Genomic DNA, 144179 nt, shown 5'->3' with positions numbered 1-144179 from the left:
GTAAATGCTATCTCATTTGATCTTCACAACAATCCCATTTTATAGTGGAGGAAACTGAGGCAGACAGAGTTAAGTGATGTCCCCAGGGTCATAGCTAAAAGTCTCAGCTGAATTTGATTTCAGGTCTTCCTGACTCTAGGTGCAGTGCTCTGTCCACCGTGTCACCTTGCAGCCTCTAGGCTTCCAGAATGGAACTATTAGTTGCCTGGATATCTATTGTCCAAGCATCAGCCTACTTAAATTCAGGGAGGTCTAATACTAGGTTGGAAATAAGGTAATGACTTTTAAAGCTAACTCTTAAAGACCATCTATTAATCTAGAGAGGCCCTGTAATTTGGAATTAGATTTCCTTAAAGTACTGCAGTTACTTTCAGTTTTTCTGCAGCAAAAGAGAGGGTTAGTTTGTCCCTTTGCAAATCTGTATCACATTCTCTTTGTTACAGCGAGCAAGTTTCTCTTCCATACTCTTCTAACTCCTCCCTCCACTATTTCCCGACTAAGGTCCCTGAGAGTCAATAGCTGTTGTACAAATTGTTGTTTGTCCTTCATTTTGGAAGAGGACCATGACATCAGGGAGGTGATGGTACTACATCCAAATGAATTGGATTTAAGTGAGGCAGGGCTGTGCAAGTCACCAGCCTCACTTTCTCCTCTGAAGCATCTGGGTCCAGTGATATGATATAGATCAGGACTATTCAAGATGGCCCTGAATGCAGTGGGAGACGTTGGCGTTTTCTGTACAAATCTATCCTGGTTTTCTAGTACCTACCACAGTCCTTTGCACATGGTACCTGCTTAATAGAAAATTGAATTGGCTGATTAAACTCAAAATGGTATTCAATGGCAAATTTACCAATATAAATAGCTGTACATGGATACTGTCTGGATAAATAGCTCTCAATAGGTTTACATGAATGAGCCTTGCTCATTTCAAACCTAATATGAAGAATATTTGTTAGCTGCTACTATACTTTCCTCTTATGAATCATAGTTTATTTAATTAAAACTGTATGAAGATCTAAATGATGATTGATATGATTTTCTCCAGAACAGATGGCTCTACATTCGGTATTTAGGAAATGCTTGCAGAAATTCCCTCCTCCCTAAATGGGCCCAATGATTCATGGAAACAATTATTTAACCAATTTCATAATGTAGACCTTTGTTAAAAAGTGCTGAGGCATCACTGGGCTCCTTCTCAGGAAGCAGTGGTCTTCTGGCCATGCTCACCCTGTGACTCACTTAGTCTGTACCTTAGAAATGGAGGTTTGTTTTTTAGGTCAGTAGATAAATTTTGGGTCAGGTTGTAGGGATTACAATTACAAATGAAATCTTTGCAGTGCCCTGCAAAAGGTACAGAGTGTGCTGGTTTGAGATGCTTGGCAGATGAAACATGTTGGTCAGCTAGATGGCCAGGGTTAAAGAAACACATGGAGACTCTTAGTGTTCTAGGTATTAATAGGTGATTACTGCAAGACAAGGGTCAGCCAACTCTTTAGTGTGGAAGTGGGCCAATGACTCTCTCCAGTATGTCTGGCAGACCAAGGCATATGCAAAGGAGAAGGAAAAAGGGGAGTACATGAGGAAAAACAAGAAAGGAGTGAAAGAAAAAAAGGAAGAGCTAGATAGTAAAAACAACACATGACATTTGCATCTTCCTAAAGTATAGGGAGATATCATTTCCTTGTTCCTATCAAGAATGTTTTGTGGCTCCTTACAACCTATTGGATAAGGGACAGACTTATCTCTTTGGCATTGAAGGTTATATCTAATCTGGCTCGAGTCTACCTCCAGATTTAGTTCACATTATTCTCATTCATGTACTTATGTTTCAGTGAAGCTGACCTATTGCTATTTCTTGTACCCAGCATGCCATCTGCTGTGTGCCCCATGCCTGGAATGCATTATCCTCTCTACACTGTCTGTAGGATTTCTAGTTTTCTTCAAGCTTCTACTCAGGTGCCACCTTCTGCAAGCTTCCTGATTCCTCTCCCTCATTCCCCATTTGTTAGTGCCCCTCCAAATACTTTGCTTTTATATATATATATATATATATATATATATATAGCATATGGTTTTTATTTACTTATTCACATATTCTTCCTTATTTGTTACATATTGTAACCTTCCAGTTGAATATATAAGCTCATTGAGGGTAGGAACAATTTCATTTTTGTTTTTGTATTACTACCACCTAGCACACTGCCATATACATATATACACACACATACACATATGCATATATACACACATATACACATATTAATATATAGGCACTTATTGTTTTTTTGTTTAGTCATTTTCAGTTGTGTCCAATTTTTTATGACCTCATTTTGGTGTTTTCTTGGCAAAAATACTGGAGTGGTTTGCCATTTCCTTTTCCAACTCATTTTACAGATGGGGAAACTGAGGTAAACAGAGTTAAGTGACTTGGCTACGGTCTCACAGCTAGTGTCTGAGGATGAATTTGAGATCAGGAAGATTAGTCTTCCTGACCCCAGGCCCAGAACTCTATATCGCTTTATAGTACACTTATAGTATAGGTATACTTTGTAATGTTACACTTATAGTACACATATAGGTACTTAATGCATTTGTGTCAAATTGAGTTGCATTGTAGTGGCACTAAATTTATGTCTTTGAAGTGTTTTGTTAACCATAAACTCTTTGGACCCTCATAGCAAAAGTGGGAGGTAGGGAGAGCAAGTATGATCCCCTCTATTTTATAGGTGAGGACAGCTGGACTCAAAGTGGTTAAGTGACTTGGCCAAGAATACACTGCCAGTCAATGCAGATTAGGACTAGAACCAGATTTTCTGACCTCAGGACCAGAGTCCTTTCCGTTACTCCACATATTTTTTTCAAGATAGAAATGATTATGACAACTCTTAAAAGACTGAGTGTCCAATGTGATGAGTGGACATGGTTCCTTTCTCATCTTCATTATTGTGTCTTTTGTGGACACAGAGAGAGGGGAAAGACATTTGGGAAGCCTTTCTCAGTCACTTCTGCTACTGCTCATCACTCAACTTCCCCTAATGTGCTTATCCAGGGTTTCTAGCCTTCAAGTCATACTCAGGGCTTATCAATGGAACAAGCATCTGTTTCCTCCCCAAGTTCTATACTCCAAACTCCCTTTATTAAAGAGCTTCTTTTTTCCTTCCAACAAACTCAAGGCTCTTCTTTCTTACCCCTTTAAGACTGTAATCTTTTGAAACAGAGGCCTCTTGTATTTCTATTCACCCTTGTTTTATTATAATTGATTTATAGATGCAGTACATTTCAATGAAAAAAAGAACTAAATACATACGCAAGAGACCTGAGTTTAAATCCTACTATCTGTGTGACTTTGGGCAAATTATGTAACCTCTTTGAGTCTCAGTTTCCTCATTTATAAAATCAGAACCATAATAACTGTAACATCTCCCGTAGAGGGTTATTATAAAATAAAATGGTACAGTAGTCTATTTTATACATATATTTTAATATAATTGATTTATCTTGTAATCCTGTGTATTTTATTTTATGCTTTTGAAAACATTCTGAGAAAGTATGTTTAGGTTTAACCACAATGCCAATGACACCCAGTACACAAGGTTAAGAAACCCCGAGGACTAGGTTATTGTCACTGCTTTCCTTCCCTGCTTCCTCCTTCTCTGTTAAGTTTCTTTACAGAATTTACTGAGTATGTAGGGGAAAAGCCTTTATAGACAATGGCAATAACAACATGAAAATCTTGCCCTGTTTTAAGAAAGGAGTTTTGTGAAGCACCAATGGTGAGGGTGGAAAGTGTCAAGGGATCCCATGGCTGCCAGAAGAAGGAGGATAAGATTGAGAACTGTCTTCCCAAAATGCTATGTATGTAGTGCATGTTTTGAGAACATTAATACTTGGCTCACTTTTATAAAATTCTACAGTAAGTGACAAGGATCATTCCACCAATTTTAATGAGGTAGTTTAATGTCAATCTTCTTTAATTATTTTTTCAGCAGCAAAAATCAAAAGTAAAAAGAAAGTGAGAAAAGGTAAGGAAGAGTTCCATTTATTTGTCTTTGTAATTGCTGATGTCTCTTCATTAACCCGCAAAACTCAACAAGAGTTAAAGTTGGTGCCTGAGGGGAGCAATTTCAAAAGCCTGGGAGGGTAACTTGGCTCAGGGTCCAAAGACTTGGGAGGCTTATCCAAATACATTCAGATCTCTTTGCTCTGGGAATCAGGCTGGCCATCTCACCGGCTCGGTCCCTTGGGACCAACCCACTGACTTGTATGACCCTGAGAAAGCCGCTTAATCCTTCTTTGCCTGACTATATCCTTGCACTCAAGAGGTAGTGGCAATTCATTGAAATTCACTTTAGGGAATCATTGGGGGAGATACTTTAATGGCAATATTTTTAACCACTGGAGGATGGAAATAATTCAATCCAACAAATGTTTGTAAAACTTCTGCTTTGTATGTGGCAGTGCCCTGGGCACTGTACTAAACACATCAAGACAAAGCTTCTGCCCTCAAGGAACTTAAGAGTGTCTTTGAAGAGCCAAAGTTTACTCAAAAAAAGCAGATAATACAGGGCAATTCATAATTAAGTGCAAATACGAGTGGTATAGACTGTAAGTATCATAGGATTTCAAGGGATTTTTGTGTGTTAACTAGTTGTGTGAAGGATGAATTGGAGTGGGTAGAGAATGGAAAGGGAGATGCTAGCAGGAGGCTGTATCAGTAATCTGGACAGAGGATGATAAGCATGTTACTAAAGTGTTGCCAGTGGGAATATGAAAGAAGGGACCGATGTCTGAAGTATTTTGAATGTAGGATTAACAGGCTTTGATAACAATTTGGACATGGAAAGGGAGGGAAGGAGAATTAAAGATGACATATTTTCAAGGAAGGATAATGATGCATGGTGCGCCTATTGATAGGAAGTAGGATAGTCAGAAGAAGTACTGTCTTTTTGGGGGAGGGGAGATAAGTTCTGTCCAGTGCTTGGCAGAATGCCTGGCACATAGTAGTAGGCACTTAAGTGCCTGCCTAACTGTTTTGAATGAATGCATTCCTTCTCCAGAATTCTCTTTTTCTGTTGAGGGCAGTCTCATCTTCCCCATTTAAATAGTTTTACCACTTTGGAATCATCCACGATTCTTCCTTCTCCTTCAACCTCTGAATCCATTTAGTTGCCAAGTCTTGCTGATCCTAATACTACAAAATCTTATGAATCTGCCCTCATCTTTACACTTCCACTCTCCTCTGGTTCAGACCTCATCCCCTCTTGCCTTGACATGTTATAGGAGCTTCCTAATTGGACTCTGGCTTTCTAAGCTTCTATTTCTCTAATCCATCCTCCATAACAACTTCTAAATTAATATTCCTAAAGCACAGATCTGATGATGTCACCACCTTGTTTAACAATCGTCAGCACTTCACTTTTCCCTCTAGGATTGAGTTCAGACTCCTCAGCCTTGTGTTCAAAGCCCTGCACGATATGGCTATCGTTTTATTTAATATGACAGCCTTCATACACTATTCCAATCAAAATGTCCTTCTAGCTGTGCGTATTACATGATATTCCATCTCCTGTCTTCACATTTTACATTTACATGTAATTTACAATTACAGATTGACCCTCCACAACTCTGCCTCAGAGGATCTGAGAATCTGAAGGACCTTCTTCCAAAGTACTGGTACAGTACCATCTTGTACATGCTGCTTTTTCTGATTCCATCAGTTCTTAGAATTTTCTTCTTGAAATTAATGTAAGCTATTTTGTATATGTTTTATATTAACTTATCTGTTGTTGTTCTTTGTCCTTTGTTTTTTTTTCAAATAGGACCAGTGAAACTACTGGGTAATGTCTTGATTGGATTTGTGTGTGAATTGGATTTAGGTGAGGCAGAATTATACAAAGTTGTCAGCCTCAATCTCTGTTCCAGAGTCTTTGAAGTCCAGTGACAAGACAAAAGTCAGGATGACTGATGGCAGCCCAGAATTAAGTGGATGATATTGGTGTCTTTGATATCTGACCAAACTCTAGTATCTCCATGTTGCCTGCTTCAACCATTGGAACAAATTGTTCCCATCTGCCCATTCAAACTTGAGATATCTTTACATACCCACCAGTGGGTTTGCGGCTTGTTGATTTTCTTCAACTTGATTTAGCCTATCTGCTGAGACAGTTTTAATGGGGTGAGGTCACTATGCATATTACAGCTTATTGGAGCCACAGATGAGAGTTGAGTAACAAGTGGATACCAAAGGTGGATGACAAGCCCAGGAAAGGACTTGGCAAGTGCTTATACAAGAGGTGTTAATCCTCTTTGAACATTCCTCATGCCTCATTAACTTATCTAAATACATGATATTTCTCTCCAATAAAATGTGGGGTTTGAGGTAAGGGACTATTGCTTTTGTCTTTGTATCAAAGATGCCTAGAACAATGTCTTGAATAGAGTAAGTACCTAATAAGTACTTGTTAAATTGAATTTAATTTACATAGGGGTCTTGATTGGACTTGTTGGGAGGGATGAGCTTGCTAAGGAAGATAGTGTAGGGAGAGAAGAGGATTGAGAATAGGACGTTGGGAATACCAATGTTAAGGGGTATGGAAGAGAAACAGTGATGAAGTCACTAGATAAGTGAGAGGAGAACCAGGAGAATATGGTATTCTAGAATCTAAGGGATAAGAGAATAGCAAAGGGAAAGGTAGAGGAGATCACGTGTCAAATGGTACAGAGGAGTCAAAGATGATGAGGAATGAGAAAAGGCCACTGGAATTGATGATAAGGAGATCCTTGATGACCTTTAAGAGCATAGTTTCTATAGAGTAATAGAGAGATATGGATGATGGGTCTAGTGTTGATGGATAGTTTACAAATTATGTCAGATATCTTGTAACGACTCTAGTCAGCTGCACTATGGTAAAAAGGAGGCCAAATGTGGACATGTAGAATGCAGTTCCATTCCACCATGAAGATGTATTTTTTGCCTCATTCCTCCCTTCTTGGGTGGTATTGGAAACCAAGGCCAGAATTAAGGTTCATCATTGCTCAATTTTAGTATCAAGTTATATTCTTTCTTTCTTTTAAATCAGTACATACATACTCCCACACACTTCCTGTGTGATAATACTTGATAAATATTTATTGGAGCTGAGTTTTGTTAGATCTTTTCCCCAATATATATTTATTCGAGGGTTAGTACTTCTGAATTCTGAAGAATTACCACAAAGATTGACTATTATTTTCCAGGCTTTAGAAAACATTATCTGCGTTGTTTCATGAGACGCTACTGGTGTCTGGCTCATTAAAAAACAGACACCAAAATTTAATCTTAATTTCAGATGCTAAGGTACTTTTCCTGAATACATATTATATTTTACATAAAACAATTTAAAATATATTGGCATTTGTACGGAACTTTACAAACATCTTCTCAGTATCCCATTTTTCATTTAGCACCGTACGTGGGACATATTAAATGATTCATAAATATTCTTTCTTTCTTCCTTCCTTCCTTTCTTTTTCTTTCTTTTTCTTTTCTTTCTTTCTCTTTTCTTTCTTTCTTTCTTTCTTCCTTCCTTCCTTTCTCTCTTTCCTTCCTTCCTTCATTTCTTTCTTTCTTTTCTTCTCTCTTTCTTTCTTTTCTTCTTCCTTTCTTTCCTTCCTTCTTCCTTTTTCCCTCCCTTCCTTCCTTTCTTTGTCTTTCTATTCCTAGCACAAGTCCAGTGCCTTTCATTCAGGAGGTACTTAATTAATATATATTGGATTGGTTTGAATTTCAGGTTTAGAGAAGCTAAATCACCTCTTATTACTCAATAGGGAATTCAGGAGTCAAGCCTCAGCCTCCAGATTCCCAGGTTATAGAATCATCCTGGAATGTTTTTACTTGGTAACCATAGATGTAGTACAGTTTAGGGATGTAGTGCTGCACATGAAATCAAAGAGAGACTGAATTTGAATTCTACCTCTGTTTCTTACTTTAGATATGTGGCCACAACCAAGCGAATCGGTCGAGGAGCTTAACTGGGAGGAGCAATCACTATTCATATAAATATATATATAAAGCAAATACAAGGACATTTCCAAGGGGGAATCAGATCTGTAAAAAGCATTTCAATGAAGTTGCACTCTGAGTAATTGTTCTTCCCAATCTCAGGCCTGAGAAGAGATGAAGAAATGTACTTCTCTCATTTTAATAAAGTGGTGGGGTCCGCAAGTGTGGGATGTGGCTGTAACTGTCAATCATGGTCACAGTTTCTGTTGGATTTGTTGAATTATTTTTCTTTGTTACATGGGAGAATTGGGTTGATGAAAGGGTAAAAATAAAAGCAGAAAACAAAGGGGAAAGGGAGGGAAAACCTCAAAGAACTGTTGGGCATTTCAAGGAGGTGGAGGCTGGCATTGTGAAGGAAAAATTTTACGCATCATAGGGGTCTAAAAGTGAAACAAGTTACTTGGGAATAGTATTAGCTGATGCTTACAGAACATTTTAAGGTTTGCCAGATTACTGTATATATATATAATATACTATGTATATATATTTCTCATTTGATCTTCACAACACCCTCTGAGGATATAGATTGCAATTGTTATCATGAGTCTTCCATATGAGAAAACTGAGACTGGGACTGGTTTAATTCCTTGCCCAAGGTCATATAGTAATTATTGTGTTTAAGGTTTTGAACTAAGGTCTTCCTTACTCCAGTGATCCATTTAACATAATTCCATCAAGCTGGAGATCCTCAAGTTGAGACTGAATAATCACTTCTTTGTGGATATTAGAGAGGAGAGTCTAATTTCTCTCAGCCTCAGTTTCCTTATCTGTAAAATGGGCATAATAATACCTATAGTGCCTACCTTACAAGATTTTTGGGGCACTCCATTGACATAATCTATCTAAAATGCTTTACAACTTTAAAGCCTATTTAAATGTCGTGAGGGGTTTGTGTGTTAATGGGGTCCCAGCGTTAGTGATGGGGCACATCAGATGTGTGCCCCACTCTTCTTTTTCATTACATGGAGCTTATTTTTCTTTTTAACCCTATGATAAATTCCATCTATGAGTCCTGCTTGTGTATGATTCCTTCTGTCCTTTCTTCTCTTTTGAGGGGAACTCTAATTCTTAGCCTCTCCCTCCCTCACCTCTCCTTCCTCTTCCTTGTTGGAAGAAAAGAAAAACAAAACCTTTGTAATAAACATTCACAATCAAGGAAAATAAACTTTTACGTTGGGCCCAACTTCTAGGTGACTTTCAATTTCACATGCATGTCATCCACGTGTGGATGCAACGGACCTGTACTTTAAGCATCACTCTTGTTCTTTTTTGCTAAGATAATAGGATTCCTTTTATTTGGTGGCCATCTCTGCTTCCATTCGTCCTATATAGTTGTAGTCTATCTTTTAGTAAGAGAAGAGAAATAGTGATATTTTCATATCCTAATCCAAGAGCTCGTATATATCAAATACCAGAAGTTTCAGATCTGGAAGGAATCTGAGAGGTCAATGAACCCAACTCTGATATTTTATAGTAAGGAATCTAAGTCACAGAGAGGTGACATCATGGAGCTCGTAAGTGTTGGACGTGGGATTTGAACTCAGTCCAGCATCCTCTCCACTCTACCATACTGTCTTGATAGAAATAAGACAATAGTGTTGACAATAGTGTTTTCTTCAGTCTGACAAATTGTTTCCTTGACATATTCATTCTATCTCCCTATAGAATCACACCAAGGGGAAGAAACAGCAAAGATGGCCCTAATGCTGAAGGTTGGAACTCCAATTGGATTTATCACTTCAAATCCTGCCCGACCTTGGAATAGCAATGTTGATGAACACTAATTGTCAAATTTTAAACCTATCTGATGCCCACTGGGGGCCAAAGTGGCCTCATTCCAGATGAACAATAAAAAAATGACATTTAATTTGTAGTTAAATTTTCTAATTAACTACAATTAAGTTAATTTTAGTAAATTAACCTTGTGGACAGATCAATAGTCAGCCATGGGTGAGTGGGTACCTTCTAGCCAATGTATTTTTCTTAAGGCAGAAATTTGGACAATTGTGGACCAAAGGGGCTGATTCTAATCTGCTTTTGTCCAAAGGAGGATTTCCTGTGCCTGAAGCAGTTGAGGTGATTAATCTCTGAAATGAGTAGCTTTGATAATCAATTCTGGACCTTTTCAGGCATCAGAGAGGAGGAGAGATAGAATCAGATTTAATTGGTTCGTATAGAGTCACTGATGACTTAGCCAACCAGTGACAGGAGAAGCATTTTCTTTTTTCTTTCCTGTTTTGATTTAGCATCAACATTACCATCACTAATATCTATATAGCATTTACTATATGTGCTAGGCAATGTGCTAAGTGCTTAACAATTACTGTCTCATTTGATCACAACAACCCTGAGAGGTAGGAGATATTATTATCCTCATTCTTCAGATGAGTAAACTGAGTCAAACAGACGTTAAATGACTTGCACATGGTCACACAGCTAGTAAATATCTGAGACTAGATTTGAACTCAGGTCCTCCTGACTCCAAGTTCAGTGCCCTACATTCGATGCCACCTCCCTGTCAAATCTTACCAGATTTGACCTAATGTTCTGGTCTCTCGTGCTCTTTATAGAACCTGACTCTGAATGAAAAAGCTCTTGTCAAGCACTAACTGTGTGCAACCCATATGTTTGCTATCACTTCGCTGTCATTTGCAAATTTTATCAAGTCCCTTGTCTGTACCTCTGAATTCCTTAATGAAGCGTTTTCTTTTCTGGCTGCTGTATCCCACTGTAACTTATATTGAACTTATAGTCACCATAACCCCCAGTTTATGTGTGTGTGGTTTTTTTTTAATCAGAGAGCTATTATATAACATGCCTCACTCAACTCAGACTTGTAAAGTGAACTCTTTTAAAGTCCAACTATACATTTGTCCTTATTAACTTTCACTTTCTTTGATTCAACCCATTAATCTAACCTTCATAAATCTCTTAGAATCAGAAGACTCCCAAATCTCTATTTCCACATCCTACAACTCCACTCTTGTAGTTCCAAGTGCTTGCTAGATGTCTCCACCTGCACGTCCCACTAACAACTTAAACTATCTAAAATTAGACTCATATGCTCTCTCCAAACTTGCTTTAACTTAAGACTCCTCCATTTCTGTTAATGGTACCACCATACTCCCAATCATCCAGGCTTGTCACTTTAGAGTCATCTTTGCCTCTTGGGTCTCTCTTTAATCAGTTGTCAAGTCTTGTGATTTGAGATCATAGACTAGGATCTCAGGAGAGGTTATAGGAGCATAGATTTAGAGCTTAGACATCGAGTCCACCCCTTTCCTTTGACAGAGGAAGAAACTAAGTCTAAGAAAGGGTAAGTGATTTGCCTAGGTTATACAGCTAGTTAAATGTCTTTCTAACTGCAGGTCCTATGCTTGATTTACTGTTTCTGGTAATCATTACCCCAAAGTGCTGTAAAATCCTGAAGACGCATCAGAATCAGACTGATTAAATCAAACTAAAAGTAGTTCACTGAATTCTAATTCATTACAATATAATCCAGATATGGTATATTTGGAAATTCTCAATTAAGTAGAATATTCAGTTAACCATAATATGATTTTCCTGGCAATGTCAGATAACAAGGAGTTTGTCATATGTGTTGCTGCAGAGACAAAACTAAAAGTATTCAACTATGTTGGGATATCTGAGACTGAGTCTTTCTTTCATAATGTTATGAACTTAATAAGATGGATTTTTGCTTCAGAATTTTGCTGAGGCAATTAAAATAATGTCATCTTTTTTGCTTTGGCATATGAAATTAGTTCTAGTCTAACCAGATATTTTCAGTTGTTCCTTCACATGTTTTCACATTTTGAAAATGGATTATAAAAGCTTGTAGTTGAAAACTTCATGTTCTAAATTATTACAACACAAAGAGTTTTTGTAAAATTTCAAGTTCTTAAAATACAAAATTCTTGGGAAACTTTTTCTTTCAAATTATTTTCATCTCATCTGAAACAGTAAATCACAGTGTGACTTACTTAAACTGACCCCAACCCAGATAAGTTATTCTAGATACGTACAATTTTAACCTTGTTTTGGAGGTAAAACTGGTTTTGCCTGGCCGTACTTAGATGGGCCTTATTTTTTACTTATTTACAACATAAATGAGTGCATATATGTATATATATATATGTGTGTGTGTGTGTGTGTGTGTGCGTGTGTGTGTGTGTGTGTATTTTTGTATACTTTCTGCTCATCTTATACACCATCTTATTTTCAAACAAGTGAGACATAATAGTGAAAGCCTCACTAAGTAAGAGTTATACAAGTTATTTTTGAAGGGACGGATGGTGAGTCATCATCTCCATAAGGCAGACCATTCTGTGCAGAAGGCCAGCAACGTTGGCCTTCCCTTCTGCTCTGAAGTCTGAAACTTTGGCATTTAAGACATCACGGAAGATCTTTTTTTCTCTCTCACTAAAAATAGGGCTGTGAGAGTCCAACAAACTTGTTACATAGATTATATGTGTAATGTCTTTCTTGCCTGTACTCAAGCTCTTTGCTTTTTAGATTACAAACCCACTTGGAAGAGACACAGTGCCCAATCTGTGAGATGGTTGTCAGTAAACACTCATCATTCATCTCCTTCCTCCCCATTATACAATGTCCTTGGCAAGGTCATAAAATGAGGTTAAAAAATCCAAGTCAGATTTTAGAATGGGTGTCAGTGGTACTCAGTGCTTTGAAGGATTATACAGAACTAGTGATGATGGGGAACTGGGGGGAAATGCTGCTTTGGTTGGCGTGAAGACAAGTAACATTTGGTATGTTTAAAAAAATCCATCTCTCCTTTAGTAAGTTCAAAAGCCAAGTGCAAATTCTTCCAATTTTTATGAAAATATGACAAAGCATTTGGTCCCAGGTCATCAGACAATGTCATGTATTGCATGTGTATTCAAGAATTCTTGGTTGACTGAATTACTTTTATGCCTGTGGGGAGAAAATATTGAATTTGAGATCTTATGCAGTCTCATGTGATTTAAATCCTGGAGAATTCTTACCAAATGAGAATATCCTAAGTCAAATCACTTTATGATTTGACTAAGAATCTAAATCATAGACAATTGGTTTTTTGGAAAGGTAAGATGAGAGTATGTCTCTAACTATCAGTCATCTGGACTTTTATGTTTGGACCATTGAAGCAATTTTAGCTAATGGTAGAGTGCTTGCCAAGCTCACTACATACTCTTTAGAAATTACCAAGTGTTGGAAATGGCATCCAAGGAGTTTGTGTTCTGCCAAGATGCAAAATAAAGACCAAAATCATTTGGCATGGAGGGAGTCACCAATTAAGAGATCCAGAAAATGGTCTCTTTGCTCATAGTAGCACAGTTAGCAAATGTTAGAGACAGGATTTGAACCCAATACTTCTAACTCTAAGTCCAGTACTCAGTTCTCTATAGTATACTATCTCTCCCCAAGTTCATGCAAGTCTTTCCGTGTAGCTGTGAATTCTCTCACATTCATAATTTCTTATTGTATGTTATAATATTCTGTAATATTCATATGCCACCATTTATTCGGCCGCTCCCCAGTCAATGAATATTCACTCTGTTTCCATCACTTTGCTCCTCTAAAGGTGTTACTATGAATGGTTTTGTATATATATAATGTCAGTGTGATACCCATAGCAGCTGCTATGAATATGCATGCAAATTTCCAGGGTAAATTCGCAAAACATAGTAAACTCTTCCTCAAAGGCAAAACCAAAATGTTTATCTGGGACATCATTAGAATACCAGGAGGTAAGATTGAACAGGGTACTTATCAGTAATCCAGGGAGTACCAACATCTTAAACCTTCTTTCTGTCAGGTCTCCCCACAAAAAACAAGTTCCACTAGATAAATTCCTCCTTCTGCCCACTCACAGCTTGCTTCTCACTCTCTCTCTCTCTCTCTCTCCCTCCCTCTCTCTCTCTCTCTCCCTCTCTCTCTCTCTCCCTCTCTCTCTCTCTCCCTCTCTCTCTCTCCTCCTCCTTGAGCAAACTCTTCCCAGACTGAGCTCCATGTGCCCCAGGTCCCATGTGACCACAGGCTCTGTGAGATCACAGACTCCATGTGTTGGGCTTATTAATGGGTGGGAAAGATCTTTCTATTCTATTAACATTACAATACATGAGACCTTTTCTTTCTGTTGTTACTTCCGCATTAATACAAGATAATTTTTAGAATATTTTATTGATTCACATTAATGAAGAGATAGTGTTGCAGAGTAGATAGAGAGCTGGACTCAGATCTAGGGGGGACTGGATTCAAGCCCTACTTCTGACACATCCTGGTTATGTGACCCTAGGCAAGTCACTTAGATTCTAAGCCCTCTAGTCCAGTGGTGTCAAACTCAAAAATTAAGGAGGGGCACTAAGCAGTACCTGGCAAGCTATATACTGACATAGAAAATCATGTATCAATATTAACTATATTTATTATATTTTTATGTATTTTGTTAAATATTTCCCAATTATATTTTAATCAGATTGGGGCATCATGGGGCCAACAGGCCCCCTTTCTGCTCTGAGCAGTTCTCTAAGACTATAGGTGATAGTTGTTGGGTAGAATCTGATTCCTTGTGATCCCATTTGGAATTTTTGGGGCAAAGATACCAGGGTGGTTTGCCATTTCCTTCTCCAGCTCATTTTACAGGATTAAGTGTCTTGATTCAGGATCACACTGCTCGTAAGTGTCTGAGGCTGGATTTGAACTCATGAAGATCAGACTTCCTAACTCCAGACCCAGGGCTCTATCTACTACACCACCTGGTTGCCCCTTAGGTTGTAGAGATCTGTATTAACTTGTGGTCAGGAAGTTTTCCACTGGAAGCCCATTACAGTGAAATTGTAGGTTCAGTCCCTAACCCTAGGCTGTGAATGTATTTTGTTTTTTGTTTTTTTATTACAACAGAATTGTTTCTGGGTAAGACCCCTTCTTCTTTCCCCACAAGAACTGAACCATCACCTACAACAAAGAAAAACAGACAAAAACAACTAATACAGTGATTGTATCTGACAGTGTATATGACATTTTACCCTGTAGGAGGTGGAAAAGTAGATAGAACTTGGAATTAGCAGGAGCTGAATTAAAACCCAGCCTCAGACAGTTCCTAGCTATGTGACTCTGGGCAAGTTGCTTAATCTCTGTCTGCCTCAGTTTCCTCAACTGTAAAATGGGGAAAATAGATGTGGGAGAGTTGGGACACTAATTCACTGCTGGTGGAGCTGTGAGTTGATCCAATCATTCTGAAGAGCAATTTGGAACTATGCCCAAAGGGCTACAAAAATGTGCACATCCTTTGACCCAGCAATATCACTTCTAGGGCCGTATCCCAAAGAGATCATAAAAATGGAAAAAGGTCCCACATGTACAAAGCTCTTATAGCAGCTCTTTTTGTGGTGGCCAAGAACTGGAAATAGAGGGGTTGCCCTTCAACTGGGGAATGGTTGAACAAGGTGTGGTATATGAATGTAATGGAATACTATTGTACTATAGGAAATGATGAAAAGGAAGATGAAATGAAGAAAAGGATGAAAATGATGACTTCAGAGAGTCCTGGAAGGACTTATATGAACTAATGCTGAGTGAAAGGAGCAGAGCCAGGAGAACTTTTTTTTTTTAAATTAATTTATTTAACTTTTAACATTCATTTTCACAAAATTTTGGGCTCCAAATTTTCTCCCCATTTGTCCCCTCCCCCACCCCAAAACACCGAGCATTCTAATTGCCCCTATCACCAATCTGCCTTCTCTTCTATCATCCCTCCCTTCCCTTGTCCCCATCTTCTCTTTTGTTCTGTAGGGCCAGATAACTTTCTATACCCTTTACCTGTATTTCGCCAGGAGAACTTTGTACACAGTAACAGTCACAGTGTGTGAGCACTATTTCTGATAGACTAAGCCCTTTATGGCAATGCAAGGATCTAAAACATTCCCAAAGGACTCTTGAGGCAAAATGCCATCCACATCCAAAGAAAGAACCATAGAGTTAGAATGCAGAATGAAGCAGACTATTTTCTCTTGTGTCAAAAAAAAATGGGGATAATAATAGTACTTACTTCATAGGGTTGTTGTGAAGGTCAAATGAGATACATTTGTAAAGTGCTTGGCACAGTGTCTGGCACATAATAAATGTTCAATTCTTCCTTCCTTCCTTCTCTCCTTCCTTCCTTCCTTCCTTCCTTCCTTCCTTCCTTCCTTCCTTCCTTCCTTCCTTCCTTCCTTCCTTCCTTCTTTCCTTCCTTCCTTCCTTCCTTCCTTCCTTCCTTCCTTCCTTCCTTCCTTCCTTCCTTCCTTCCTTCCTTCCTTCCTTCCTTCCTTCCTTCCTTCCTTCCTTCTGTCAGTCTTCTCTGCTAAGGAGAGATGCATTTTTTTTGTGTTATTCCTTGGTTCTTTGGAAGCAAGATTAATACAATCAGCCAGAGCTGGGCCTCCTTTTAGGGCTCTTTTCATTTGTAATGTTGCAGTTACTGACTGTTTTTGTTTTTACTGTTCTTCTGGTTATACATACTTGATTCTGCATCAGTTCATTCAAATCTCTCCATGTTTCTCATGTTGCCCTTTCTTTTCACACAGATTGTCAGAGGAGTCCATGACACAAACAAAGATTAAGAACCTCTGTGTCTGACCTTTGGTGGACCAGAGGCCACATTAATTAGCTTGTGTTGTTCTCTCCCTGTTTCTCACTCTGGAATATTCTATAGTATGTGTGGGAGGCAGGGAGAAGAACCACTGGAAAGAATTCAATTGAAGTGCTACATTGAAATGGGGAGGAAGAAATCAGTCTCTTCTTCCAGTTCCTTTGTTAATCCTGGGTAGCACTGGAATAAAGATACATTTATTTGAGGGAGGGGTGAAAGCTTGGTTCACAACCACTTGTTCCAATGGAGAAGTCACTAGAAAAACTGGAAAGGCCAAGTTAAGTCAACAAGCATTTATTAAAATTTTCTTTGTGCCTGTCACTGTGCTCATATAAATACAAATGAAAAGAAAGGCAGTTCCTGCCCTCAAGAAGCTTATATTCTAGACATAAAAGGAAGCTGACTACCCAGCTCTAAAGGCAAGGGAGGGCCATCTCTACTAGGGCCATTCTGGAGAAGTTTGCATGCAGCCTCCTGAAAAATTAAGACATGGTTGACCTGCATGCCCTCTTGCAATGGAGATTCGGGAGGAACTCTCCATTCAGAGGAAATAGTTATGAAATCTCTATGAGATATGCTCTCCTACCTTTCTTTTTATGTCACCTGCCAGAGAGGTGATGGACTTAAAATGTAGAAAGAGAAAGACATTTTCATATATGGCCAATGTGGGAATTTGTTTTCCAGGACTATGCAGCAATGTATGGAGGAATTTATTTTTCATTAAAAAATTGCTCGATAGAGGAGTAGTGAGAGGGACAGATTAATAAAAAATTTTGTGAATTAAAAATAAAAATAAGAAACTACTAAAATGAATAATTGAATGTAAATTTTATTTCTCCTATACCCAGCCAAGTTATTGATCAAGATTAAGATAGAAACTGGGACTTTTATTCAAATAGAAGAAATCCAAAACGTGAAGACTAAACAGGCAGGAAAGCCGAAATCTGAGGGAAAATTATCTTTTTTTTTTTTATTAATTTATTTAACTTTTAACATTCATTTTCACAAAATTTTGGGTTCCACATTTTCTCCCCATTTGTCCCCTCCCCCACCCCAAAACACCGAGAACGTTCTAATTGCCCCTGTCTGTCAATCTGCCCTCCCTCCCTCCCCACCCCTTCCCTTTGGAAGGCAAGCAATTCAATACAGGCCAGATCTGTGTAGTTTTGCAAATGACTTCCACAATAGTAGTGTTGTGTAAGAACTAATTATATTTCCCTCCATCCTATCCTGTCCCCCATTACTTCTGTTCTCTCTTTTGATCCTGTCCCTCCCCATGAGTGTTGACCTCAAATTGCTCCCTCCTCCCCATGCCCTCCCTTCCATCATCCCCCCCACTCTGCTTATCCCCTTATCCCCCACTTTCCCGTATTGTAAGATAGGTTTTCATACCAAAATGACTGTGCATTTTATTCCTTCCTTTAGTGGAATGTGATGAGAGTAAACTTCATGTTTTTCTCTCACCTCCCTTCTTTTTCCCTCCACTAAAAAGTCTTTTGCTTGCCTCTTTTATGAGCGATAATTTGCCCCATTCCATTTCTCACTTTCTCCTCCCAATATATTTCTCTCTCACTGCTTGATTTCATTTTTTTTAAAGATATGATCCCCTCCTCTTCAGTTCACTCTGTGCACTCTGTCTCTATGTGTGTGTGCGTGTGCATGTGTGTGTGTGTTATCCCACCCTGTACCCAGATGCTGAATAGTTTCAAGAGTTACAAATATTGTCTTTCCATGTAGGAATGTAAACAGTTCAACTTTTGTAAAGTCCCTCATGACTTCTCTTTGCTATTTACTTTTTCATGCTTCTCTTCATTCTTGTGTTTGAAAGTCAAATTTTCTTTTCAGCTCTGGTCTTTTCATCAAGAATGCTTGAAAGTCCTCTATTTCATTGAAAGACCAATTTTTCCCCTGAAGTATTATATTCAGTTTTGCTGGGTAGGTGATTCTTGGTTTTAGTCCTAGTTCCTTTGACTTCTGGAATATCCTATTCCACGCCCTTCAATCCCTTAATGTGGAAGCTGCTAGATCTTGTGTTATCCTGATTGTATTTCCACAATACTTGAATTGTTTCTTTCTAGCTGCTTGCAATATTTTCTCCTTGATCTGGGAATTCTGGAATTTGGCCACAATGTTCCTAGGAGTTTCTCTTTTTGGATCTCTTTCAGGCGGTGTTCTGTGAATTCCTTGAATACTTATTTTGCCCTCTGGTTCTAGAATGTCAGGGCAGTTTTCCTTGATAATTTCATGAAAGATGATGTCTAGGCTCTTTTTTTGATCCTGGCTTTCAGGTAGGCCCATAATTTTTAAATTGTCTCTCCTGGATTTATTTTCCAGGTCAGTTGTTTTTCCAATGAGATATTTCACATTATCTTCCATTTTTTCATTCTTTTGGTTTTGTTTTGTGATTTCTTGGTTTCTCATAAAGTCATTAGCCTCCATCTGTTCCATTCTAATTTTGAAAGAATTATTTTCTTCAGTGAGCTTTTGAATCTCCTTTTCCATTTGGCTAATTCTGCTTTTGAAAGCATTCTTCTCCTCCTTGGCTTCTTGAACCTCCTTTGCCAATTGAGTTAGCCTATTTTTCAGGGTGTTATTTTCTTCCGCATTTTTTTGGGTCTCCTTTAGCAGGGTGCTGATTTGTTGTTCATACTTTGCTTGCAAGTCTTTTATTACTCTTCCCAGTTTTTCCTCCACCTCTCTATCATGATTTTGAAAATTGTTTGGGCTCTTTAAGACCTTTTCCTAGAACTGATGCCATTGAGTGGGCTGGGATTTAGAAGCACTGATTTCCGTGTCTTCCCCTGATGGTGAGCACCGCTCTTCCTCATCAGAAGGGAGGGGAGGAGGAACCTGCTCACCAAGAAAGTAACCCTCAATAGTCTTGGTTTTTTTCCCTTTTCTGGGCATTTTCCCAGCCAGTGACTTGAGCTCTGAATATTCTCCTCACACCCACCTCGCCTCCGGATCCTCCCCGGGAAAATTATCTTGAAAAGATTTCACAGTTAATGTGTCATCACAGCAGGAGACTTAGAGATGACTGGAAGGCTAGCAAGGGCAGCTTGTCTGTCATTACTTCTACCAGTTCAGTCAGAATGACTAGATAACTCCAGTTATAATGAAGAAGTGATTGCAGAATTGCATTCAGCTCTGGAAAACGTTTGCACTATGAGACATCTACTGGAACCAAGGACAGCCGTGAGAATGACCAATTCATGGCTCTTTTTCATACTCATTCCTAGGTACTAGATGGTTCAATGAGTGGAATGATAACTGAAATAGCCCACACTGAAAAATTTCTTTCCTTCTGTCTCTCCCTTCCTTTCTGTCATTCCTCCTCTTTCTCATTCTTCATAAATCCCAACCTAAATGCATTATAGCCCTCTGTCCTTTCCTAGGACATCCACCCCTACTCTGTCTTTTTTCTCCTCCCTTTAAATCCTTGACCTAATATTTAAGAGCATCTGTCTTTGAGTCCCTTGTCCTTTTGTCTTATCCTTTTCCAAATTTCAGCCCTGGATTGTGACTAACATTCATCTTCTCTACTCCTACTTGAATGCTACTGAAAGCTGATACAAGGAGTCGCAAAATGGTGCTCACTGGGTACACAATAAATTTATGTCATGTAATCTAGACCAAGATGTCATGACTGTGCCCCAATCTTTATGATTTTCCTTGACGGACTCTATCCCACTTCTCGCAGCATGTATCACAAAACTTCTCCTCCCCCCTCAGACTACCTGTACTCTCAGTGGAAGTTTCCTCATGCTTCAGTGAAGAAACTGAAACCATCCAAAATGAGCTTCCTTTTCTTCTCAGTTTTATAGTTCAAATCACCTGGACATTCCCTGCTTTCTCCTCCTTTGTTCCAGGCTTGGAAGAAGTGACCCATTTCCTTGCCAACGCCAAACCCTTGATTTACTCACTTTTTATCATCCATGTCCCACCCAGTATAGATGGCTGTTGTTCAGGGGTCTCTCCTCTCCTTCCTCTTCTTCTTCCTTTTCTCTCCTCCTCTCCTCTTCCCTCCACTCTCTCTTTGTCCTTCCTCTTTCCCTCCTTTCATTTCTCCTTCTCCTGACCCTTCAACGTATCAGTTCCCATGGACTTAATTATCATTTCTATGCATACAACTGGGAGATCTATTTATCTTATGCACTCCAGGCATGTATCACCAATTGTCTGTGAGACATCTCCATATGGATATCCCATAGGCATCTCAAATTCATCATGTGTAAAATGGAACTCATTATGGCTGATACTCTTCCCCAACTCATCTCTTTTCTGAATTTCCCTATTCTGTTGAGGGCAGCCAGTCACCCAGGTCCACAACCTTGGAATTACCCTTAACTCATCACTTGCCTTTATTCATCATATCTAATTAGTTTCCAAGTCTTGTTGGCTCCATATCTATAACATCTCTTACATCCCATCCTTCTTTTCATTCATATGATTGCCACCTGTTGTTCAGTCAACCCTTCTCATTTGGAGGATTTCAATTGCATCCTTCTTGGTGTCCCTATCTCCAGTCTCTGCTCTCTCCAGTCTGTCTTCCACACAGCTGCCAAATTGATATTCCTGAAACACAGCCTGAGTGTATAATATTTCTGCTTGATAAGCTGCAAACACTCCCTTCTTGCCTTCAGCATAAAATTCAAAGCCTTTCACAGTCTGACTCCAGGCCTTAGGGCTCATGATTGTCCTTCAGGTCAGTTATCCTCTAGCCAAACTGGTATATTCACGTTCCCTTTTTCATGACATTCTATCTACCATTTCCCGGCTGTTCCAAGAGCAGTCTTCTATGTCTGGAATGAATTTCCTCTTCACCTCTGCCTTGTACATTCCTTAGCTTCTGAAAGCCTATCCTGATCCCCCATCTAGAGCCCTCCCCTTTGAAAATACAAAGTAGAGAGACGGGTGACATTGTAGATGGAAAACTAGCCTTGAAGCCAGGGAGACTTGGGTTCAAGTTCATCCTCTGATACATACTGATATTTTTTTATCACCTTCATTTCCAAATATATCACTTCCTGTGTTTCTCCCCAGAATCATCCCTTATAACAAAGAATAAAAAGGGGGGGAAGGGAGGGAGAGATTGAGGAGAGAGAGAGAGGATATACACCATATATATGTATATATATGTGTGTACGTATATCAGTGTATGTATGTAAATATATATGTGTATATATATGTATAAATATATAAATACATATGGAGAGAAGGGGGAGAAAGAGAGAGAGAGAGAGAGAGAGAGAGAGAGAGAGAGAGAGAGAGAGAGAGAGAGAGAGAGCAGTTTAGAAAAATTAATCATTCCCCTCTGGGGTCCTCTCCTTACTCTCCACACTTTCTCTACTCTTCCACATAGCCTTCTCACACTGGAAGTGCCCTCTGCCCCTGCTGCCCCTTCCTCTGATCAGTCAGTTCCTCCTATTTTAAGGAAAGTGCCCTGGCCCATCACCTCTTCATTTCCCCCAGGGCTCTACTTCCCTGCTTGTCAGCTTTCTTTTATGTGTTGTTTTCCTCCCTTAGATTGTGGGGTCCTTAGGGCAGGGGCTATCTTTCAGCTTCTTTCAGTATTCTCAGAATTTATTACAATGCATGGCACATAGGAAGCCCTTACTCAACCAACTTTTATTCCACTCCGCCCCCTTAATGTAATTATTTCCAGTGACATGTAAAAATAACTTTCAACATTCACTTCTATAAGATTTTGGGTTCTAATTTTTTTTTCACTCCCTCCCATTGCTCCCTCCTCCCAAAGATAGCAAACAATCTGATATGTACAATCATATTAAACATATTTCCAAGTTAATCAGCAACCAACCTTTCAATAAACATTTATTAAGCATCTACTTTGTGCCAGGAACAGAGCTAAGCTCTGGGAATACAAATGAGGGCAAAAGTCAGTCTTTGCCCTCAAAGAGCTTCCATGTTTATTGCCTTGCTGACTAACACATCGATTAAATCTGACAGTCTATACCCACAGTCCCTCAACTCTGCAAAGAAGGGTTTTTTTCTTAAAATGAAATGAATTGATCCATTTCTCCCAACCATGTTAACTGGCACTAAATTCCTCTATAAACAAATACATCTGTTAAAAATCAGCATCCACAGTAGGAAAGGAAAAAGAAACACACACACACACACACACACACACACACACACAGAATATTTGTTAATGATATCTAATGGAGAATATTCTGTATAACCAACCAATGCTTGAGGAGGAATGGGGATGGGAGGGGCTGCAAATATCTGAGCTAACATCCAGGACAATTCATGGGTATGTACATGAGAGATAGTCACTTCATCTGTCCCTCGTTGTATAGGAAAAGGTATTTTAAGGATTCCCCTTCTCTATCCCAGCTTCCTAGAGATCTTGGGACAATAAATGATAGGAAAATAAGTTTTTATCTGTTATGTTCACTCCCACATCTATGATTTGGAATCTTTTGAGTGTTGTAACTGGTTGAGCTACAAAGGAAGGAGAAAGGGAAGGGAGAAGGGAGTTTGATTCATCCCTTGCCTGACTGACTTTGGGTTTTTTCTCCTAGAGATGGGAGCTTGCTCTTCATGGCCTTGGCTGGACCCTGAGAAACTCTCCCCTGAATAGGTGGTCATAAGTTCATACAAAGAAAAAGGCTACCCAAGTTTTGTTCATGGCCTAAATTTCTGATTTAACCCCTAACTCTAAAGCTTGTCGTAGGTATAGTGAAGGGATAGAGAGTCACACGGGGCATTTTGCTCAGTGTTTCTTGCATCTATAGTAAAGACTAGCAGATTACCTGGGGCTAGAGTAAACCCTAAGACAAAATTCAAAGAAATCATGTGGAAGAGAGATTAGATTTATTCTCCTTGACCTTAAAGTCCAGTAGGGGGTAAATTTTAACTTAATACATGGAGGAACCTTGTAAGTGTTATTGCTTTCCCCAAATGGATGAGTTGTCTCATGAATTACTACTGGAAGTCATCAAGTGAAGACTGGAATGACACTTACTGGGAATGTCATAGAAAAGATTTACACTTCAGATGGGGTTTGATTTCTATATGATTTCTTGGTCCAACCCAACTCTAAGATGCCGACTATGTAATCTGGGCAATTGTTAACTTCTCTGAGTTTCTAGTTTCCTCATCTGTAAAATCATGCTAATAATGCTTGTACTACTTACTGGACAACACGGTTAAGACGATTAGATAAGATAAGGTATGTGAAAGTGTTTTGTAACTATAAAACAATATAGATATATGAGATGACCATTATGCATTTAATCTGAAGTTCTCAAGAGATTTAATGTATGCAGAGAGAAACATCATTAGCACGGTATTTGAAGTTGATGTTCAGTATCTACTATGTGCCAGGCAGTATGCTAAGCTCTAGCAATACAAAAAAAAAAAAAGGGACAAAAGACAATTCCTGCTTTCAAGGAGCTCACGGTATAATGGGGAGATTACATGCAAGCTAGAGAGCTAGGTGGTGCAGTGGATAGAGCGAGGGACCTGGAATCAGAAAGGCCTGAGCTCAAATCTGGCTTCAGATACTCCCTAGCTATGTGACCCTGGGCAAATCACTTTGCTCTGTTTGCCTCAGTTTCCTCATCTGTAAAATGAGCTGGAGAAGGAAATGACAAAGCATTCCAGTATCTTTGCCAAGAAAACCCCAAATGAGGTCATGAAGAGTTGGACATGGTTGAACAACAACACGCTAACTATGTATACACAATATAAATGCATGATGAAGTAAAGATAATCAAATGAGGGAAGGTCTTAACATTAAGGAGTATCAGGTTTCTTGTAGAGGGTGAGATTTTAACAAGAACTTGAAGGAAGCCATGGATGCAAGGAAGTAGAGATGAGGAGGGAGATTATTCTAGAGATAAGAAATAGCCAGTGAAAATGTCCAGAATTTGAAGATGGAGTGTTTTGTATAAGAAATACCAAAGAGTCACTAGATCACAAAGTAAATAATGGGATGTAAGGGATAAGAAGACTGGAAAGGTAGGAAAGGTAATGTTGTGAAGAGAGCCCTGGGCTTGGAATTAAGAAGACCTAGAGCTGAACCCCAACACCAACACTTAGTGGCTGGATGATCATGGCCTTGACATCTAATTTCTTGTAACCTGCAGTGGTAGAATGCACTCCCACATCCAGAGTTCCCTGATATCCGGTGTAATTACTGTTTGAATATGTCTTAGAAGATCAATCATGAGCAGCAATGTGTACCATGCTTTGTACCTATAAATATTGGTTTTGGATTTTTAGCTATTTTCCTCTTCTCAGCTGTCTAGATTTGCTTTGGGACTGAAGACTTTGCTCAAGAGGAGTTCACTTCTTGTTAGTTTGAACTGCCTGAATTGTTACTTTTGAAGCCCAAGCAGTCACCAGCTAATCTACATGCTTTATAAATTTTTGTTGTTGTTTAGTTGTGTCTAACTTTCGTGACCCATGGAGCAAGCACACAGCATTATTGTCTATGGGGTTTTCTTGGCAAAGATACTGGAATGGTTTGCCATTTCCTTTTCCAGTGTATTAAGGCAAACAGAGGCTACATGACTTGTCCAGGGTCACACAGCTATCAAGTGTCTGGAGCTGGATTTGAACTCGCATCTTTGTTAGGCCAGGCCCAGGGCTGTATCCACTTAGCCACCTAGCTGCTCCTTACAAATATTACACAAAGGCAAATGGAGCTGAAACCTCTCTTAATATTAGGATCAAGAAGGGTGTATGCCTCACACTGCGGGGCTTCCTTTCAGTCTTCTGAAATTCACCATCATTACAATTTTCCTAATCTGTTTCTTCATTAGCATTTTTTTAACATTTTGGTCTTTGCCTCTTGTCCATTTTTCCTGAGTTATCAGCGAGTCAGCAGAGCTCTCCTAGATGTCCAAATCACCAGATAACTGTAGCTACGATTTATTATTCTGCCAATATCTGTTCAGTTAATCAGCAGTGTCAGGACTGGTCCAGTGTCGGCTGTTGGTGTGTGGAGGACTGTGAACTTTCCACTTGCAACTTTTCACCCCTTTCCAGGGGTCCGGTTCAGTGATAACTTTCGGTGACCATCTTTTCCCTTAAGTCTTTCCCAGGAGAACTGTTTTTTCTTGCTCTGAAAGACTGAGCAAACTGAGCAGGCAAATGACAAACTTCATCTTACTAAAGAGGCCAAGAAGGAGGGTCTTTTAGGAGAAAAAAGAAAGACAACACTTCTGTTGAGTGGCTTTCTAATGACTTGTGGTCCACAGAACCGCTGCTGCCCCACCATGCATGGGAGCTCCAGTGCTATCAAAAGGCCAACATGACTGATTTCTTCTGGAAACAACCTTCCTGCTCTTATAATAAATGCAGTGTACAAGTAACAGGGAAGCCCTACGAAAGGGAGACCATGACCATGAAGGATTCAGTCACCTCCCGCTGAACACAAGAAAGATCTGGGAACACCCTCCACCAACTCACATGGCAGCCAACAAGTCCTAAGGAGTTTCCTGAGTCATAGAGGTGTCAAGTGCCTTGTTCAGAGTTTTGAAACTGACAAGCAGTAGAGCCCAGATTTAAACCCAGGTTTTGCTGACACCAACTCTAACATTCTATCCACTATAGCTCTCTGCTTCTCACACTAACTTCCTTTCCCAAATTAAAATTTCATATTCTGAGCTTTGACATATAAATAAATAACAGTACTTAGACCTCTGAGAAATATGACTCACTCATCTATTTATTTTTTAAAAATGTTATATTTTACCTTGTACAGTGCTGAGGACCTTGTAAGCACCTGATAAATATTTGTTAATTGATACCTTTAGTTTTTATATTGCAATCATTTCTGGATACAGGTCTTATTTTTTAAATGACAATAATAGCTTGTAGCTATTAAATATTGAATAATTATATTTATGATAATTATAAGGAATAATTTATACTAACTAATATTATAAATTTTGAATAATCATATAGCTTTCTTATTCTCTTGAATTGAACTTCATTTTAGCAAAAGAAAATGATTCTGCAAAAGGTGATCTTTTTCTGATAGTATACAGTTGTCCCTGTAATTCCGCATCTCTTTGCCTGCAAAAGTCATGCATCCATTCAATAAACATTTATTTTGTGCCAGAGGGCAGTTAGGTGGTGCAGTGGATAGAGCACCAGTGCAGGAGTCAGGAGGACTTGAGTTCAAATCTCACCTCAGACACTTGACACTCACTAGCTCTGTGACCTTGGGCAAGTCACTTAACCCCAATTGCCTCATCCTGGCTCATCTCCAGTCATCCTGATGAATATCTGGTCACTAGATTCCGATGGCTGTGGGGGAGAAGTGAGGCTGCTGACCTGCACAGCCCTCCTTCACTCAAAAAAAACCCCAAAAAACAAAAGTCAAGTGCAAGTCATGTCATTATTTTTCTGATGGCATGGTCTTCTTTGGCAACGAAGGATGAGCACATATACAGATTATGTGCCAGGCATTGTGCTAAGGGCTGGGGATACAAAAAGAGGCAAAAGCCAGGCTCTGCCCTCAAGGAATTTACATTCTAATGGGAGAGACAACACACAAATGAAGATATACAAAGCAAACTATATACAGAATAATAGCAGCAATTAAAAGAGGGATAGCACTGGAATTAAGACTTTCTGTGGAAGGTGGGATTTTAGTTGAGACTGAAATGGAGCATCATTGATCCTTATAATTATTCAGAGTGCAGCTTCCTTTTAGTGTTCTCTTCATTTACATTATTATGATCACTGGGGCTCATTAATTTCTTTGGTCACCTGTATTGTTCTCTGTAGTGGACAATGTTTCTTTCTCTGTTTCCTCATTTATTTTGTTTCAGGCAGAAGATGTCTTTGAAAGAAGACTTGTGTCTTCCATCTGGAATTTTTATGCAATCTGGAGATCAGATTGTGTGGATAAAGCTGATAGGGAATAATCTTGCTGCACTTTATACTGTTTTATTTCTGAATTCAGAAATATCTGATTTACACATAAAGAAAGCCTGACCCAGTGAAGCTTCCATGAAAGTACATCTTAGCATGTGAAGCATCAAAGCGTGAGGTGGGGGTGGGGAGGAACTCACTTATAGAAGGCTGAGAGAAGTTTTGAAGTTTGCCTTGTGAGTATGACCATGACAAAGAAGTCCAAAAATAACTTATCTGTTTTTGTGATTTCACTAGTTGAGAGAATGGCTGTTTGTTTTCTGAGGTTGCTTTATATAAATTTTTTTTAAAAAATCAAAGCATTTTATTTTCATGTTGGATGAAAAGTCATTTTTAGGAATCAACACTATAGAGTATATCATACTGATTTCAATAGGAGCATTATGTGTATGTATTTAGGAATTACCCCTCTGCTTCTGAGTCACCAGCATCTGTGGTGGGAGCTGTTCGAGGAACTGCCAGCCAGGATATTCTCCTCTCTTCTGGGGAGATTCTCTGAGGAACAGTCCTGAGGTAGTTACGTAACTGCCTAGCATCTCAAAAAGCAATACAGGAGACAGAAAAACAAAAAGAAAGCAAATATGAATCTCTCTCAAAACTCTTGAGACTCTATAGGAAGAGGGATGGGGGAGATAAGAGGGAGGACAGGAGATATGCTATCAGGAGGCTTAGCAGAAGCAGGAAGCAAACAGCTATGAACTCAACCATGAGCTAACTTGGGGTGGAAAACAGGGATGTGTTTGAGCAGACTAAGAAAAAGGCACTCCCTTAGCTGAGATGAAGAAACAGCTCTGGGACCTGAGCTTATAATAGTAGGAGACTTAAATAAATCACAGACATGAAAAAAAGGTATACCAACAATAGCTAACATTTATACAGTACTTACTATGTACCAGGAATTGTACTAAGTGTTTTATAATTATTTTCTCATTTGATATTCACAGTATTCTTGGGAGGTAGGTGCTATAATATTCTTATCTGAGCTTATAAGGTAAATTGTTCCATAGGTCAGCTATTCAAAAGCTAGTCATTGGAGAGATGCTCCTATTATCATCTGCTGAAAGAGAGCACAACACTAGGGAGCAGTGAACAGAACAGAGACTATAGTTGTAGTAAGAAGAACCCACCACACCTTCCAAAAAAAGAGGCCGATGTGGAAAGCCAGTGATTAAAAAAGAGCTATTGATAGAAAAGCCTCACAGAGTATAGAGATGTAGAAGAGCAAAATCTTGCTCCCCCTCCTTGGTGGGATCCTACCTAGGGCAGTAATGTAAGTCAGAGGAACTGTCCAGGGACAAACTGACCCACTGAAATGGGGTGGAGAATGGGCAGTTTCTTGCTTTTCTTAGGATCATATATATATATATACAGATCCCTTCTGTATCCTCTACTGTGTTACCAATAAAAGTATTCTATGCTGAAGCTTTGTGAGCGCAAGTGCTTATAAGAGGAGCTGATGGACACCCTTTGGAGAATTCCAGATACTAAAATTTCCCAAATTTCACTTGAATGGGGGCAGTAAACCATAAAAGTGAAAGACTTTCAAAGTGTGCTTAGGTCCTTCATGTGGAAAAGGGCACAAGGGTGATGTGTGTTGACTAAAACTATCATTATTCATGAGAACAGACTCTAAAATATGAAATAATTTTAGAAATGTAATAGGTTATTCAGTAGAGGAGAGCAAGTGGTAAAGGAGGTGACTCACTCTCATTCAGACCTGGAATGCACAAATTGTATAGGATTTAGACAAGGGTTCCTGCATATGAACCACAGGTACACAGTTAAGCAAAGTTACCAAGAGGGTAACTTGAAATCAAGGTAGATTGAGATAGATACAAGTAACTGGAAACATTTAATAAAATTTGGGTGAGTCCAAAACATAAGTTTGGGTGGACCTATTACAAGCAGTGGTGGAGAAACCCAAAACAAGAATGCTTTGAGTAGATCTAGGACCCCAAATACTTTATAGCCACTTGTAACGTTCCTAGAGAGCTACTTGGGTCAGGTGACATTCTGGGTGCAGTCAACCTTTAACCATATTATGTTGGCTTTAAAAAGTGTAATAATTTCCCCCAAACCTCCCCCAAATGATATAATAAATCATTTCCCCCATACCATGAAGCCGTCTCTAAGCAGACTGCTTCTTCATTTGAGACAAAGGATACAAAGAAGCAAGTGTCATCTGATTTTAATTACACAAATTCTTTCTTGCCACTTTCTATCCAACAGCTTGGTCTCTTGTTGTGAAGTCGTTTTTACAGTCATGTCCAACTGTTTGTGTTCCCATTTGGGGTATTCTTGATAAAGAAACTGGAGGAGTTTGCCCTTTCCTTCTCCAACTCATTTAACAGATGAGGAAACTGAGGCAAACAGAGTTAAATAACTTGCCCAGGATTACTTGGTTGGTAAGTGTCTGCAGCTGGATTTATACTCAGAAAGATGAGTCTTCCTCAGTTCAAGCTTAGCGCTCCATCCACTGCCTTATTTAGCTACCCCTTCCCTATCCGCTAAAGTTTTTAAAAAATTGGCCAAGCCTTTGTTATTACACCACTCCTTTCCCTCATTACATCCTTAGCCTTCCAATATCCTTGGCCTAGGTCCTTCTTCACCTTGTATCCATCTTCTGATAATCAATATATTTGATTTCAGAACATAAATGAGAAACTAGTAATGTCAAGAGTGTGGGTGGGGCCAGGAAGGGAGTACTTTAAAGTACTTTTGCCTGGTCTTGTGAATCTTAGCCTGTTCTGAATGTTAAAAACTCTGACTTCTAGTTCATCCAAATATTTACCTGAATTCTGTTACTGAATTATTTGTGAAGAGGACTCAGGTCTTAGCTTCATCCCTTGTTTTTAGGGTTGAAAATTGTGAGGGCACTGGATTGGAAGCCAGGAGAATCAGGTTCTAGTCTCATTTATGCCCCTCTCAAGTTGGAAGAACTTGAGTAAGTCACTTGATTTCTTGTGGGTCTTGATTTCCATATCTGTAAAATAAACTAAATGATCTCTAAAGCCCCTTCCAACTTTATCTTCTTTTGGTCTGTAGAATTTTCTGAAATTCTGTAAGAACTTTTGAGCTCTTCAGATGACAGATGCTTTATAGGTAATCTGTTCTCTCTATTCTATTCCTCCCTTTTCTTCTCTTTCCTTCTATAGACCACATATCGAATGTATATGCATGCATACATATATATATATGTGTGTGTGTGTATGACAGTGGCAAACACTTTTGGTGAGCAAATATCTCTCTGTCTTATGTCACTTACGGTTAATAATCACAGCGGTGCTGAATAAGATTATGTTGTTTAAAGCAGAGATTCTTAACTTGGGGTCCACAAACTTGTTTTTTAAAACATCTTCTGGTAATTGTTTCAATATAATTAGTTTCCTTTGTAATCCTATGAATATTTTATGCATTTCCTCAGATATTATTCTCAGAAGGGATGTATAAACTTTATCAGAAAGAGATCTAACACACAGAAGGGTTAAGAACCTCTGCTTTAAAGGAATCTTATATAATTTTGACACATGCATGGGAGACACTTTAAGGATGGTGTTTTACTCTGCAGAATCAAATGCTTAGATTTCAGTGACTGCATTTCATTTTGTGATAGTAGAGGTGTGTCTCCTATGGAACATGGCTTGAAAAAACCTATCTTTTGCCTCCCCTTACCCTTATTAAGAATGTGCTCCCTGCATATGTGGACAATTCTCATAAAAATTTTACATAAATGAGAAATAACTAGTGCAGTTAGTAGTTATTGATGTGCTCTCTGTCATCTTGTTTTACTTTGTAATAACAAGGTACAAGTTTTTTTCCATGCTCTGGTATTTTCCTCTACTTCAGAAATCATGAAAATCAATCCCTTGGCACCTTCAAGTGTCTTGCCTCCTGCCCAGACCTTTCCTGTATGTAATTGGTCTGGTCCAGATGCTTTTCCCATTTCTGTTTTTCTTCAGTGTTCCATCTACTTCCTCAAAAAACATATCTGGGGTTCTAATGTGCGAGTCCAAATGTGGTGGCTGCACTGTCCTTGATTATGGAAAGAATTTATTATAAAAGTCTTTGCAGCCCCTTGCTTTTTTTGGTTATCTTTCTTCCAAATTTCATCCTTAAATACCCTCAGATTATGCTTGGTTGCTGTCACCAACATTTGTTTAAACTTGTTTTTTCCTTCCACTAATTCTCATTGTTTCATTAGAGAAACTGCTCATAATTTTTCCCTGGAAACCCCCTGCACAGGACCGAAGGCAATTTTGAATCTGCGATTGTGTGATGTGTTGCCTTGACTGAAAAATGTCCTACCTATCACCAATGGGAGCATGCTGACCTCTACTCCTCTTCTCTCCACTCTAGGACTGCTTCAGGGGAATGATATACACATTTATCAGTAGTATTGCTGATGAAAATATACAAGGGAAGAGATTTTGCTAATTTTCTTTAGCAGATGACATCTTCAAAAAAATTGGACAAAAATGTAGAGAATAAAAAAATCCTCTGTGTTTTTTGATTGTTGACTACAAGTAAGCTTTTTACTGTGTAAAGTGAGATAAATCTCTTAAAGCCCTTCTCTTCTCCCCTGTGCCTATTTTCTGATCATACAAGACTCTTTAATGGATGCAACTGCAGAGATAATTTATCAATTTATCAGATCATAAGTATCAATTGAGGCATACATAAAGATGTCCAACTTTGTCATGGGCAAAATCCTCAGTAGATTCCAAATGGAAGAAGGATCCCTTATAAGTGGTCAGATTTTCCAGAGAGTCCAGTTTGCTGATGACATCATGCTGATTGCATCAAGTCCTAGATTAGTACCTCAAGGCCTTCTCAGCAAGATCTACAACCACTCAGAAGAGATTGTGTTGAATAATGTGCACAGAAGAACCTAGACGGATGAAAACTGTCCATTATTCAGACAGTCATATGCAGTTGGGTAGCCATTTACTATGTGATGGCGGACAAGTTGCTTGAAATCTATAGACCTCAGTTTCAAAATTTGTAAAATGAGGATAATAATATTGGTGGTAGCCAGTTCACTATGTTGTTATGAAGATCAAATGAGATAGTTTATGCAAAACACTTGGCAAACTTTAAAGAATTATGTGTCAACTATTATTACTATTTGTTGACATGGAACCAGTACATCAATGCATTTTGAATGTATTTCTTTTCTACTAGAACTAATATTCACATTGGGAAAGTTAGAGCAAAAATGGTTAGCTAGGAGTTAGAACCCAAGACAAGAGGGAATAAAATAACAAGATACTACTTTGGGTCCTGAGTGTGGTCCAGAAGTAGGCTTTTTTGATCTAGATTCTAAGGTAACAAAAAAAACTTGGCAAATATCGTTGTTAAGCCACTATCAATAATAATTGGAAAATTTTGGTGACAGGACAAGTAAGAAATGAGAAAAATGTAGCCCCAATTTTCAAAAAATGGAAGAATGGAGAATCTGGCAATTTTAGGCTGCTGTTTGATCTTTTTTCTTGTCAACATTCTAGAGCTTACTATGAAGGGACTTATTATTTGTGGTTAAAAAGGGATATAAAATGATCACTCAATATCACTATAGATTCCCTCCAAAAAGATGCAAAATAACCTAATTTTCATATTTGATAAATTGATTATACTAGTAGATTGGTGAATGCTAAAGACGTGTATTTCATCATATCACTTGACACAGCCTCTTACGTTATCCTTGTGGAAAAAAAGATGAAGAAATGTGAGATAACTGATAATGCAGACAGGTAGATTTGAACTGATTGAATGACTGAGACTTCGATGGGTCAATATCAACTTGGGTTGATCTCTGGGAGATTATCCTAAGGGTCTGTCTTTAGTTCTGTGATATTTGGCATTTTTATCAATGATGGATAAGGGTGTAGATGATATTCTTATACAATTTGCAGATGCCATCCTAAGGAGGGATAGCTAGTACATTTGATGACAGGCTAAAACAATGGGTCAAATATGAGAAAATGAAATTTTATATTCGCAAATATAAAAAAAGGTCTATACTTGGGTTAAAGAAATCAGTTGCACAGGGTGAGGTAGGCCTGCATAGACCATAGAGTATAAAAATGATTTGAACATTTTAGTGGACCCCTTGCTCAATATGTGTCAATAGTGTGACATAGTAGCCAAAAAGACTAACATAATTTTAGTTTGCATTAAGAAAAGCAGAATGTCCTGAACCAGGGGAAAGGTGAATGACAATCCTGATGTAACTTTTTTTTACCAGACCCTATTCATTAATATTGTATTTAGTTCTTGATATAAAATTTTAGTATGGACATTGATAAATTCCAGCACATCCCTGAGGGGATGTAACTATAAGCACTTTGCCATACACATGAGGGTGCTGCTGTCACAGGTTCTTTGATCTGCTTCTCTAAAAGGAGAGGTAACTTTTGAGGGGTTAACAAGCACATGTATCATTCCTTTAGCAAAGCACATATGTCATTTACCATTTCAGGGGAGTCAGCACCCTGAACTTCAAAGAAAATACAGAGAAATCAAAGATCAACAGACATGGCTTCCTCTATCTGACCATAATCAACACATACATCACAATTCAACAAACAGGTCCAACTGTCTGACCATAGTTACCAGATAGGGAAGCACCAACATCTGAGCTTCCAAAGCTGGAGGACTGCTTAGTGGCTTCCCAGATGCTCATCTGACACACAAACCTTCTTCCAAAAACTAAGCCACAAAGTAAAACTGCACCTCAGAGTCTTTATACACGTTTTAGAGCCAGAGGGCATCACATCTCTAGAGAACAAGTGCCTCATTAACAAAAGTTGGACCATCATACAAATCTTCCCAGGCCCAACCATGGGTGAGAAAGATCCTCCTTAATCACATTATTCAGAGACATTATACTTCTTGGTAGAAACAAAAACAGCAAAAGATCCTATTTTGCTTGCCCTCACAGGGGACAAAAGAAATGATGCTATTTGAGTATTGTTTGAAGAAGGTAGAGATGTTTAGCCTGGAGAAGAGTCTGGCATACAGTAGGTACTAAATAAATGCCTATTGATTTATTGAAAAGAGATTTGGGTTGAGGAAGCAGGACAGGGTCCCTGTTATTCAGCCAGTTTTGAATTCACCTCACTATACTATTGTTTAACACACATTTTTCAGTCTTTCCATTAATATAACATGAGAGATTTTGGCGAGTATTTGAAGGACTATCTTGGGGACAAAAGATTTGTTCCATTAGATCTCAAAGGGCAGAGCTAGGAAGTATCAGAGAGGGCAGATTTAGGCTCAACATGATGAGAATCTTTCTGCCAAAAACTGTCCCAATGTGGAATGGGCCACCTTGGGAGGTGATAGGTTTGTTGTCACTGAATGTCTGCAAGAGAAGACTGGATGCCCATTTATTTATCAAAGATAACACAGAGGGAATTTCTGTTTATGTCAAGGTTGGACTAGATGACTCCTGCTATCCCTCTGAGATTTCGAGGGCTCTCTCAGTCTCCTGATGGAGCCAGCCCTGTGGCAGTTGTATAGATTCTGACAGACTTTATTATATTTCATTTAGACCTTCATTTCCTTAGGTTCAGAGCACCTGCAATTCCCAGTGCTGTTAAAATCACTTATCCAAGAGGAAATAGAGTACTTTATAACCATTCTTGTGATTGAGTGAGCCCTCACAACAACTCTGCAAGGTAGTTCAAGATGAGGAAGCTGATGCCTGGGGAAGAGAACAGGTGACTTCATGTCATACCCTGAGTCTGGGGGTGAGAGAGCCAGAATTGGAAGCTGGAGTTTCAGAGCCCTAATCCACATAGCTGATCTCTAAAGCAGAGGGTCTCCTGGCATACAAATGGAGCCAACCTCAGGGAATTCGATTGATATCTCAGCTTTAACACTTTCTACTGCACATCTCCAAAATTCTAATCTGTATTAGATTTAGTAAAAATGTCTAAGTAGAGCTACTGTGAGTATCTGGGATTTACAAGCCAGAATTTTACAAGGCCCAGAGAAGTCTGATAAATAAAAAAAATATGATTCATGGTAAGATAATAAATCTTGATTCCAGTATAACTTTGGCTCCTTGGGGGGAAAGAGACAGAATTTGTTAATCCTTCTTGAGCAAAAGTGAGAACCGAAAGCAATGAGACTTTTACAAAAATGAAGGCATCCACTTCCTGAAAATATGAGCCTCTTAATAAAATTATTGGTTGTTCCTTCTATTCTGGGACACAGGATTGTTTTCTTTTGTATTCTAATATCTCTGCAGTGGTTTCCCCAGGGTACTTTGATGTTGACTGAGAAAGACCAAAGAAGCTTTTGTGACTTCACCAAAATGTCATAACAAAAGAAAGGTTTACCATGTTTCTGAGGGATTGACTTTCAAGCAGGAACTGAGCTATTTTGGAAACTTAGCTAATGACATTGTTATGATTTCTCATGAGTGATAAGGCTGATAATAGATCCATTCCACTTAGTCTAATCCTTTTAGGCTAGAGCTCTGAGCCTATCACTTGAAAGGTAATGTGTCCCTAATACTCTGCCACAGCTCTCAAAAAACATGGGTGACATAGCATTGGCTTCTCATTTTTACACTTGACTGCAGTTTAAAGGGACTAGTTAACTCAAAGAATAATGTTTGTTTAAAATGTTTACTTAAAGATTTTGCATTATCCCTTTGGATGGGGATATCAGCTGTTCAAGACTCTAAAAGGTTAACTTTACAGAAAACAATAGAAATATGTGAAAATGCAAAACAGAAGGCAGGCAGATTGCAGAGAGATTGAGATTCAGTGAAATATCATTTCAATGAGTTTGGATTTAGGCAGAGAAGTTCAGTGGCTCCTCAAGTCATTATACAATTATATTTTCGCAAATATTAGTGGAACAAAACTATAATCATATCTCCTTGACCTTAGACCTTTGGTGCACTGTTTTGATTAATCTTAAGAAGATTTTAGTTTATAAGGAGAAGCCTACAACAAAAACTTGATTTTTACCATCTCCTAACACTTCTCCAAGGTCAAGAGGCTAGATAAACAACTTCCTGCAGCTGCTGCTGCATCTGGCACACGACAGCTGCAGAAAGCAGGCATCGAGAAGATAAACATGTCAAGTTGTATCTCCTTTTCTGGATAAGGCCTAAGGAGCTGAACTTGACCCTTTTCACGATTAGTAAGTAATATTAAAAACAGGTTTGACAGTAATGAGTAAAAACTCAATGGGGGGAGAGGGAGAGGTGGTATTGCGCTGAATTTAAAGCACCAACAAATCTAAGGGGGTATGGTTTCCCTGGTAGACTTGAAATTAAATTTGATTTCTTAATCTGAGCTCATCCTCTTATCTTTTTTGCTTCCTCCTGGGAAACATTACATCTTGGGGTTTTCCTGAACCTTAATTATTTCAGAGCATCAGTTGGTTCATTTTTGGTCCAATGATATAGAAAATTGTCTTTATTCTGTGAAATCTGAGAACCTTCCCAGAGGAAGGATTTGGGCCACTTACTTTGGTCTGATGATTCTTTTAAAAACCATAATGCCAAACCCTATACTATCATATTAAAAATAACTGCTAGTGAAGACTTACAACATCTTTTTTCCATTACATTTTCACTTTATCATTCATTCAATTCTATACATATTTACTGATTGCCTACTATGGATAGTTGGGCACTGTGGTAGGTACTTAATGTTCTTTCACTGAAGACCTTAACATGACATAGAGGAAAGTCTATGGCCTGATGATGTTCACATAGTATATTCTTAGTGGTGAAGCTAGGATTCATCTCATAGGATCATAAGAGCAGAGATTTGGAGTCATGAAGGACCTTTGAAGTCACCTAAGTGATTTTGCTGAAGTGTAGTCCAATCATGTTGATCATTGTTGCCTGTCTTTTATTTTTGAATAGGACCAATTACATTATGGGGTGATGTCTTGACTTATTTGTGAACTGGATTTAAATGAGGTAGAGTTGTACCCAGTCATCAGCCATATTCTCTCTTCCAAAGTCATTGAAGTCCAGTGGCTAGACAAAAGTCAGGACGACTGGTGATGACCTGGGATGCGGTGGATAACCTTGGCATCTTGGATGTCTGACCAAAGTCTAAGCACTCCATAGCACCTGCTTCAGCCATCTTCATGGCACTGGAAAATTTGTGCTCATATGCCCATTCTGTTGGGGTAACTCTAACCCCCTCCCCAACTCACTGACAGATTTAAGACCCCTTGGTTACCCTCAACCTGATTTAACCCATCTGTTCAGATGGTTTTACCAGGACATGGCTGCTGTGCATGCTACAGCTTCTTGGAGCCACATGTAACTCCCTTATTCAATAAATACCATTGCTCCCTATCACCTCTGAGATAAAATACAGCATTTTTTGTCTGCCTTTCACAGCCCTCCATAACCCAACTCCCTTTCTACCTTTCTAGTCTTCTTATTTCTCTCCCTAGTCTTATATATGTATTCATGTATTCGTCTCCAAACATGCCAAAGATCTAGACTTTATATTGAAGTATATAAAAGAGGAAGAAAAAAATTTCCACAAAATTAACCAACACATTAAAAGTGTGCAGTTATATACAATATTCCATATTCACAGATGGTGTGTTTTTTTTTAACTTGAATTTTCCATAAAAATATATGTCTTGCAAACTTCTTGTTTCTGTGGTTACACACAGCCTAGGTTTATTACAAGCCTCTGATGAACTTTTACCATAGGTGATGCCATCTGGAGCAATGAGAGGGCAAGATAAACTTCCAAGTAACCTCTTATCTAGGCAAGTACTCAGGGTCTATGATCTAAAGATTACAATTTACTTTTTGTCCTGTGCAATTTTCATTTATGATTTCTTGAAATATAGCTCTGAAAAAATAGGTTTAAAAAAGCCCATTATGTTTTCAAATGGAGCTACTTGACTAGGTCTTTAAACACAAATCACTTTGGCTTTCACTGAATGGCCAATAATAGCCCCACAGCCCAAGCCTCTGTGGCTCGTTGTTAGGTTTTGATGGCTTAGAATGAGTGTAAATAGCAATTGTGTTCTGTTCTGGCCAGAAACTTTGAGGATCTTCTCTTCCTAGACTGATATTTTGTGATAGTAAATTAAGCCATTTTATGTCTCAGTACATTTTTTCTTTCCAATTTATTTATTTGTTTTTAGTTTTTAACATTCATTTCCACAAGATTTTGAGTTTCAAATTTTCTCCCCCTTCCCCCTCCCCTACCCCAAGACAGCATTACCCCTTCCCCCCAATCTGCTCTCCCTTCTATCACACCCTTCTCTTCTCTTATCCTCATTCTCTCTATTTCCTTGGAAGGCAAGACAGATTTCTGTACCCTGTTGCCTGTGTATCTTATTTCCCAGTTGCATGTAAAAACAATTTTTAACCTTCATTTTTAAACCTTTGTGTTCCAACTTCTCCCCCTTCTTCCCTCCCCACCCATCCCCACTGAGAAAGCAAGCAATTCAGTATAGGTTATACATGTGTAGTTATGCAAAAGAGTTCCATAAAAGTCATGTTGTGAAAGATTAACTATATTTCCATCCATCCTATTCTGCCCCCCATTAATTCTATTCTCTCTTTTGACCCTATCCCTCCTCAAAAGTATTTGCTTCTAATTGCGTCCTCCTCCCATTTGCCCTTCCTTCTCTCATCCCCCCCACTTATCCCCTTCTCCCCTACTGTCCTGTAGTGTAGGATAGACTTTCATAGCAAATTGAGTATGCATGTTATTCCCTCCTTAAGCCAAATGTGATGAAAGGTTCATTTTTTCCTCTCACCTCCCCTCGCTTTCCTTCCATTGAAAAAGCTTTTTCTTGCCTCTTTTATGTGAGAAATAATTTACCCCATACTATTTTTCCCTTTCTCCTCCCAATATATTCCTCTCTCACCTCTTAATTTTATTTTTTTTAGATATCATCCCTTCCTATTCAACTTACCCTGTGCCCTCTGTCTCTCTGTCTCATGCTTCTCTTGATTCTTGTGTTTGAAAATCAAAATTTCTATTCAGCTCTGATCTTTTCATCAAGAATACTTGAAAGTCTTCTATTTCATTGAAGGACCATTTCCCCCACCCTGAAGTATGATACTCAGTTTTGCTGGGTAGGTGATTCTTGGTTTTAATCCTAGTTCCTTTGACTTCTGGAATATCCTATTTCATGCCCTTAGATCCCTTAATGTAGAGGCTGCTAGATCTTGTGTTTTCCTGATTGTATCTCCACAATACTCGAATTGTTCTTTCTGGCTCCTGGAAATATTTTCTCCTTGACCTGGGAGCTCTGGAATTTGGCTACAATATTCCTGGAAGTTTTTCTTTTGGGATCTCTTTCAGGAGATGGTTGATGGATTCTTTCAATATTTATTTTGCCCTCTGGTTCTAGAATATCAAGGCAGTTTTCCTTGATAATTTCTTGAAAGATGATGTCTAGGCTCTTATTTTTGATCATGGCTTTCAGGTAGTCCTATAATATTTAAATTGTTTCTCCTGGATCTATTTTCCAGGTCAGTTGTTTTTCCAATGAGATATTTCACATTGTCTGCTATTTTTTTCATTCCTTTGGTTTTGTTTTATAATTTCTTGATTTTTCATAAAGTCATTAGCTTCCATCTGCTCCATTCTAATCTTTAAGGAATTATTTTCTTCAGTGAGCTTTTGGACCTCCTTTTCCATCTGGCCAATTCTGCTTTTTAGGGCATTCTTCTCCCCATCAGCTTTTTGGATGTCATTTGGGTTAGTCTATTTTTTACAGTGTTATTTTCTTCAGCATTTTTTTGGGTCTCCTATAGCAAGCAGTTGACTCATTTTTCATAATTTTCTTGCATCACTCTAATTTCTCTTCCCAATTTTTGCTTTATTTCCCTTACTTGATTTTAAAAATTCTTTTTGAGCTCTTCCATGGCCTGAGAACAATTCATATTTTTCAAGGAGGCTTTGGATGGAGGAGCTTTGACTTTGTTGTTTTCTGTTTGCATGTCTTGGTCTTCCTTGTCACTAAAGTAAAATTCTATAGTCTGATTCTTTTTCTAGTTTTTGCTCACTTTCCCAGCTATTTACTTGACTTTTGAGCTCTTTGTCAAGGTAGATCTCTGCTTCCAGTGGGGGGGGGGGGATGTACTGTCCACTGCTCAATCCCCCCACAATCTGTGGGCCTAGAGCTCCAGAAACAGTTGTTGTCTCTGCCGCAGCTGCTGCTGTGGCTGCTATGGGTTCCTCTGCCCCCTTCTGCCTCTGCCATCCTCGGGCTGGGGTTAGACCACTTCATTCTCCCACAGTGGTCCCACAGGCTTTTTCCACTGACCTTCCAATTTGTCCTCAGAATTTTGGGGTCCTAAAGTCTGGAAACTGGCACTGGTATGAGAGATTTAGTCTCCCCATGGCCTTCTCAGGTCCTGTCTGTGCTGGCCTGGCACGAGATGGACTGAGCCCTGGCCCCTGCATGGCATGAAAGATACTTCCCACCAACCCTCCAGGTTGTCTTGGGCTGGAGATTTGCTTCACTCCATCATTCTGTGAATTTTGTAGCTCCAGAATTTGTTTAGAGCCATTTTTTTTACAGATATTTTACTGGGCTTGGGGGCAGCACCCTAGAAAGTGTGTGATGCCTCCACCTGTCTCAGTTCTTAATCTAGCCCATAGTCATTGAATGGATATTGCTTCAGATAAACTGAGACACTGGAAAGACCTTAATGTCGAAAGGCCAAGGTCAGCTGCTGCATCCTGGGGTCTTGCCACTGGACTTCTGTGCCTCTGGAGAAGAGAGTCAGGCTGAAGACTTTGCAAAGTTCTGTCTTACTTTGATTTAATTCATGCCCAAGTCATCACCCTGGCGATGTCATTGGTTTTCTTTAAGAAGAACAATAACTTTGCTAATGAACTTTAGGGGTAGAATCCTCAGGAAATAGTAAATTTAATAATAGAAGGAGTTTGTTTAAAAATATGGAAATCTGCCTTTCCTTTTTTAAAAAAGTTCAAACTCTCTGACAAACAGTGTGACTCTTTACTATGTGACCTATTAATCTTCCAAGAATCATCAAAAGAAATGAAGCCCCTTTATCTACAAGGGAATATAGGACTTGGGAGAGGAAAGACAGAAAGAATAGTTTGACTTTTTGACTTAAACTATACCCTATAAATTTATTAATCAATTACTCAATTATCATTCATTGAGTGCTTAGTGCCAGGTTCTAGGTTAGGCTCTGGGGACACACACAAAATATGCAAAGCAGTCCTTGGCTTCAAGGAACTTGCATTCTAATGAGATGGGTGATATGTATGTGAAATAGGAACATATGAGATGCTTAAAGAGTAGAGGGATGGGAACCTGAGAAGAGAAGGTTTTAGCATCTGGGGGACGCCAGGAAAGGCCTCCTGCAGATGATAGTGTTTGAAATGAGTCATAAAGGAAGCCTTTTAGGTATTGCAAGGCATTAGGAAATGCAAGCAATATTATTATCCTATTCAGTGCCTATTTGGGGTGGGATTTCATGATACACAAGTTGGAGTAAGAGTTCTGAACCTAGGATCCATAAACTTTTATATCTACCTACTTACCTATCTACCCACCTACATACCTATCTACTTATCTATCCACTATCTATCTATTTATCTAGACATATATGTATATATATGTTTTTGATAACTGTATTTCAACATATAATCGGTTCTGCCGTAACATTTCTGTTCCTAAAAATCACCGTGCTATGCAAAATCATGCAATAAAAACCACAGAGTTTATGGGGAAAAAAGGGGTTTGGAGCACAACACTTAAAACCTTCATCACTGATACATAAAAAAATAGATAGGAACCTGATAAAAACAGCTGCACAGTTTTATACCTGTTAAGTGGTTACGAAACACAGAAATATGAACTAAGAAAATACTGAATGAATAGTGGCCATTGGCCTCATGTCTCTGCTTGGTCTGCACTCTGGTTCCCATAGGACCTGGGCTGGCAAAGTCAGCAAATTACTGGTTGAGGCAGAGGGCAGCCTCAGCTGAGTACAAGGCCAGAGACTTGGGGGCTATGGAGGAAGGGAGAAGGGAAGTGGGGAAATAGAATTCACGAGTTTGGACCAATCTTCCTTTGCCCGCAGTTCCTACTGCACCAGACAGTATATGATAAAGATTGTCCTTTACTTTGACCTGAAGTTTGCTTGTGGAAGGGTTGTAGCTTGTGGGTTATTGTGAGGTGGTGTAATTTTCTGTATTCTAGAAAACAAGCAAACATGAAATTTAAGCAATGCTCAATTTGTTCCCTAACATATCAGTTGAGTTAGAATAGATTTGGGCTTTCAAAACAAGTTGTTATAGCAGAACTGACTGCATTCAGTTTGCTTTGTAATCTTATCTATTCTATTTTAGGAATTTAAAAACGTTTTATTCTTGAGAATTGGTCCATGGGCTGGCCAGACTGCCAGAGGGGTCTGTGACTTAGAAAAGATCAAAATCCCCTTTTCTAAGGTAACGAGGCCTCTGTGTGCCAGAGTTTTTTTTATTCTGATACACTTGTTTAATGTTTTTGGTTTATTCAGACACTGAGGGAGACACAAAAGAAATACTCAGTATTCACATCCAAAATAGAGATTTTACTGGAAAACTTTTCCAAAGCATTGCTTCAGAAATGTGATTTTCAAGCCAATGTTGCCATAATGGAAGTTTAGCTCAAGAATTACTGTCAGAAATTCATTCCTGCCATTGTGGTGTGGTTTAGAGGAAAGAGCTGGGTTTGGGATTTTGGTGTCACATCCAGGCTCAGCCATGTTCTACCTGTGTGACCTTGGGTAAGTCTGTGGCCTTCAATTTCCTGTTCTCTAAAATAAGAGAGTTGGAAAACATGATCTTTGAGATATTTCATCGCTTTAAATCCTATACATTTAAAACACTGTTCTTGTCCTCAAGTAGTTTATATTACAGTTGAGAAAACAAACCTAATACCCATCAAAGCAATAGCCAGCTTGTAAGAGTGTCTAGAAATGAATTCCGAGGGAGGTGATACTATGACTTGTATTGCCATTCATTGTTATGCATGCTTCAGTGAGGAATTGTACAGAGTTGCACATTCTTTTACTTTTCTAAGCTTTTGTTTCTTTATCATTCTTTCCTAGAACATCATTCTCTGATACTATACTGTAGGATAGCCTCTGAAATGAGACTAATTGATAGTTGTGTCCCTTTGTTTGTTAATGTTGACCTCCCTCCTTCTTCTGGCATAAGAGCCTACATAGACCCTCCCAGGGATGTGTGTTAAATGTTTAACAACTGGCTCTCTGGGGGGGAGGAGCAGTATGAAAGATACACTTTTAAGAGGAATCTGCTTTGTACAACTCTGTCTGATTTAAATTCAATTCACCTGCATCAGCAAGGACGTTGGCATACAAAGGAGGGCCTGCTGTATAAGTTCTTAGATCTGCTTTTCTAAAAGGAAAGCAACTTTTTTTTTGGGGGGGTCAACAATCACTTTAATCAAGAACTTAGTTCAGAGGGAAAGTCAGCAGCCTGAACTTCAGAGAAAATACAAAAAGAGAAACAAAGATCAACCAACAGAGAAGGCTTCCAACTGTCTGACCGTAAGTAATATGTACATCACAGATCCACAGACAGATCCAACTGTCGGACCATTACATACATACCTAGTTACCAGAGAGAGGCACCAACATCTGGGTTTTCAAAGGGGGAGAGGGAGAGCTTTAGTGGCTGCCCAGAGTCTCCTCTGGCCAAACAAATAGTTCTAATGAGTAAACCCCAAAGCAAATCCTCACCTCAAAGTGTATATATACACTTTTCAGAGCCAGAGGGCATCACAACCCTTGAGAACCAGTGCCTCATTAGAAAATTAACAAAAGGTACTTGAGCCATTAATGGGAGGAGAAGATCTGATTAACATTATATCACCCAATTCAAGACATCACCCTTGTGAGTAAAGGAGTATTGTCACCAACAACATCATTGTCAACATTTTCTCCGATGTTTTCTTAAGTGTATCCACACAACAATAAAGTTAAGTCCTGATCTGTAGCATTTCTGTGATAGAAATGCTCATGCTGAAAATTTAACCTTCAGTTTCCCAAACCAGCATGGGACCACGAGAAGGGTAGTAGATAGAGCCAGGAACCTGGAGTCAGAAAGACCTGAGTTCAAATGTGACCTCAGACAGTATCCAGTGTGACCCTGGACAAGTCACTTAACCCTGTTTGCCTCAGTTTCCTCATCTGTTAAATAAACTGGAAAAGGAAATGGCAAACCATTCCAGTATCTCTGCCAAGAAAATCCCAAATGGGGTCACAAAAAGTAAGACACAACTGAACAACAAAATTCCCAAGCAAGAAGGAGCTGTCACCAACCCACCCCCTTTTAGTGAAAAGTCAGGAAGAGTAGAGATCAGTAGGCAGAAGGGGAATTTGGGAAAAGGAAGCTCTGAGTTGAATTCTGCTCCAGATAATTACAAGCCCATGTGACCATGGACAAGTCTGTTAAACCTCTCTTAGCTTTAGTTTTCTCATCTGTAAAATGGGAATAAACATAGATACCCATGTAGTTATTGTGAGTATTAAATTTTATGTAAAAACATTGTATAAATGCTGATTAGCATTATTATTGGTAGTGAGTCTCTTGTTATTTCTGCATTTTTCTCTCCACAAATACAACTGCTGATATTTTTTAAAAAGGGAAAATATACGTAGTCAATTCTTGTTATTGTTCAGTCATAGTGTCTTTTTTTATGTCTTTTCATTAGTGACTTTTAATGGCCCCATGAACCATACCGTCCATGGGGTTGCCTATGTAGAGATACTGGAGCAGTTTGTCATTTCCTTCTTTAGTGGATTAAGGCATAAATTGAGTGATTTGTCCAGTATCATACAGTATATGAGGCTGGATTTGAATTTAGTGCTTCCTGACTCCAGGGTAAGCATTCTTTCCACTAAACCAGAGCTTCCCAAACTCATTTGACCTATTGCCCCCTTTTCAAAAAAATTACTGTGTCCCCCTGAAAATCGACTTTCTTTAACCCTTTAATTTTTTTTTGAAATTTGCATCATTTCCAAGAAAAAAATAAAAGTTTTTTAAAAAAAATGACACACTTAAATTTAATAATTTATTATAAATTTTTGGGGCATTTTCTGCATTGAAATTTTGATGATGCAACATTGTATCATATAATGATATAGTATTGTATTGCAAACAAGTCATTACATGCACATATTCTTGCTGATGTATGCTGGACTTCCCAACAATGTGCTACATGCTTGCCTGCCAACACTTTCTTGTTAAGACCTGTCAGCATACTTGACTACTGGTTGATTATAACTTGCTTTTGGTGTGTTTATTCGGAAAATAATATAATCACTACAACTTTAACTCTGTCACACAACAGATGAAACATGTACAAATGGTTTTTCAAAATATTCTTATCAGAAATGTTTATCCTTGTGCTTTTGCTGCCTCCTTAATTCAAAGCCCCCCAATTGCACCCAAGACTACTACCTCCCCTTGGATTGTTTCAGCGCCCCAAGGGCATGGCATTACCCACTTTGGAAACCTATGCAATAAACCATCTAGCTATCCCTGTGTAGTTAATTAGCAAGCATTTATTAAGTACTTGCTATATGGCAGGAACCATGCTAAGCTGTGGTGAACAAAGGCAAAAAATGGTCCCTGCTTCCAAGAAACATTCATTGTAATGAAGGAGAACACATATAAATAATAAGATACCTGCAAGATGGATACAGAGGAGATGAAGATAATGGGAAAGGGGAAGAGATTAGCAGCTGGAGAGGATCAGGAAAGAGCCCCTGGACAAAGGTTGGATTTGAGCTGAATCTTAAAAACATCCAGGTAAAGAAAGAGGTGGAGATAAGGAGATGTCCCCTCATTACATGGGGGAAAATCAATGCACAGGCACCAGAAGTAAGATGGAGGCTGGTGTTGAAGCAACTGCAAGTGGCCCAGTATTGTTGAGGGGAGTGTAAGGTAACTGTAAAGATAGGAAGGGGCGAGGTTATCAGGGACTTTAAATGCCTAACAAAAGATCTTGTATTTGCTCCTAAAGGTGAAGGGGAGCCACTGGAAATCACTGAGCAGGGGAGGCAACATGGTTATACCTATACTTTAGAAAAATCACCTCTGCCATGTAAGCAAAAGGTATCCACTTAATAACAAATATAGTTTAAATACTCTGGTTTTATCTGTGAAGCTCCCAAACTTCTGGAAATTAGCCTTTCTTGGTATCCTATCTTCAGTCTATTGAAACCTTTTAACCATTTGTGGTTAGCAATTGGCAGAATCTTTGCAACTCCTTGAACTCCTCTATTTCCCTGATCTTTTCAGTATTAAACTTTAAAATTTGTGGGAACTACTCAAAAGGAACTAATCCCTTTAGGAGTCAGCTGGACAGTTTATTGGATAGAGTATTAGGCTGGGAATCAGGAAAACCTGAGGTCAAATCCAGATTCAGACATTTACTAGCTGTGTGATCCTAGGCAAGTCATTTAACTTCAGTTCTCCTTCATCCACTAGAGAAGGAAATGGCAAACCACTCCAGTATCTTTGCCAAGAAAACCCCATATGAGGTCACAAAGAATCAACTATGACTGAACAATAATTCCTTTGAACTCTGTGGGGATTTTTAAAATCATTCTTGTCTAAAAAATTGATTTTTATTGTATTTATATCCCCTATCTTTTCTCGTTGTATTCCCCTCCTTCCTTCTCCTAGAGAGCCACTTTTATAATAAAAAATAGAGGGGAAATATTTTTTAGTAGAACTAAACAATATATCAGAAAAATATTTTCAGTGTTCCCCACTCATAGTTCCCCACCTCTGTAAAAAAATGGTTGGGGAGGGGCCTTCTTGTAGTGGCTCTTTGGTGCTAAGTGTGGTCATTGTAATTTCACAACATTCATTTTGTTTTATGGTTCTTTCCATTTACATTATTTTAGTCATTGGGTGTATTCTTTTCGCAGTTCTTCCTTCTTCCTTTTGGTTATGTCCAGTCTTTACAAGACTTTTATTTCTCCTCATTTTAGCGATAATTTGTAGAATTAATACTTTAATCCTCACATTTTAAATGCTAATTCTTTACTTAGTAGGGTCAGCTTGAGTGGAAATTCCATGGGGACTGTTGGTGTGTTACAAAAAATTAAACATTTTTGCAGACTTGGTAGAATGGATGGTTTAACGACAGCCTTACATTTCAATGCATTTCAACCAACCCCAATCCTCATTTGAAAAAAAATCCATTCCAAAAGACTTAAAGAAAAAGCATTTCCAATAAGTCTCCATGTTTCCTCTAGATCAAGAGTTCTTAAATGGGGTTTTAAAGAAATATTTTAATACCTCTATTTAACGTAATTGGTTTCCTTTGTAATCCTGTGTATTTTATTTTATGGATTTTAGACTGTTATACTGAGAAAGGTTCATAAGCTTTACCAAACTGTGAAGGGGTACAGGACACACACAAAAGGTCAAGAACCCTTGTTCCAGAAGGATTTGCAGGAGCAAGCACTCTTGGTCCTCAGCGTGTTGGTATCGATTACATTTAATACACCCAGAGGGGTCTTCAGTTGTGATTACACCCCTGGATTCCAGCTTTGAAAATAGGCTGTTAAAAAGTTGAGACAAAATAGAGATGTGATCTCCTTTGCTCTTAGAGTGGGATTGCTGCCTTCTTGGGCAGGAAGTACTCAGATGTGTGTGCTGACAATGAGGAAACAGGCCATGTTTTTTGTTTATTTTCTCATAAAGTGCTGATGAACAAATGAGGGAGGTGCATTAACAGGCCCCGAAGTCAAGCTGTGAAAAGAGATTTGAGTTTATCAGCTATTTAGCCTGGTTTCCTATGGAATGAATGCTTATAAAATCTCCCTGCCTCTGCATGTCTGTGTACCAACCTCTCTTGACCTCAACTCCTTGGGGTAACTTTAAATCCCTAAAACTGATGTTAGCCCAGTTGGGCAGAAAGGAAGAAGACAGACCTCGGGAGGCCCTCAAAAGTAGAAGTCCATGAGAGAGAACTCTTTCTCTACCCTCAGCTTTTCATTGTCCAATTCAGCTCAATTCAGTCCCACAATTCCAAGCCACCAAGTCAAGTCAATAAGGATTTGTGCCAGATCCTGGACTATGTTGAGGGAATATGAAGTAGAAAGTAAGTAAGTAGAATGTAAGTAGAAAGATAGACAGTCCCTGTCCTCAAGAACCTTACATACTGGTGGAGGGAGACAACACATAAAAGGAAGTGGAAAAATATGGCTATTAATAAGAGGAGTTAGGAGGACTTACTGAATCTGGGACACGATAAAGTCCAGAGAGTCAGCAGTGCTGTCTAGAAAGGAATGAAGATGTAGCTGGCCTGATTGTCTACAAGCATTTATTAAGTACCTACTCTGTGCAAAGCACTCTGTATGGTGCTGGAGATACAGAAAGAGAACAGAATAACTATCCTTGTCTGCAAGGCATGTACATTTCACCAGGGCAGAGGTTCTTAACCGTTTTGGTAGCATTATCTTCTTCAGCTCTCTATAGAAGTCTATGGATTCCTTCTCAGAGTAATGTTCTTAAATGCATAAAAAGAAATATATCAGATTAAAAAGGAAACCAATTATATTTAAATAATCAAAAAAATTAAAGACAGAAGAAGAGAGGGAAAGAGAGAGGGAGGGAAAAGAGAGGGGGAGGAGAGGAGGGACAGAGAGAAAGAGGGGAAGGAGGGAAGAGGAGAAAGGAAGGAAAGAGGAAGAGAGAGAAAGAGAGAGAGAGACAGAGAGAGGGACAGAGAAAGAGACAGACACAGAGACACAGAGACAGAGACAGAGACAGAGACAGAGAGAGAGAGAGAGAGAACACCAACAACTTCGAGATCCTACAGGCTTTGATATTCCTGTAAAAGCTGATATGTGAGCTGAACCTCAAAGGAAGGTAAGAATTCTTAGAAGTGTAAGTGAGAAGAGAATGTATTCTAGACCTAAAGGATGGCCTGTTCTAAGCACTGGAGCCAGGGGATAAATTGCCAAATTCAGCAGTTATGTTTGGTTTTGGATTCATTCCAGTGACCATTTTAAGCTACGTGGTCCCTTCTTCTTTCAAATCGAAAATCAAAGAGTAGGGATCAGCTTAGATAGTTACCCCCATCCCGCTTTAAATCAGTGGTAAAATGCCAAGCACATCTTATCAGGTGAGAATGTAACTCAGTTGTTCACTAGGTGTGAACAAGGTCTGGTCACCTTGCCTCTAGGTGTGACACGAAGTCCATTCACACTGGTTGAGGGACTTGTTCATACCTTCTAGGGACCTAATCTATATACAATCATCAAGCTCCTTAGTCAAAGGATTCATGTGCCTCACATAGGAGTGTCTGTATTAGGAGGCAAGGACAGACTGGATGCAAGGAAGAAAGCAGGATCAAAGGATAAGGGCTATGTAACAGCCAAGTGGAGCATCTTGAAGGCTCCAGCAGGACTTCTAGGAGTTATGAGTTACCTCATCCTCCACCCTTTGCCACTTAAGCTCAAGCTTGAGTGGACTTTTCCCTGGACTCTGAATGCATTGGTAGGAGAGTGTCATGGGGGTATTTTATTAGGGGATGTTTTATGTTAGCTATATCGTTACAGTAAATACCCATTTCTGAAAGTTGAGTCTGGGTGACTAATTGATATCAACTGATAATCATGGAAGAACCATCCTGGTGGGGGCTCATCAGCTTTGGTACTCTAGTACTACCTTCTAGCATTATATCCCAAAGGAGAAATGTAAGTGAATTTGTCCTGGAGATCTGCCATCTAAGTATTTTGAGAAGTTGGCATATGGATTACAAATAATTAAGGGTTAGTGACACACTAATCATTCCCTTGTTCAGTTAGGAGGAGCATCAAAATTACTTTTCTACTTCATCTGGAAACAAAGGAAAATACCACTGCAAGAACTTGACATAACCCAATTTATTTTTGAACAGGATTTTTCTGAGTCACAATATCTCAGAAGATATTAATTTTACTAATGACTTCTAAGGAATAATAATCTGTGGACATAAGAAATGATCCAAAATGCCTTTGCGGGGGTTTCACCTAAAATTTTAGGGATTTTTTAGGTAATGATTTTTTGGTAGCTTTTTCTTTTTCCTTTAAAGTTCTCTACTAATGCCCTAACAATGTATAGAAGAGACTCCAGGTTCTCAAAAGCTAAGTCAGCAGAGCACAATCAATCTACCACTCATTAGTAAGAATTTCCTCAGGACCTACTATGTTCTAGGAACTGAGCTAGGTTCTAGGGCTTCAAAGACAAAAATAAAACAATGCCCTCCCCTGCTTTTAAGAAACTTTTAGTATGTAGAGGGAGATAGCATGGACGGTACGTATGTAATTAATGCCTAACCATTGTCCCAACAAAGAGATGAGAAAATGTACCTCCTTTCTTTCTTTGCTGAAGTGAGGGAGTCTATAGATGTGTAACAGTTTTTTTAAACTTTTGAAATATTTTATTTTTTCCCCCAATTACATGTAAAAAGTTTTAAACAGAAACTTATAGTTTAAAGAGTTGCCTAGAGCATTGAGATTTACCCAAGTGATTTACCCAAGGTCATACAGTCAGAAAATGAGTATCAGAGTTAGGATATGAACTCAGGTCTTCTTGGCTCTGAGGGCAGCTTGCTATCTCTAGGGCAGTTTGAATAGTAAAGTTATAAAGGGTTTTAAATGACAAATAAAGGAGTTTGTATTCTGATACTAGAGGTCATAGATCTCTTGTAGAACAGAAGTGGATTGGAGAGGGGAGAGACTAGAGGCAGGGAGATTAATTAGGAGGTTGTTGCAATTATCCAGGGGGAGGGTATAAGAGCTGTCTGAATGGAGAGAATACAGAAGAGGTCACCAAGAGAGAGTTCAGAGAGAGAAGAGAAGAGACAAAGCCTTAGGAGATGACCACATTTAGGTGGTTGGATGTGGCTGATGATTTAGCAAAGGAGCCAGAGAAGAGTTCAGAGAGGTGAGGGAGAACCAAGGGAGAGTCACAAAAATGTAGAGAGGAGAGATTATCTAGAGAGTAGTCTACAGTATCAGATGTTGCAGAGAGGCCAAGAAGGATGAAGACTGAAAAAGGACCATCAGATTTGGAAATTAGGAAATGACTGGTAACTAAAGATAGTAGTTTCAATTCAGTCCTAAGACTGGAAGCCAAATTGCAAAAAGTTAAGAAGTGAGAGAGGAGGAAAGAGAGGCAGCCAATGCAGAGTTTTTTCTAGGAGTTTGACTGTGAAGGGAAGGAAAGATAAAGATGAATAGCTTGAAGGGATGGTAGGGTCAACTGAGGGCCTTTGAGAGTAGGGGAGAATGGGGAGTGTGTGTAGGTAGCATGGAATGAGCCAGTAGATAAGGAAAATTTGGAGATTGGGGTGAAGGGAAGCTGCTCATTGGAGCAGAGGAGACATGAGTGAATTGGGATCAAGGATGCAAGGGTTGGCCTTGGCAGGGGGAAGGGCCATTTCTTCATCAGAACCTAGAGTAAAGGAGAGAGTAGGGGATGATGTCAGGAAGTTTTGAGATCTAGAGTAGGAGAGACGGAGAAGATCATAGCCAAAGGATACAAATACAGGTCCAGAGGAAAAAAAAACTGTAAGTCTTTCTTCTTAAGACCAGCCTAAAGAGGTAAAGATATTTAACCAACTAGTGGTGATTTTGGGGGGTAAGAGAGGGGCAGAAGAGGGAGGTAGAATAACTCATAAAATTATTGACTAAGGCACAAAGGGATTTTACTCCCTCTTGGTATAGGAAGTACTCAAACGGATGGAATCATGCACATTTTAGAGCAAAGTCTAATATTTCTCAATGTCTTTACATGTATAGGAAATATAAAATATGTTCTTGAAAGAGATTAGAAAGTATGTGAGGAACAGATGAAGCATATGGCATGAAACTCAGGGAAGACTAGTGTAAATGCTGGTCTCTTTTGGCATGTATATCTGTGAGACAGCAGGTCTCAAGACTGAAACTGGATACCAAATGATTCCTCTAACCTTAAATGGAAGTCAATATTGTGGATAACTAAAATCTTGTTGATAGCTACTTAGGATGAACAGCAATTGAAGGTCAAATAGCCAAAAATAAAGAATGCCCCTCTAGGAGAAGGATAAGGCTTCTAAAAAAAAGATTCATGGAATCCTCGTGCTCAAGATTGGTCTATAAATAGGTCTAATGAATAGCATGCTAGGCCTAGAGAAATCTAGACTTGAGTTTGGTCTTTGCCATTGTTTCCCTTGTGAATTTGGGACACTTGGAACATCGGAGTCATTCAATTTTTCTTTCAGGAAAATGAGCTAACAGTAATTGCAACTCAACCTAAGGAAAGAGCGATGAGCTAACACGTATAAAACACTTGTGCTTATATTATACCTCATATCCAGGAAGCCCTAAAAAGTTCCATTTATCATTGTTTGTATTCTATTATTTTGTCAGGCTTCCATAATGTCAGTGGTCTAGTCAGCCTAGGGAGTTCAATACGACTTAAAAAATAACATGCAGTAACAGAATGCTATAACCTAATGAAAATACCATAGAGGAAGAGCTCAGATCAAAGACACTATTTAAACATACAGCTTTATTTTTGTTATTCTTAGAGATGTTACTCAGATTTTCCTACATGAAAGGAGAAAAATATGTTTTGGAATCATATCATAGATTTTGAACTGCAGGGGAATTTGGAGTCATTTTGTTTAAAACTCGCATTACACAGATGAGCCAAGAATATTGAAATGATTTGCCAAAGGTCACACAGCTAGTTATAGAGCCAGGTTTCGAACCCAGTTCTTTGACTTTAAATCCAATGTTCTTTTTGACATTAACACAAAATGCCCCAAATATTGTTGCTCTAGAAAGAGAAAAGGGTCACTGCTAAGTAAATGACAGCTACTGTTTGGTCATCATTGTGAATTTATTCAAGAAATTTAAATCATAAAGCCTTAAATATCCTTATACTCAAAAATTGCTGCAAGACTCAAGGTCTAGTGAACAGCCTACTAGGCCTTGGGAAATCTAGACTTGAGTTTGGTCTTTGCCATTCTTTCACTTATGAATTGGGGGCACTTAGAACATCTGAGTCACTCAATTTTTCTCTCAGGAAAATGGTCTGAATGTCAAAGCTGGATGTGATTTTAGAACCCAATGATCATACTGCTTTCATATTTTGGAGGAGGAACCAAGGCTCAGAGATAAAAAAAATAAAAGAGATTAAATAAATTACCCAGAGGCAAACAACCAACCAGAGACGGAGCCTGAATTGGAACGCAGATCCAGGGCACTTAGGAAGGATGTTGACAAGTGGTAGAGCATTCAGAAGAAGACTGCTAGGATGGTAAAAGCCTTTGAGATCATGCCATAAGGGCATCAGTTGAAGGAACTGGGGATGTTTAGCTTGAAGAAAAAAAAAAAGACTTAGGGGATACTTGATATCCGTCTTCAAGTGTCTGGAAGGTCTTTGTGTGGAAGAGGGATCAGGCCCACTCCACTTGGCCTTAGAAGGCAGAACTGAAAGCAGAGGGCCAACTGACCAGTGGCAGATTTCGGGTTAATGTAATGAGGAACTTCTGAGCCATTAGAGGCACAAGTTGTTTCGGGAGTTAGGGGATTCCCTCTGGCTCGAGATTTTTCAGGAAAAGCTGGATGACCACTGGTCTGAGGCTTTATTGGGGCCATTCTTGGTCAGATAGATAGAGGATCCCTGAGGTTCCTTGTAACTGAGATTCCCTTGTGTTCTTGAGCCCAGCACTCTTTCTGCCACAGCCCACTGGCGCCTGGTGAGTTTTCCATTTGTCTTCCTTCGCAGGCTATTGCTGTTTCTATTTGTTTTTTTCCCATTTGTTTGAGTTCAAACCTGGTTCTGTCACTATCTATATAACTTCAGGGAGGTCAATGAACCTCTCTGGGCTTATCTGTGAAATGTAGGGATTGGCCTCGATGTCTGAGTCAATGAGAATCTGCCTCACTTTTGGGACTTTTTTTTAAGGTATGAATTCTAGTAATCAACTGAAAAAGGAATTAAAATCTATGAGAGATAGGAGAAAAGAGACATTTGGACAATTAGCATTTTTGTGTGTGTGTGTGTGTGTGTGTGTGTGTGTGTGTATGTGTGTGTGTGTATCCTTTTAAGGTTTGCAAAGCATTTTAAAAATATTATTTCATATGTTATTTCATCTTTATCCTCACAAGAACCCTGGAGGCAGGTACTCTTATAATCCCTGTTTTACAAATAAGGAAACTGGGGCAGACAGAGGTTAAGTAACTTGCTTAGGGTCACCTAGTAAATGATTGAAGCCAGATTTGAAGTTAGATCTTCCTTCTCAGGTCCAGGTCTCTAGTCACCGCACCACCTACTTTTATAAAGTAAGAAAATTACTCAATCCAAAGAAATATGCTCTGTACCTTTGGGGGTCTAGATCGGCAGTGAGCAAAGCTGAGTGTCAGTTTGACAAATCTGGCAAGAATTCGATGCCTGGGATCAGAGAAGCTGTGCTAACTGAAAAGTGACCAATCTCTCTGACAGGGTGCATGCTATAAGAACATTCTAGAAAGGAGGTGCTCCCTCTTTGCTCAGGAAGAGGAATGGTTTCCATTGGAGGGGGAACAATATAAGGTACTTTTCAGTTATTTTTCTTTTTGATGAGAAAGAAGCTACTCAGCATTAAGTATGAACTGGCACTTTACCATACTTTTAAAGATACTCTAACGGAAGGCAGGCTGGTCATTCCAGGTCACGAGGTCATTGTTGTGGAGATATCTGTAATCAAGTAAGTCAGGAAGTTGATTCTAGAAAGTTCAGGACCCAAAGCCTAAACCTTTTATTGATACTGCTTTGGATTTATTTTGGGTACCTACTTTATTCAGATTGGCTATCTTCATTAACCAAATTAGTTGGATAAATAAAAATGAAAGTATAATAAATATATAATAAATTGCAATAAATATATGATAAATTGCAAGTATAAATATAGCCTGCGGTCATTCTTCCTGGTACCAACTCTGATGATGTATCAAGATGAGAGACAGGAGACAGTATGGGCTAAATCACTAGCGCCACCTTGACCATTACCTTCCTTATAACCATGGTGGAGGCAACGGATTCTGCATCCAGGAGTTATGGAACCATGAAGGCTGCTTCAAACCCAGCCCCTGCCATTATCCCATTGGGAGGCAATCCCTGTATTGTCCATACATGTCAATCCCCACTACAGCTGCTGCATCCTCTGCTTTCTTAGAAGGTGCTTCTCTTGAAGATCCAGAAAAGGAAGTTCTTAAGCCCAAAGTCCTTGGTGTCCTTAAATGACTCAAAATCAGAAATTGATATGGTTTTGTGAATGGCAATAACCCTATAGAAGATGCATTACCATCTGCTTTGCTAGTCTCTAAGCACAACTCTCTGACTTGTAGCTGACACCTGTTGTATCCCCAGAGTGTGAGTTCCTGGAGAGCAACAATTTGTATCCCCAGTGCTTAGTATGATACTTGGCACACAATAAGTACTTAATCATTTTTTATTCATTAATTTGCTCCTGTCAGTTTTATTTACTAGTCTCTTGATAAAAATTATCCCTGGAAGAATTCACTATGGAGGATGAACAAAAGGTTATTTATACACATTGGAGAAAGACTTAACTTATACCACATGGAAGGGGATTAACTCCTACAAAGGATTTGAATCACCAGAATGATACAACTGGACATAGATCATAGAATTAGAACTGAAAGGTATGTAAAAGTCATCTGCTCTAATCATTTTACATATGGAAAACCGAGGCTCAAAAATATTTAGCAATTTGCCTGAAGTCCCATGGGACAGGTGTAAAACATTATATCTTTTTTCCACTTAAAATTCTTATTTTTTCCATATTTAGTCATTTATCTCTGTTTTATGTGTACCTTAGTACATTCTCACTAAAGAGCCCATTTCATCAAAGCCCTTGGGTTTTTTTAGTGGGTTGCATATGACATGCCATTTTTCTCCTGCAACCACCCAACAGCTCACTGCTATGAAATGGTCAGTTTGCTCACACCCATGGTGATGTTTGAGATCTCACGTCTACTTCATTTTGAGCTCCAGACCCAAAGCAATGGAACCATGAGTCAGGAAACCATTCATCTGTTTCCACTGTTGGTGGGAATGAAAAATGGCAAAAAACAATGTTATCAGAGGCAACACTCACAACTGTAATAGTTCTCAAGAGGGTCCCAACCAACTTGTACTTATTGTGTCTGTCAATGAGATATGCATGCAAATTTACACCCAAACACACTGAACACATGAAGCGTATAGGTACGACAGCTAGGACCAAACACTGAGCATCAAATAGCCAATTATTTAATTGTAGTTTTGTGTTCCTGTCCATTCTCAAGGCCAATAATCTTCTGACCTAATTAAGGACTTCAGCATTAAAGAGGAATATCATGTGAATATTCTGATAAGCTATGTTTCTTGGTATAAAATTTTAACAAGCCTGTGAAATGCCATCTCTTTTCTTGGTAAAGATCTTCAAGTGACAGAAGCTCACATTTAAGGAAACAATAAGCCTGTGGATTTGAAGTATTTCTCTTTGCCTGGCACAGTTTGGTTTAGAAGGAACAGCATTAGTCTGGGAGTTAGGAGAGTTGGGCTAGCTTTGTGTCCTTGGGTAAATCTTTTCCACATTCTTGGCCTCAGCTTCCTAAAAAACTGAATTAGAACACCTGAAATCTAACATTCTATGATTCTGTGGTTTGTTCTGGGTGATATACCAATTGAGATGCTTTGAAGGATCCATGATCTTGTCCACGTGGTTATTCTCTGCAATGAAGGGAGCACTTATAGACAAAAGCAGTCAGGATGGCTGATGAACCCTTAAGAGTAACTCTTAGTTAGTAAGTTAGAGTAAGGAGAGTTGTGCCAATCCCCATGGGAATCCTTACTGGGCTTATTTTAACTAGTGCATTCTACAACATCTGGGACCTGTTTTCTGTAGACTGGCTCTTCTATAAAGACATATATAAAGAGCACCAGATAGCTTTGTTTGTTCTTGAATATAAATCAAGGGCTACTCATGGTCACTGCCATATTGGTAGAGCTGGTTAGCTCCTGGTTGAAGCTATATTTGCAAATCAGGAGAAGAGGATTAGATGTGGCTATACATATGAGGTTAGCATATCCACTGACTATATCATTGTGGTTTTTTTTCCTTCTCTCAATTCTGGGACTGAGTTAGTAAATAACTATGAGAGAGGATAGAGTTGTGAGTAAATTTAAGTAGTACTTCTGAGTTGAGCCATACAGTAACGTGTGTCTTGCTTTGAATTATGCCCTCACACTGGGAGAGAAAATCCTGCATTCTTATGCCCCCCCCCCAAGGTATGGGTTATCACAATAACTGAGCTGCTGGAATAGAAAATGGGTATGTGACTTCTGAATCTCCAAGTAAGAAATCAGTCCCCACTCCACCTCTACCATCTCCCCTGTCCTCTGCTCCCCCCATCAGTCTCAAAGAATTTGTTTCCAAAGCCTTAAGGTGTCATTTCATATTTCAGCAAGTGGTTAAATTTGGTGATTTCTCAACATTCTTCTGGATAGCTTCTTGCTGATAACTGAAGATGAATAATTTTAATTGCCATTTTACTGAAATGATCTTTGGAGCATAAGATGGCACCTCATGGTAGCACCATGTTTTGAGCTTCCTTGCCCAACAGCTCACAACTCCAAGAACCATTCAGCCCCTTCTTGGTAAGGAGGATCATTCCATCACTCAGGATGCAGATATTTACCCTCCAATAATCTGCTTCATATGAAGTCAATTTTACCGTTGGTTTCTATATCAATAAGTTATACCTTGGTAATTTCTCTCCAAGACTTCATTGTATTTCTCTCTTAAATCTCAAATACACCAGAATAGATCTCAAACTGCACTCAGACACAAAAACTGATCTTTTTAAACATCAATATTCCTCTGAGCAATCAATCAACAAGTATTTCAGCATTTTTAAGTGCCTACTATGTCCCAGGCATTGTGGGGACAGAAGGACAAAAATGAAACTGTCTTTGCCTTCAAGAAATTTTCATTATTGGGCAGATACCACCCATGCGTATAGAAGTATATATCAAATTAGTTAATTTGACAAGTTGATTTGTACAACCAACTTGGGGGATCAGGAAAAATTTACGTAGAAAATGGTGTTTAAACTGAATATTTAAAGAAATTTGGGATTCTACAAGGTAAAGGTGGGGAGGTGGTACATTCTAAGAATGGGAGACAGCAGTGGAAAGGAAGGGAAATGGGAGATAGACATTTCACATGAGCAGCAGCAAGAAAGCTAGTTTGTCTGGATTGGAGAGTATACAAAGGTGAGTAATGTGAGATGAGCTGGAAAGGTACATTGGGATCAGGGTGTGAAGGGCTTTAGAAGTCAAACAAAGAGCCTGCTTTTTGATTTTCAAAGCAGTAGGGAGCCCTTGGAATTTAATGAGTAGAGGAGTGACATTGTCAGGACTGTACTTTAGGAAAATAAATGCAGCCTTTACATGGAGGAAGGATCAAAGAATGAAGAAATTTGATGTTAAGAGACCAGTTAGGAGGATGTTATGATAGATATGGGAAATGGCTGTTCATACCTTCTGCTATTTGGGGAATAGCTTTTGTTCTATATTGGAATCAGTTCTGGATATATGACAGATACAAAATGTTTATAAGATAAATATACTGTAATAAGCAATTGTTTTCCCTTCTAATTTTAACAGCATTAGTTTTATTTGTATAAAAACTTTTAAATTTTTTGTAATTAAAATTGGCAGTTTCATCCTCTGTGATTCTTTCTGTTATGTGCTTGGTCATGACTTCTCCTTCTACCCATAGTTATGAAATGTGTATTTCTTTTTTCCTCTCCTCTGATTTGTCTTTAATATTTTCTTTTATATTTAAGTCTTGTCTCCTTTTGGATCTTATCATGATACATGGTATGAGTTGTTGGAAAACAAATTTTTTGCCAGATTGCTTTCTAGTTTTCCTAGGGATTCTTGTTGACTAGTGAGTTTTTTCCCCTACCAACTTAGGTCTTCTGGTTTATTAGATACTATGATGCTGCATATTACCAGCAGAAATGGAAAAGACCTACAGGAAGCCCTCCAGTGGATGGGTTAGCTCCTCTAGGCCAAGAATTATGTAAGATGATAAGATGGTACTGGGTTGTGATTGACTGCATTGGAGGCAGTGATCATGTTGATGAGCCAATAGATCCATTGATATAGTGAAGTATAATTAAATCACTCTTGAACCTCTCAGAATCACCATTATAGGAACTCAGAACCCAGGAGATCATAACATTCAATTCTTTACACTTCAACCTTAGGAGACTAAGAGTCTTCTTGATAGTAGTAATGCAGTAGTAAGATTCTGTAATCTCTTGTAGATAATGTTTGTAGCCTTGTTATTTTTAGTGTGAAGAAATACTTCCCTTATTTAATCTAGATTTCTTTTACATTTATTTCCTCATACTCAAGGCATACATTTTGTGTTATTTATAAATAAATGAATGAATGAAAGAGACTTTATTAGGAGCTTACCATGTGCTAAGCACTTTATTTATCCTTGACTTCTTACCCTATATATTCTTACAGTGGAGATATGACCAAGTCACCCACCTGCCCAAGAAGCTGCCTATTGTTTTAATGCTAAAATACAATCCATAAGATCCATAGAACTAGAAGGGACCTCAGAGCCCTTCTAGGTTGACCCCTCATTTTATAGATAAGTTAACTAAGTCCTATGGAGGTTAAAAGACTTGTTCAAGGTCCTACAGGCAGTAAAATAAGTATCAGAGGCAATTCAATTCAACAAAAATTTATTGTGCATCTGTTATAGCCTAGGCCCTGTACCAGGTCCTAAAAATATAACAACAACAAAAAGGTAATAATCTCTGCCTTCAAGCCTCTTACTTTATACTGCAAGAAAACAACATGTACACAAATGAGCACATTCTCTCTCCCTCTCCCTTTCCCCCTCTCTTTCTGCTTTATACACACATATATTGTGAAATGAATAAAGATTTTCTACACTGGCAAGATATATCTAGTCACTTCTGTAACACCCTTTGCTTACCCCCCAAATTATTTAGCCATGATGAGGTCACACCATGATAAGGTCATATATTACTGATTTGTTGAAATGTATTTAATGTTCTCATGTCAGAATCTTGTTGGACATAGGGGGTAGGATTTAAGTTGCACCTCAAAGAATTGTTAGAATTTAGATTAGAGAGGAAAAGGAAGCCATTTTAGGCATGAGCAAAAGTAAAGAGATGGGTAAGGACATAGGGTACTTAGGGACCAGTGAGTGGACTTAACTGTGTTTTGCTGGGGAGTAAGATCATAGATTAAGAGTGAGGAGGCAACATATAGTAGTGCGAGGCAAGCTTGGAAATATAGGTTGGGGTCAAACTATGGGTGGCCTTGACTACCAGATTTGAAGCTGACATTTTGCCTGTAGTTTCTGAGGGATCTTTCTTGGAGACATGTAGATCCATATCCTCAGGTTTTTAGAATCAAAAAACCAAACCCTCCGAGATGGTAATGTAAGGTTTCAGCTTTTCAGAGAAAAAGATCTTTAGAAGTTGAATGCATTATCATAGGCTAATAATAATCACAAAACATTATTCATACAGCAATCTAAACCAAAAGAAAATTGAAGAAATGAAGACTTGGTTTTGTGGAGTCATGGAAACTAGTGCAGCGACAAAAACCAAAAGTATGAGAAATTAAAGTAACGTTGGCAGTGCTTGAAAAGAAAGTGAAACCTGAAAAAAGTCAAAGGAAACAGATATGGGACCCATCTTGGATTCTTCATTCTTCCTCCTTGTCCCAACCATACCCAATCAAATGACTTGTTTTGTCCTTTGTACTTCCATGATGTTTCTCCCATCCAGTCCCCTTTCGCTGCTCATGTGGCCACCAATCTAGTTCATAGTTCTAGATTCTCATCACCTCTTGGCTGGACTCTTGCAAGAACCTCCTAATCAGATTCCTCACTTCTATCCTTCCTCTTCTGGAGACCTTTACAAGGTTAGCAGGACATCTGCCTGAGATATAGATCTTTCCCCCCATTTTGGTCCAGACCTGTGACTTCTTTGGCGTATCATTGTTGTTGCTGAGTTGTTTCAGTTGTGTCCAATGTTTTGTGACTCCATTTGGAGTTTTCTTGGCAAAGCTATTGGAGTGATTTGCCATTTTCTACTCCAGTTCATTTTTAAATATGAAATTTAATACTTTTCTGGACATGATATCTTCATTCTTAATTTATAATAGATAGAATTAATGTTTATAAATGACAGTGTACCAAGAAAATTTGAAAAATAATGTGCTATTCTGAACCTTATTTACTTACTTCATATCACTCAAAGTATCATTATATGCCCTTTCCCATTCTGCATGTCTGTATTTCAAGCAGAAGTTTTTTTTAAAGTTTCATTTTATTTTTAATTATAAAATAAACATTTCCATACCATAGTAGAACAAAAAAATTGATTGCACATGAAACTGCAAATTATTATGTACAATTTGCTATTTCTTTTAAATATGTAATAGAATTACCATGTAAATTTTCTTCCTTTTTTTCTTCCCTCCCTCTCCCACCCTTAGAGATAGCTACCATTAGATACAAATATATATATATATATATATATGTATATATATAAATTGTTTCATACATACTTCTATTTATCAGTTCTTTCTCTGTATGCAGATAGTGTCTTCATTTGTAGTTAACTTGGGTATACATACTAGCCAAAATAACTTATTTGTTCAATGTTGTTCTTAAAACAATATTGCTATTATTCTATACAACTTTCTCTTGGTTCTGCTTATTTCACGCTTTATTATTTAGGGCAAATCTATCCATGTTTTTCTAAAATCAAAGAGCTCATTATTTTGCAGATGAGGGACTGAAGCAAGGAAGGTTAAGTGACTTGTCTAGGGTCACACAGCTGGTAAGTGCCTGAGGTCACATTTGAATTCACAAAGATGTGTTCCAGGCTGAGTCCTCTATACACTGCACCTAGCTGCCCAGCTTTGGCATAGGGATAACTCAATGAAGAAATTCCTTCTATTAATGCTGATTGGCCACTGCTATACAATTTACTTTCTAAGAGAGTTAGTTGTCTGGAATAATGAAAAGCAATTAATCAATTAAGAAATATTTACCAATCATTCCTATATGTCAAACACTAGGTAAACAAGGACAGTATAGAGAGAATGAAATAATTCCTACTTGCCAGGAGCTCACATTCAGATAATGTAATACATACATGTATGTAGTACATACAATGAACAAGTGAATGAAAATATTTATAGCATAAATATAAAAATAAATAGAAATATATACAAAATAGTTAAATACAAGGTAGTTTAGGAGGTAGGACGCTGTCAATTGTGGGGATCAAGAAAGATTTCCTACAGAAGATGGTGTTTGAGCTATGGTGTAAAGTAAATGTGTGTGTGCTCATCCTTCGTTGCCGAAGATGACCATGCCGTCAGAGAAATAATGACATGACTTGCACTTGACTTTGTTTTGAGTGAGTGAGGGCTGTGCAGGTCACCAGCCTCACTTGTCCTCCAGAGTCATCTGAATGCAGTGACCAGATATTCATCAGGATGACTGGAGATGACCCAGGATGAGGCAATTGGGGTTAAGTGACTTGCCCAAGGTCACACAGCTAGTGAGTGTCAAGTGTCTGAGGCAAAATTTAATTCAGGTCCTCCTGACTCCTGGTGCTCTATCCACTGCACCACCTAGCTGCCCCTATGGTGTAAAGAGAATCCTGTGAGATAGAGGGAATTCATTTGAGGTGTTTGAGTCAGCCAGCCAAAGACACAAAAACAGGAGATAGGATGCAGTGTGTGAGGCACAGAGAGAAGGCCTTCTGGGCTAGACTGAAGAGGATGGGAGGGGGAGTACTAAGGAGAAGGAGAAGGAGAAGGAGAAGAAGAGGAGAAGAGAGAGAGGAAAGGTAGGAGGAGAGGAAAAGAGAGCAGGAAGGAAAGAGTAAGGGGAAAAAAGAGGAGGGGAGAAGGAAAAGGAGAGTGAGAGAAAGAAGGAAAAGAAAAGAGGGAGAGGGGGATACTAATTTTCTGGTCACTGGAACCCTCCCAACTGGTACTGTAGATGAACAGAACATTTTATTGATTTATATTTTTATTGTTTCTGTAAAACAATAAGTAAATAATAGCAATGAGAAAAAAATAAGTGAATCTGGAATATCCTGTTTATAAACTGAGCCCAATATTTTGGTGGAAGCTGTGCTTGATAATTAAGGTGATGCTTAAGGTATTTTGTTCACTTTGTGGGGTAAAGTTAGACCCGTAAGGGAGGTATTGAGGAAGAGAGGTGCTGTCTACCAAAGAGTGGGTTCCATAAAGTGGGAGCAGCTAGCTCTGCTCATTAACTTTTCACCTTCTACCCCAGGTTTTACTAGAAAGATACAACCACCATTGCTAGACTAGAATGACTATAAAGTTTTATTACCTTTTCAAAATAAATGGAATATATTTCATAGATGGATTTTTATGATTTGTCAGTATGTCTTTAAAAATAACTGCAAAGTACTTTAAATTGATTATCTCATTTGAGCCCAACAATTCCATGAGATAGGTTTCAGAAACAGTGAGTGGATAGAACACTGGACTTGGAGCTGGGAAGACCTGAGTTCAAATCTTGTCTCAGTCACTTACAAGCTGTGTGAACCTGGGCATGACACTGCTTCAGTTTCCTCATCCTGTAAATGGGAATCATAATAGTAATAGCACCTACCTACCAGAATTGTTATAAGGATCAAATGAGATAAAATGTAGAAAGTGCTTCACGAATCTTAAAGTGCCATATAAATGCTATCACCTTCATTTTACAGATGAAGTACTCTAGAACTAGAGTGCTAAATGAAATACTAACTAGAAGCCTTCCCATTAATATCAGAACTGAAACAAGGATGCTCATTATTACCAATATTATTCAATATTGTACAAGAAATGCTAGCAAAAGGAATGAGAAGAAAAAGAAATCGAAGGAATCAAAATGGGCAATGAGTAATCTGTTTTTGCAGTTGATTTGATGGCATACTTGGAAAATCCTAGAGATTCAACTAAAAAGTTAAACAACAATAAATTTAGAAAAATATCAGGATATAAAATAAACTCACATAAATCATCAGCATTTCTATATATCACCAATAAAACCCTGGAAGGAGAGATAATTAGAGATATTTTATTTAAAATAACTGTACACAATATAAAATACTTAGAATAATATAAAGTATTTGCCAAGACAAACCCAAGGACTAAATGAATATAATTATAAAACACTTTTTATTCAAATGAAGTCAGATTTAAATAATTGGAGAAATATTGTTTATGAATGGGTCATTTCAATACAATAAAAATGACAATTCTACCTAAACTAACCTACTAAGTGCCATCCCAATCAAATTACCAAAAAATTATTTTATTGAGCTAGAAAAAAATAACAAAATTCATTTGGAAGAACAAAAGGTCAAAAATATAAAAAAAATGATGAAAAAGAATATAAAGGAAGGAGGTCCAGCAGTACCTAGATTTTAACCTGTATCATAAACTAATAATTATCAAAACTATCTGGTACTGGCTAAGAAATAGAAAGATGGGTGAGTGGAATAGAGTAGATATATAACACATAGCAGTAAATGATTATAGTAACCTTGTGTTTAATCAATGTGAAGGTTTAAGCTTTTGGGCTACGAATGCACTATTTGATAAAAAAAAATGTTGGGACAACTGGAAAGCAGTCTAGCAAAAAACTAGGTATAGACCAATATCTTGCACCATTTACCAAGGTAAAGTCAAAAATGGATACATGGCCTAGATATAAAGGGAGACATCTTAAGTAAATTAGAAGAACACAACATATTACCTATCAGATTTATGGCTAGGAGAAGAATTTATGAATTAATAAGAGGTAGAAGCATGGTGAGATGTAAAATGTAAAATTGATTATATTAAATTTTTAAAATTAAATTTAAAAAACCCTTTAGGTATTTTTGGTTTTCTAAAAACACAAAAAAAACCAATGTTTCCAAGATTAAAAGGAAAGCAGAAAATTGGGGAAAATTTTTTTAAGACAGCTTCTTAAATAAGGGTCTCATATCTCAAATATATAGAGAACTTTGTCAAATTCATAAGAATTTGAGTCATTTCCCCTTTGATAAATGGTCAAAGGATATGAACAGTTTTTGAAGGAAGAAATCAAAGCTGTACATAGTCATATGAAAAAATACTCCAAATCATTACTGATTAGAGAAATGCAAATTTAAAAATCTTTCAGACACTTTTTGCACAAATAAAGTCAAATCTAAGTAAGTGGAAAAACATTAGTTGCTCATGGGTAAGCCGAGCTAATATAATAAAAATGACAATTCTACCTAAATTAATTTACTTATTTAGTGCCATACCAATTAAATTATCAGATAATTATTTTCTAGAGTTGGATAAAATAATATCAGAATTCATCTGGAAAAGCAAAAGGTCCAGAGTATCAAAGGGACTAATGAAAAGAAATGCTAGGGAAGGTGGCCTAGAGCTACCAGATCTCTAATTGTATTATAAAGCTGCAATTATCAAAACCACTTGGTACTGGCTAAGGAATAGAAGGGTAGACAAGTGGAATATACTAGGCACTCAAGACACAGTAGGCAAGGAATATAGCAGCCTCCTGTTTGATAAACTCAAGGACCCCAGTTTCACTGTTCGACAAAAATTGCTGGGAAAACTGGATAACTGTGGCAAAAACTAGGCAGAGACCCATGCCTGACACTGTACACAAAAATAAAGTCCAAATGGGTATGTGATCTAGGTATAAAGAATGATTCCATGGACAAACTGGAGGAGCAAGGAATAGTGTATTTATCAGATTTATGGAGAAGGGAAGAATTTTTGACTAAAGAGAGAGAAAGCATTATGAAGTGCAAGATGGATAATTTTGATTACATTAAACTGAAAAGTTTTTGCACAACCAAACCCAATGCAACCAAGATTCAGAGGATGCAGAAAACTGGGAAAGAATTTTTGCAGCTAGTGTCTGTGATAAAGAACTCATTTCTAGAATATATAGAGAACTGAGCCAAATATACAAAAGTACAAATTATTCCCCAATTGATAAATGGTCAAAGGATATGAACAGGCAGTTTTCAGAGGAAGAAATTAAAGATATCTATAGCCACATGAAAAAATGCACTAAATCACTATTGATTAGAGAGACGCAAATCAAAACAACTCTGAGGCACCACATCACACTTATTAGATTGGCAAACATGACAGAACAGGAAAATGATAAATGTTGGAGAGGATGTGGGAGAGTTGGAACACTAATTCATTGCTGGTGGAGCTGTGAGCTCATCCAACCATTCTGGAGAGCAGTTTGGAACTATGCCAAAGGGCTACAAAATGTGCATACCCTTTGACCCAGCAATATCATTTCTAGGACTGTATCCCCAAGAGATCATAAAAATGGGAAAGGGTCCTAAATGTACAAAAATATTTATAGCATCACTCTTTGTAGTTGCCAAAAATTAGAAATCAAGGGGATGCCCATCAATTGGGGAATGGCTGAATAAATTATTGTATATGAATGTAATGGAGTACTATTGTGCCTTAAGAAATGATGAACAAGAAGACTTCAAAGAGGCCTAGAAGGACTTATATGATCTGATGATGGGAGAAAGGAGCAGAACTAGGAGAACTTTGTGCACAGCGACGACCACAGTGTGTGACAGATTTTTTCTGGTAGATTTGGAATTTAGTAACAACACAGTAACTTAAAAAAAATTCTCAATAGTCTTCTAAGGTAAAATGCCTTCCACACTCAGAGAAAGAACTATGGAATTCATTCACAGAACGTAGCAGATCATTTTGGGGTTTATGTGTGTGTGTGTGTGTGTGTGTGTGTGTGTATTATGTTTTGATTTGCTATATGTTTTCTTCCATTTATTTTAGTTCATCTACACAGCATGACTATGGTGAAAATGTATTCAATAGGAATGTATGTGTAGATCCTATATAGAATTGTATGCTGTCTTGGGGAGGGAGGGGGATGCTGGAGGGTAGGGAGGGCCAAAAAAAAATCTAAGTTTTATGGTAGTGATTGTAGAACATTTGAGATACCATTTCTCACCTATCAGATTGGCTAAAATGATACAAGAGAGAAATGACAAACATTTGAGGGGGTATGGTAAAGTTAGAACATTATTACTTTGTTGGCAGAACTGTGAACTGATTCAACTATTTTGGAGAGCAATCTGGAATCATGCCTAAAGCGTTATAAAACTGTGTATATCCTTTGACCCAGCAATATCATTATTAGATTTGTTTCCTAATGTGATCAGGGGAAAAAGGAAAAAAACCTATATGTTCTAAGATATTTATAGCAGCTCTCTTTGTAGTGGCAAAGAATTGGAAATTGAGGGGATACCCATCAATCAGGGAATAGCTGAACTAGTTGTGGTATATGGTTGTGATGGAATACTGTTGTGCTGTAAGAAATAATGAGCAGGTTGATTTTAATTTCTCTCAGCTTGTCCCCATTATAGATAATGCTTGCTGATGGTCTTAGGTAAATGCTTGTCATTTAAAGGGAAAATGCATTTATTCCTATGCTTTCAAGTTTTTAATAGGAATGAGTGTCTTATTTTGTCAAAAACTTTTTCTGCATCCATTGATAAAATCATATTTTTGTTACTTTTGTTATTGATGTAATCAATTATGTTAATAGTTTTCCTTATGCTGAATCAGCCCTGCATTCCTGGTATAAATCCCACTTGGTCAAATAGATAATCTTTGTTATGTATTTTTGTAGTCTCCTAGCTAGTATTTCATTTAGGACTTTTGCATCAACATTTATTAGTAATTGGTCTATAATTTTCTTTCTCTGTTTTTTCTCTTCCTGGTTTAGGTATCAGCATCATATTTATTTCATAAAAGGAGTTTGGTATGACTCCTTTTTTTACTTATTACTCCAGATAATTTATTTAATATTAGAATGAGCTGACCTTCAAATATTTACCCTCTAGTTTTAAAACAAAAGGGCAATTTTTCATAATAATCTCTCAAAATATAGTGTCCAGACACTTTTTTATTATAACCTTCAGATAGTCTGGCAATTTTTATATTATTTCTCTTGTTTTATATCATCCCTTTGTTTTTCTAAAGAGATGTTTTATGTTCTCTTTTTTCACTCTTTTGACTTTGTTTTATTATTTCTTGATGTCTGATGGAGTCATTAGCTTCCCCTTTCCCAATTACAATTTTTAAGGATTCATTTTCTCCCATAAGTTTTTGGATCTCCTTTCTCAATTGGTTGACTTTTCATAATTTTCTTGATTTTCCTGCATTATTCTTATTTTTCCTTGAGTTTTTCTCAATCTTTTATATGATTTTAAAAAGGCTTTTTAAGCTTTTCCAAGAACTTTTTTTTGGCTTGTGATCATTTCACATTTTTCTTTGAGGCTTTACAAATTGCTGTTTCGACTTGATTATCTTCTTCTGAGTGTGAATCCTGATTTTCTCTATCACCATAGTGACTAACTACGATCAGGTTCTTTCTCTATTGGTTACTCATTTTTTAATAGCCTATTTCTTGATTGTTAATTTTATGCTAGGATTTTGCTGTGCTCCTGGTGTGTGTGGGCTAATGTCTCAGTTTTCAGGTTTTTTGAGTTATTTTCTGAGCTCTATCTGGAGGCCTTTGACCTCTTGGTTCTTCCAGAGTTCTATAATCCAAGGCCAAGTGTGATCACTTCTTGTCCTGCTCATACATTGGTCTATGAGTAACCTCAGGTACTCCTCTCTGCCCCTGAACCATGACCAGGGACCCCAGCCACCACAATTGCTTTTTACTCTTAGCAGTCCCTCCAGTGGTTGTAAGCATCAGCTTACCATTCTGCCCTTGAACCAAAATCAAGGTCTCCACTCTCCTGCCAGTGACTACAATCAACAGAATTCCATCCTACTGTACTCACCAGCCTATGCTTGGTCCTCCTTCTTGCCCACCACCATAGCTTGGGACTGTGTCTGGTCTGTGTTCTTGAGCCCCACTTCCAATGCCATTGGAGGGCCCTTGCAAGATTTAATCTTCCCTAATCAGCTTCCTGACCCCCACACTGTCCATGGAACAAAAGTTCCTGACAGAGGTTGTCACTGATACAACTGCCCCAGGGCTTGCTGTTTATCTCAATTCTGTAATATCTGCTTCAGCCATATCTGTACTCAGCTCAGGCCAGACTACCACACCAGGAGGTCAGTTCTTTCCCAACACCCTCCCAAGTGGTCTTAGGCTGGACAACTGCTTTTCATGATTTTTAATTATTTCTGTTGCTCTAAAATTCACTGTGAGGCATAATTTTAAGTTATTTGGGGGGAATTTTGTAGAACCAGGTAATTCTTATCTTATCCCACTATCTTCCCACAATTCCTCTGCAAGGGGATTCCAATTATCTGCACATATGCTGGGACTCCTTTTCTACCAAAACCAGAGTCATTAATAATTACTTGATTTAATGATATTTTCATCCTTCAAAAGGAAGATTAGCCATCAAAAAGAAATTTTATTTTGGTTCTGATTCTCATCAGAAAGGAGGAACTGGACTTGGGTATAAAATTTGGGAAATGGTGTGTGTGTGTGTGTGTGTGTGTGTGTGTGTGTGTGTGTGAATAGTGTCTGCTTCCTCTTAGATTTCATTATTTTTCCAGTTCAGACTTGTGATTACCTTAATGTAGGGAATTTGGGGTGAAGAAATTTCCTGTACTAGTACAAATTGGTTACTACTCTGGAATTGGTAGTTTTAGAGAGTTGTCTATGAGCACTGAAAAGTTAAATATTTTTCCAGTCACATAGCCACGTTGATGTCAGACTTGTAGCTAGAAATTCCCGACACTTAGGTCAGCTCTCTATATACTCCATGCTGCCTCTGAGAGTTTGTGACAGAGAAGACAGCTGGGCATGAGCTGACATAGCCCTAAATTCTGTAAGAACATATTTCATAGGGTTCAGAGAAAGCATAGGTAGGATTGTGGGTACTAAAATTCAATGTGATAAATGATCTGAGGAATAATGGGAAACTCTCAAAAATGAAATTCGAAAGATTAAAAAAATAAACAATGCTCATCAAAAAGAAAAAGGTAGAGTGATTAAAAGAGATCCAGGTTGTAGCATGGGGGTCTCATCAACCTATTTAGATTTTCAGAAGGACATGTCGTAAGAGGGAAGCTAGGACAGAAAAGGGAGAACAGACACAAAACCATGTCATAATATTAAAAGAATGCAAAGAGTGCTAAAATTCAGAATAGCTGAGTCAAAGAAAACTAAGGATGACAGAATGATTGTGTTATTAACTAGTCTGTAACTTTCCCACAATAGTAATTTAAGATGTTTTATCAGATAGGGATATAGATCGGACTTGTAGTTTCATTGATTTAAGAAATTCCCAGATGAGGAGACTCCTATTATTCTCTTCCACTCATCGTCTTAGTGCCTAAGACACTAGGATGTGACTCACTCAGGGTCATGTGGCCAATATGAAATCAGAGGCAGAATTTAAAATCCAGGTCTTTCTGACTCCAAAGCTATCTCTTTCTATACCATGGCTACCTCTCACTTTAGCATATACTTTGCTGAAAATCTACGTGAATCGTATCTACAGTACTCCCTGGATCTATCAATTTAGTAATCTCATCAAAAAATAGAAATAAGGTTAATTTGGAATAACCTGAAACCATGTTGACTTTCTATACTCACCACTTCCTTTTCTAGAGGTTCACTCTTTAATGATCCATTCTAGAGTTTTCCCAGGAATCAAAGTTCAGCTCACTGGTTTGTAGTTTATTGGTATAAGGAGAGGAGAGGGCTCCACATGTACAGAAAGGCCCCACATGTGGTGAGGCTGTTGTCTTTATTTGGTTTAAAGGGAGGCAGAACAGACCTCTCTAGCTCTCCTCCCAGCACCAAATCTAAATTGGTTGGAACATCTGAAGTCTCCATACCTGTCCCAAGTAAGAGGTTGGGGATGGAGACCACTGTTCTGCTCTCCTCAGAAGGAGGGCATACTGGACTAGAAGTATGTCAATCTGCTCTCTTAAATATTATTTGTCTGTGGAATATGATTGGGTTCCTAACTTCTGATTACTTCCATATTTTGGAGGGAAGGGGGGACCACAAGCTCTAAATCTGAGGCTTGATCCTTTTCCTACTTAATTCCAGTTCCACAATGAATATACATAAACAATAATAAAGAAATCCATTTATCCAAATTGTAGCAAAACAGAACTCAGAGAAGGTCTACATAGGAGAACATATATATATATATATACATATATATATATATACATATATATATATATGTATATATATATATATATATATAATCTGCCAGAAAGTACAACATGAAGGAACTTTCCCATTGGGAATGAGATAATTCATGCCAATCAAGAGAGAGGGTCTTGGATATCACCCAAGGAGAAACTCTTCAGAATTTCTAGCCTAGGAAGCTGGGAATAGGGACATGAAAGAGATTTCCCACTTGTCTTCTCAGAGTCTTTTGCTTCAATAACCTGAAATAGGCTTAGCCTTTCCATCTTCTTTCCTGAAGCTAGAATTCAAAAGTACTTGAATAATCACTTCCCAAAGGGAAAATGGCTGAGAAGTGAAGCTCTTGCCTCTCATCAACTCTGTTCCTTCCATTCATCACCACTGATAGAGTCCCATGCCGGTGGGTTTTGAGTCAGGGGTTATATAGATTTCATTTTCTTCTATTTTTTTTTGTGACTCACGATAACACTTGTTCTCTTTCATTTTTTTGGTATGTTCTCATTCTCCACATCTTTTAGATATCAGTGACACTGACTCAGTATTTGTAACAACCAGTTCTTATAATATCTGAAAATGTAGATCATCTGGGTCAGGTGACTTGATCTCATCAAAAAAACCAAATAAGCATCTATTAAACACCTCCTATGTACCAGGCACTTGTGTGCTAAATGCTTTACAAGTATCTTATTAGATCTTCACAACAACCATGTGAGATAGGTGCCATTATTATCTTCATTTTACAGTTGAGGAAACCAAGGTAAACAGCGATGAAGTGACTTGCTCAAGGCTATACAGCTAGCAAGTGTCTGAGGCTAGATTTGAACTGTTTATTTTTCTGACTCCAATCCCAGGACTCTTTCCATTGTACCACCTACCCCTGCCTCCAATGCAAGTTACTAGGGGCTCCCTTACTATCACCTTGCCTTACTTACTTTGGTTATCAACTCCCTACCAACCATTTTTTGTTCTGTCATTTAAAACAGAAATAAAGTAAAGATTGAATAGTCATCATTTTCTCATGCACTCCAAGCTGGATCTGATCTCTCTTCTGATTTTCCTCTTTCCCCCAACATATCTAAAAGGAATGCCTTTTTTTTGTTCTTAGCTCTCCTCTCCTGCCTCTGATTACTCTGAGTGTTAGCTCCACTGACACTTTTTGTAGGCTCATTCCATGCTCTACTATCCAACCTGTTACCTTATTACTATACTTTTATTTCCTCTACATAGCTCCTCCAAATCTAAATTGGTTGGGACATTTGCAAGTCTCCATATCTGTTTCTTCACACAAATCCTGTTTTTTCTTCTTTTGAATTGTTTTCCTCTTCTTTGAAATTCCTCCAGAATTTCATTCTAGAGAGCTTTCAGCCTCCTCTGGGATGACTGCCCTTGCCAAATCTTAGTCCATGGGATGCTCCCTACCTTGCTGTCTGCATGTCACCTCCACCATTAGAATGTGAGCACCTTGAGGCTGGGACTATGCTTTGGTCTTTCTTTATATCTTCAGTATGGTAAGTGCTTAAGAGATGCTTGGAATCCTTTGAAATCTGCTCTCCCTAAATCTAAGAAGCATGTCATACCAGACATACCATTTGGCTTTCCTATTCTCTATCAAAAATTCTAGGAGGGAATAGATACTTCCCTTCCATGGTTGCTATCATTTGCATCCCAGTAACCCATCTCTGCTTCTTTCTGAGAATCAGATCCAGAAGAGAATATTCCTCTACTGCTTACTCAACCTTTTGAAGGCTTATCTTGTTATTAAAAGAAGACAAGTTTTATTTGCTGCTCTTGCAAAGAGTTCCAGCAGATGCTCCAATATCTGAAGTCGCCCATGGGTACTGTGTCATATCTTTATGTCAGGCTTGGAATTTGTTCCCAAACTTCTCTGTTCATAGGGACTGGAGTATATTCTGATGACAATATTATTTCTGTTTTTGCCTTTTTGGCTTTTCCCCCAACTGTTCTCCATCTTGTTTCTCCTCTCTGGTTGCTGGATTTCTTTGTATAAATAGATCATCTTAATATATAGACCTGCTCCCCTCCCATTTTTACCTATCCCATTTCTTTTGATAAAAGAACATTTATCAAATGTCTGCGATGTCCCAAACAATAACGTGAGGATACAAGTAGAAAAAAGCAGAGCAGTCCCTGCTTTTAAAAGTTCACGTTCTAATGGGAAGGAACAATGCGGGTGAAGAAGCATCTGCACAGTGGATGGAAAGTTTGGTAAGTCCTAAGAATTCAATGGCAAAGTCCAGAGTCCTTAGGGCACATTGGTGGGTCATTTGGTGACACCTGGGGAATCATGAGGGTGTGGTGGCAGGACAGATGCTATGACCCAGGGATATTAGGGAACAGTAGAAGGGTAGATACTAAGAAAGCCTGGTGATTTTCTATCTTATGAGAAAGATTAGAGTTGGTAACTTCAAGCTCATGAAAATCACATGAGGGATGATGTTGTTCTTTCTATCCAGGGATCTGGCAGGACCTGGGCAGCCCAGTCTTCAGAAAAGGATAAAGGAATATCATCCTTCCAGAATCATATTTTCACTTGGTTCTCAGGCTACAGAGTTTTAGTGATAACTATCAGGTCAGATTTGCCATCTTGCATCAAGATCTCGAATACTTCTTGTTGCTACCTCTCTATACTTGGAGTACTTGAGTGTAGACATCTACAGCAATGGGTTTGATTACTGACTGCTTTCTTAGATTTTGTTTCCTGTGAAATTCAGGGCATCTTTACTACTATTCTAACACCATAGCTACTTTCTACGGTCTCTAGCTGGGAGCATGCACCTAGTGTTGTTTCTTCCCCTTGCTTTTGAGTATAGACCCTAGGCAAATGCCCGCCTGATATACGCACCAGAAAGGACAACTCAGACACTTACATTTTTCCTGTAAAAAAAATGTTTACTTAAAACAAAAAAAGGACCACTAAAGTGGGGCCAGCCAAAGGTTATCTAATGGAAGAAAATTCAAAGAAATACTTATATTTCTCTTCTAAAGCACTGGGTTTCCTTTCTCCTTTGGAGTTTCATTCTGCTCACTAGCCCATGAAGGGCTTTGGTTTCAGGGTTACTGAGGACCGCCTCTAAATGTGGTTGCCCAAACTGTCTAGAGCAAATGTTTTATTAAAAGCAACATCAAAAAACAGAAAATATACTCTGTGTAATGATAGGGGGCAAAAAGTAGTTCTAACCATAGCTCTTACACAAATCAAATAGCAGTGAAATATTTAAGTCTCAGAAGGAAAAACAGGAAGGGAAAGAAATTCACTTTTCAATGGAGAACCAAAGGTCTTCATCTGTAATACTATCTTCTCTGCTGATGTTTGTGTAACTAATACCCTCCATATGCACAAACAGCTCAAGGGATACGCTGCTTTGGGAGTGTTTCTGGGGGAGAGGCATTTTCTATCTGAGGATTTAAGAAGACAACTTCAGTACTAATTGATTCCACCTTAGAAGGCAGGAAGGATGGTTAATGAGCATGGTTTTCTGAGCACATTTCTAAACCAGTCCATGCAAGGTGACATGGAGGAAAAGAATGGTATTTTTTGGGGGGAGATTGGGGGTTTCTGGCCAATTAATCCTGTCTGCAATTCAGTGACTGACAAAATTTATAAAACAACAGCTCAAGAGAGAAGAAATAACAGGTAAAATTGTTAAAACTCAGATGAGGTTAAGGGAAGTATTTGCAATCTCATATTGGATACTTTCAGAAGAGTGTTCAGAAGATACTCATGTTGGACTTTACCTTAGCTTACACATAAGAATATTAGTCACATCTATCTAAACTCATTCTGAAGAAACTTCAAATTCCTAGTCACCCACTCACCCCGCCTCATTCACTCCCCTTGCCCTATTAATGCATTTGATTTTTACATCACGAAAATACTTAATTATAACTATCTACAAACAGTTCAAAGGATCATAGATTTAGATATCTCTTTAGTAGAGTATCACTGAGTCACAGGTATGGACAGTAGTCACTTTTGGAATATAGTTCCAAATTGTTTTCCAGTATAGCTGAAACCTATTCCCAATTTCACTATTATTTGCAGCAGTGGACCTTTCTTCCCATTAGCCTCAGCCCTCTTCTCTGTTCTCTCTCTTCTCTTTCTCTTAGTGACTTCATTGGCTCACATGGATTTGTTGAGCATTTATATGTATATTATAGATCCATGCATCCTATCTCTCTTCTGAGCATTGGTCTTATATCATCATTAGCCTAGTAGACATTTCAAATTGGATGTCCCAGTGATATCACAAGCTCAACATCTCCAAACCAGAATTCATCATTTTTCCTCTCAAACCAACCTCTTCTAAACCTCTTTATTTCTGATGAAAGCATCACCATTTTTCTAGTCTCTCAGATTAATAACCTTGGTATTCTCCTTTTTTTAAACTTTAGCTGAAGTATAATAGATTCTTCTGCAGTCCTTTATTTTATCGCTGTGTGTTTTTCTCTTTCAAGTGTTTCTTATAAACAATATATTGCTGGATTCTAGATTCTAACCCATTTTGCTAGCCACTTCTGTTTTAACCTTGGTACTGTACTTGCCTGATTCCTCACTCTCTCTTATACCATATATTATTGCCAAGTCTTGCTGTTTCTACTTCCACATTTATATAGCTAACAATTTAGTTCAGGCACCCATCCCTTCTTACCTACACTGTTGCAATGGTCTCCTACTTGGTCTCCAGGCCTCTAGTTTCTTTTTACTCTAATCTAGTTCACTCTCCATCCAAATTCCAGAATGATTTTCCTTAAGCACAGACATGAGCATTTTACTACTATACTTGATAAACTCCAATGGCTCTCAGGGACCTTTAGGATAAAATACAAACTCATTTAGTTGACTTTGAAAGCCCTAAATGATTTATTTTCAATCTGTCTTTCCAATCTCATTTTATATTACTCCTTTTTCCTATCTGTGTGATCCAGCAAAACTGGCTTTCTCTCTGTTGCTTAATAAGGCACTCAAAATCATATTTCCCTGTTTTTGCACTGGTTATCATCCCCCATGCCTGGAATACACTCTCTCCTCATTTCCATCTTGTAGAATTCCTTTTCTTTTATTTAAGACTCAAGAACCATCTTCTACATGAAGCTTTTTCTGATTCTCCCAAATGATGTTGCTCCTTCTCTCTCACTCTCTTCCTTATAGCTACCTTGTATTCATTTCATATTTATTCTAATGCACTTATATATGTATACACTGTTTCCCTCAAGAGCTCCTTTGACAAAAATAAATAAATTCCTTGAGGGTAGAGTTTTTTTCATTTTTTCTTTCTAGTACCTAGCATATTGCCTAACACATGTTTGTTGATTGACTGATTGATTGATAATGTGAAAAGATCAAAGCGCTCTAAGAAAACGATATCTAACTACATATTCATGAACATGTGTTCATGTACTCTCATTCATTCCAGATATGATTTTTTGCTTTTTCCAAGCTAAATTCAACACTGAAATATTTACAGCATTTTGTAATGATCCCCTAATTTTACCACAATTTCAGCACACATTTGTACACAAATTATTCTAAGGCTGGGTGCCTACATTGATTATTGTTGGGTTTGGGTCTGGACAAGAGGGTGTTCTGACAGAGGGCAGACCTCACTTTGGATTTGCAGGGATGTGCTGGAGCCAACTTGTACCAAAAATGTTAATAATACTGATTAAACTTAAAAATGTGTCATGCATTTTTGGAGAGCAGGTTGTTAACATTTACCAGCAGCCCCTGATTAGCAGGCAGACATCAAGAGTGACATTCAAAGAACAGTGCATCTTGACTGAATCGAATAATGAATACTCTCCTTCCTCACCCAGGCTTTGGTTGAGTGGGCCAAAGTTGGTGCCAAAAAGATAGGCAGTAGGGTTGGTTGGAAAGGTAGGTGTTTGTCATTCTTTGATTCTGATTCCAAGTGTTATCTCCTCCAAGAAGTCTTCCTTGATCCCCTCTCCCATAAAAATGACCCCTTCACATCTAATTTCTCGTATAATTTTGTTCACGCTTGTATTAATTTGTAATATCATCATATCCATATGTGCCCTATGACTTTGCTCCATAAGGTCAGATATTACATCTCATCTAAGCTTTGAATGGAACCCAGAGCCTAGCATGATGCCCTGCACAAAGGAGGTGCTTAATAAATGTAAAGTAAATTGAATTGACTTGACTTCTCAGTCACGTTCCTTTCTCTATCTAAAGCTTAATGCTTTGTAGGATGTCTTCCTTTCTGTTTCCTGCATATGAAAACCAAATGAATGTTTTCTGGAATCCTGACCTTATCATGGAGTGGTAAAGTATGTTGGAGATGCTTTTTCCATTCTTCTCCCGCCACCCCAGATCCAGAAACCATTTAAGGATTGTATTTCCTGTACTAAGATGAAGGTGACTGATAGGACTCCTCCCATCACATTTCCTGTTGTTGGGATAGGGGTTAGGGGCAGAGTAGGGATGGCTGACAGAGAGGTTCCTGTTTCCTGTTAGTTCGTTGGAAAACACAGATCTCACTGGTCCACAGTCTCTGGAAATGTAGTTGTCCTCTGTCCTCAGACTACCCTCACAGGGAATCACCTGTCAGCCTTTGCAGAAAAGATTAGTACTCTATTGATAAGGAGCAGGGCTTCCTAGACCAGATTTAATACCCCTGGATCAGTGATTGACCTGAGAGGAAGAAATTTAAATGGGCAAACAAATCTCTGAATTCTGACTTAATGAAAGAAAATTTAACAGTTAAATGAAAACTAAATAATTATTGCTAAATTCTTTGTTATATGTCTGTTATCTTATTAATTTTAAATATCATCTTTTATCTCCCAAATGTTCATTTTAATTAAACAGTCAGTCTAGAGAAATTCTTTACATTATCAAATAAAAAATATTTTATCATCATATAAACTGTCAAATCAATGGAATTGAAAATAATTTCATGCTTCATCAAAAAATCAGAGGGGTTTCACATTTAATGTGGTATATAAGTAGACCTCCAAATTCACAAATAGACAAATAACTTTACTTTTATGTGAATACTGGCAGTTCAAGACCCTCCATAATCCATTCATTAATTCTTTCAGTGACTCTTCAGTAAGTACCTAATAAGAGAATATAAAATATACAGATAAGGAAGGAAATATGATTTCACTGATTTGATTAGAGTAGGCATCTTAGAAGAGCACATATTTGAGCTAAATCTGAAAGAACAAGTGAAATTTCAAAAGTGTGAATGGAAGAAGGACATTCCAGGGATGGGGAATAGTATGAGCAAGGAAATGGTGGCAGGAAAGACTAGTGATTGATTGGAAGACCAGGTAGGAAGTTATTACAATAGTCCAGGAGATTCTCGATGAAGGTCAGAAGTGGAATGAATAATGGCAGGGGGAATGGAAAGGAGGGAATGGATCCGAGAGGTGTCATAGAGGTAGAGCCAGCAAGCTTAGTCATTGATCGCCTCTTCTTGCTCCCTCATCTCCCATATCCAAACACCAAAGTTTAAAGCCTGAGAAAGAGGGTGAATTATTTCCCACCTCTGTGACTTTCCTCAGGCTAGTAATTGTTTTGTTTCTGTTTTGAGTGTATTGTTTTTCTCCCCTCTCTGCCTATCCAAATTCTTCAAGGTTCAATTCCTCCTACCTCTTACCTCTTACCTCCTCCATGAAGCCTTCCCTGATCATCCCAACTGGAAATGGTCTCTCTCTTCCCTAACCTCCCATCTCATTCATTATCTGAACCACTCATACACTCAAATAGCATATCTTATAATGAAATCATTTATGTACTTTTTTTTACCTGTACAAGATTATAAGCTCCATCAGGTCAGAGACAAGACCTTATAAATTGTGATGGTATGGTGGTAATACCACTGGACCTAGGAATCTGTATACTTGGTTCCAACCTCTGCTCTTGTCCCTAGCAGGCTGTTTGACTTTGGGAAAGCCAATTAATGTCTCATCCTTAATTTTCTCATTTGTAAAATAAGAAGTGAGGTGAGATGATCTCTCATACTTTCTAGCTCTAAAAGTTATGCTTTCATTATCTTTATTCCTTTAAAAGTACTTAGCATGGTATCTTGCCTGTGGTAGATACTTAGTGAAGATTTATAAACTGAATTAATATGTGTATACAATAAAACTGGACAGTCAGGGGAATGCACTCATCTTCTGAACTGTGGCACCTTTTGTAGAGCTGGACATGTGTGTTTTGGCTCTGTGGGAAGAGATATGCCCCTAACCCCTTCCTCAAGGACATAGACAGTCAGTGGCTTCTGACTGGTCCTTTTATGTCCTTCAGCAAGGGACCAGGGCATGCCTCCCCTCCCCAGAAGGCAGAGGGTGGTGCAGTGGATAGACCACTGGGCTTGGAGTCAGGAAGATCAAGTCCAGTGACCTTAGTCAAGCCACCCTACATTTGCCTCAGTTTCTTCAACTGTTAGATGGACATAATAGTAGGACTTAATCACAACATTGTGAGTGTCAAATGAGATAATATTTGTAAAAAGTGCTCAGGACAGTGCCTGGCATATAGTGGGTACCATATAATTGATCATTCCTTTCTCCTCTTTCTAGAGCTAAAGCAGTGATGCCTAGCCCCAAGGCAGGTGCCCCGGTTCAGCAGAACAGGGGATTCCCCTAAAGACCTCTGTACAATAATTTTAAATTAAGGTAAGAGTTATTTTATTTTCTGACCTCCAAATCAATAAAACAAATCCTAAATCAATCAATCAATCAAGGAACATCTATTAAGCACCTACTGTGTATCAGATGGAGAGTTAGGTGGCACAGTAGATAAAGAGCCAGGCCTGGAGTCAGGAAGACTTGTCTTCCTAAATTCAAATTCAGCCTCAGACACTGTGGGACCCTGGACAAGTCATCTAACCCTTTTTGCCTCAGTTTCCTCATCTGCAAAATTAACTGAAGAGGGAAATGGTCAACCACTCTAGTATCCTTGCCAAGACAACCCCAAAAGGGGTCACAAACAGTTGGACATGACTGAAAAAAGACTGAACTACAAATGTGTCAAGTACTATACCACTCACTAGAGTTACAAATACAAAGAGTGAAACTATCTCTAATCTCAATAAGCTAATACAAAACATATAGAACACATTATAACACACATGGAAGGTGTCCCGAAAGTTTTAGTGACAAAGCTTAGAATGACATTAAGGTTTTTGGGCTACCCATTATAAGTATAAACACAAAATAATTAAAGAGACCATATGAAAGTAAGACACCAAAAAGGGGGGGAATCAGGAAAATGTCACCTGACATTTGACGGAACATCTCATGTTAGCTACAAGAAAGGGCAAAACTTTAAAAAAAATAAAAGAAAACACCATGTCATCATTTTTAAGGCTTAGGAAACCCAGCATCAGGAGGTGGGTTTTCTAAGTTTGCATGTGCTCTTGACTGACTTTATTAGATCCACAAATGAGGATTTTTCAGTTTCCTTTGTCTTAGACTCTCTGCTTTGACTTCTCACTGACAGAAGTTTCTGGGGTTTTTGTTTTGTTTTGAATTACTCAAAAGAATGAATTAATCAGAGAACTACAAATTATATCTACAGGAAGACCGATATTATATCATCAAATTGACAAAGATAGACAAAAACCTATGAAATTCAACATTATTCTGTTGAGAAACAGGTGCTCAATGATGCTGTTTGATGGCCCTGTGAATTGACACAATCTTTTTAGAAAACAATCAAGAAAACTGACCATTTGACCCAGTGGTCAGTTGGCCAGTTTTGTAACTCTTACTTCATGTTGCCACAGATTATATTCTAAAAATATTGCAACAATCCACAGCTCCACCAAAGAGTGGAATGGCTGAAAAAACCAAACAATTTACAAGCAGTTATTAAATGTCCAGAAGTAGGCAATTTGGATAGAAGGAAAAATGAAATTGTTTCTGCCTTCAGGAAGCTTAATTCTATAATAGTAAACATAGCACACACATGTAAGGATATGCAAAATCTGTAGAAGCTAAATACAGTAATATCAGCGTGGAGCCACTAGCAGCTAGAGGAGTGGGGAGGGAAAGGTGGTCAGGAAAGGTTTTGTGTAGAATGTACCTCTTCTTTGAAGGACAGCAGGCATCTGAGGGTAGCTCAGTGGATAGAATGTTGGGCCTGGAGCCAAAAACACCTGAGTTCAAACCAGTTTCAGATACTATCTAGCTGTGAGGTCCTGGACAATTAACCTTATTTCTATTTGCCTCCATTTCCTTACCTATAAAGTAATATCACCTACCTCCTAAGGTTGTTGTGAGGATAAAATAAGGCAAGATTTGTAAAACACTTAACACTGCCTTGTATGAAGTAGATGTTACATAAATGCTAGTTGTTGTTATTATTTTTAAGAAGAGGTAAGAAGGGAGAGTATTTCATCCCAGAGAAAGGGAGTCTGAGCAAAGACACTGAGAGGGGAGATAGAATATTAGGAGTAAGGAAAAGCGAAAGGACCAGTCTGACTGGACTGTAGAGCACCTGGGGGAGAGATTACTGGGAAAAGGTTATATGTAATTCCAATATAATGGAATATTGTTGGGTCATAAAGATAAAAATAGGAAAAATAGAAATATGGAAAGATCTATGCGAAATGAGGATGGTCAATTAAAGCAGGAGAATAGCACACATTACTGTACATAAAACAAGAATAAAAATGCCAAAGTCTTTCAAGGACAGAAACAAAAAACAGATCCAAAGAGAAGAAATAAATGACATTACTGTTACTATGTTAAAGTTTATTAAATATAGCCAGGTGGCATACTGGATAGAGTGTTGGATCTGGAGTCAGGAAGACCTGAATTTAAAGGCAGCTTCAGATACTTCCTAGCTATGTGACCTTAGGCGAGTCACTTAACTTTTGATGCCTCAGTTTCTTCATCTGCAAAATGATGATAATAATACCTGCCTCTCAGGTCGTTGTGAGAATCAAATGAGATAATTAATTGTAAGCAACAGCACAATGCCTAGCACATAGTAAACATTGTGTAAATGTTAGTTATTTTAAGTGTTTCCTATGTGCAATGCCTTGGGCTTTAGATGATCATTTACTGGGGATACTGAAGGAAGGTGAACAATTCAGATATAGGTTATATTATGTTATCTCTGAGGTCCCATCCAACTTTAGGATTCTATGACTCTGTAGTCTGAGAACAGAACACTTGGAGCCCCTTAACTGTATCTTTTTTGTTTACACCACATGCAGGGCATATTTCATGATGCTAGATGTAGTACAGTGGAAAGACTATTGGAGCCAGAGGCTCTGGAATATGAATCCTGCCTCTTCCAGGATTTCTTGAGGAATCCTTGCCTTAACTTGTGTGACCTTGAGTAAGTTATGTAACCTCCTTCAATTTTGATTTCCTCATCTGCAGAAACAGAGGGTTGAAGTGACTCAGTGCATTCTACATTCCATGTATAAAATTAAGATCTAGGTCCTTTGAAAGATTCTTAGGGAGAACATGGGCAAGAATTCCATCAGACCAAGTGTAGAGGATTAGTGTATCTGTATTAACAGAGGAAGTTTTCATATCACAGAAATCACTGATTCAGAATATTGAAGTAACCTCAATTTGTTTTCTTTTAGAAGGATTTGGGAGATTATGTTTGGAAAGGTTTTCCCCTGATTTGAAAAGAAAAACTCCATATCGTAAGTCTAAAAGATAAAGCAGCCATATAGATAAGCACTAGCCTACTGACCTAAAATTAATTGCGCTTAAAAAAATGATCAAGCATTGTCCATAACATGAGAAATGTATTTAGTTATTTTTTTCATTTATATTAGATGTATTATCTTTATGATAAGCATCTTTTAAATTTTAATTTTATGTTATTGTGAACTTGACACGTCAGCTAGTAACATTTCTGAATCCAAAGAATAGAAAAAGTATATGAAGTGACAAATATTTATTCCATATAGCTTTTTAAAAATGTGTATAATAAATTAAGCAAATTAATTCCAAAGCTGTTGTGCTTGTTTATATTTCATTCTCAACTTCTTTTGGCTTTCTTCCTTGCATTTTTATGAAGATTTCATTGATGTTTTTAGAAAATTTCTCCTTTTTTAGTACTAACCTCTCCCTTATAAAAAAAGGCCCTCCATTTCAGCAAATAAGTACAGTCAAGTAAAACAAATTAAAAACAAAACCAATCATATTTGAAAATATGTGTCATTCACTACCTTTAGTCTATCATCTATGTGTTAAGATGTGGAAAACATGCTCATTGATTGGCTTTCTGTAGTAGTCATGCTTGGTCATTTCTTTGATCAGAGTTCTTGTCTTTCAAAGTTATTTTTCTTTACCATTGTTATATCCATTATATAAACTATTCTCCTGGTTCTGCTCACTTTACTCTGTTTCATTTCATACAAATATTCTCAGTTTTCTCTGAATCTGTATCTTTTATTATTTCTTCTGGAGCAATATTATTCTGTTCTTTTCTTGTATCATCATTTGCTCAATCATTTCCCAAATAATTGGCATTCCTTTAATTTCCATTTCTTTTGCTACAATAAAAAGCACCACCATGAATATTCTTGTAAATTTGAGTCCTTTCATTGTTACCTTGATCTCTTTGGGGTATAAGTAGTATTCCTGGGTCAAAGGACATGTGAATTCATTGCTTTCTGGTTAGCTACACTGAAATACAATTATCAGAATATTTTTCTAAAACAAGTTTGTGGACCCCAAGTAAAGTATTCCTGTTTTGGAGGAACAAAAGGTAAAGAATCTTAAGAGTAATCATGAAAAAGTGGTGATAAAAGGGGTCTTGCAATACCACATTTCAAACTGTATGATAAAGCAGTATTCAACAAAACTATTTGGTATCAATTAAAGTGTAAAAAGTTGATCACTGAAATTAATTACATATACTAAAATTACAAGTGAATGAACATATTATCATAGTATTTGATAAACTACAAGATTCTAACTTCTTGGGTAAGGCTTTGCTAGAAAATCAGAAATAAATTTCTGAAAGAAAGTAGGATTAGACTAGCAATTCATACCACGATGTAGTTGTTTTCCACAATGATTGGACTCACAGCTTCACCAACAATGCATTAGTGTGTACATCTTCCAGTAATTGTCATTTTCTGTTTTTCATCCATTTCTGCTAGTCTGATGTATGTGAAGTGGAGCCTAAGAATTATTTTGATTTGTGTTTTTCATAGTGGTTTGAAGGATTTTTTTCATATGGTTTCTGGTAATTTGCTTTTCTTTTTTCTTTTTTAAAGGACCATCTGTTTGTATCCTTTGACCATGATCTATTCAAGAATGATTCTTGCATTTATGCCAATTCCATACATATATCTTGGATATCAGACTTTTATCAGAGAAACTAGCTGCAAATATCTTTCCCACTTAATATTTTATCTCCTAATTTAACTAACTTGATTTGTTTGTGCAAAAACTTCAATTTTATGTAATCAAAATTGTCCGTGTAATATTCTGTGATCCTTTTCAGCCTTTGTTTGGTCAAGTCTCTTCCCCTAACCATAGTTGTAAAAGGTATCTTCTTCCCTGCTTCTCTAATTTGTTTATAATGTGACCTTTTAATTTCTAAGTCATTAGACCATTTGGATCTTATCCTAATAGATGGTGTGAATTGTTGGTTTACCCCTAACTTCTGGCAGAAAATTTTCTGATTTTCCAAGTAGTTGGAGTCTTGGTGTTTATCAAACACTATGGTAATATACTCATTTGCCTATTTCTTTTGTATATCTAATTAATTTCACTGGTCTACTTTCTATGTTTTAATCAACACAAAACAATTTTGTTGAATACTGCTTTATAATATAGTTTAAAATATGATATTGCAAGACTCCTTTTACTACCATATTTTTCATGATTCCCTTTGAGATTCCTTCTTTTGTTCCTCTAAAACAGGTATACTTAACCTGGGGTCTACAAACTTGGTTTTAAAATATTTTGACAATTGTATTCCAGAGTAGTTAAGTTGTTTCCTTTTCAATCCTATATATACTGTTTTTTGCACTTAAAAACATTATTAGAGGTCCATAGGTCTCACCAAACTCTCAAAGAGGTCCCTGACACAAGAAAGTTAAGAAATTCTGTTTTAAAAGAATTGCATTATTGTTTTTCCTCTCTGTAAAGAAACTCTCTGATAATTTGATCGGTATGGTGCTGAGTAAGTAAATTAATTTAGGTAGTATTGTCATTTTTATTATATTGACATAACCCACCTTTAATCAATTAGTATCTAATTATTTAGTTTTTTCTTTTCTTTAATTAATTTTATTTATTTTCAGTGTTCTACAATCACTACCATACAACTTAGATTTTTTTTCCTTCCCTCCCACCTGCCTTCCCCCTCCCTCCCTGAGACAGCATACAATTTTATATGGGTTCTACACATACACTCCTATTAAATACATTTTCAGCACAGTTGTGCTGTATAGAAGAATTAAAATGAATGGGAGAAATCATATAACAAATCAAAATGTAATATAAAAGAAAATGATCTGCTACATTTGTGATTGAATTCCATAGTTCTTTCCCTGGATGTGGAAGGCATTTTGCCTTAAAAGACCAGTGGGAATTTTTTTAAGTCCTTGCATTGCAATGAAATTCTAAGTCTACCAGAAAAGCTCTCGCACATTGTGGTTATTGCTGTGAACAAAGTTCTCCTGGTTCTGCTCCTTTCACTCAGCATCAGATCATAGAAGTCTTTCCAGGGCTGTCTGAAGTCTTCCTGTTCATCATTTCTTATAGTGCAATAGTATTCCATTACATTCATATACCATAATTTATTCAGCCAATTGATGGGCATCCCCTTGATTTCTAGTTTTTGGCCGCCACAAAGAGTGCTGCTACAAATATTTTTGTACAATTGGGACCCTTTCCCATTTTTATGATCTCTTGGGGATACAGTCCTAGTAGTGATATTGCTGGGTCAAAGGATATTTGTAGCCTTTGAGCACAATTCCAAATTGCACTCCAGAATGGTTGGATCAGCTCACAGCTCCACCAACAATGAATTAGTGTTCCAACTCTCCCACATCCTCTCTAACATTTATCATCTTCCTGTTCTGTCATGTTTGATAATCTGATAGATGTGATGTGGTACCTCAGAGATGTTTTGATTTGCATGTCTCTAATCAATAGTGATTTAGTGCATTTTTTCATGTGACTATAGATATCTTTAATTTCTTCCTCTGAAAACTGCCTGTTCATATCCTTTGACCATTTATCAATTGGGGAATGACTTGTACTTCTGTGTATTTGACTGAGTCCTCTATACATTCTAGAAATGAGGCCTTTATCACAGACACTAGCTGCAAAAATTCTTTCTCAGTTTTCTGCATCCTCTGAATCTTGGTTGCATTGAGTTTGGTTGTGCAAAAGCATTTCAGTTTAATGTAATCAAAATTATCCATCTTGCACTTCATAATGCTTTCTCTCTTTTCTTTAGTCAAAAATTCTTCCCTTCTCCATAAATCTGTTAAATACACTGTTCCTTGCTCCACCAGTTTGTCCTTAGTATCACTCTTTATACCTAGATCATATACCAACTTGGACTTTATTCTTGTGTACAGTGTCAGGCATGGGTCTATGCCTACTTTCTGCCACACTGTTATCCAGTTTTCCCAGGAATTTTTATCGAACAGTGAGTTCTTATCCCAGAAGCTGAGGTCCTTGGGTTTATCAAACAGTAGATTGCTATATTCCTTGCCTACTGTGTCTTGAGTGCCTAGTGTATTCCACTTGTCTACCCTTCTGTTTCTTAGCCAGTACCAAGTGGTTTTGATAATTGCTGCTTTATAATACCATTTGAGATCTGGTAGAGCTAGGCTACCTTCCCCAGCATTTCTTTTCATCAGTCCCCTTGGTATTCTGGACCTCTTGTTCTTCCAAGATGAATTTGGATATAATTTTTTCCAGCTAAGGAAAATAATTATCTGATAGTTTGATTGGCATAGCACTAAATAAGCAAATTAATCTAGGTAGTATTGTCATTTTCATTATGTTGGCATAACCCACCTTTAAGCAATTAGTATCTAATTATTTAGTGCTTTTTTCTGAAAAGAGTGTTTTCTGGTTGTGTTCACATAATTCTTATGTAGGCTTTGGTAGGTGGATTCACATAAGTTTTATACATTTTGTAATTATTCTGAATATAGTTTTTTCTATCTCTTTCTGCTGGGTTTTATTGGTCATAGTATAGAAAGACTTATGATTGTGAAGGTTTTATTTTACATCCCATGGGCAGCTGGGTGACTGAGTGGATAGAACACTCGGCTGGAATCAGGAAGACTCATCTTCCTAAGTTCAAATCTGGTCTCAGACACTTACTGGCTGTGTGACCTTGGGCAAGTCACTTCACCCTGTTTGCCTTAGTTTTCTGCTCTGTAAAATGAGCTGGAGAAGAAAATGGTAAACCACTCTAGTATCTTTGCCAATAAAACCATTAGTGGGGTCCTTGAATAATCAGACATGACTGAAATGACTAAACAACAAAATTTTACATTCTGCTGAATCCCAGAGGATGTTTCAATTAATTTTTACATTGAATTTTTAGCATTCTAGATCAGGGGTGGAGAACCTTGAGGCTTCGCAGTCCCATATGACCCTTCCAAACTTCATAGTCAATCAAAGCGCTGCACCCAAGGACCTAGAGGGCCATACATGGCCTTGAGGTCACATGTTCCCCATCTTTTCCACTGTCATTATTTGTAAAAGTGACCATTTTGTTCATGATAACAATAATGATATGTAACATTGATGTCATGCCTTAAACTTTGCAAAGCACTTTACATGTTATCTCATTTGATCTTTATGACTACATATAAATGGGAGGGGTTGCCTGATAATTTATAGATCAGTAACAGCTATGGTAGATTCAAAGGGAATTTTAAAAAATATAGATTTTTTTTTGTAGTTAGCAATTGCCTAGATGCCTTGGTGCATCTCTTGCCAGATTTCCCATTGTGGAGAGTGGGGGAGATTTGGGAAGGGTTGATATTTTACCTTAGATTACTGTAATTTTGTGAACTGAACTGGCACTTACAGAAAGTTAGAACATAGGGTAAATAAATAAACACAGAGACCGAGAAGGGAGAATCTTTTTATGTATAGTCAGTCATCTAAAATATAGGCCCTCTATTTCCCTTTCCTTCTCTCAATCTATTCATTAAGGCAATTTGTTTTCTATTTTTCTGTCAGAGATAAATATGTCATGAACATATTGTTGGCTTACTGGCCTCATAGACCCAGTGGAGCAAAAGCCTTATTCCTTTCAAATGGCCCCACATTGTCTTCCTTTGCTCTTATCTACTTCCTGTCCTGCTATAACTTTCAACTGTTGCAATGTTACAGCTGAGGAGCTGGTCAACAAAATACTCCCAAATCTCCTTTTTTTTTTCCCTTTTACCCGCTCTTGCACTTTTATTTTTGAAGAGAAGAGTTTTTACAATTTTGATAACAGAACTAAAGATAAGAACAACATTCTGAAGTGGTTAACAATAGACCAAGTCTACATTTAATGTTGTTACGTGTCAGCCTGCTCTAACTCACCTAATTATTGTTCAGAGTTCTGGGGCAGACGTGCCTTCCTTCAGCTCAGTTAGTCTGACCAATTTCAGTTAGTCAAACTTTTTTAGAACACAGGTTATATTCTGCCTTATTTTCTGACTACTAGTTTGGGTATCAGGCTGATATAAATTCACTGAGTTGCTCTGTCAGAATAAATTTAGCCCCATGTAAGGAAAAGATTTAAATATTATCATAGATTTTGAACTGAACCTTAAGAAGTTAGCAATTCTAGATCTCAAATCATCAAGTTCTCTTATTTTACAGATATGATATACTGAGGCTTAGAGAGATTAAACGATTTACCCTTTGATTTACAATCAAACAACTACTAAGAGTGTCAGCAGCTAGGTAGTGCAGTAGACAGGAAGACCTGAGTTCAAATTTGGCCTCAGACACTTACTAGTTGCATGACCCTGAGCAAGTCACTTAACCCAGTTTGCCTCAGTTGCCTCATTTGTAAAATGAGCTGGAGAAGGAATGGACAAACCATTCCAGTATCTTTGCCAAGAAAACCTCAAATAGGGTCACAAAGAGTTGGACACAACTTGAAATGACTAAACAGCAACAAAATTGCATCATATTACCTCAGATTTCTTTGGCTGCAGGTTTTCCATTACCTATATTGCTGGACACATAGTAGCTGCTCCCTCAATGCTCATTGTTATGAAATTCCTAAACTTCCTTCATAGCCCAGTTCAAATGCCGTTTCCGAAATGAGACCTTTCCTGATCCTCCCAGTTGTCAAGGGCCCTCCCTTTCTGACATCCTTCCCCTACCCCCCATACTACTTTGTATTGACTTTTACATATTTTAATTTTTCCTTAATGTATACATGATCTTTACTCTCCTCCAGTGGAATGTAATCACAGGACAGGGACTGATTTAATGGTTGTCTCTGCATCCCCCAGAGGCACAATGCCTGCTGGGTCCACAGCATATCCCTAATAAATGCTTGTTGAACAAATGCATGGTCTTCCACCAGCAGGTTGCTCTCTCCAGATGTTTAATCCTCTCCTGGTAGATCTCCCTCTGCCCCACCTCACTACCTTCATCCCTTTCTCCATCCTCTCTGCCTCTTTCAAGTTTAACAGGATTATCCTGAGGAAGGAGAAAGCAGCTGGCCATATTTCCTCTCTTGATCTTGATTGTCAGGGAACTGAAAAAGTGACTCTTCAACAAATAAAAAGATTCTGGCTTTACTTAAGATCATAGGACTACAGATCAAGATCTGAAAGAGACTTTAGAAGGCATATAATTTAAACTACCAATTTTTTATTATTATTGTTTAGTCATTTTTTTTTCAGTTGGGTTCAACTCTCCATAACTCCATTTTGGGTTTTCTTGGTAAAGATACTGGAGTGGTTTCCCATTTCCTTCTCCAGTTCATTTTATAGATGAGTAGACTGAGGCAAATACGGTTAAGTGATTTGCCTAGATTCACACAGCTAGTAAGTGTCTGAGACCAAATTGACCTCATGAAGATCTATCTTCCTGATTCTAGCCTAGTGCTCTATCCTCTGTGCCACCTAGCTGCCCCCAAACAACCATTTTACAGATGAGGAAACTGAGGCCACATAGAGACTTCACCTCAGGTCTTCTGACTCCCAAACTAGAAATTACAAGCTATTAAAGTGTAATTTCATTTATGTTAGATTTCATTCTTGGTTATTGAAATAGCTCTAGTCATTTTGTTACCTTTTGCCATCCTGACATGGAAGTCATAGTGGAGGGGAAATAGCTTGTCCTTAGAATAAATAACATGCACCCAAGGGATCTTGAAACACATTTTACAAAATTGAACACAAAGACAACAGTCTAAACATAGACTTCTTCATATCCGAGCTCTTCCTGTGAAAACTTAAAAAAAAAAGCCACTTTAAAATTGTCACAGCTCCCATTGTTATTCATAGTCATATTTGGGACCAACTTGAAGGAGCTGCCAGACATCTGATGTTTAAGCAACGGGGTGAGGGGAAGCCAAAGGGAGTGGGAAGAGCCCAAATTTGATGGACACTCTCAATTATAATAAAATATTGCATATATATGTATATATACATAAGGAGAGAGAGAGAGAGAGAGAGAGAGAGAGAGAGAGAGAGAGAGAGAGAGAGAGAGAGAGAGAGAGGCAGAGAGGCAGAGGCAGAGGCAGAGGCAGAGACTATTTATTGAGTTTGGATGGTTGACCTTCCTGAAAGTGGTCTTTATTGCAACTCATGGGATTGAGGACGTGCATAAGCACATGTAGAATTAAGAATGAAGGTATCTTTGCACATTCCATGGCTCTAAGCCCTGCTTTTTCAAATACTGATGGCTTTGATCCTTCCAGAGAAGTCTTGAATCTCAACTAGATATTTCTTAGACCTGAACCAGCAGAATATCCCTTCCCAGCTGCATTCCTTTAAAAACCACTAGGTCTAAAACCCATTCAGAACTTTGCAGCCTGTTTAGTTATTTTCCCTTCGTGAACCTTTTTCCAAAAAAGATTTCTAAAAATATTCTCTAGTGATACTGAACATTCATTCAACAGCCAAATGGACGGAAGGTTACAATCTTATCTGAAACATCTTGGTGGGGAAAAAGTTTCCTGGAGGGATGGAGGAAGCTTGCTTGTGTCTCAATAGCCTACCTGACATTTAATCTTCAGAGCCATCTAGTGGCCAGACTTTTAGGGATAGTCTCTGGACTAAGCCAGTTTCGTTCGATGGATGACTGACCACCAACCAAATAGGCTAGCCTATTTTCTGCAAATGATTGCTTGTCAAAGATGCATGCCAGTTTGGGTAGTAACTTTATTAGTAGTTTTATAATAATACTCCTTTAGCTGTCCAAGCTGGATGGGGGGCTGCCCAAGGGTGCAGACTTTTCAGTTATTTATTGCTTTGGTGTTGATATGAAATGATAACTCTCACGAGGATTCTCCCTCTACCAGTGAAACCTATCCATGACTTCACCTTTCTGGGTTCTTCTCATCCATTTCTTCCATGATGAATTTTTTTGACCATGACCACTACAAGCAAAAAGGGAAATGAGAACAAATCTGTGTGATGGATGAAATAGTTTCTCTTGTCCAACAGCTGTAGTTTGACTATAAGAATGAAATGAGGGAACAATGAAAGACAAAGAGGAAGGTCCTGGATTTGCTTTAATTGTAGAACCATAGACCTAGAAAAAAGTGAGGTGAAGGGAAGCCGGAGGAGGGAGTGGAAAGATGTTAAATGTGAGGGATGCCATTTCACATATAACAAAATATGGTATGGGGGCGGGGAAGTGCCGGCTTGGAATCAGAGGAGATCTAGGTTTGAAGTGTAGGTTGAATATTTATTGGGAATCATTGGCACTCTCCTGTGATTGCTGATATTGGGAAAACTGAGGTTGGTGGATCTTTTGAGCTTTGGAGTTTTGATAAAGATTGGGGAAATCTTTGTATTGACTAATTTGTCAAAGTCTGAGTACAAAATGTGGAGGCAATTGGCCTATGATAATATTAAGGACCATTTTCCAAAGGACAAGTGGTCCAAGACTAAATAGAGCTTTAATTATTTATTTTTATCATTTAAAATGTTAGCCATTTGAACTCTCTCTGGCCACTGAGAAGACATGCAATACACTTTCAATTATACCATGTATTCAAAACATATTTTCGTATTAGCAATGTTAGCAAAAATAATAACAAAAAGCAAAAAACGTAAGAAAGGGGAAAAGTCTGCTTCAATCTGTACTCAGACTTTATTACTTCTGTCTCTGGTGTGTTGCATTTTTCATTATGTTGTTTTCTAATCATCTCTGTTGTGTCCCATACTTCATGACCTCATTTCTGGTTTTCTTGACAGAGATACTAGAGAGGGTTGCCATTTCCTTCTCTAGATCATTTTACAGATGAGGAAACTGAGGCAAACAGGGTTATATGACTTACCTGGCATCACAAAGCTAGTAAGTGTCCAAGGCTGGAGTTGAGCTAAGATCTTCTTGACTCCAGGCCCAGTATTTTATCCACTGGGACAAGAATTGTTTGGGATCATCATACTGATGCACAATTTTCAAGAGAAGAAAATAAGTTATCAATAACAACTTGAAAAAAAATGTTTTAAATCATTCTTAATCAAAGAAATGCAAATGAAAACTCCTCTGAGCTAGGTACCTCACCCTCATCAAGTAAGTAAATATGGGAAAAGTTACTGTTAGGGCATGGTACCCTAATAGTATAGGATAGACATATGATCATTCATTGCTGGTGAAACTGTGAATTGATTCACCCACTCTAGAAAGCAATTTTGAGTTATTTGAGTCCCTCCTGTACTTCAACCCAGAGATGACACTACTTGAAATATATCTTAAGGAGGTTATTTGCATTAAAAAAGACTCACATAATATACCTACATATATATATCCCCGTTCCTAACAGCATTATTTGTGAAAAGAAAAAAGATAAAAACTAACCATGTGCCAGATAATTGGAGAAAAACTGAGTAAATTATCATATTGCATAATAACAAATGAGAAATATGAAGAAGTCAGGGAAAAATAGGGAGAGTTGTACAAAGAAATGCATAGTGAAGAAAGCATAGGCAATCAAATTTTCAGCAACTACTTGCTGATTGAAATTAACATGAAAAGCCAATGAAACTGATCAATTACAACTGTAAATGTTAGTGCCATGCTGTCAGAGTTAAAGCATACATCCTCTTTTTTTGTTGACAACTGATAAACTCGTTTTTTCAGGCCATGTGCTTTGTAAGTGAGTGGGGGCGTTGTTTGGATATTTGTGAGGAAGTGTAGCTTGTGTCGAAACAAAATATATCAATATTTTTAAGAAGCTGTTAAAAGATCACCACCTTGGGGAAACCTGGCTCCAATTATCCTGGGTCATGGTGATCTGTTCTACCTCTGAATTCCTGTATTACTCATTTGACACTGAGTCTACTCTTCCTTTTTAGTATGTATATCCTCTCTCCCCAGTGAGATTGGAACTTCTTTGAGAACTTTGTATCTCCAGCATCTGGCATGATGTCTTGTACCATGATTGTACTCAATCAATAAATGGTTGTGTCTGCTAATACAGTTTAAGCCTTCTCTTACATACAACATATGTGTCTATTTCGTTGTGTTAATGTATGTTGTAATGGAGAAACAGTTGTAATATATTAGAAAGACACTGCATTTGGCAACAGAAGTCCTGGGTTCCAAATCTCATCTCTGATGCTTCTTAGCCATGTGACCTTGGGCATGTCACAACCTCTTTGCACCTCAAGCAACTCTCTAAGACTAATTTACTATATAGATGGGCAGTGATTTGGCTTAATGTAGGAACTCTTCACCAGGGAAATCAAATCAAAGATTTCTTTTTTTAAACGACAATCTCCTTCAAACTTGAACCTAGAATAATTGTCTTTCATTTACTTAAATATGATCTTTCTCCACCTGTGATTATTGTCATCTCTCTTAAATGGGAAGAAGAGGGTACCAGATCTGTTTTAACCTGCTCATATGACTGCTGGCAGAGGGTTAATCACAAATAAGTGCCTCATAGCCTTTTTTTGGCTCTTAGCAAAATTCAGTGTTTTTTTTTTCAGCACCTGAATTTCCTGCATCTGTACCATTTTCAGGTTTCAGGAATATCAAATACCACCAATAGCACTACTTGGCAGTAAATTTCATAGAGTAGTTTTCTTTCCCTCAGGGCCCTATTGTGTAAACCCTAAAGAACAATTATAAATTAAACTTGATAATTGCTAATATTACTATTGGCCAGGGTCAGGATCTTTTCATAGATTCCATTGTTGGGCCACTCTGCAAAATAGATTTCTGTAGATGTGCTGATGAAGAAGGCAAAAATGAATCATTTCAGAAAACTTCAAAATCTTGTTCAACTACTTGTTAGATATGTGTGTGTATTATACATATATATACATACATATACATATTATATGTGTATATACATATATACACACATGTATATGACTAACAAGTAGTTGCATATATGCAACCAACAGTAGTTGAATATATGTATATATATATACACATATATACATATGCACATGTAAAAAGATATATATATATACATATATATGGTTTTTGTATATCTGAATTTTCAAAAGTGTTATATCTTATTTCAGATAACTCAATTAGATTATGTTCTAATCCTCATTTAAAAGTTACTATAAGTTTTCTTAGAAGCCTGAACAAATAATTTCTCTTTCAAAATTCATTTTTCCCTTTCCTTTTCTCTTCTTTTCTTTTTCTTTCTTCCTTCCTTTCTTTCCTTCCTTCCTTCCTTCTTTCCTTCCTTCCTTATTTCCTACCTTTCTTCCTTCCTTCCTTCCTTCTTTCCTTCCTTCCTTCCTTCCTTCCTTCCTTCCTTCCTTCCTTCCTTCCTTCCTTCCTTCCTTCCTTCCTTCCTTTCTTTCTTTCTACAAATCAGGAATGAAACACCTATCGGATTAGAATTAAAATATTCAGTTAGTGATTCCAAAATGTTAATACTGGGTTGAATTTTCCATTTAAACACTCAGCTTCTCCATCGTCCTTGTGTCCTATACTAACTAGTATTCTTTCCCTCAATTTTTCAGGACATATATTTTTACTTCCTATTGTTCAGATTCTGTGCTTCATGTAAACTTTGTTAAGGCCTGGAAATCTTAAAAGACTGTCCTTGAATCTATTTTTCCCTTTAATGTTTCTGCTTCTCTTGATGGTTCACACAGGAAGTTTTAGACTAATCAGACTGTAAAACTCTGACCCAGAGGAGCTGGCAATTTCAGCCACAGACTAAAACAGATAAAGGGAGGCTATTCAGTAGTCAGAAAGATAAGCAAATGAGTGTGAGGCCTCATTTTTAAAGTTGTCTTGAGACTTAAAAAACAACCACTTTTGTTTCCATAAACAAGGTGAAGTGTCACAGGGAGAGTGGAAAACTCTCAATGGAGACCTGTAATTAGAAAATTTCCACACTGAGAACAAAAACAGTGACTTTGGGCCACTTCCTGACCCCACTCATCCATAGATCAGAAGGCTAAGTTTAACTTCTCATGGAGGGAGTGTAGGTGACATAGATAATAACAAACACCCAGGAAATGAAATAGGAGCTGGCTCTGTGTTTTCTCTAGCTTTCTTCTAACAGGGTTTTTCCTTCATATTCAAGGCATACTCTCTTATTGTCTCCACCATTCTTAAGGCATTATGAACTGGAATAGTAAATTTTCCATAAATTCTAATGGATTTCATATATATATACACACATATATATGTTATATATATGCATATATAGCATACACACATGTATATATATGTTGTATATGTACACTTATATGTGGCATATAGACTATATATATGTGTATAGTCTATGTTGTACTTTTAAAAGCTCAATAAATGTATATTTAATGAATGAATGAATTATAAAGTTTTTCTATGAGCTTCTTAAAGTATTGTAAGATGACTCAACAAGATCTCTAGTTTTTCTTTGAGGGAGACAGTTTCAGCACATGGGAGTCACACATGTCATTCTCATAAGTTCATTTGTCTACAGCTGGAAGCTACCTCAGAGGTCATCTAGACCACATTTTACAGATGAACAAACAGAAGCTCTTGTGACTTTCCCAAGGTCATAAAGATAGTAAGTGTTAGAGGCAGGATTTGAACCCAGATCATCTTTGGTTCTTCAAAAAATGATCTCTGAACATCACTACCCATGTAGTGAATGAGTCATTGGTACATGACATGTTCTAGCAGCTGGTGAGAAGCAAGGTTTGGAAACACAAATATAGGCGAGAAGAAAGACAAATCCTAACCTTAAGGACTTTACATTCTAACTGGGGAAGATAACACAGAAAAAGGGAGTTGAATCACCAGAGAGTGGGAAAAAGAAAGTTGAAAACCCTCCTGAGAGAAGGGGCTGGTGGAAGAAGAAGATCCGTTGGAGGAGGTCAAGGTGGAGAAACGGAGCAGAGGGGAGAGAAGGATGAGCATGGGTGACTTGGGTACTTCCTTAAATAGAGGCTCTGGGGAGAAGCTTAACCAGAGGCAGGGCATCTAACATGGCGAGAAGTCTGCTGGGTGGAAGTGGACAAGTGCTGAGAGTCAGGAACAGAGAAAGGGAGAAAATTCCAAGGATTCTCTCCTCCCTGCCTTTGTCCAATGCCAAATGCTGATAGAAAGCAAAGTCTCTGTGTGCAACGTTGATGCTTTAACAAAACATTAAACATCTCCATTGCTGACTTAATACGAAAATGAGAAGGGTGAATTCACAATTGTTGGAAGATAAATACCTGTTAATGCTCCCCCCTGCCATCTGGTTACTTTGTACTTACACTATGTGTATTTTGTATTTATTTATCTTTGTAATTAATTAAATAATACATTTTCAAATAAAATATAAGTTCCCTGAGGGCAAGAACTGCCCAGTTTTTATTTTTGTATCCTCAACACTTAACATGATGCCTTGCACATAGTAGGGGGTTTGTTCAGTTGAATTATAATTGTATTTAGTCCAAACACCTCGATTTTGTAGAGAAGGAATCTGAAACACCAAGAAAGTGGCTTCCAAAAGAGTGTCTAATCACATACTGATATCATGTTTTCACCCATATTTTCATTCACACTTCTATATATTGAGGCAGCTGGTGACACAGTGGATAGAATGCTGGACCTGAAGTCAGGAAGGTGAGTTCAAACCCAGTCTCAGATACCTGCTAGCAAATCATTTAACTTCTGTCTGCCTTGATTTCTTCAACTAATTTTACAGCCAAGGATACTTTGTAAGAAGGTCCAATAATTGAATCTAAGACAGAAGGCTGCTTTCTTTTCTTATCCCAAATTCTGCTACATAGTAAAAGAGTGTGATTCCAGTATATTATAAAGTATTCAAACTGATTTAAAAAAGAAAACCCCTATCACATTTGGAAGGACAATCTCAGTGTAGTCTCATGTCAGAAGAGAAGGTACAGGTATACTGTGACTCCAAAGACCACTGCCAGTGATCTGAAAATCTTTGAGATCTCTCTTTTGGCAGTGCCTTCAGGACCATTTTGGACCCAAACCATTTTGACCAATGAAATCATGAATCTTGTTCAGGAGACTTTATCCTTAATAACTCTGAATTATTTCCAGGATCAAAGTAATCCTCTGAAGATGAAGTCTTATCACCACTCAGGACGTTCAAAAGACCCAAGTTTCAGGGGGAGCATAGTGGACTGGAAGGCGGGACCTCTGAGATCTAGATCTGGCTCTGTCATTGACTTGCCATCTTGGGCAAGTCCAGTTCTGGTTCCTAGGTCTCAGTTTTTCCCGTTACAAAATGAGGGGATTGGACTGGACCATCCCTGTGGTTCTTTTACAGAGCTTAAAGTTCAATGCTTCTTTAATCCAATGATTCTAAGATTTGAAGGTTGTCCACAGGGCTCTATTCCTAACTAGCCATGTAACTGAGGGTCAAATATTAAGGGAAGGCAAGGGGAGAAGCATCATCTGTCTGTCTGTCTGTCTGTCTATCTATCTATCTATCTATCTATCTATCTATCTATCTATCTATCTATCTATCTATCTATCTATCTTAGTGCCTGCTTTGTCCCAGGCACTGTGCTAAGTGCTTTACAAATATTATCGCATTTGATCCTCAGAACAATTCTGGGAAGTAGGTGCTACTCAAATATGTTCAGATCATTGGCAGGGTCTTTAGAATAATGGTATCCCTGCACCCTCTCTTTTGACATGGGACTACACTGAGATTGTTGCTTCAGATGTGGTATGGGTTTTGTTTTTTTTTTTAAACTGATTTATAGGGTGCTGGAATCATACTATTTTATTATGTAGCAGAATTTGGGACAAGAAAAGAAAGCTGCATTCTGCCTTAGATTCAATTACTGGACCTCCTTATAAAGAGTGTGTGTTCATCCTTTGTTCCCAAAGAAGACCATGCCATCAGAGAAATAATGACATGACATACTTGACTTTGTTTTAAGTGAGGGAGGGTTGTGCAGGTCACCAGCCTCACTTCTGCTCTAGAGCTGTCTGACTCCAGTGACCAGATATTCATCAGGATGACTGGAGATGACCCAGGATGAGGCAATTGGAGTTAAGTGACTTGCCCAAGGTCACACAGCTAGTGAGTGTCAAGTGTACGAAGTGCTAAATGAAGTCTTCCAACACATATGTAGAATTACAGTGTGACGGGAAGAATTCTGGAACTTGAGCTAGAAGATGTGGATTTGAGTCTTGACTGTGTTACTTACTAGCTATGACCACATGATCACTTTTAAGGCTTCAGTTTCCCAATATGTAAGATAAGGGAATTAGATTCATTATCTCTAATATCCTTTCTAGCAAATTGTTGTTGTTGTTGAGTAATTTTTCAATCATGTCCAACTCTTTGTGACCCCATTCAGGATTTTCTTAGCAAAGATGCTTTAGTGGTTTGTCATTTTCCACTCTAACTCATTTTACAGATGAAAAAACTGAGGCAAATGGAGTGAATTGATTTACCCAAGGTCACACAGCTAATGAATGTCTGAGGCCAGATTTAGACTCAGGAATAGAAGTCTTCCTGACTCCAGTCCTGTCACTCTTTCCACTGTATGACCTAGTTGTTTTTATAGCAATGGCATTTTGTGATTCTGTGTGACATGAGCTGTCAGAATCTTTTCCTTCTTTCAAAGTGTTGCCTCCTCCATGAAGCCTTCTTTGCTTCTCTTAAACATGTGATCTCTTCCTCCTTTAATTTTTCATATACATTTCTCATTATATATAACTTTACAGATTTGGGGATACATGGGATCATAGAGCTAGAGCTGGGAGAGACTTCAGAGAGCTTCTAATGTAAGACCCTCACTTTATAGAGGAAGAGCAGACATCCTGAAGGAGAGACATGAGGCAGCACGTGCCAAGCAAGTCCAATGACTGACATTTTTTTCTCAGATTCAGCTGGACAGTTCCAGACCCTGAATCCCAAGAACTCTGGAAATAGCAGTGACCCCCTCCAGGCCACCTGTCCTCCTTCCAGCCTGGCTCCCATGGTTGTCACTGAGGGGAGTAATCCCCGTAAAGAGAGCTCCACCTTCCCCATCACAACTGTCAACAACCACTGACCAAGTGCCAATGATAGGCAGGCAGGCAAGCCCTAGATCCTCAGGAATGGTCACTCCCTCTACCCCAGACTCTTGATCACCATCACAAGTTCTGCTTTCAGCTCAGACCCTGTGGCCATCATCCTGGGAAGAAGCCCCTGTGGAGGAACCCCTTGGCAGCGGCTCCTGCAGGTGCTGAAACCCCTGCATCCTCAGCAACCAGAGCTACCCAAGACCCCTCCCCCAAATAAAGTTCCAGCACCAAAGTCTTTGCCAAAGTCAGATTGTCCAAAATCAGAAACTGATAGGATTTTATCAGTGGAAATAACATTTTAAAAGATACATTACCATTTGTTTTGCTATTGCACCCGAAGGACCATGGGAATTGTCCATCTGCCTTGTAGGTGAAACCTGTAAATGTTATCTCTCCCATATAACTTGAATCTCTGGATGAAAGGGATTACCTTGGTTTTCCATGTGTATCCTTAGTAAGTAAGTAATAGCCAGCATGTAATAAGAACTTTTTCATTCATTCATTGAGAAATCCAAGTCTAGAAAGGTTAGGTGACTTATCTAAGGTCACTAGGATAATCAGTGACAGAGTTAGGATTTGAATGCAAGTCCTTGTACCCCAGAGCCAGCGTTCCTTGGATTCTTCTACTCCTGACGCACCCTTGAGCGAAACGGAGTGGTATCTTGTTTCACCGTGGTCCTAGCACACTGCTCTTGTTGCTTTATCAATGTTTTGTTCAGTTGGGGAAATCCGTTATCAGTCAGCATCAGGCTTACTGGCATGGCACAACATCCAATGAAAAACATTGATAGATGGCCTGTTTGGACCTTGGCTAAGGCTAGGGGAGTGAAAGAAGGATGAGAGGGAAACAGACACCTTGTCCATGTTTTGATATCCTCTCAGCCTTGAAGGATAACAGCATGATTTCTGACCCCTCTCTCCATGCTGTTTCCTGCTCAAGCACCGCCTGGAGGCTCCCTCAGAACCTACAAAGCAACCTCTTGTGGCTCAGTAGGAAGCTCTCAGGGCAGGGAGGGGAAAAGATGGAGCAGATCCCTCTTCCCCCATAGCTGACCTCTGATGCTACCCTACCTTGTCATCTCACTGGAAAGATTCAGGTGGTTAGAGTGCTTCCTGGTGGGGGCCATGAGGCTGGTTTCTGTTTGTGCAAAGTCTGCCTGGGCTCCAGAGCTACTCATCTCTCTTCACCTGCCCTTCCTGTCTCATTCTTCCTGTTCTGGTCTTCTGGTCACTACCATTTACTGATCTGTTTCCTATCACAGCCGGTTTCTCTAAGGCAGAATGAGAGAGGATTATTTCAGAAGGGTCCTTCCAGGTGGGAGGGACAAGTAACTATGAAACTCCATTTTACAAATTCCACAGTCAAGGAATAATTGCTGGACTTTCTCAAGTCACCTTGCCCCTCAGGACAACATCATTTTCATAGGTTTCTCCTTCTCTACTCTCAACCCCCAGGCCTATCCTTGAGAGTAAGGAATCAGAAACCGAGATGATAGGAAGTTGTTCTCTGATCAGCACCCATCATGTGCTGGAGTGTGTAAATTAAAAAAACAACACTGAGCTATAAGAATCTAGGAAGATTGAACCATAAGCATATCTTTTTTTGTATTTTTTGAGTGGACAGCTTAAAATCTTGTTTTAAGTCATTCTGACAGGAAAGAACCAATTGATAGAGCATTCTAGTGGAACGACTGGTATTGGACTCAGGACCTGTGTTTGAATAATCAAATTATTCCTTATGTAACCTTGGTCAAAAGGCAGATAGGTGGTGCTGTAAATGGAATGCCAGGTCTGGAATCAGGAAGACTCATCTTCCTGAACTCAAATCTGGTCTCAGATACCTGCCAGCTGTGTGACCTTGGACAAGTCCCTTAATCCTGTTTGCCTTAGTAAATGTAAAATGATCTAGAGAAGAAAATGGCAAACCATTCTAGTATCTTTGCCAAGGAAATGCCAAGTGGAATCACGAACAGTCTGACGTAACTGGACAACAACAAAACAAATAATTTTGGACAAATCACTTAATGTCCTGGAGCCTCAGTTTGCTCATCTATAAAATGTAGGACCAGATAATTGTTGGGATGACTTCCGATTCTAGCTCTATGATCGCATGACTGATCCTCTTCTCAGAGGAATCACTACTTCCCTAGAAACATTTACTTTGTGTTGATTTACCTACTGGGAAGAATTTCCGCTCTTTCTTGTGACTGTCAACCCCACCCTTCCTTCTCTCCCAGTAACTCTTTCTCCATCTCCTAGCTTCCAGTGTTTTCACTGGCTGTCCTATATACCTAAAATGCTCTTCCTCCTCATTTCTCTCTCCAGCTTCCTTCAAGGTGCAGCTAAAATTCCCCCTTTTGCAAGGTCTTTCCTTCTTCCCCTTAATGCTAGGATCTTCCCTCTGTAAGTGATCCCTTGCCTCTCCTGTATGTAGCTGGTCTCTCTATAGTTGTTTACCTGTCATCTCTCTCATCAGTTTGAGCAGGACTATCTTTCACTTTTCATTGTATTCCAAGCATTTACAACAGTGCCTGGCATACAGGAGGTGCTTACTAAATGTTTTTTTGACTGACTAACTTCATATACCTCCATAAGAAACATGCATATATGCCTGCCATGCAGGCAACCCACCATCTCTCTATTTGAATACCTTCATGTATTCATTTAATACTGCAAACATTTATTAAGCACCAACTGTGCTGGACACTCTGCTAGTGACCAAACATGCAAAGACAAAAAAAATGAAACAATTCCTCCTCTCAAGAAGTTTAGTTCTCCTGGAGGAGTCCAGGTAAGAAAAACATCCTCCCTTGAGATCTCTTTAAGGTCTCTGGAAGAAACCAAATATAAATAAAAATATGGCTGAAAACATGATAATATTGGGATGTTATCACACACGTTTAGGGACTACAATTTCAGAAACAAAAATCTATAATGTTTAAAGCAGTTAGATGGCAAAGTGGATAAAGCACTAGATCTGGAGTCAGGAAGACCTCAGTTCAAACCCAACCTCAGACACTAGCTGAAGGCATGAGAATATTGGAATACAATCATACATAGCCTTAGGAACCATAACTTGACAAACAACAAAATCTATAACCTTTAAGGCAGCTAACTTAAAGGCTAATTGCAACCTCCCTCAGTTTCCTAATCTGTTCAATGGAAATAATATTAGTACCTACCTCCCAGCGTAGTTGTGAGGATCAAATATGATACTATATGTAAGGAGCTTTGCAAACTTTAAAGCCACATATAAATGCTAGCTCTTTATTATTAATTGTTATCACCTATAAGCATACTAGGGATGGGAGGCCAATAATAGCTTGCTTAAAAGTTCAAAAGTCAAACCACTCAATTATTACATAGTTAAAAATCCGATCCTGAGATAGAACACAACCAAGTGCACTTTTAGAACAATCTTTATTCCATCCTTTGTTAAAAAAAAATGAAGGAAGTAGATGATGAGGAAATGCAGAAACAAAAGCCTTTTCCTGGAAGAGTGTCTCTGAAGCGATGACTAACACACTCAGCCTGAGTGCGTGGAATTGGCAGGGACAGATGGCGCTCATCTGTGAGACAGAGAAGTGACCATGAGTGAACTCTATGAGAAACAAGAAAAGACAGTCTAATTACAAACCTATTATCATTGCCAGCTTTGTACTTGACTATTTTTCTGTTGTCTGGACAGCAACACTTGACAATTTGCCCTCCGGTGCAGTTGAGTTAGCGCAAAATGTAAATTAGGGGCTCCTCTTCTGGACCTGGAGATCATCAACCTGCTCAGTGTAAAAAAACAAAAACAAAAAACCAAACAAAAAGACCAATTCATGACATAGAGGATTTAAGGTTTCCTTATTATCGGGCTGGAGCAGTAATGAGCTACTGCCTTATATTTTCTTTGTTAATGGAAAGTTTCTTTAGGTTCTCAAATTCAGAAGTGAATTCAATAACACTTTAAAAAAAGATTTTTGCTTTATACATGACAATAAAACTTGCTTATATTTGGAAAATAATATCTACACTTGTGAGGCTGTATACAGAAGATGTATCTACGTGCTTATTATCCTGAGTCATGCTGCGTATTATGATGAAACCAAAGGAAGATCAAGCAATTGTGTTTTGATGTACATATAGATTCCCGGACTTAGAAGAACAGTGTGGTCCCTAGAGGTCCCCAGGATGGGAGAGAAAAGCATTGAAAGAATCTGAGTTCTGGGACACAACTCAATGGAGGTGAATAAATGGAAATGATGTGGAAATTGATGAATCATGAAATCTGATAATCAAGTAGTGTTGATTTCCTCTGGGTCACACATCACTTTCTCTCCTCAGTCTTCAGTTTCATACTCATGCTAGGCAACTTTTTAAAGAGAGTAAGTAGTGGTAAAGCAGATGCAATCTGCTTGACTAGAGGGAACTTCGTCATCTGAATTTCCAGTTCAGATCAATAAAATCACACCTCTAGATCTCACCATCTTAGTAGAATTTATTAGAAATAATGATTGCTTAATAAATGCTTGCTGAAATAATGTGTACATGCTATTTGTGAAGTACTGTACTGAGAAAGATACAAAGATAATTAATCGGTACATAGGTCATGGGGGTGGTTACAGATAAACTTAACTGGATCGTTTCTAAATCTTCATTTTGTGTTGATAACAATTGTAATAGTCAATATCTCCTACCTCCACCCTCAATGAATTGAGGATGTTGGGTTAAATGAAGTTTCCTTTCATTTCTATTTGGAAACATGATACAAGAATCATAGAAACAAATAGCTGAGGGATACTGCAAAGATTACCTAGTCTAATCTGTAACTGAATAAGAAATCACCTTTACTTTTCCTTTCAGCTCTTGATTAAAGATCTCTAGTGACAGGGAGCTCATTGGCTATCAAAGCATCCCATTCCAATTTTTTCCAGCTCTGACTGTGAGAAAGTTTGCAGAGAATACTGAAAAGTTGTTCCATTTAAGTATTCTAGGCTCCTTTTAACTTGAAACAAATCAGGAGAAAATTATTCTAGAAGTCAGTACTATTTTTCCCATTTTACAGATAACAAAACTGTAGACTGAGAATGTCATATACCTTGTGCAAAATTAGGAACAAAAGAAATGGAATTCAAAGACATATTTCATAGCTTAATTGTGAAATTTAATGAAAATATTTGATGTATCTATACAAAATGATAGTCTAATAATAATAATGGCTAACATTTACATAACACTTAAAAAGTTGCAAAGTGTTTTATAAATATTATCTTATTTTTTTCCTTGTGTAACAACTTTTATTTTTTTTAATAATAATACTATTATTTTCCCTATTTTTATAGATGAGGAAACTGAGGCAGGTAGAGGTTAAGTGACTTGACCAGGCAATTAGTGTCTGAGGCAGAATTTGAACTCAGGTCTTCATGACTCTAGATTCAGCCTTTTATCCCTTGCACCAGTTAGATGTCTATACATTACAAAGGTCATTAAAATATATGAGGTTTTGCTAAGACACACAGTAAGACAAATACATATAATTAGAGATATATTAACTGCTCATGGGTAGGCCAAACCAACATTTTAAAAATGACAATACTATCTAAATTAATTCACTTATTCAATACCATACCAATCAAGCTACCAAAAAATTACTTTATGGAGCAAAAAAAAAAAAAAAAAAATAGGGCAATTCATCAAGAGAAACAATTGGTCAAGAATATCAAAAGGATCAATGAAAAAAATGTGAAGGAAATGGATCTAGCAGTACCAGATCTCAAACTGTATTACAAAGTGGCAATCATCTGAATAATTTGGTACTAGATAAGAAATAGATCAATGAAATAGATTAGGTACATAATATACAGAAGCAAAGTAATGCAGTAACCTAATGTTAGATAAATCCAAAGATCTAAGCTATTGGGACAAAAATTCACTATTTGACAAAAACTGCTGGGAAAACTGGAAAGCAGCCTGGAAGAAATTAGGCACAGACTATCCTCTCATACCATGTACCAAGATAAGTTCAAAATGAGTACTTGATTTAGACATGATGGATGATATCATAAATTAAGGGGGAATGGAAGAAATGACATATCATGTCGATGGATAGGGGAAGAATTCACGACCAGATAAGAAATAGAGAGTTCACAGGAGATAAAATGGATAATTTTGATTACATAAAAATTTAAAAATTCTGCAAAAACAGAACAAATCCAGCCACAATTAGAAGAAAAGCAGGGAATTGGAGGGAGAAATTTACAGCAAGTTTTTCTGATAAAGGTCTCAAATATGTAGGGAACTGAGCCAAATTTATAAAAAAAATAAGGACTATTCCTCAATTGATAAATAATCAAAAGAACAGGTTCTTTTCACAGGAAGAAATCAAAGCTACTAATATTCTAAATCACTAATAATTAGAGAAATGCAATTAAAACAACCCTGAGGTACCACCTCATACCTAGATTGGCTAACATGACAGAAAAGGAAAATGACAAATGCTGGAGGGGATGTGGGAAAATTAGGACACTAGTACACTGTTGGTGGAGTGGTGAAGTAGTTTAAGCATTATGGAGAACATTTTGGAACTATGCCTAAAAGGCTATAAAACTGACTATATCCTTTGATGTCGGCAATACTGCCACTAGATCTCTCCCCCCAAGGAGATCAAATGAAAAGGAAAAAGACCTATATGTATAAAAATATTTATAGCATCTCTTTTTGTGATGGAAAAGTATTGGAAACTGAGGGGATGCTCATAAATTAGGGAATGTCTGAACAAGTAGTGGAATATGGATATGATGGAATACTATTGTGCTCAAAGAAATGATGAAAGAGATAGTTTCAGTCATATGTGAAGTCTTAAATGAGCTTATGCTATGTGAAGTGAACAGAACCAGAAGAGTATACATAATAACAGCAATATTTTAAAGATAATCAACTGTGAAAGGCTTAGTAACTCTGATCAGTACAATGGTCCACCACAGTTTCAAAGGACCCATGATGAAAAATGCTACCCACCTCCATTTAGAAAACTGATGGATTCAGACTGTAGACTGAAGCATAATTTCCTCTTTCTTTTTCTTGCTTTTCTCCTCCAGAACATGACTTCATATGTATAATAGGTATCATGTTTCTTGCCTTCTCAAAGGGTGGAGGAAGGAATGGAGGAAAGGAGAGAATTTGGAACTAAAAATAAAAAACAATAGAAATGAATAAAAATATGAAGTTTAAAGTAGTCAGACCGACCTCATGTCACACATACCAATCCCATTACTTTAGAATACATATGACTATAGTATGCATGCTACTAGCAGAAGGAAATTTTAAAATGGTATATAGTTATATGTATAGTGGTGAGTCTTTTAAAATTACATTTTATTTTTTCAATTTTCTCTTCTTCTCACCCCCTCAGCTGAAACAAGAACAAAACCATTATAACAAATATGCATAGTCAGAACAAATTCCTGCATTAGTTAAGTTCAACAAATATATCTCATTCTAGTAGCTGGTTTCATCATTAGTTGTTTGGCGTCATGGTTGGTCATTGTGTTGATCAAGGTTCATAAGTCTTTCGAAGTTGTTTTTATAGTGTTTTTCTTCTTTTCAAATTGTTCTTGTTGTGTTCATTTTACTCTGCTTTAGTTCATACATGCCTTCCCAGGTTTCACTAAAACTGCTATAGTGTCAAGTCTTTAAATTATTTATTATATTATAGGATCATAGAGCTTGAATGAACTTTAGAAACCATAGGGTTCAACTCCTTAGCCCTGAGTTGCTGAAACTCAGGATCACTCAGACACCGTATGATCACCTCGGAGTCACAGAGATTTTGGACGACCTTCCCAGGATCATAGAGATTTTGTAGGATTTTTGAGAAGAGAAATTGCTGGAGTGGAAAAAAATGTTGGTAGGCTCCAAGGATAGCTCAGCTTATTTTGTGATTCCAGTGTCTGAAGAAGAAACTTTTGTGCAAGTTTTGGAGAAGTCACAGAGGCAACAGCAATACACAGGCAAATGAGTATGAACTGCAGTGAAAGTTGAAAGAAATAAAGACAAGTGTGAGGTGGATCTTGTGAGAACTGAGATCTTGCTGAAGAGAAGTTGACTTTTAAGACAGTCAAAAGAATTCTAATAAGAAACTCTTATTTCTGCTGTATGAAGTGACTTTAGTTGTGAGGTCTATCACAGCCTTCAATATTTTATCCAAATGTTTATTTGTGACTGTATATTATTTGATAATGTTAATAAACTACATGGCCATTGATATTTTTTCTAGGTCTATAATTTGGGCTTTGAGATTGAGAGAGGCAAAACTAGGTCACGGAAGGAGAGAATTCATTGAGATCACTTTGGAGAGGGAGTGAGCCAATGAAAAAGATTAGAATGGTTGTTTAGATGTTAACAATGCTGTTTCAGAGACCAAGGTGGACTGATTTTCATGACAGTACAATGCCCTGACTCTTTATCTCCAATTCTTTTTTTCCGCTTTCTTCCTCAGATCCTCTTCTGCTCCTTTCAAAAAAAAATACCCCTAAAATATAGTATTTCCTATGATTCTGTCCTCATTCCTTATTTTTTTTAAATTTTCTTTTGGCAATCTCACCCAGCAGTAATGTGGAGAGAGAGAGAGAGAGAGAAAGAGAGAGAGAGAGAGACAGACAGACAGACAGACAGACAGAGAGACAGAGACAGAGACAGAAAGACAGACAGAGAGACAGAGACAGAGACAGAAAGACAGAGACAGAGATGTTTAATTTTGGTAAAGAGAATATCCCAGAACATATCCACTAGACTGCTTTTGAACCTTGACAGATAAAGAATTAATAAGATGATAAGCCAGTAGCACTGAATGGAGTGGGTAGGTTATTGTGATTGTCCTTGAGGGCACCTGAGATACCTTTCATCACATAACCAACTTCCATGAGATGTCACATACGGTTGAGAAAACTAAGGCTCATATAAGTGAAGTGATTTATGCAGGGTCACATAAATAATAAGTAGAAGATCTAGGGGTTTATATATAGTTTCACTATGTGATCATCTGTGCCTCCTGTCTTTACAGAAAAACTCTTTACTAAGGGAAATTGGCAACACAATATTGGAACTCAGTAAAAAGTTCTTAACTGGAGATAGAGATTTTAGAAATCATCTGCATTGAGATCATGTTTGAAGTCAGGCACTGAATGAGATTGCCAAGAGAAAATAAAGAGATAAGACAACTCCAAACAGAATCATAGGAAGCTTTTACATTTAGGGGATGGGAAGAAGTAGATCTAGGGAGGATAACAAAGGAAAAGATGTCAGAGATAAAGAAGACCCATGGCATTGTAGTCTCATGGAAATCAAACCACCCTGGTCTCCAAAGCTGTATTATTGCTATATAAGCACCCAGTCTGTGCCACTAGATGCTTCTTATTTATGAGCTCTTTATAATTTTCCTGTTTTCAAACCCCTGCCATTTACCCCTGACACTCCCAGACTACCTGTGTACTTTTTGGATACCCTCCATTACACACTGAACACATGTTCTACTATCCATGAAGCATCTTCAGAAATGCATTTTCATATAGGAACACTCTTTGAGGGTCTTGATAGGCAGAATTACATTTAAGTAATTATGAACACTTACTGGTGATGCAAATAGATATATGCCAGGAAAAGACTAGTGCAGAGCAAAAAAAAATATTTGAGTATCATGGGAAGGTTTTAAAAATGGTTGTGGATCTGGGCTAGCTCTAGGCTAGGCTCTGGGGCTGTTAAAAATCTACCTGAAAAGGTTTTTAGGTCTTGTGGATTTGATTGTGCTCAATACTTGAAATTTATCAAATAGGCTTTGCCAAGGGAATGAGGCATTTCCTTCTTGTTCATTGTGTCTGAGTTGAAAGGAATTGGTCAACAGTCTTTTCGTCTGACTAACAACAGAGTTTGGCTCACAGCTCCATCTAAGCATGTTAAGAGAAGGGCATAAATCAAATAAGTCAGCATTTAAAAAGTCTTTATTTATTTTTAACATTCATTTAAAAAGTTTTTGAATTCTGATTTCTATCCTTCCCAGCCCTCCTCTACTATTGAGAAGGCAAGAAATATCATGCCAATTATATATGTGAAATCATGCAAAATACATTTCCATATTAGTTGTGTTGCAAAAAAAGCAAGAAGAAATAAAGAAAATGAAAAGACTATGCCTCAATCTGTATTCAGAGTCCATTAGTTCTTCATCTGGAAGTAGATAGCACTTTTCATCATAAATCTTTCAGAATTCTCTTGGATCATTGTATTGATCAGAATAGCTTTATCATTCAAACATATGTTAAAAAAAGAAGAAAGAAAAGTATATAAGCAGTTCTTATTACAGTTGCTTATTGTACAATATTGCTTATTACAATGTACATTATTCTCCTGGTTCTGCTCACTTTACTTTGTATCAGTTCATATAAGTCTTTCCATGTTTTTCTGATAGCATTCTGGTCATCATTTTCTTAAAGCACAATGGTATTCCATTACAATAGCATATGGCATCTTGTTCAGTCATTCCCGAATTGATGGACATCCCCTCAAATTCTAGTTCTTGGTCAGTACAAAAAGAGTTGTTATAAATATTTTTGTTCACATAAGTATCTTTTCTTTTTCTTTGATCTCTTTGGGATATAGATTTGGTAATGGTATTGCAGGGTCAAAGCATATGCATAATTTTATATCCCTTAGTGTATAGTTTCAAAATGTCCTCCAAGATGGTTGGATAAGTTCACAACTCCACTAGTAATGCATTTGTGTCCCAATTTTTCCACAACCCCTCCCCTTGTCCTTTTCTGTTATAATAGCCAATCTGATAAGTGTGAGGTGATACCTCAGAGCTCTTTAAATTTACATTTCTCTAATCAATAGTGATTTAGAGCATTTTTTCATATAACTATAGATAGCTTTGATTTCTTCATCTGAAAAGTTCCTGTTCATATCCTTTGAAAACCATTTACAATTGGAGAATGCCTCATATTTTTTATAAATTTGATTTAGTTGAGGCCTTTATCAGAGAACCGTGCTATAAAAATTTCCCCCTGTTTTCTGCTTTCTTTCTAATCTTTGCTACATTGGTTTTGTTTATGCAAACCCTTTTTAATTTAATGTAATCAACATTATTTGTTTTTCATCCTTTGATCCACTCTGTGTCTTGTTTGGCCATAGATCTTTCCTTTATCCATAGATCTGACTGGTAAAATTTTCCATGCTCCCCTAATTTGCTTATGATATTACTCCTTATGTCTAAATCACATACCTATTTTGACATTATTTTGGTATACAATGTGAGATATTGGTCTATATCTAGTTTCTGCCAAACTGCTTTCAGTTTTCCCAGCAATTTTTGTCAAATATTGAGTTCTTCTCCCCAAAGCCTGGATCTTTGTGTTCATCAAACATTAGATTACTATGATTACTTAATAAGGTGCATTTAGCACCTAAATTATTCCACTGATACATCATTATATTTAATATTTAAGACATCAGGATTGTTAGCTTGTTAGCAGTCTTCATAGGAATTAGTTTGGAAAGAATCTACTCAGTCTCCCCACTTTCCCGTTATCATGAATCATTGAGTTAATTCTTTCAAGATTAATGATGAAGGAGCTTCAGAATTGATAACGTCTTATCCTATTTGGCTACTAAAATCCTATTGAGAGGTTGTATAATGGCTACATGTGCAAGACCAGTCTGGAAATCTCCTGGAAACAATTGGTCTCATGATACATCTGCTGCTCTTATCTGCTTCAGAGATCTTATGGCAAGAGGAATTCCTGCTTTCTTTGGCCCTGGAAATCCAGGAATGAGTAAAAACAAACATTAGTTGGGGGAGGGCAGGGAATAATCAAGCCTCTGAAAATAAAAATCCCTAAATTAATAATGCCCCATGTTTAGAGATTAGGCATTTATCAGTTCAAAATTTCACAGCTGCAGGGAATGAAATGGGAGAGTGGAAATATTTAGGGTGTTTTTTTTCTTTTGTGGCAATGGATATGGAAAATGTTTTAATGATAAAGGCTATTTCCCTGTTGGCCAGCCTCCAAAATGTGTCAGAACGAGGCATAAAATTACACTCATTCTTGTTCCCAAAATGTATTTCTGACATTCCGATTTTGTTCTTGGACTCAGTCTTCAGACAGCTCACAAAGAAAAATCCCTGTCACTGTTTGCTTTGTGGACTCATTTATATTCCCACTCTCCCATTACTAGGCAGCCCTCAATGAAAATTGGAAGGGAAGGTGCCTGCAGGAAAGGTGTGTAGAAAAACTCCCCTTGCCTCCATTCTTCCGTTTGTTTGTCTTTCTTCTGAAGATTGAGCTTTCTTCTATCCTCCTCCCATTCTGACTTCTCTGTTCTTTTCTTTTCCTTTGGTTTCTAATTTGTGAGTGGGACCTATTGGGGATGTGGGACAAGATGGAATATAGATTTGTTACCCCCCTATACTTGTATTATAGTTGTATGTCTATCACCCTGGTAGAGTGGAAGTGCCCTGACTGCAGGGATTGCACATTTTTCTTTTTTTGTGTGTGTTTTCTGTTAATGCTTAGTCTAGTGCTCAATAAATACTTGTTGACTACTGATCATTAAAGGCAATGTAACATTGTGCCTTTAAGTGACAGATGTAGGCAGCCTCAGGGTAAGGATTCAGTTAGAAACATCTGACATGGGAACCTGGAGGTACCATTTTCTTTTGAGATCATTCAACCAATTAATCAATCAGCAAGTATTTGTTAGGTAACTACCATGTTCCAGGAATGTGCATGCTATGCACTAAGGATGCAAAAGTGGGGAGGGGGACAGGAGAAAAGAAAAGAGTCCCTAATCTCAAGAAGATCAGAATTCTTTCTGGGGAAGAAACATGTACATATAAGTATGCATAAAATAAAACATGTACTCATTTGTCACAGTGTTACCAGAAACTCTGTCTTTATGCATTCTAATATGGAATCATAAAATATATTATCACAATAGTTTGACTCAAAACCCTTAGAGTACTGAAACTGGTATTCTCTCTTTTAGACCACCCACTATTTTTATGTAGAAAATCACCCTTCATAGATTGATCATCATTTTTAGATCTTTATCAGGTTGCTGTTGTCAGAGAGGCACACAGCACTGACATAACACCCCTAGTCATGCTGGAAGGGAAAAGATTAGATATATTTTAGTGCACTGTGTACTAAAAAAAAAGGAAGAGCAAAAAGTTTTTGATGTTGTTACTGTTATTATGTGGTTTGGTGTTTTTTTAAAGCTTCTCTTAAAGTAATGGGTTAAGAGTTATCCACTCAAATATATGTAACTTGAGGAAAGTGCTATAAATTGAGCCCAAATAGGATTTCTTTACATTGACTCTCAGGCAGGAACAAGCATTTTACCTGAACAAAGTAGGGAAAAATTAGCTATTATATATGTGTGTATATATATATATATTTTAAAAGAGTTTAAATTTCTTCAGAAAAAGATCAAATGACATGTTAAAGGAAGTGAGCAGAACCAGGAGAACACTGAACACAGCAACAGCAACATTGTGCTATGATCAACTTTGATTGACTTAGCTCTTCTCAACAATAGAATTATCCAAGGCAATTCCAAAAGACTCATGATGGAAAAACACTATTGACAACCCAGAGAAAGAACTATGGAATCTGAATACAGTTTGAAGCATAATATTTTCATTATTTTGTTTTCTGTTTTTCCCTTTCATTGTGTCTCTTCTTCCACAACATGACTAATGTGGAAATCCATTTTACATGATTGCATATGTGTAACCTATATCAGATTGCTTGCCATCTTGGGGAAGGGGGTGACAGAAGGAGGGAGGGAGAAAAATTTGGAACTCAAAATCTTATAAAAAATAAATGTTGAAAACTATCTTTACATGTAATTGGAAAAAGTTCTATTCTCAAAAAAAGATAAAATGCATTTGAAATTGAATTACAGTCATTTATTGAGGACTGGCAACATACAGAAAACTGTTGTGTGCTGACAAAAGATAAAAAAAAGTTAAACAAAATAATATCATTTAAGAGAATATTACTTAACATGCATTATATATGGGGTAGTTTATATATACACATATTTAATATTTATATATATTCATCTTAAAACTATTTTAAAAATGTTTTATTGATACTTTTTAAGCTTTCTAATTTCCATCTCCTTCCTTCAAATCTCAACTAAAACCCTACTTGGCTGCTAGGTGGTGCAGTGGATCAGTGCAGGAGTCAGGAGGACCTGAGTTCAAATCTCACCTCAGACACTTGACACTCACTAGCTCTGTGACCTTGGGCAAGTCACTTAACCGCAATTGTCTCATTCTGGGTCATCTCCAGTCATCCTGATGAATATCTGGTCACAGGATTCAGATGGCTCTGGAGGAGAAGTGAGAATGCTGCCCTGCACAGCCCTCCCTCACTCAAAACAAAATCAAGTGCAAGTCATGTCATTATTTCTCTGATGGCATGGTCTTCTTTGACAATGAAGGATGAACACGCAAAACCCCACCTTTTGCAAGAAGCCTTTTTTTTTTTGCTAGAAAAATGTTTGAACATTGGAAATTATTGGACATGCTCTCATCTTGTAAGTTGTTTTGCAATAATTCTTATTTCTTTTTGTAATTACGTAAAGCAATACTTTGAAGAAATTATTTCCCTAACAACAGCAAGTTTTGTTTTAAAATTTTCCTTGTTTGTTTGTAAATGCCTTTGTGATTTTCTGAAGACTGTGGAACTAACTTTGAAAAGATGATAATATAAAACATTCTTTGACTTGAGATTACTAAGATGAACACAAATTGAAGATGGCTATTGTCATATTTCTGTTTCTTCTGAATTGGAAAGTTGGTACTCATACTCTCACGGATGTTTATGTCATCATCAGAGTTTAGGTTCTTAACATTTTTGCTTTAGTTTCTCAATTAAACTGAATAATTCATAATAAGCATTGATACAAAAATAATATAGTGGGGGAAAACACTGAAAATATAAATGGATACTAATTATTTAACAATTTGTATATTCTGCCAAGATGGATCAACAAATGATTATGCATTATGCAACACTGATCCTAGATCCTAGAGGGAGGATGAATACCAGAGGGGGTGCTAGATGAACAATTTTTATCAAACCTCAAATGCCTCTGCACATAGGCTTAATAAATGCTTGTTAAATGAGTGAGTGAATAAGTTGAATATTGGTGCCACTACTATTTAGTTAGTCTGTATTACTATTATAAGGACTGGTCAATCAATCAGTCAGTCAGTCAACTCCACTTAAAGTTATCAACAAACACCCTAGCTCTGAAACCTAAACCAGGTGTTAACTTTGTTGACTCAATTAATCAGCTAAGAATATTAAACTATTTATGAAGTGAACTTGAAAGCCTTTGGATAAAATGATGTGATGCTGCACAGGAAATGCTATTAGTATTGGCTCAGGAGATTCATTCATGTTGTGTATATCTTCTATAAAAAAGCAATTCACTTTAGAATCCAGGTATTTGAGTGTCTGACATCATAGATGAAAGAGTAGTTTTAGCCAAGTCCCAAACTAGGAGTTGCTTGGAAGTAGGGAATGAGAGGGAGGAGAAAAAACCTTTATCTCCTCCCTCTGCTTCTTGACCAGAACTTGTAAATTTGGAAGAGTCAAAGAATTTGGATTTTTCATTAGTATCCTAGTAGAGTTCCTAAAATAACAATGATTGGTAGCAGTGTCTGCATCAGGATCTGAGGACAAATTACATCCATTGAGGCAGCATCAGGACTCTACAAGGAACCCAGCAGAAAGCTACATTGTGCCAAAGAGCAGCTTCACGGTGTTCCACTTTTGACTGGTAAAGAACTTGAGATTAGCAGTGTTTCCTGGTCAGGGAACCAGATGTTGAGATTTGGGGTGCTTGGGGACCCCAAAATACTGACATGCCAGGTCCTGCTGAATGAATTAGACTCAAGCCTCCTTTCAGTCAAAGTAAAATAAAGTTTATTAAAAGTTCACCATATTGGGTTGACTCTTAAGGAGCCTAAGCATTTGTGATGTTTGTATTGACAAGCAGGCCAGATAGAATCTCAGCTAGACAGACTCTGAACTGGATTGAATCTGAGCCAAGAAGTCTTTCTTAATCCCCCTTATTTTTGTTCCTTCCTTCTCATATCTGCAATTGACTCTCTATATAGCTTTTTAAAAATACATAATTGTTTACATATTGTCTTCCTTATTAGATTATGAGGCAGGGACTATTTTTGTCTTCCTTTGTATCCCATGCTGAGCATAGAACCTTGCTCTTGATAGTAGATGTTGAATAAATGCTTGTTGACTTCAGTCATTTCAACCTATTCTCCTTCCTGCCTCCCATCTCTGGACCCTCCTTTTTGACAAGGATAAACAATTAAACAAAAAACATCTGATACCATGACTGACTGTGACAATATTTACTATTGCTATTGTTGTTATTATTATAATATTCTATTCTAATAGTCCTCTGCTTCTGGAATTTTCTTTGCTTTTTTAATTAAAGTTTGCTTTCTTTTAGTGACATTTTCATTTTTATTGTAGTCATTGTTTATATTGTTCTCTTGGTTCTGTTTATTTTACCAGAGGGCATAGAAATCTTCCTCATATTCATGATTTCTTACTATACAGTCATATTTAATCAATGTCAAAATAAATTCCAACAGAAAAAAAAACCCCACACAAAACTTAATGTCAATGTCAGTGGATTTTGACTTAGAAGAATTTTCCATCCATCCATATATTTACCAATATAATAGACAATGGAGATTATATCCACTCAAAGTGGAAAAGTCTATAATGTTTACATAATTTGGTAAGATATCCTGTATTGAAAAAAAGCTCCATGTTGTAATCAAAATTATAATTAGAAGATTTGGGTTTTAGCCCAAGCTCTGATACTAATTTGGGTAAACTCCTTCACTTGGTTGAGGATCAGTTTTTTCATCTGTAACATGAGTCTATTGGACTAGGATACCGTGTGGCTTAGGGTGAGAAACTATGAATGTGAAGTTAGAGAATCCGGGTTTAAATCTCCCTTTGGCTATTTGCTAACTCCATGATCGTGGACTAGTCATTTTTACTCTCTGGGTCTCAGTTTCCTCATCTGTAAAATAAAGGAGTTGGACTAAATGTTCTTTGAGAGCCTTTCTAGCTCTAAATGTATGATGTCTAAGTTCCTTTTCACCTCCACAATCTACGAATCAATTGAGATCTTTTTTTTCCCCACCTTGATTTTGGGTTATAGTATTCAAACCATTGTCTCTGCTATTCACTTCTATGTAGCCTGTTACTCATCTCCAGGCTATCCTCTTTCATTTTCAATCATGGGAAGCTATAGGTGCTAAATTAAAAGCATTGTTTTCTCAACACAATTCGTACACATTTAGAATGATAATTTAAAAAAAAACAACACAACCAACCCTAAATGACAAATGGGCAGAAGAGTCTGAGAGCTCAAGCAGAGCCTGCTTCCTAATTGAAGTCAAGATCAATGTACAAGAAAAATGTCACAGAACAGCTGCTCTGTGGGACTGTGGGATATTGGAATCTGTATTATTGAGGAGAGACACTGATTCTGGCAAAATAATTAAAAAACCCTGAATAAAATTAAATATTAAAGGTGAAAACAACATAAGAGAAAAAATCCATCTAAGCATAACTATCACAGAATCTAGACTTGGGAAGGGCTAGGAATTGCTTGAAACTGCATTTAATATATCTGGGCCACAAGAGCAATTTAGAGAATTAAATGAGGGAGAACAAATCTATGACGTTAGAACCTACGATGTCAGTGAAAGTGTACAAACCCAATTTCACTGAAATGAATTTCAAGGGACTGACTGTCACTTGTGTTTGCAGTTAGAAACATGGTACTGAAGACTCAATTGTGTACTGTCTTCTCTTACTCTCCCATTATTTTTGTGTGTGTTAATCTCCTTCTTTCTGTCTTCAAACAGATTGTGAACTCCTTGTAGGTGGTGACCTAAAAAACATGGACTTTTCAAACAGGTTGCTTACTGTCAGAGAAACCTAGATCATCCAACCCCTTCATTTTGCTAATGAGAAAACTCAGGTATGGAGAGATTTAGTGATTTGCCCCAGGTTACATAGCTAAGTGGTGGCATTCTGGGAAAAGAACTCAGATCTCTGAATCATGGTTCAGTTCTCTTTCTACCAGGACAAATTATGCCTTATATTTCTCTTCCTCCTCAAATAATCTAGCATGCAAAGATCTATCTGTTTACTTGTTTTTTTCCCATCCTGCCCTCTCTCCCACTTGTAAGCTCTTTAAGGGTGGGAGCTGTCTTCTTTTCACTCTCTCCTTCTTTCCTTCCTTACTTCCCTCCATCTCCCTTCCCTCCTTTTTCCTTCCTTCCTTCCTCCTCTTTTCTTCCCTCCCTTTTCTTTCCTTCCCTCCCTCTCTTTTCTTCCTTCCTTCCTTCTTTTCTTCCTTCCATTTCTTCTTTCTTTCCTCCCTCCCTTCCTCCTTCCTTCCTTTTCCCCCTTCCTTTCCTCTCCAATCTTATCCAAACTTCTTATTTGACAAATGAGGAAACTAAGCTGTTGGGTGATGGGCCCAGGTTTCACAATGATCTTATAGCCAAGACTAAAACCCCAATCTGACTCTTATTCCTGACTTCTGATGCAGGCATATGGTAGGGATGTCAACTTTAAAATATTGGCTCCTGATTTCAATCCACTTACAGACTAACCCCATTGTGCAGATGCTTCTGTCATTATGGATCATTATGGATCAAAGTATTAATGCAAAGATTTTTCCCTACTTCCTTCATTTACTTTTATTGTTCTTTCCTTGTCTCTATAAAACTTATCTTGGAAACCAGGCGCTATTTTCCAAATCACAGTAAGGTGTGTATAATGGGGTCTGTGATAGGATTGTGTTGATAGTCCAATTAAATTAAGGTGGAATTGAAACACAACTGCTTTCTCTCATGGGGACTACCTTAATCAAGAACTATGGAAATTGACTTACAGACAGATCAGTTTCTCGATGTAGTCTTTCTCTTTTTTACATAATTTTTATTTTCATTTATGGGATTTCCATTTTCCCTCTCTCTCTCTCATTTTCTCTCCTCCTTTTGGTCATCTTCACTTAAACATGTACTTCATTCTGAGGAAATCTCTTCAGATTTCAGGGGAAAGAGGTCAGAAGAAAATAAAAAAGCAAGCTGTGGAGATAACCCTGGGGGATTTAGGACCCCTTTGTTATAACAATCCTTTTATGTGTGAAATATTTATTGGGCCCCTTCCTAGTCCCTATTTGAAGGTAAATCCCAATGGGTGCCCCACAAGCCACTCAGAAGGACAGAAGAAGGAATGTTTACAGTTTAGATGGTGCTTGATCTCAGAATGACAGGAAATGATTTAGCAAAGCTCAGATAAACCATTTTATCATAGAAAGCATATGTGCCAAACCCAATTTAAAATAAACACATCAGAGTCCTTTAAATGCCTTTGGCACCAAAGATTCCACCATGTCGTCTCCAGAAGGTAGAATGCTGAGGTGGGGGTTGGGGAGGAGTTACTTAGAAGAACATTTCTTCAATTTAGGACTGAGTTTACCTGAGACTTCATGCTGCCAATAAGTCATGGAAAGTCTTTGCAGATTTTTTTCAGAGTTCTTTTATTGGGACCAACGTCTAGATTTTCCTAACAACAAAGAAAAAGGAAGGCAACCAGAATATAACTATTCCCCAACAAGCCTCTCCTACTGTTTGTACTCTAGCACTAATCCCAGCATTACCAACAGATCTTATCCTAGTAGGAAAGGAGGGGTGAGAGGGCTGAGGCAGGAGAGGATGAAGGACCCAATCACCCTTTTGCCTGGCCCTAGTACTCTTCTTATGATGGTACAGTTAGTTCTTATGTGTCCGTTCTTCCTGCCCAAGCCCTTACCTCACACCTGGACTATTGTAATAGCCTCCTAATTAGTATTTTGGTCTATTCTTTCCTCATTCATACCCATTCTACACAATACCACCAGAGTTATCTTTATAAAACATAACTTATCATAAGATCTTAGATATAGAATTGTAAAAGAACTCACAGGTCACTGAATCCAATCAACTCATTTTACAGATGAAGAAACTGATACTTAAAAAGCTAAGGGACTTTTTAATGATGCAAAGAGTTTGTTTACCTAAGTAGAAAATAGTAGAGTCAGAAGTGGAATCTGTGTCTTTTGACTCCAAAGTCAGTGTTCATGCTGGCTCTTAAAATTTTAATCATCTTATACCTTCAAATATGACATTTAAAACTATCAATTAAAGGTAATACTCCAAGTATGACATAGTAGGGAGAACAAATCAGTAAAAAGACCAGTCCTAGATCTCCAATGTAATTTCACCCACTTCTCTTCTGTCCCCATGGTGAATCAGTTAACTTCCTGTCCTCAAATACTATACTGTTTGCCTATTTGGATTTTGTTCCTTTGTCTTTGTGCATATCTGGAAGGGAGCAACAGAGAAGTGAACTGCTCAAAACTAACATTTGCTATTGGTAAGGGGAAAAGTACAATCATTTGTAACCCACAACTCTAATCAATGGAGCTCCTGTTAACCTTTACTGGCAAAAATTTATGACTGATTGCCTCCACCATTACTGACTGTCAGAAGGAACTTGGGGATGGAATTATCCCTTAGGTTAGCACATCCCTATATCCTACTTGTTGATGTGATCTGCCCTCCTCCACATCACTGCTCCTCTGTTCTTCTCTGTCCCAGATGTGAAATGGGGACTTCTGATGCTGGTACAGATTACCTGAAACCAGTGATCAAATACGCCAAGCAAAATTCACCAAATATAATCTGTATGTGAGAATGTCTAAATAAACGGTGAAAGAATTAAGTTTTTGAATAGAAAGTTTGGGCCCTTTTGTATGAAGTAAAGAATCACCTGTATTTTAAATCAAAAATTAGAAGAAAAGGTGATTGGAGACAGGTTTATTTTTTTTTTCTAATTAAGAAAAAGGGTCATTTGTATAAAAGAGAAGCCACCAGACTCAAAGCTAAACAATCTCTCTCCAGATCCCCCAAGTATCCTTCATGGTCCGGCTCTCCCGCTGATGCTGAGACGCTCAGGATGGTGACTGTCATTATCAGCCAGAACACTCCAGTGCTAATGTCACTGGATATGTGGACGTCCCATCAGGGCATGAAAGGATTCTTGCAAAGGCTCTAGCTGCTGTGTGCCCCATCTCCATTGGTATTGATGCAACAGATGTATCCTTCCAGTTCTATGAGTCTGGGGGGCGGAGCCAAGATGGCGGAGTAGAAAGATGCATATACACATAGCTCCGAACCCACAACCCATAGAACATTGGTAAAAAGGAACTCACAGCGAATTCTGGAGTAGTAGAGACCACAGCACAGTGGAGGAAAGGAGATTTCTGTTCCAGAGGGACCTGCAAACCTCTCGCAAAAGGTCCATCGCGCTGCAGACGTGGAGCCCAGCCCAGCCCTGCCACGGCCGCGGCACGGAGAGGAGCCTATCTGAGCGGGCTTCAGGGATGGGATCTCCAGCGGCCGTGCGGGTCCCTCCACCCACAGGTGACGGGGGTCAGTGAGAGGGTCTTCTTGGCAGGTTGAGAGGGGAGTGGGGTGCCCCCATAACTCAGGCCCCCTCGGGAGGCAGTAGCTGACGCAGTGGCAGACCAGGGCTCCCCAAGCAGGCAGGAGCCTGGATCTATTGTTGAAGGTCTCTGCATAAACCCCCTGAGGGAACTGAGCCCGAGAGGTGGCCCTGCCCTGACCTGAGTACCTGAACTTAATCTCACACTGAATAGCAGCCCTGTCCCTGCAGAAGACATGAGGCTGGGAAGCAGCATTTGAATCTCAGACCCCAAGCTCTGGCTGGGAGGATCAGGAGGCGAGGTGGGTGTGAGGAGAATATTCAGAGGTCAAGTCACTGGCTGGGAAAATGCCCAGAAAAGGGAAAAGAAATAAGACTATAGAAGGTTACTTTCTTGGTGAACAGGCATCTCCTCCCTTCCCTTCTGATGAGGAAGAACAATGCTTACCATCAGGCAAAGACATAGAAGTCAAGGCCTCTGTATCCCAAACATCCAGACTAAATATTCTGTGGGCTCAGGCCATGGAAGAGCTCAGAAAGGATTTTGAAAATCAACTTAGAGAGGTGGAGGAAAAGCTGGGAAGAGAAATGAGAGATATGCTGTCAAAGCATGAACAGCAGGTCAGCACCCTGCTAAAGGAGACCCAAAAAAATGCTGAAGAAAATAACACCTTGAAAAACAGACTGACTCAATTGGCAAAAGAGGTTCAAGAGGCCAATGAGGAGAAGAATGCTTTCAAAAGCAGAATTAGCCAAATGGAAAAGGAGGTTCAAAAGCTCACTGAAGAAAATAGTTCTTTCAAAGTTAGAATGGAACAGATGGAGGCTAATGACTTTATGAGAAACCAGGAAATCACAAAACAAAACCAAAAGAATGAAAAAATGGAAGATAATGTGAAATATCTCATTGGAAAAACAACTGACCTGGAAAATAGATCCAGGAGAGACAATTTAAAAATTATGGGACTACCTGAAAGCCGTGATCAAAAAAAGAGCCTAGACATCATCTTCCATGAAATTATCAAGGAAAACTGCCCTGAGATTCTAGAACCAGAGGGCAAAATAAATATTCAAGGAATCCACAGAACACTGCCTGAAAGAGATCCAAAAAGAGAAACTCCTAGGAACATTGTGGTCAAATTCCAGAGTTCCCAGGTCAAGGAGAAAATATTGCAAGCAGCTAGAAAGAAACAATTCAAGTATTATGGAAATACAATCAGGATAACACAAGATCTATCAGCTTCTACATTAAGGGATCAAAGGGCATGGAACAGGATATTCCAGAAGTCAAAGGAACTAGGACTAAAACCAAGAATCACCTACCCAGCAAAACTGAGTATAGTACTTCAGGGGAAAAAATGTTCTTTCAATGAAACTGAGGACTTTCAAGCATTCTTGATGAAAAGACCAGAGCTGACAAGAAAATTTGACTTTCAAACACAAGAATGAAGAGAAGCATGAAAAAGTGAACAGCAAAGAGAAGTCATAAAGGACTTACTAAAGTTGAACTGTTTACATTCCTACATGGAAAGACAATATTTGTAACTCTTGAAACTTTTCAGTATCTGGGTACTGGGTGGGATTACACACACACACACACACACACACACACACATAGAGACAGAGTGCACAGAGTGAATTGAAGAGGATGGGATCATATCTTTAAAAAATGAAATCAAGCAGTGAGAGAGAAATATATTGGGAGGAGAAAGGGAGAAATGGAATGGGGCAAATTATCTCTCATAAAAGAGGCAAGCAAAAGACTTATTAGTGGAGGGATAAAGAGGGGAGGTGAGAGAAAAACATGAAGTTTACTCTCATCACATACCACTAAAGGAAGGAATAAAATGCATGCTCATTTTGGTAAAAAAAAAAAATTTTTTTGCATTTACATTCATTAGGGTAATTGGTCTATAATTTTCTTTCTCTGTTCTGGCTGTTCCCTGTTGAGATATGAGCACCATATTTGTATCATTAAAAAGATTTTGGTAGGACTCTTGCCTATTGTTCTAACTATTGGAATTAATTGTTCTTTAAATGTTTGATAGAATTCACTTATAAATCCATCTAGCCCTGGAGATGTTTTCTTAAGCAGTTCATTGATGGCTTGTTTAATTCTTTTTCTGAAATTTCATTTTCTCCTCTGTTTATCTGGACAGTTTATATTTTTGTAAATATTCATTCATTTCAAGAAGACTATCAGATTTATTGGTGTACAGTTGGGCAAAATATCTCATAATTATTGTTTTAATTTCCTCTTCATTGGAGGTGAATTCGCCCTTTTCATTTTTCATACAAGTAATTTGGTTTTCTTATTTCTTTTGTCTAATCAAATTAACTAAAGGTTTGTCTATTTTATTGGTTTTCTATAAAACCAGGTCTTAATTTTATTTCTTAAATGATTTTTTAAATTTCAAAAAAAAAAAAGAAAAAGGGTGAACTGAAAAGCAATTTTGAATTATGCAAAGGAAGTAACTAAAATAGCCATTTCCTTGGACGCAGAGATCCCACTGCTAGACATATACCTCATAGAGGTCAATGACAAAAAAAAAAAAAAAAAAAGAAGAAAAAGTGGGGAGGGGAAGACCCTATATATCCTCCAATATTTATCACAGAACTTCTTGCAGTAGCAAAGAATTGGAAACAAAGGATATGTCCACCAATTGGAGTACTTTCCACATCTCTTCCTACTTCAACAATGGTTCGGTATTACTGAGGGCATAAAGTTTAAACTCTTTCTTCTGGCAAATATCACTTCATCCATGAAGCACCCTGCAATGTTTGATGAAATAAGATCAAATAAAGTAATATTTATAAAGCATCTAGCACAGTTCTGGGTTCATAGTAGGAGCTTAATAAATAGTTATTTCTTTTTCCTTTCCCTAATCTTCCTTATCTTCTAAGCCCAAATCGATTTTTTCCATTCTCTGACTTCCTATAGCAAGGACTATATTTATGTTGTGCACATGGTACTGATTATATGCTGTCTGAAGTCAGCTAGGTAATCCAATGGATGCAGTGCTGGACCTGGAGTCAGGGAGACCTGAGCTCAGAGTCAGCCTCGCCTCACAGCGTTGTTGTAAGGAACAAATGAGGTATTTGTAAAATGCCTGGCACATAGTAGGCACTATTTAAATGCTAGCTAGTCTCTGTTGTTTTAACACATGTACTGTGTCTTGGAGTGGACAAAAGGCTTGGTATGTATTGTCTCACTTCATTTCTACTCTAATCTTGCCAGGCAGATGGATGCCAAGAGGTCGAACTTCTTCATGTTAAAGGTTATTTTGTTTATTTCCTTTGTATACCCAGTACCTAGTCCAGCGAATGAGTGTTGATTGATTGATTGATTGATCTGATTACTGTCTAAATTTACAGAGGAAGATACTGAAGCAAGGAGTAATTTTCTGACTTGCCCAAGGTCATACACCTAAAAAGTTGCAGCTAAGATTTAAAAACAGATCTTTTTGGACACCAAATCCAGTGATTTTTAGAGTATAAGTTCCTTGAATGAGACCATCTTGATTTTTCTATTTCTCTCCTCAGTGCTTTAGCATAGTGATTTGTCCATTCTAAGAGCTTAATAAATGCTTTTAAATTCCATCCTTCCCTTCTTCTTCCCTCCCTCTCTCCCTTCCTTCCTTCCTTCCTTCCTTCCTTCCTTCCTTCCTTCCTTCCTTCCTTCCTTCCTTCCTTCCTTCCTTCCTTCCTTCCTATTAAACCATAGCTGTCAATTGTATTTTATCTTATTTGTGTAATTGTCCTATATTCCCTATCCACAGTTCTAAGAGCATAATACTTTGTACACAGTAAGCCCTCACAACAATAACTTGTTGAATAAGTGAATGAATAAAAGTGTTAGGACAAAGGTTTCCTTCTAGACTGTACCTCTTTGGATGAGTCAAAAAGGGGAAGATTTCTTCTTGGGGATTTGTGGCTGTATCCCTTTTAGTTGTTGAAATGAAGTTTCCTCTGCTCTGTTTTAGGAAGAATCATAAAATTTGAAATAGTCTTTCATGGGAATCTAGTCTTGCTGATCATGATGCTACTTACAGCATCCCAGAAACTCAGATTTTAAATGCTCATTCACAGGCACAAACCACTTCCACCCCCTGTCCCTTCATTTGGCCAATTACAATGTTCATTTCTTGAACTCCTGTATTCCTGTTGTTCTCATCCACCTCCTCTATTTTCTCCTTCTTGTTCTGATAGTTCTAGAGGGACTATTTGTCAGTAATCTACTACTCACTTTATTGATCTCTTTGTTGAAAATTTACTACTCACTTATCACAATGAATAAATGGTCATTATTTTGCTCATGGTACCCGACTCATGATGTTCACAAATTAATTCCATTTTGTGTATTATCTTTGATTCAATAAATTAAATTTGAGCTTAAAAATGTATTAGATGGAACTGATTTGAGAACACCAAAGTTCAGGAGAGAAGCCAAGATAAGAGGAAAGGTCAGTGGAATGTAGGAACTGAGATCAAGAGATGTGTAGAAGTAGACAAAGGAATGACAAAACAGAAGCAACTCTAAAATACATCCCCCTTCTTCCCCAGCCCTAATATTCAAATAAGTAAATAGTTTTCCAGAGATGTGGTTACATTTTACGTAGGTTCTAGTCTGAATCTCCACAGAGGGAATAAATCCCTACTTTCTATCATCTATCTATCTGTCTATCTATCTATCTATCTATCTATCTATCTATCTATCTATCTATCTATCTATCTATCTACATATCTAGCATTGTTGTTATTGGTCCTTGAGATAATGGTGTGAAAACATAGTAAAGGATTGAAAGTTGACATTTTAAAAACAACTTCATTGATTCACAAAATACAATGAGAAACTGAATGTCTAAGGTACTTTGGAGCCCTGTTGGGGAAATGCAGTGGTATAGTGAGAAGGCGCTGAAAATTTATCTTTTCGAGGGGTAGAGTCGGGAAGCTGGTCAAGATGGTAGAAAGTTGCTGGGGAGATAATGTGATGGTGAGAGTGACATCTTTGGTTTGGATTGTAAACAGTATGGTAAAAATCAGCTGGAGAAAAGCCACAGATGAAGGAAAAACTTGTTTCTCTATGAACTAAAAATCCTGTTGTGCCCTGGGATCTGGTGAGCAGCAAGACCAAGGTCCTCCGAAGGGAGACTGGTATTTTAGCCATGCATTAGTTTTCAGAGAATGATTAGCCCAGAATATAAGCTCAGTGAGGAAAGATATAAAGATAAGGGTTTAAAGAATCAGGTTACTCTGAGAAACACCCCATGTATTGTGAATATGAATCCAATGCAGAGTTTGTTCATTATCTGCTAGAATTACATTACAGGAAAGGCTATATGTTACATATTTTTTCCGTGGGCTAGGATTTTTCCCTTTTGGCTGGACCTGTGATTTCATCAGAGCAGGAAACTCCTGGTGAGGAATTTCCTCTGTCAATATGAATCAGCACCTTCTCAGCATTTAAAAGTCTCAGAGAGTTGCCTGGGGACCCTGAGAGGGTCAATGAGTTGCCTAGGACACCAGGGCCGTGTGTGTCAGAGATGGAACTTGAGATGAGGTCTTCCTTACTTTGAGGCTGTCTATGTGTCCCCACACTCTTTCTGAGCTATAATAAGATCCAAAAAAGAACGTCAATATTCGGGTGAGGATATGTGTATTCATGCAATACTTTGTCGTGTTGTTCAGTTGTGCCCAACTCTTTGTGATCCCATTTGGGGTTTTCTTGGCAAAGATTCTGGAGTGTTTTGCCATTTCCTTCACCAGTTCATTTTACATATGAGGAAACTGAGGCAAACTGGGTTAAGTGATTTGCCCAGGATCACACAGCTGGTGTCTGAGACTGGATTTGAACTCAGGTCTTCCTGAGGTGCTCTATCCAGTTTGTAGCTGCCTCTCAAAAATTAAAATTGAGGAACATCCACAGAGCAATGGAGAGGGGGCCTAGTGGATGTGTTTAGTTTGGAAAACTTTATAAACAATGCAGGAGAAGCAGGGTAAAGCACACTGTTAAAGAAATGAATAACTGAAAAAAAAAAAAGATGGACCATTCCCATTGCGATGAGAGACAACCCAAATGCTCCACTGGCATTGTTGTGATGTCAAGGAAACCTGAAGACCCTCACAGCATGTTAGGCAGACCATCTGAGGTGAATTTATGGGAGGACACAAAGTGGCTTGTTCAAGATATGCAGATGCGGGAGATGTACACTATTAGTAGGATTATTCACATAAGAGAAGAAGAAGAGGAAAGAGGTGCTATTAACAGACTTTCTGTCAGTAGAAGGACTATACTTTGGAGAAAACAGAAGAGTTTTAGATTGAGTAAAGCCACTTGCATTTCCTGGGTCTAAGTTTTCTCATCTGTAAAATGGTGAGAATGGAGGACAAGATATATAAAGTCCTTTTCAGGTTTAAGATAATCTGACTCCAATTCTGTTCTGCTTTGTTGCTTCAGAGAAAAGAACGAGGGTGGAAGATCCAAAGAGGCAGATTTCAACTCAGTTCAAGGAAGATCTTTTTAAACATCAGGGGAATGCAGTCTTAACAAAATGCTGAGGTCTCCATTTCTAGCCATCTCCCCGGATGTCTAGGAAGCATATTACATAGAAGGGATTCCTGAAGTAGGAAGGATATTGGACTACATGACCATAAAGTTCATTCCAACTCTTAGACCCTATGATAGCATAAATGTTTGCCCAGATGAACCATTTGTTTGGTTTCATATAACTCTTCTTAAGTTTTCTACTCTTTCCAGTAAACAAAAAGTTACTTGGTGATTTTTCCCTCCTCTATACTAACTATACTTGTCTGTTCCATTTCTGAAACCACTGGCCCCATGAATATAGTTCTCTCTGCTCATGGTACTTTGAACTGGAAAGGCCTTTCAAAATCATATATCCCAACCTCCTTACTTTAATATGAGAAAACTGTGACCCAAAGAAATTCAGGAACCTATCTACCTCAAACAGTTGGTATATGGCAGAGTTGGGCTTTGAACCCAGGTTTTCTGACCCTCTCCCCCATTCAGTGCTTTTTCCACTAGACTGGCTTATTCATAAGATTCTAGGATCTAGCCCAGAAGGGGACGTTAGAGTCCATCTGATCCCAACCAAACATATGAGAACACTGAAGCCTGGAGCAGGTAAGGAACTTGGCTGAGGTCACATAGTTAAGAAGTAATGGTGCTGCCATTTAAACTCAGACTCTTTGATTCCAGAACCAATGCCCTTTCTACCATATCATATTCACTCTCCTCATGGCCTTTTTATAGCTATGTTTAAGTTAGGCAGTTAGTTGTGTGTTATATTTTTTTTTCTCGGCAGATTAAAAATTTCCACTCCTGGTACACAATAGAAATGACACAACTTTTCACAATGGACAAACTGTTAAGCAAATCACATGCCCATGGTATGGATACCACAGACCCACTAATGTACAGCTATGGTGATAAAGGCTCCTGGCCAGAAGAAGAGACAGGATGTCATTATGTGAATTAAGCTGATGCACAGGTGACTGCCCTCCCAGCAGGAAAAAAAAGTCAGGGGTCAGGAAACATGTGGGCTCTGTGGAGGACAGAGAAAGTGGAGAACGAAGAGCACTCTTCCTGACTTTCCATGCAGCCAAGAGGAAGGGTAAGGGCGAAATCAACTGACTTTCCCCTCATTTGTGCATCAGCAGCAAGTGGTAACCTCCTGCCCCTTATCTCTGGGTCCTAAACACAAAGCCTATGTGGTCATCCGGCTGGGCTGGGGTGGCCTCAAATAGGGGTAGGTGAAAAGAAATTGAATTTTCCAGGCTGGAGCCTCTTACTCTTACTCATTCATTCTTGATAGCCAGTGAATATCAATCATATCAATATACATTCCCATTTTACAGTAGGTAGCATGGGACATATTGATCCAGCTCATGCTTAATATTTAGACCTCTTCTGCTCTGTAAAAATTAAAAATAAAAAATGGCACCAAAACAAAATATCCTTGCAGGTTTTCTCTGAATAAAAGAATTTTCTTTTTGTTTTTAAAATTATGTTTAAATTTGACATCTACTTCATTTCCAAATATATTTCTCTTTCCCCTGCCCAGTAGGCTATATGCTTTATTGCAGAGAATAAAAAAGAAAAAATTATATATGTATATATATTTTCATACATACATATATGAAATACATATGAAATAGGGAAAAAACCTTTATCAAAATAATCTAGCACTACAACTGAGTATGCCAATATACATAGCACTGCTCACTTATGATCCCCTACCTCTGCAAAGAAGAGAGGCAGGTGCATTTTCTTCACTCTTCTAGAAGTCATTGTATTTATATATCATGCTACTTTGTTTTACTTTTTTTCTTTCCATTTATAATGTAGTCATTGTGTATATTGTTTCCCTGGTTCTGCTTACTTCACTTTGCAAAAGTTTCTGCAGGTCTTTTCATGATTCTCTGTATTCATCATGTCATCATTTCTGACACTGATAATATTTTATTCCATTCATGTACCATCATTTGCTACACATTCCCCCTGTCAATGGACATCTACTTTGCTTCCTGTTCTTTTGTTATCACAAAAAAATACTGCCATAAATATTTTGGTGAATATTGAATCTTTTTATCTTTAACTTCTTTGAGGTAAACATGCTCACTAGTGGCATATCAGGGTCCAATAATATGGACATTTTTAGTCATTTTCTTAGCATAATTCCAAATTATGGAAAGGATCATTTTCAAAGGATATGATAACCAGTTGGTTGGTTGTTATCCTTCATTCTCAAAGATGACCAAAATGACATCACTATGCTAGTGTGAAGTTTCAATGTGTTCAACTGTGACTGATCAGACCAATACAAGCTCAGAATATTCTGCCACAGGTTGGGCACAAATAGCCCATGTGAACATTTGGAGTGGATTATCTAAGTTTGTGCATCCTGCGTTTCCTTAGAGCTATTTCAATTCTGCTTTGCTCATAGAGCACAGCACCTTCTCTAATGTGGGTACTCCATGCTGAGCAGTCCTGTGCCAGTATCGCTCATTCATGTCACACAATCCATTCCAAAGCTCTTGAGAGAGACCTTGAAAGTGTCCTTGGATTGCTTCTTCTGACCACCATGTGAACACTTGCCCTGTGTGAGTTTTCTGTAAAATAGTTTTTTCAGCAAGCGTATGTTTTACATTCGAACAATGTGACCAGCCCATTGGAGCTGTGCTTTCTGAACCAGTACCATAATGGTAAAACCAGTGTCTTATTTTCATTCCCCAGGACTTGGTGTCCAATTTATGCATTATTTGGATCCTTTGTTGTTCCTCATTCTGCCTTGTAGCTCCTGCCTTTATATCAGAGTGAGAACAGAGGAAATGAGGCACAAAATCATTCAACTTTTCTATTTGCTTGTTGCTCTGATAAAGCGTTTGATGAAACAGGTTGGAGTTATAGGGTAAGATGAGGTCTATATCATCTATATCTATATATCTATAACTCTGTATCTATATATTTATACATCCCCATATATCTATATATACACACATATGTATCTACATATCTATCTATAGCTATCTCCAGATGTAGCTACATAGATAACTATTTATATGTATTTATAGATATAGATTGGGACAGGTAGGTGGTACGGTGGATAGAACATTGGGCCTGGAGTCAGGAAGATTTGAATTCAAATCCGACCTCAGACACTTACTAGTCTTACTAGCTGTGTGACCCTGGGCAAGTCACTATTTAATACTACCCACCAACTGGGGAGTAATGAGGGTCAAACAAGATAATATATTTCAGGTTCCTTGGAAACTTAAAGTATTATAGCAATGTTAGCTAACACAGTTTAGAAGGGATGGTTAAGGAGTTCATAGAATTGGGTGGTATTGTGGATAGAGCACTGACCTTGGAGCTAGGAGACTAATCCAAGCTTGGGTTTGAGCCATACATTAGACCCTTGATTTCTGAATGACCTTGGGCAAATGACTGATCTTTTCTGAGCCTCAGTTTCCCCATCTGTAAAATGAGGGGACTGGATTCAATGACCTATAAAATTCCTTCCCATTCTAAATCTCTTATCCTATGATCTAAGAGGTCATTGAGTCCAACCCCCTCATTTTAGAAATGGGGAAACTGAGGAACAAAAGATTAAATAATTGTCCAAGATCACAAAGATACGTTGCAGCGTGCAGAATGGTCTCTTCCTGACTGCTCTTTCCTCTGTACCATACTGTTTGCCTCTTTCCTTGCACAAGAAAGCAGATTATTTGTTCTGCCTTTCAAGGGCAATTTCAAGACCTGCCTCCTCCATGAAGCCTTCTCTAATCACACTAGCCCTTGCTCCCACTTCTGAACTTCCACAGCGTTTGCTTTTGTATCAAGCATTCTCCTCAGCACCTACGGCAGGTAGCAGATGTTTATACAGTGTTGCACTAAGATCCAAAAAACATTGATTATATATATTTGTGGTAGGGATTTTGCTTTGTTTTCTCAATGGAGGTGGGAGGGAAAGAAGGTGGGTCTTCATTTGTTTTTAAGATTTAAAAAGCAATTTCTTCACAACAGTCCTGTGAGGTGGTTGATGTGAAGGTTGTTCTCCCCATTTTACAGATGAAGAAATTGAGTCTGTGAGAAGTGGTGATTTGTCCCTTGATACTCTGAGGCCAGGGAAGCAAAGTGTCTCCTTGGAGGATCCCTAAAATCACTCACCACCACCCCTTTTTTTGTTTGTTTGTTTTTAGTTTTTTGTTTTGTTTTGTTTTGCAACCATGTTCTGATTCCAAGTATTTTTGCACCAAAACATGGCATTTGGTCACTTGCTGGCCTTGAACTCCTGTTTTGCTTCCTCTCACTGTTCAGGTGGTTATGGTTGACACCCTATAAGTGATGTTGCAGAGGGCAAGGTGGCAGGGTATTCTATTGCCCCAAGTCTGAGAAGAGGAAAGAATTTATGCAGAATAGAAGCCACCTGCAGGAGGATACAGGATGCTGAATGAAACCAGTTGGTCCAGTTAGAAGCAAAAGTACAGTCGTGTGTGTGTGTGTGTGTGTGTGTGTGTGTGTGTGCACCCATGGCATGCTTTGCTCTAATCAAGCATATTGGCTAGTTCAAGATTCCCTTGAATATCTGAAAGGACAAGATTTGCTCTGTTTGAAAGGTTTTGAAAAAATGTTAAAATGAGTTTTAGTAGTGATGGACAAATGAATTAAAAAAACCACCTGGTTTGGCTTTCATCTCGTACCTCAGGACCTCTGGGTTTTATAATAGTAACTCTAACTCATATTGGGTCTTCAAGCTTACAAAACTACTTGCATATAAGAATTCTGTGATGTTAATACAAATAACACCATTCCCCCATTTTCTTCTTTGATGCCCCCAAAGATTTGCACCTTCATGGGTGTGTGGACTCTCCCAATGGATACAGATTACAGCTATTTTACATTTTAGCAGAGATGGTGTGATTGTGACTAAAAGAAATTGTTTGTCTTGGTGGCTGCCATTCTGATATGCTTCTATGAACTGGGCTAGGACTATCCTTAGATGATGACCATACAGTCTTTTGTCAGGTTCATTCATGTACAAGATGTTCAGACTCAGGTTAGATTGGAGTACTCTGAAGTCCTTCCAAATTTGAGAATTGCTGATTTTGTGATCCTAAGATTTGCCACAGTTTATCATATGGATTAGATTTGGAGATTCCAGCATCATCCTCGTGCCATAGTGAGTTACCAAAATGAAATTTAATGGAGAATCTATTCTTGAGATGGGGAAACCAAGGCTCAGAAAAGGTAAACAACTAGTCTAAAGCTACATGATGTCCAGGTGATAATTACAGAGAATCAGCAGAGACATGGAGAGGTGGGGTAGGTCACTACTTGTACTTAAGAACAGCCTACCAGCAACCATGTACTGGCAATTACCAGTAAATGTTTAATAACCAACCCTCCAAAAATACATCACATTTTTAAGCTTAATATGGATATTTGCATTTTCTCCATCACTTTCTTAGGTCTAAACAATCAACAAAATGATAACTCAATGCTTGATTTATAGAATTTACCAATTTCTGAAGTGCAAATATTCACACTGAAAACTTAACAACTGGCTCTCCATGCTAGAAGATAATACAAGCTGGATCCAGCACACCTTTGCCTAAAAGTCACAGAACCCTGAACACGCAAATTCAGCTTACCAATCACGATTGTGCCAACAGCTTATAAAAAGATTCTGATTCTCAGAGCCTGGCCTGACATCTATCTTAATTTGTTGACTTATTAAGATTTCTAGTCTTAAAAGTAAAGAGTAGATTCACCCTTCAATCTCTAACATATTTATCTTAGGGACTTAAAAAGGATAGAAAAGATAGATAGATAGATAGATAGATAGATAGATAGATAGATAGATAGATAGATAGATAGATAGATAGATAGACAGACAGACAGACAGACAGATAGGCAAACATAACAGTGACAACAGCAATAATGATAAGCTCACATCATCTAGAGCTTACTACACGCCAGATACTGTAATAGCTGCTTGGCACACATTACCTCATCTGATCCTCACAATAACCCAGGAGGTAGGTACTATTACTATTCTCATTTTACAGATCAGGAAACAAGCAAGCAGAGGTGCATTGGCTTGCTCAGGGTCCCACAACTGGTAAGTATCTGTGGCTAGATTTAAACTCAAAATTCCCTGTGTCCAGGTCCAGAACTCCAACCACTGTGCCATCTTATGATAAGTCTATACATATGGAATTATGCATATTTATAAACATAAATGCATATGCTCACAATAAAGCAACAAATTAATGCTTTAGCAGAAGAGTGGTGTTTTTAAAAAAAATATACATTTTTGTGTCTAGGAGCAGGTTATTATTGAAAATGTGCAATTTCTTAACTATAACCTAGGTAAAAACTCTTTTGAGCTTCAGTTTCCTCACTTAAAAATGAGGGGGTTTTATCAATCAAACTACCAAAAATTATTTTACAGAGTGGGAAAAAAATAACAAAATTCATCTGGAAAGTCAAGAATATCGAAGTAATTAGTGAAAATATGTGAAGGAAACTGTTCCATATCTCAAACTGTAGTAGAAAGTAGTAATCATTGTCAGTCTGGTACTGGCTAAGAAATAGAGAGGTGGATCAGTGGAATAGGTTAGGTACATGATACACAGTGGTAAATGACTGTAGTAATCTAGTGTTCTATAAACATAAAGATCCTGACTTTTGGGACAAATATTGCTGGGAAAACCAGAAAGCAGCTTGGCAGAAAGTAGGTACAGAACAACATTCACGCCATATACCAAAATAAGGTCAAAATAATTTAATGATTTAGATGAAAAGGTAATTCCATAATAAGCATGGGGAATTTTGCCTGTCAAATCTATAAATAAGTGAAGAATTTATGAACAAACAAGAGACAGAGGCCATTACAGGATATATAATGAATCATTTTGATTGCATTAAATTAAAAAGGGTTTGCAGTAACAAAACCAATGAAACCAAGATTAGAAGGAAAGCAGAAAACTGTAAAAAAAATTTTACAGTAAATTTCTCCCTCTAAGGCCCCATTTCTCAAATACAGAGAGAACAGAGTAGGTTTATAAAAATATGAGTTATTTTCCAATGGTAAAATGATATGAGTAAGCAATTTTCAGAAGAAGAAATCAAAACTATCTATATTCTAATGAAAATGCTCTAAATCACTCTGTATTAGGGATAAGCAAATGAAAACAGCTCTGAGACATCACCTCACACCTATTAATTGGCTAATATGAGAAAAAGAAAAATAACAAATGTGGGGGGAGGAAAAGTTTGGACACTAATGCATTGTTGATGTAATTGTGAACTAATCCAACCATTCTGGAGAACATTTTGGAACTATATTCAAAGGGCTATAAAGCTGTGCATACCCTTTGACCCAGCAATACACTACTAGGTCTGTATCCCAAAGAGATCGAAGAAAAATAAAAATAACCAATATGTGCAAAAATATGTATAGCAGGTCTTTTTTGTGTTGGCCAAGAACTGGAAGTTGAGGGATCAATTGGGAAATGGCTGAACAAATTGTGGTATATGATTGTGATTATAGAGCAATACTATTATGCTATAAGAAATAACAAATAGGATGCTATCAGAAAAACCTGGAAAGACTTACATGAACTGATGTAAAGCAAAATGAGCAGAACCAGGAGAATATTGTATGCAGTAATAGCAGTATTGTACGATGATCAACTGTGAATGACTTAGCTATTCTCCTCAATACAAAGATTTAAGACAGTTCTGAAGGACTCATGATGAAAAATGCTATCTACCTCCAGAGAAAGAACTGATGGAGTCTCAATGCAGATTGAAGCATATTATTTTTCACTTTGTTTTTTGGGGGAAGTTTTTTGGTCTGTGTTTTCTCTCACAACATGACTAATATGGAAATGTGTTTTGCATGGTTAGGCATGTATAATTTACATCAAATTGCTTGCCTTCTCAAAAAGAGGGGAGGGGAGGAAGGGAGGGAGAGAATTTGAAACTCAATAAGTTTTTAAAAAACAAAAGTTAAAAACTGTTTTTGCCCTTAATTGTAAATTTTTTTAAATAAAAATACAAAGGGGGCTTTGGCTAGATAATCTTGAAGGTCCCTTCCAGTTCTATGGTCCTTTGATCTTATTCAACTCTGTGCCCAGCACATTTTATGTACATATAATATATATGTCTTGACAAACTAAGTAGATGGACCTTGTTACACAATTGCATATCAAAAAATGACCGTCTTTGGCTGTGGAACTCAGGGTAGTATTCTATATTCTCTTTCCATGTAGCTCAGAAATAAATAATAAAAATACTTACACAGTATTTCATAGTTTATAAAGCCCTTTAAATACATTATCTTATTTACGCCTTTCCTAACCTAGTCCCCTCCTACATCTCCAGTCTTCTTACATTTTTTCCCGACCAAGTATTTTTTGTCCAGTGACATTGGCCTTCTGGTTGTTCCGTAAACAGGACTCTCCATCTCTCACTCCAGGCATTTTCCCTGGCTGGCCCCCATGCCTGGAATGTTCTCCCTCCTCAATTCTGCCAACTAACTTGCCTGGCTCCCTTTAAGTCTTGACTAAAATCTCATCTTTTACAGGATTACTTTTCCAACACTTCTTAATTTTAGTGCCTTCTATTTGTTAATTATTTCATACTTACCTGGTATATAGCTTGTTTGTATGTATTTGCTTATAAATTGTCTCCTCCTGTAGATTGTGAGGTCCTTGAGGGCAGGGGCTCTCTCTTGCCCTCCCCAGTACCGAGCACCGTGCCTGACATGTGTTAAACAAATATTTAGTAATTGATTGACTACACCCGTCAAATAAATGAGAGAAGACTTGTGCCTGGGTCTGTGATCCAGTCCCGTGTTCCTTTTAGTGGGCTTGAGGATGCACGCATTCTGGCTTCTTTTGAGGCATCCTTCTGACGTGCATTAAATCTACACATGAGTTCTCTTTTTACTGTGGGTTGTACTGACTGCAGAAGCATTGTACTGACCATAGAAGCTACTGAGTAGATTTTACTGACTATAGAACAGCCCCTGATTTAACAGCTTCCCTGTTGGGTCTAGTACTATTTCTTGGATTAGATAAACTTTCTGAAATTCCATTCTGTTTTCCATCTTCTACTCTAACTTCCTCTTCCCCTCCCAAAAAAGCAATTGTATTCATCACTCAGAGTCCAGTATGAAAATGATGGCTCCATTGCCTCACTAAATGGAGAGTAATTATTGACTGGTTAAACAGTGGATGACATGGAGGAAAAATGGTTCTTCAGACCAAGATAAACGTTAACAGAAAAAAAGAAGAAAGAAACTTGGGGTTTACTGACTAGATTCCTTCCTTCATGTCTTTCAAGACTAGAATCTAGTCAGTAAACCCCAAGTTATTTTCTTTCTTTTTTCCTTTTTCTTTCTTTCCTTCTTTCTTTCCTTCTTTCCTCCTTTCTTCCTCTCCTCCTTCCTTCCTTCCTTCCTTCCTTCCTTCCTTCCTTCCTTCCTTCCTTCCTTCCTTCCTTCCTTCCTTCCTTCCTTCCTTCCTTCCTTTCTTCCTTCCTTCCTTCCTTCCTTCCTTCCTTCCTTCCTTCCTTCCTTCCTTCCTTCCTTTCCTTCTCTTCTCCTATCTCTCTCTCTCTCTCTCTCTCTCTCTCTGTCTCTCTCATCAAACCTTAAACGCATTTTACTCTGGAACTTATATATTGGACCACAATATGTCTCTGCCCAAGCACCGCTTCAGGGCTACATCTTGGCCTCCCCCTCCCCAGCTCAGAGTGAATGTCAATAGTGTTTCTCTTTTTACCAGCAAACCTGAGGGTCTCCCCCTCTCATTTTTATTTTATTTTTACTTTTATATTAAAGGGGCCATCCCAAGTGTTATCTCACTCAAAGTGAGAACCTGAAAAGATCTCAGCCTAAAAGGGCCAGGGTCTCCCACTGCATCTTGGGCCATCTCTAGTCATCCTGATGAAGATCTGGCCATTGGACCCAGATGGCTCTGGAGGAGAAAGTGAGTCTGGTGACCTTGCACAGCCTTCCCTCACTCAAATCAAAGTCACTTGCAAGCCATGGCATCATCTCTCTGATGTCAGGGTCCTCTTCAAAAATGAAGGACAAGCACAACAAACTGTCGACAGGCTATTTACTTTCTAGAATCTTTTATTTCAATGAAAGGCTTCTAAAAATGCTTAATGAATTTATCAGTTTGTTTAGCTATCTACCTCTCTATCATCTGTCAATCTATCTAATTATCTGTCTGTCATCTTCTTTGTATGCCTATCTCTTTACATATCTATCCATCTGTATCTATCATCTGTTTATCCCTGTATTTCTATCTCCAGGATTATCTTTATTTTTGTTGTTGTTTTTCAGTCAAGTTTTACTCTTTGTGGTCCCATCTGGGGTTTTCCTACCAAAGATATTGGAGTGATTTTCTATTTCCTTCTCTGGCTTGTTTTATCTCATTAAAAAAATTTTGAACATTTTTATTTTAAGTTTTGAGTTCCAAATTCTATCCCTCCTTCTTTTCCTCTCCCCTCCCTGAGATAGCAAATTATTAGATATAGGTTTTATATATATATGTGTGTGTGCGTGCGCAATTATGCAAAAAATTTCCATATTAGTCAGTTTATATAAGAAGACTCAAATAAAAGGAAGAAAGTGAAAAATAGCATGCTTCAGTCTATATTAAAAAATATCAATTCTTTCTCTGGAGGTGGGTAGTATGCTTCATCATTAGTCCTTTGGAATTATCTTGGATCACTGTATTGCTGAGAATAATGAAGTCATTCACAGCCCTTCATTGAACAAGGTTGCTGTTACTGTGTAAAACATTCTCCTAGTTCTGTTTACTATGCTTCAGTTCATGTAAATCTTTCCAGATTTTCTGAAATCATCCTGCTTATCATTTCTAATAGCACAATGATATTCCATTAAATACATAAACCACAGTTTATTTACTCATTCCCCAACTGATTTGTATCCCTTCAATTTCCAATTCTTAGCCACCACAAAAGAGCTGTCTCCAGCTTATTTTATAGATGAGGAAACTGAGACAACAGGGTTAAGTAACTTGCCCAGGGTCACACAGTAAGTGTCTGAGGCTGGATTTGAACTCAGGTGGCTGGTGATCTTGCACAGCCCTCCCTCACTCAAAACAAAGTCAAGTGCAAGTCATGTCATCATTTCTCTGATGGCATGGTCTTCTTTGGCAACAAGGGAAGAACACAAAAACTCAGGAAGATGAGACATCCTGACTCCAGGCCCAGCACTCTATCTACTGTGGCACCTACCTCTATGTCCATCTCTCTGTTTACTTATTTATAGTAAAAGATACATTATTAATTTACCATTGAATATCAGTGTAACTGCTTAATAACTATATGTAAGTTGATAAATATCACAATTTTTCAAATACTGTCTTTAAATCTCAGTCAGGATTCTGTTTGTCCACTGCCTCTCATTAACTTTTCCTATATATTCCTCTAATATGTATGATCTGTTCTTTTGACCCTGTTTTTTCTCTTTTTATTGTTTCATAAGTCCTTCCATATTTCTTTATAGCATTATTATAATATTAATATCTGTCACACTAAATGCCATTACAGTATTCCATTTCACTAATGAACCACTATTAATTTAATCATTTCCCTATGCCTATTTAGGCTGCTTCCAAGTTTTTGAAAATACAAAGAATGCCATTGTGAAACTATTTAAGAGATAGCTTTTTGATATTGCTTTTGACAACACTTTCATTGTATATCCCCAATAATAAAATTCTTGTGTCAAAGGGTCTGATTATTTTTGTAGCTTTTACTGGGTACTGCTAGAAGTTTATAATTTTACCCACAATGACTAAGTGGGTCTATTTTCCCATAACTTTGTCAGTACTGAATTTCATTTCTTTTCATTTATTTTTGCCAACTTGATGACCAGAGATGATGCTTTTAAAAAGTGATTGTTTATGTTAAATTCAATTTCAATTCAATAAACATTTATTAAGCACCTCCTGTGTACCAGACCATATGCTAAACACTGGGGAAACGAAAAGAGGCAAAAGACAGTCCCTGCCCTCAAGAAGCTTACAATTTGATGGAGTGGGGGTGGGGAACAACATGCAAACAAATATATACATAGAAAGCTATATAGAAGATAAACAGAAAATAATTAATAGAGAGAAGGCACTGGAATAAAGAGGGGTTGGGAAATTGTAGGAGGTGAGATTTCAGTTGGAACTTAAAGGAAGCCAGGAAGGTCAGTAGTTGGAGTGGAAGGGGGAGAGCATTCCAGGCATGGGGGAAAGTCAGAAAAAATGCCTGGAGCCAAGAGATGGAGTGTCTTGTTTCTGGAACACTCAGGAGGCCAGTGTCACTGCATTGAAGTAAGGTATTCCTTACTTCCATTGGAAAGTAAGGTATAGACTGGAAAGAGAGGAGGGGGCTAGGTTGTGAAGGACTTTGAATGGCAAAGCATTTTGTATCTGCTCCTGGAGGCAATAGGAAGCCACTGGAGCTTATTGAGTGGGGAGGGGAAGTTGGGGCTGGGGGTTGAGGATTGTGTTGTGTATAACTGGACTTGTATTTTAGAAAATTCACTTTCATGGCATGATGACATCAATTGGATTGGGGTGGGAAGAAATTTGAGGCAGGCAGACCCAGTAACCAAGGCATGAGGTGATGAGGGTCTGCAGAGTGGTAGCAGCGTTAGAGGAGAGGAGTAGCATTTGAAAGATGGGGCAAAGATGAAATTGACAGACATTGGTGATAGCATGGATATATGAAGTAAGAGAATCCAGGATGGCTCCTAGGTTGGGAGTTTGAAGGACTGGGAGGATGATATTGCCCTCAACAGTAATACAGATGTAGGAGGGAGGGAAGGTTTAGGGAGAAAGACAACAAGTTCTGCTTTGGACATACTGATTTTAAAATATCTACTAAACATTCAGTTTGAAATGTCTAAAAGGCAGTTGGAGAGGTGAGACTGGAGGTCAATAGAGTGGTATGGATGGGGATATCAGCATAAAGATGGTAATTAAATTTATGGGAGTTGATGAGGTCACCAAGTGAAATAATAGAGAGGGAGAAGAGAGGGGAACCCAAGATAGAACCTGAGGTTCACCTACTCTTTACGAAAATTGACTGTGTAGATTTTTAATAGTTCCTAATATATTTTAGATGTAAAATTTTTATCCGCTATACTACCATAAATATTTTACCACTCATTTATGTTCCTTTTAATTATATAGTTTTTGTTGTGCATTATTTTTAATTTGAATTTCAAGTGCATCTATCTTGTCCCATTTACGAAACAGGAAAAAAAAGTCATCTTCTCTCCACAGTTTAGATAGATACATTATTTCATTTTCTTCCATCTTTTTGCACTTCTTTTTTATATTTAAGACTGACAGATTTTTTTAAACCAAATTTTTACCTGTCCTTAGGCGGCTTACTTTATAGAAAACTTCTTAAACTTTAGGGCATTTTAATGACACTTGAAATTCTATGGGATATATTTTCTGTTTTAGTGTAAGAGTTATTGAAAAGCAGATTGTGTTTCTTTATACTCTTTTAAAAGGAGTCCAGTCCTATACCTTGTAAATGAACAGGTTACATAAAATTGCTTAATAATAATAGCTAGCACTTATATAAGATTTTAAGGTTTGCAACACACTTTACCAATATTTCCTTATTATGTAGCTTCACAACAATTTGGGAAGTAAGTGCTAGTATTTACATTTACAGATGAAGAAACAGAAGCAGACAGAAAGGAAGTGACTTACTCAGGATCACACAGCTAGTAAGTGTCTGATGCTAGATTTGAACTCAGGACTTCTTCACATCAGGTCCTGTGCTTTATCTCCTGTGCTATCTAGCTACCTTGTAAGCTTTTAGTCATATGGGCTGGAATGATTGATTATATACTGATAATCCATTTATTTTTAATTAATAAGACTGAATAAAGTTGTCTCTGACACTGGTTACTTGGATTTGCAATCATGGGGCTCAAACAAGTATAGCAGGTGTCTTGGTACATTCCATGGTACATATTTCAAGGTACAGATACTCTCTGAAAAGTCTTCCTTTCCATTCACAATTGGGTTGCCCATGATGGTTCACATAGATTCAAGAATGCTCCATCTCTTCAAGATGAAAATAGACCATGAGCTGTCTTAGATTAGACAGTCACTGTCTGAAGGCAGAGACTGGACTATTTGATGCGTGGAGAATCTTTGCAGATCTATGACTGTATTCTTAAAGAGATGTTTGGTATTCCACTCACAGTATCGTAGAGAATTTAGAATGAAAAGGCATCTTGGAGATCATCATCTCTGCTCATTTTATTTTAGATTTAAGGAGACTAAAGATCACAGAAATTAAATGACTTACCCAAGGTCATATGAATCAGTCAATCAATAAACATTAATCAGGTGCCTAAATGCAGGTGATTCAAAGAAAGGTAGAAGATAGTCCCTGTTTTCAAGGATATCATAGTCTTGTGAGGAAGACAACATACCAAAACTGTGGACATACAAGCTGTATACAGGATAAATGGAAAATAATCAAAGGAGAAAAGGAGAAAGATTTCCTATAGCTGGGACTTGAAGGAATTTGGGGAAGCCAGGAGGTGAAGATGGGGAGGGAGAGCCTTCCAATCATGAGAGACTACCAGAACAAATGCTTGGAAGCAGGAGGTCTTGTCTGTGGAACATCAAGGAGGAATCCATCCCAGAGTATGTGGGAGGTGCAAGGATGCTGTCAAGTGTAAGAAGACAGGAAAGATAGGAAGGGGCCAGGTTGTGAAGGGCTTTGAACATCAAATAGAGGTTTTATATTTGATCCTGGAGATGAGAGGGAGTCATTGGAGTTTATTGACAGTCAGGCATGTGCTCTAAGAAGATCCCTTTGGAAGCTGAGTGGAGGCTAGGCTGGAGTGGGGAAAGACACTAACCACCAGGCTATTGCAATAGTGACATGATAAAAGCCTGCACCAGTGTTGTGGAAGTGTCAGAGGAGTAAGGGTATGTGTATGAGAGATATTAAATCATTTTTAGTTGGATCCAACTCTTCATGACCCTTTTTGGGGTTTTCTTGGCAAAGATACTGGAGTGGTTTGCCCTTTCCTTCTCCAACTCATTTTACAGATGAGGACACATGGGGTTAATTGACTTACCCAGGGCCTTATTGCTTCACAATTGTTTTCTCATTTGATCCTCGCAATAATCCATTGAGAAGTTATGTCTATTTTACAGATGAGGAAATTGATGCTCAGAGAATCTACATGACTTGTCCAGGATCATGATGATTGTGACAGAGGTAGAAATGTGAACCAAGGCCTTCCTGACTCCAAGCCCAGTCTTCTATCCACCATATCACACTGCTTCTCCTTAATTTAGTTAAGTATCTACTTTACATTGTTGTGAAGATCGAATGAGCTATTATTTGTAAAGCATTCTA

This window comes from Notamacropus eugenii, chromosome 6 (genome assembly GCF_028372415.1).
Source record: "Notamacropus eugenii isolate mMacEug1 chromosome 6, mMacEug1.pri_v2, whole genome shotgun sequence".
NCBI lineage: Eukaryota > Metazoa > Chordata > Mammalia > Diprotodontia > Macropodidae > Notamacropus > Notamacropus eugenii.
Note: the sequence above shows the minus strand (reverse complement) of the source record.